A 113375-nucleotide genomic window follows, 5' to 3' on the forward strand; every position below is an offset into this window, starting at 1 on the left:
TAGTTTTATCTTCACCTTAATTGATTCTTTTTCATGATGAATATAATTCAAACACACTAGTAAATATTATTATTATTATCCTTTGTGAATTTAATTTACTGAAGCCCCGGCCCTATCCATCCACTCCACCCCCATACATTAAATAGTTGGTAATATTACTGTCCTTGGTGAATTAATAAGCAGCCCCTCTCCCTCACTTCACATGCCCCACACATTAATTTAGTGGGTATTAATATTATTGATTATTGTCCATCGTGAATTATAAGTAGCGTCTCTACCTCCACTCCACCCCCACACAAGAAGGAAAGAGAGCAAAAGCATAGCGAATATGGTGCACTGTGTGGTCTTAGCATATCCAGCTCAAGGCTACCTTCTTCTATTGCACTTAAATCCATTTCTGATGGGTTTGACAACAGTGGGCTTGCTGAAGCAGGGAACTGGAAGGTCTACTTGGAACGTTTCTGGCAAGTAGGGCCAAAGACTCTTGCTGAGCTTCTTGAGAAACATGATAGATCAGGTGACCCTGTTCATTGTGTTGTTTATAATTCATTCTTCCCTTGGGTTCTTGAGGTTGCTAAGAGATTTGCGATAGCTGGGGCTTCTTTCCTCACTCAAAATATGTTCGTTAATATAGAACCATGCATAACCTCCATGATTTTAAATACGCGACTTACAGATGATGATGAAGAAGATGATGGTCTTACACAATTTAAGAGTGAAGAATGCATGAAATGGTTAGATGATAAACCAAAACAATCTGTTGTTTATGTTTCTTTTGGGTCCATTGTTGGACATTTTAATGTAATTGATCTCTTTATTATGTTAAAATAAGAATGCGCGCTTGTTTTAATGTAATAACGAAATGTTCGGTTTAGGCAAATTTTGAAAATTACATGGAAGTGACTTTCAGGAAAAGACAATTTTTAAAAAGATAAAACTTCCATCAACCGTCATCAACCGCCAAAAATCACCTGTTCTTTGATCATAAATAATCATTCTGGTTCAGAAAGCATAAGGGGTGACAAAAACATACAAGATCAAAACAAAACTCTTGAATTATAATCTTTTGATTTTATCCGATTGAACAATTTTGGTTGAACCCCGAGATTTGATTCAATCTGAAAGTGTTATACACGACTTCAGATTTATTCAGTATTATCTTGATTTTTAAATTAACCAACATCCATGGCAGTACTCGACGAGGAGCAAATAAGGGAAATAGCATATGTTTTGAGAGATAGTGATCAAAGTTACTTTTTGTGGGTGGTGAAGGCCTCAGAAGAAACTAAGCTTCCCAAAGATTTTGAAAAGAAGTCAGAGAAGGGTTTAGTAGTAGGGTGGTGCTCCCAACTAAAAGTCTTAGCTCATGAAGCTATAGGGTGTTTTGTAACACATTGGGGTTGGAACTCCACATTGGAAGCCTTGAGTTTAGGGGTTCCAATGGTTGCAATGCCATATTGGTTTGATCAAAGTATAAATGCTAAGCTAATTGTAGATGTCTGGAAAATGGGAATTAGAGCTACAGTTGATGAAAAAAAGATTGTGAGAGGAGAAGTGTTGAAGTATTGCATAATGGAAAAAATGAATAGTGAGAAAGGCAAAGAGGTGAAAGGCAACATGGTGCAATGGAAGGCTTTGGCTGCACGATTTGTTAGTAAGGAAGGGAGTTCTCATAAAAACATTGCAGAATTTGTGAATAGTTTGTTCAATTTACAAGCAGCGTGCAGGGAATTGCAAAATAATTCTTGTTAAACCAGTTTAAAACCTTCTATTTGTAGTATTTTATCAATTTAAAATTTAATAAAAAAATGTGAGTCTACATCACTAAATTAAATCAATTATCATATTTGCTTCTGCTCTAAAATTAATATAGAATTTGTTTGCCCTTTGAAAGAGAATGTATAACATAAGATATATAATAATAGTAATTGTTAAATTTGCAATTCAATGATATAAAACTTGCATAATCTAACATGACGTTACAAAATTACCAGTTGACTCTCTGCAGGAAATGGGTTAAAGACAACGTACTGTGAAAGTTTTTTTTTTTCTTAATAAAATGTGTTTTATGTCTATCAGTTTTCAATCAAAATTAGTCTTAGTTTCTGTACTTTAAAAATGATTATTTAATCCTTATTTTTTTATATTTTAATTATATATCGTTTTTAACATATAAATTAAAGAGACTACCGATTTTAACTAAAAATTGAAGGACTTAAAACCCCTTTTATCTAAAAATATATTTGCCCCGAAACAAAGCAAACAAAATTTGAAACGATTGTTCATGCATGTGTACACTGCTGCATGCAGCTTGTTCCTGCCATTGAAGACCTTGTTCCATGCATGTACAGACTGTGTTTTGCCAGGGGCATCATTATTCTCTCTGAAGACATGCTGCACTGATATGGAATGAGAAATCTTCCTAAATAGGTATTCAATGGCACAAACAAAACAACTGCTTCATGACACATTCTCGATATATATGTTGTATTGTATTGCATGCTGCCATCCACGTACGCTTCAATCTTATGAAAGCCTCTGTGCAGTGCCCACGGTATACTGTGTAGTAAATGGCCCACAATTGTGAAAGATCATGATCACAATATATTTGTGTAAATTCGTCCTTAACGTATACTGTTGTAGACCATGCATGGAAACAAAAATCATGGATAATCATGTCGAATTTCTGTCAGACGATGATATGTACGTATGATAAAAATGAATTAGTGCCTTATTTGGAATACTACGTATACAAACATAAAATTCTGAAGGCAGTAGAGAGAAAACCTATATCAAAATTGTTTAAATAGTCTTGAAATTGAAAAGATAATACAGGATAATTAGTCAAATATAGACAAAATTAACAATGTATATGTAAGAAACTCAGAAGTCTAAAAGGCAAAGAAAAAATTGGATGAATATGCATATGAATTAAGAAAATCATATTTGTTTAATTGAAAACCAAAAGTATAATTATTAATTAGAGATATTCACAAGTCAAGTTATTTGGATTTCATCAAACTTATTAATTATCTGAAGCGTTCAAAATGATTTAGGTTGAATTATGTTAGATTTGTATAATTTTTCTATCAAATTGAACCAATCCAATTTGGTCAATATCAGATTGTTTGAATGTGTCTATGTATACAGAAAATTAAAATATTTTAAAATAAATAAAATATCTGTGGAGTTGGTATATTCAAATTGGTGGTCTATATACCCATGCTAGCATGCCCCAAGGCATCCTGTTAGGTGGAGTGTTCAAATTCAATTCTATAGTTAGAAATCAAAGGGATTAATATATATTTTCAACTTTAATAGTTAAAATATTTCCAACTCCAATATTATTATTATTATCATCGTCATCTCCAAATTCTAAGTAAAATTTTGTTAATCTTCATCATTAATTTCTGGGATTTGTTGGAACACTACTGGTACTGGCCATGGTAATTACCTTCCCACTTCCAGCTCAATCTCATATAATATGATTGCATCATTACTTTTGTGGACCACCTAATCTATTATGCATAATTACAATATTAGAAAATATATAATTTACAATTTGTGTAAATATTTCATTTGTAATTCAATCGTTAGTAAATGGTGGTATCAAATTAGACCAAAAAGTGCAATTATGCTGGGCCACTTGCCCCTCTCATCATAAAAAAAAGAAAGAAACATTAAGTTATGCCACATATTGTCATCTTATCAAATCAGAGCAGAAAAAAAATACATGAAAGTGTTATTGTCAACTGCGATTTTACCAATGCAAATGTGATTTGCAATTTCATATTAAAATATTAATTTCCATCCTGGTTAGACTTAAGTTAGGGATGAAACTGGTATTCACAATAGTAATTTCATCTATGATTCCAAGGTGACATGCGACGTAAAATCGCACTACAATAGATTCATGTCAGTGATTAGTTTTGAAATAAATGCATTTCAAAAAATTATTTGTAAAAGTGATCCAAGTAAATTAATTGGTATTCTTTACATAAGAAAATCCTATTTAATTTAGATATAAATATTATAGACGATAAAAAAAAATTTAACGGATAATATGTAACAAAGATCACTTAATTACATATATTGAAGGAACATAGATGGTAACGAGGAAATCTTGAAAATGGTAATATATTTTTCTCACCCATTTCTTTTACTAAGCTGTTAGAAGGAAGAAAAACACTGCTAGTAAGTATATTAAAAAAAGCAGCTCAGTAATAGTAAAATAAAGTTTTATTTGTATACATTCGAGATCGATGAGAAATCATGTTAAGGATAACTTTTAATAACTTTATTTAAAAGTTAATAAAATTACTATATAATACATGATAACATATAATTAAATATCGGCATATTTAAATAAAATTCTGAGAAAAATGGAAAGAAATACCACGCTTTGGGTCCCCTGGTGTAAGTGTTGTGGACCTCTTCTTTCCAAATTTGTGGCACACATTGCACCATTCACCAGCTCTACTATTAATTTTGATATCTTTCCAAATTTTTCTAAGGATAATTTGGATACTTCCACTTACGTATTAATTATTTCTAGTTAAAGATACCTGACATATTTTTTTAATTTTTTAAAAAATAAACTAGTACTCCAGTAGTAATTTTTTAAAAAAACATTAATAGTTCCAAAACATTATTGTTGTTACTAACTAACAACCACCAATAAGGTTGTATTTCTTGCAGAAGTAGAGAAAAGTTGAAGAAGGAAACTCCTAAGACCAAAACCCAATGGATTTGAATTCCTCTCCTTCGAACAACACAATTGCCGTGAATGGAACAATCCCCGTCGCTTCCACGTTCGCCAAGGCCACCGCGCCGTTGGAGAACCCTCCGCCGGCGAACGGCTCCAGCAACCGGAAACCCATCGCATTGTGGCCGGGGATGTACCATTCTCCGGTGACGACGGCTCTGTGGGAGGCTCGGACCAAGATTTTTGAGCGGCTTCTGGACCCTCCGAGGGACGCTCCTCCGCAGAGTGAATTGCTCACCAGAACCCCGTCGCAGAGCAGGACCAGCATCTTGTACAACTTCTCCTCTGATTTCGTGCTCAGGGAACAGTATAGGGATCCCTGGAATGAAGTCCGAATTGGGAAGTTGCTCGAAGATCTTGATGCCCTCGCTGGAACTATTTCTGTCAAGGTATAATTTAAATTTTCAATTTTTGTTTTTGTTTTTGGGGGTTTTATGGGAATTTGTTATGTGGGTATTGCTTGTTTTGTGTAATAGAGGGTCAAGTAAGGATGTAAATGATGATGGGGTTGAACTTCAAACTGACCGGCATTTGTGGTTTCAGCTTTTTCTAATTATTTTTTCTGAATTTTCGAGCTTTTTGTGGGAAGAGTTTAATTGCCATGCATTCTCGGTGTAAAGTTGTACTTGGTCAAAAATTCATTATTGGAATGACTTTTAAGAGTTATTATAAAAGTCGACAAACATGTCGTTCATGGATATTTGTGATTGCACATCGGTGTAAACAAAGAACAAAAGTTAAATGTACATTGTCAGTGCATTTCAATTAAATTCTTGTGGGAATTGAGTATCTGGGCATTGTTTGTATATGATTATGTGATCGAGTCGTGTAAAATTGTTAATGGTGATGATAAGGTTGAACCTTGAAGTTCAAACTAGGTTGTACCTTGATGGTTGGCATTTTGTGGTGAATGACTTGTTTGTTATGTAGTAGGTCAAAATGTAGTTTGATGCTTGTTTGTATTCAGGAAGTTTTCACATGGACATTAATTTAAATTTGGAAAACTGAACTGGGCATTTATATGTAGTAAATAGACTTTTGGGCGTTGTTTGAGTTGAGTGTGTCGGGGTGGTACTTGACTAGCTTGCTTCTGTTATTTTATTTGGAGCAAAATGTCTCCATTTAACCAAGATTTCATGTACCTATTTTTTGACTGCTACGTGCTGTTTGTTTGTGGAATAGCATTGTTCTGATGAAGCTAGCACAACAAGGCCACTTATAGTTGTCACTGCTTCTGTTGATAAGATCGTACTAAAGAAGCCAATTAGTGTTAACATTGATCTCAAGATAGTTGGTTCTGTTATATGGGTTGGGCACTCCTCAATAGAGATTCAACTGGAAGTTACTCAGTCCAATGAAGGTACATTTCTTAGGGCTTACACATCTCTGACAAATTGAGTAATCTATGGTTTATTCAAAACACTAACAATTATATAAAGCAAAGAAGTTTCTCATTGCATCCTCCACGTATCAATTATATAGACCTTTATAATAGAATAATCTCATTTTCTATTTTTAATTTCATTTGATACTCATGATTTTATTTTATTTATATTTTAACCACAATTGCTCCACAACTTATGTATCATCAAAACATGTGCAGAGGGCAATGATTCAGACTCAGTAGCACTGACAGCCAACTTCATATTCGTTGCTCGAGACTCAAAAACTGGGAAAGCTGCTCCAGTGAATCGACTTTCGCCAGAAACTGCTCATGAAAAACTTCTTTTTGTACAAGCTGAAGCAAGAAGTAATTTGAGAAAAAGGAAAAGAGAAGGGGAAAAGAGGGACTTTGAGAATGGGGAGAAAAATAGGCTTCAGGCCCTATTGGCTGAAGGAAGAATATTCTGTGACATGCCAGCTTTAGCTGATCGAGACAGCATTCTTCTAAAGGATACCAGCCTTGAGAATGCTTTAATATGCCAGCCACAGCAAAGGAATATCCATGGTCGAATATTTGGAGGTTTCTTGATGCATCGTGCATTTGAATTGGCTTTCTCCACAGCATATGCCTTTGCTGGATTAGTTCCTTGCTTTCTAGAAGTTGATCATGTTGATTTCCTAAGACCTGTGAGTTTTTTCTCTATCCTTATAAAATTATCAAAATTTGACTAATACATAATTCTGTATGTTTCAACTACAGTACTTGCAAAAAAAAAATGTTACAGGAGTTTCAATTTGTTTGAAGTGAAATCAAAATCTAGAGTAATTTATGTTTCATTTCTGTTTTAAATCTGTGGAGGAAAGAGAGAGGGGAAAGGGAGTATTACAGGTACGACAGTGTTTTTCAGGATGAAATGTAACATAATTTTGTGATGTTGTGAGTGGTTCTAGGACCTTATGTGTGCTTACAATTTTCCATACATTATGATCCTGCAATTGCATTTCTGCTCTTCTACTTCCATGGAACTTATCCCCCACTTCAAACTTGATTTCCCTGTTTCAAAAGGACAAAAATAATGAAAACAAACAATTGGTCAGTCTCATTTGTCAGAAAATGAACTCTTGAACAGGTTGATGTAGGGGACTTTTTGCGTCTCAAATCTTGTGTTCTGTACACGGAGGTTCACGATCCTGATCAGCCACTTATCAACGTTGAAGTTGTTGCTCATGTTACACGACCTGAGCTACGTAGTAGTGAGGTTAGTCTTTACTGACCTGCACTTTAGACAATACATAACCATTACTCAGTTGCTCTTTTAAATTTTGCAACTTCGAAGTTATTGAAGATTGTAATCAGCTTTGTCTGTTCTGTTCTTTTATGTGACTACAGGTATCAAATACTTTCCATTTCACTTTCACTGTCCGTCCAGAAGCCAAGGCGATGAAAAATGGATTCAAACTTCGCAATGTAGTACCAGCAACAGAAGAAGAAGCATGGCGTATATTAGAGCGCATAGATGCTGACAACTTGAATGAATTCTTCAGAACATAAGATGAAAAACAACATTTAGCTCGTAAAGTATTTAAAATATCCACCACTAATTATGTGAGCAGAAGTTCAAAGATTAGCTTTTATATAATAAATTTTTCTGCCCTTGTTAGGGGGGCACTAGTGTGGCTTATATGTCTGGCATTGTTGGACTGATAGAAGGCAACTGGTGCTTAGACAAGTATATGAACCTGAAATTCATAGGCACCTGCTGTGCAAGTAGTATGAGGAAAACATATGTAAAGTTAATGAAAGAAAGTTTACTATGAATTCTGTAGAATCAGATAATCAATGATGGCTATAGTGAATTGCCACGTTTGTTATGCATATGAAGCAAGGGATATTATTACTTAGAAATCTAGTAGATAGTTTTACATGCTCCTTAGTTCACCTTACTCTCTTTAAGTAGAGTCTCATTTATAACTAAAAGTCAAACTGCGCTATTTTGCTTTGCATCAGGTGCTGCAACTTCGATAATGTATAGAACATGGAATTTGTCTTTAATAAATAAATAAAAAAAGTAAACAGAGAATAGCAATTAGGCTCATATCTTTAGATGTTTAAGGTCTTTGCAAATAGATTAAAAAATATTTAGTGGAAGTAAAATATTATATATGGACAAAAACATCCTTATGTAATACCTTAGTCTTTGATGTTTGCACAATTAGTAGTGGGATAGTATTAAATAAGGGTTTCTTTGAGAAAAAAATATTAATTAGATATTAAAATTTTAAAACATTAATTATTTAAAAAAATACATAAAAATATGGAAGGAGATAATGCATTCCTTGATTTTCGAAGGAAGTCTTTTATACCTAAGTCACATGTTTATATGCCTCAGATATAACGGATATGTTTGGATACTTCAAACGTACTTTTCAAACCCAAAACTCAGTTTTGCATTATGTTTGAATTCTTTTAAAATTAATTTTGTAACCCACGATTGGGACAAAACTTGGTTTAGATCAGAAGCAACAATTAGGTTGCTTTTAAAGCAGAAGTACTTTTGATTTGTATATTCATGACAAAAACAAGAAGTAAAAGTACTTATGATTTGTATTATCCAAACAAATTCAACTGTATTCCTGTTTTTTTTTTTTCAGTTAAATCTCTACAATATCACTTCCTTTTAAGTTTTCATCTTGAAAAATAAGAAAGTTTCCTTAAACGTGGTTAAATGGAAAAACAAACGCACCCTCTATCCATGAGAGTGTTCTGTTTGCCACATGAGCATCAAATGCAACAGTGATGATAAAAGTAAGGAAAACAATCACAGACAACAAGACCAGTAAAGGCTGAGTCAATATTCTGCCATCAAATCCACATTAAGCATATTCCTGATCCCATGAAGGTTGAGTTGAGCAAGGATGAGAATTACTAATTTACTACCACTAAAGTGTCATGGAATCACACATAAGAAGAAAACTCCATGTTGCAATATACGACAGGTACGGTGTACGGGACTATGGCTACGGGTATTGAGGTTTTTTATTTTCTGACCATATGAAATTGTGTCCGTCAAAAAACAGTGATAAACTTTTATCGAGGCGTGTGATCGGGCACACAAAAGAGTGAATATTTCTCTTACAACCGGATTTATTACATACCCAATTATAAATTAGGATTCAAATATTGAAATACATGGTTAAAAAACACACACTATAGGTATTGGGTATGATAAATAAGTAAATATTTAATTCATCACTAAATATATGACTTTTTTTCAATTTATTCGTCTCTTTTTATAATATTATTTTCAAGTTGTATTTTTCATAGGGATTGAATAGAAAAACTAACACACATTAATTGATAAGGTGTGGAAACAATTAAGTGAAAAAAAAAAAGATTATGAGTCCCCAATAAATTTAAAAGTAATTTTGGTAAAATAATACAAATTGTTAATAAATTTAATATTATTAACTATATTAACCAACTTTTTAAAAGTACATAAATTAGTTACAAGACTCTTATATTTAAGGGGAAGAAAGTCTAATTCTTAAAAACAAATAGAATATGATATGAGAATATATATTAAGTTAAACTTATTTATATATTTCTTGTTATAGTTACTAATTAATATTGATTTGTCATCATCACATTATTATAACTTTTCTTTAATACCCTAAAAAACAAATTCTTTAATCTCTTGCAAAAAAAAAATTAAAATAAGTATTTGCCAACTTTAAATAAAAAGTATTATAATTCGAGTTTCCATAATAAATCTCAATCCAAAGAAAATGTATATATAAAATAAAACATGTTTTTTTTTTCTGAAGGAACCCTCCACACGCAGAAACCAAATTGGAGTCTGCAACTGACCCATCTCATCATAGTTTCACCCAACCTTATTTATATTAGATGTCTCAAGTATGTATAGTTCAACTTAATTGGAAAAAATAATAATCACTTATTCTTATACAGAACGGCTCTTTTATTGAAATTCTTTGCACAACATCCCGAATTATGATTGTAGGATAATGTCAATTGCAAGCAAAGGTTATCTCTAACTGAAGCTTTTTTGTTGGAAACAATTGAAATGCTTTGTACATGCTTACAACAACATTATCGTACATATCCAGTCTTTTTTCCCCAGAGAAAATCTTTTACTCTCTCTATATAATCTACATAAACTGAAATCTTTTACAAGGATTTTTACAAATTTAACGAGAGAAAAAATTACACCAATTTTGGCCAGAGCATGCAAGCTCTGACCAATCAAAAATCACCTGGGTCCCAGGTTTTTAGGAGAAGATGCAGCCAAAAAGTCATTTTCATGAGTGATATAGCTATGGTGATGAAGATGAACTATCATCATCTGAAGAGTCATTATACTGTTGTCTCTCATGTAATCCAGGAAGGGGTTGTGGAAGCATAGGGTTAACTGGCACAGGGAATTTATGAGCTGAACTAACCATAGTTCTCTCATTTATCATTCCAACTTCTTTGCAGACCCGGTCAAGAACTGCTAGGAAGTCTCTTACAACCATGAATATTCTAAATGGATGAGCTTCTTCCTTTGTCAAGTTCCCAAGAAAATACTCTGTAATCTCCTTCACATGGGAGGAAGCAACACTTTCTTGGGCTTGAATTTTTGGAATTTCCTCCTCAGCCATTCTGATGAATTTGTTCATTGATTCTGTGAATTTCTGACTGCTTTCATCTGATGCCATGGTTTGGTTTAATTGCACAGCCTCTGCTAAGCTAGCAATTCCTTTGGAAAGTTTCAAGACATCACTGCTGAGAACTTCAGAATCCATAGCTGCTGCCTTCTTCACATTTGCTAGCTCGGAACTCAGGCTTGATACAACTTGTAGTCCAAGCCTCCTACACTTGGCATCTCCACTCAAAGTAGAGCTTGGAGTTTGATTAGTGCCCGAGAGACAAGCACCTTCAGTTTGGATAATTTCCTGTACAACAAAATGCAGTAGAGTGGTTTTCCCATCTGCGCCTTTGACGTCAACCAGTTTGAGAAGAGTATCAAGTTTGAATGCCTCTGCATCCCCGCGGTTGGTCCCCACATTCATGCGGTTCCCAGTTTTAAGTACAGCCTCCAGAAGCTTCATGAACATTCTACAATGTCGCAGCTCTTCACAGGCAGTCTGCAAAAGTACCAATCAAAAGATGAAGAAACTAGAAGCCATGAAATGCAAGGTAAACTTGCCAGAGAAGAACATAAGGAACATAACCGGATTCTTCACCTCTTATGAGAAAACTATAATGAAATAAAATGAGAATAACAGCGAGGCAGACAAGACTGAAATGTAAACATGTTTTGCTGCTATTTACGTTTAAAATGTGAGTAATTGTTGAAGAAGTACACTATATAAGCATAACAGGAATTGAAATGGCCTTACACCCAAGGTCATACCTTTTCCTAGTTCCTACCAAGTACCAACTATTATAAAAAAAATGAAATAACTATTCATGTTTATAACATTATAAGTTTCAACAAAATCTTGTATATACTAGAAGCCTTCAGAACATCTATTTATCACCTTGACAATAGCAAGAATAATCCTCGAGAAATAAATATAAACCAGTATGAGTGTGACAGATTACCTGTAGAGTTTGAAAGGATGTCCTAAGATACTCCACTTCAGACTCAAAATTGGCTATATAAAGCATCGCTTCAATCCTTTTAAATGCAAAAGGTACATCAAGCACTGCCTTCAAAAAAATTTCAGCCGGACCAAGCTTGGTTGGTGAGTCATCTTTATGTTCCTTCAACTTACATTCTTCTTCCTTGCTTGGTGCCATTCTTAATAAGCTTTCAAGTAATTCTGTTCCAAGTGTATCAGTACTACCTGTAGAAAGGCAAATTGAATTTGGTGCGTCATCAGTACTACTTTGAAATAAACCAGCAAGTTAACAAAATTTTCCACTACCTTCAAGTGGTATTTATTGATCACAGATAATTATCACTATACAGTTTTATTTACACTTGCATATAAGAAACATACATATTCTTTTCTCAACTAAGAAATGCACCTAAATTCTACAATACAACAACAGCAAAAGGAAAAGGATATTGTCAAATTACTGCAAACTAATCCTGCTGTTGTATATTATAAGTACAAATCTCATCAATTGATTCTAACATTGTGACGTGCATAAGTTCATTCCACTATAAAGAAAACGAGGCTGTCAAAAGTTCTTAATAATGAATTGACTACTGAAATACTTCTCTTTTTCCTTAAATAATGTCCCAATGTGTACAAGGGGTAGTTTAATTACAGGGCCAATATACCAATCAATAACTGCCAGCCTACCAAAAAAGCTATAGCAAATTATGTGACAACTTCGGGCAGGAATAGAAAAATATACCTTCTAAGAGTGCTTCACACACTTCTTCTATAGTGACATTAAGTGCTTTCAGCAAGATTGAAATATTCTGAGACTTTTTAGGATCGAGTACTCTTTCCTCCTGATTCGGCTGGTGAAAAACTGAGTTTGGGTTTGGTGTGTTCACTACAAACAATGTTTCAATCATTTTCTCATTCAATCTGCAGCCAACCCAAATCAAGAACTAAGCAGCATCCACAAAATGAGGTAAATAAATCAAGAAAAAGACTCATAGTTAAACAATAAACACCATCATGAAATATAATATTTCAAATATTTACATCCAATTTCAGGAGAATACCAAACTGATATATAAAAGGCTAAAAAGTTAACAAACATTGGAGTTGGAATCTTACTTAAACGAGCGGGACTTCATCTGATCCCACACCATTTGACGATCAGAGGTGGTTCTTACTTTGTCCCAATGCAGGGGCTTCAATTTTGGTTTACTAGTCTCTTCAATTTCCCCCAAACTCGCCGGCAACTCGACATTGCTTCCTTGGTTTTGCAACACAAAAGGTCTCGAAGGAGGCAACAATTCTGGCGGCCTCGAAATCGGTGTCGAGGACCCCAGTGCAAGCGCTGGCACTCCCCACTGTTTCCTTTGCCGTGGCAATGGTGGCGGCGGTGGCGGACCAGAACCCGGAATCTCCCAGTGCTTCCTCTGTGGCAAAGGTGGAGGAGCCGGAACCGTTCCAATTTCATCAAAGGGTGGTGTTAGTGATAGCACCGGAAGATTCCATTGTTTCCTCTGCGGCGCAGCCGCACCAAAAGAACTTGTTCTCCATCCATTAAAAGTTCCCCTTTCGGTTTCCGGTGATGACAATAGGGCGGGTGACAAAGGCACCGATGACAAACCCGGTAACATTAGTCCGTCGGAGACACTCGACATTCTTGGAGACTGATCGAAAGTGTTATTACGTGTCACCTTCTCCGGCGAAGAGGGAAGAGAAAAAGCCGAAGAAGACGAAGAAGCATTAGATAGTCTCGGTGGTGGTGGTGGTGGTGGTAGTGATGATGATAATGCATTTTCATTTTTCTCCAACGTTCCTTCATGTAATGATGATGATGATGATGATGATGATGCATGTGCATGTGTACATGCACTTAATGCTTCATTTGAATTATGTTCAGTAAAAACCCTTTCTGGTGTTGAGCACAACGAAGGAGAAGAAGAAGATTGCACGTGTTGGTGGTTGTAATTTTCAGGAGACTTTGGCTGTGTTCTCCGGGAACTCGAACTCGCCGACGGCGAATTCGCGATAGAGTGTGACCTTTCCGGCGAGGCGGAAGAAGAGGAAGAGCACGAACTAGAGATGACGCTTCTTCCTCCAGCGGCGAAAATTCGCCGGGAACCCGATTCGGTTCCGCCGGAGCCTCCTAACGAGGAGCCTCTCGGCGAGTAAAACTCCTCATCGTCCTCCCCCTCCTCCTCCGCGGTGGTGAACCCCGCCTCCTCGCACGGCGGCGGCGGCGGCAAGGAAGCTTGTCGCGCGAGGGGCGGAAGTGGCCGGAGCTCCGGCGATTTCATTTTCCGGTCGCCGCCGGCGTCGGAGACGTCGGCGCTATCGTCAGTTACGTGCGAGTTAACTACTGTTCCTAGATATAGAAACTCGGAGCTGGCGGAAGACGTGTGCCGGAGCTTGCGAGTTTCGACGGCGGTTTCGGCATTGTGCCGGAGCAGGCGGAGGTCGGTGTCGGATCGGATAAGTTTGCCTTCGGCGGCGAGGGGATGGTTCCGGCGACGGCGGTAACAGACGACGGCGGAGATGATTATAGCGAGGACCGCAGCGGCGACGGCGGAGAGAGCAACAGGGAGGAGTTTGTTGGAGGAAGAATTGGGTTTGGGAGAGTGAGGGAGAATGAGAGAGGAAATGTTGGCAGGGAAGGAAGCAAAGGTGATTGGAGAAGGAGGTGGAGGGGAAGAAGGGTATAATGGGAAAAATGGTGATTGTGTTGTAGTTGTAGCTGTTGTTGGTGTTGGTACTGCTGTGGCAGTGGTAGAGGTTGTGGGAATGGTAGATGATGGATATTTTGGATTTGGTTTTTGTTTTTGGCTTGAAGGAGAAGCATGAAGAGGTTGTGGCTTTGGTGCCTCAGAAGGTGGAAGAGTACTGGTTAAAGGAACAAAGGGTTCATGGAGGATCCTTCTATTGAGGAAGAAGGGTTGGGATGAGGCTAGTTGTTGAAGTGCACATAACAAGAAGAAAAGGAAAAGGTACAAGAAGAAGGTTTGCATTGTTGTGTGAAGTGAGTGAGTGAGGGTTTGAGAGTGAGTGAGATAAGTAGTAATGGCAGTGGGAACTTTTGTTGCAGAGAAGGAAGTGATTTAAATTGTGAAAAGGTTGAATTTTATGATGATGAGATGAAAAGGGTGAGAGAGTGAGTGAATTTGGGTGGTTTTGTGTTGTGTTGCATACAGCTAAGATTCTCTTGGTCGTTCTGTTTCACTACTTCAAGGTTCCACATTTGCACTGTTCAAGGGCCTATGTAACTTCTTCCCCCTCTCTTGGGGTTTTTGATTTAAGTGCATGCCACTACAACCCAATCATTGTTTCTTCTTTCTCTAGTCTTTTTTTCTTTCTTTCTCTCTTTTTCATTTCCTTTTTACCTTTTGGCATTCTTGGTTAATTGGTACATGGAAACAAAGTGAAAGGCGATATTGATGAAGATTTCTATAGATGTATTTGGTATACAACATTCAACACTATCATCATATCTGTTGCTTTGAATAAGTGGACAACGAAAACAGTTTGTTTTTTTAATCTTGAGATTGAGTTGTTTTTAAAGTGAATGTTTAGTAGTGGGTCACATAAATAATACGAAATGTAGGTGGCATATCTTAAATTCAATATATCTAAAATTCTGTCGAATTAACTACTCACTTATATAGCTTAAATAGGTCAACAATTATATAATTTTAAAATACTGTAAAAATAATAAGATAATAAAAACAATACTATTATTATACTAATTATCTATTAATTTATCCAAGAACCTGCATTAGTAACATAGTCTCTTTCCTCAACAATTGCATGACAAAGAGAAAACACTATATTTACAATCAGCTAGTTCGTACCATTAGCTAATAGTCAAACCGACAGACTATTCAGTAGAAAAAACGCAAACAATAGTACTAACATTATGCCAAAGGCTGGGTAGTGTACAGTTGGAGGACTTAGGAGTAGCCTTGATCTTGATTTTTTTTAAGATGTTCATTTTAAAAAAGAAATAAAGAAGATTAACTTAATTTAAATGAAGTGTTTTATTTTTTCTTAGAATTGAGTAAGAACAAGTAAAACAACTTGCTTCGCTCTACTTTGCTACCTGGTCTAAACTTTGGGAAACAATGAAATAAATCACACTTTTCAGCGCATATATGCTTTCATCTTTGGAGATAATATTAGGTTTTTTAATTATCGGAGATTATATTATGATTATAAAGTTTCATGCCCTTGATGTTATCTTTAAGGCACTCACTTAATATAATGCTGATGCAGGGATTATATTAAGAAAGTAAATGTTTGATTGTGTCTCAAATTGTAATTTGCTATGGTTTCCTTTTTCTCATTTCTCGAAAAATAGACTTTGGGTTCTACTTTGACGCCGCGCATGAATTAAATATCCTTACTATACTTAAAAAGAATAAATGGGAGCACTTTTTAGTTTGACAAAAGACAAACGAAGAAAGCCAAAAATATACTAACTTCCTTAAAGTCCGGGGAAAGATGTTCAATTGTTCATCAACGAAAATTAACCATGGTCGCAAAAGTTGTCTTTTTTAAAAATAAGGATGGGATTTTCATTGTTTCTTCTTCTCATATTTCATTCTTGGTCACAGGAAATTAAAATTTAGATAAATTTAAATTTGCATGTCACACGAGTTTATAATAGTCCAACTCTTTTGACTATTACTGTTTCAAGATAAATAAAATTATGGATTTGGTTCAGTCTCGTGTGAAGCAGGGAGGAGCTAACCAAATGATTACTATAAAATACAAATTAAAAGTAGGATATTTTTTGTTTTATTAGAAGTGGAATGTAAAAAAAGACATAAAAAAGTAATATCATCTTTTTAGAAAGCATTAGTCCCTTTATTTTTCAAACCAAGTATATTTTTCTGTTTAAATAATGGCAATCTCATCAAATAAAATATATGTATATTATTGTATTTTTTTCTATATAATTTGTGGGGTACCCATAAACCTACCTCATTCTTGTATTACCCTCCTCCACCCATAATGTGAACCCAATAACCTTATAATCATTCTTTGCTGAGCTAAAAAAAAATCATGATTCCTAGATCTTACGTGCTCCCACTATTGAAAATTGCCTCTTCCTATGAAGATAAGGACAGAGAGGAATGGTTGCGTGCTTTTTATATGTACCTGCCTTTACCATATTTAAAGGCTGGAGTCTACTCAGAGTGAAGCATGGAAGAAATGAGTATACAACATTGGATTTGGAGCAATGATAGTAGGAATACTATTGTACAAAATCTAGCTTATACAATCTACATCTTTTATGGGAAAATCTTTGACTAACATAACTGCCTACATTGTTGATTACAATTCTTCAAGCTTAACATTGTAAATCAACAACCCGAATCATAGCCCTTTGAAGTAGAAATAGAATCTCAACCCACATTGTGAATTACTGCCCCTTTGGACTAACATCTTGCATCAACGATGTGGATCACAACCCTCTCAAGATGCAAAATAGAGCTTTAGAACACTACAGAGTTTCTTCATCCTTCACCATGGTAGTACAAAATGCATCGTTTCTAAATTATTATTGTTTCAAATAATTTGTAAATAACTTAAAATTGAAATTCTCATTTTATTATATAAAATTATTATTCAAATTATAATTAATACACAAATACACTATATGATTAACTAATATCCATATCAACACATTAAAAATGAAATTGCAATTGAGTAAAAACCAAAGCGCAGTTGTATCAATTGAGAGTGAATCTAGAAGAAAAAAAGAAAAGAGGATTCGTATGTAACTAATATATCACATTAATCCTATAAATTGTTTTTTATATACTGTATATATTATGAATGTCCATCATCTTTTATTTTTATTCTTACAAAGATGCAACATTTAATGGCTTTAATAATTACCTTCATTTTTCTTCACATTTTTTTATGCCAATCTCCTAAGACCTATCAATTGCTCGACTAATTCACTTCTCATTGTTGCTAAAATTTTGTTTAAGAGTATAAATACTAAACATCTAGATTGATTCTGCTTGTACAGTGTTTATGGATTGCGTGCTTTACACTCTCTAAAACTCAACAAGAGGTTGAAAAAGAATAATTGTAAGTTTAGAAATAAACGATTTCACGGTCACCAAATTGTCTTTCTGTCTTTACAGAAATCATTTCTGCCAAACAGATGTCAGTTGAGTATGGTATAACCAACAAAACTATTGAGGCTTTGACGGAGTTGGAGATGATGGTGGCTTCAAATCCGGGTACTGCAAAGAAAGAAAGAAAAAAATGGGGAGAATTCTCATTTTATCAGAGAACGGGATTCCAAAATATAAAATGTAAGAAAGCAGTACGATGCACACACTTCACAAACATGGATGTTCACTGTGGCTCTGTTTCATGTTTTCGAATCATGCAAGCAAATATCAAAATAAAATCAATCAAATTTATGAAGATGTTTATAGTCTTTTTCCATTATTTTAGTATATTGAGCATATATAAAAGAGAACACAAATGTATTGACAAAGTTGGGAATCACTATTATCGGAACCAATCTATGTACACCAATGGACATCTCTATCCGAAATTGTTATAATTTCATTCAGCATCTTTCAGTCTTAGTTATAATTTCTGATATGAGAGGTTTCCAAACTGTCATTTTAATTCAATACATCCTGTTTTTCTTCCAGATTTCTATCATTTAAACCATTCTCTATCGTCGTCTAGCCCATAATGGCTTGGGAGTTGGAATATTACTTCAATCATTGAAAGGATGCCAGGTTACTTCAATCATTGAAAGGATGCCAGGTCGTTGTCCATCCAAAAATAGAACAATGAAGTAGCTCACTGTAACCAAAGGAAAGAAAGAAAAATGCTAACTATAGTGTAATGTATAGGCCACCTGATTTTGTTTTAAGTAAAGAGAGGATAAGACCCCCAAAGAAGGAAAAAGGTAAAATGAGTTTCTTAGAAATCACAACTAAGAGCCATCAAAAAACTGAAAGTAAAATTTTTGGGATTGCATCACTTCCCTACATGATTGATAGTGAAACTATTTCTATTTCTTGAGTATTTCAAGTTTCAAAATTATATCAACATACCTCAACTGTGTTTTCCTATGATCAGTTGTCATGTTAAACAGTATAACAAAACCATGGACATAAAACACCAGTTACAAGGTTCACACAGTAGAATATAAAGGGCAGCTTAAACAATAGAATTTGGGAAAAGCAGTAAAGATACAATGAAGTGGAACAATAACTAAGATAAGAGGTATTCTAAGGTTTAGAACCTCTTAGATCTGAAATTTTTATAATACTGCTAAAAGATGCTGAATACAAATCCTAATAATATAATTTATACTGGAGTTACTTACATAGTACTAAACCTAATCCAATAAGCCTATATAACCTTAAGGTGTACACCTCATTAAAATATCACATTCTTGTCATGTGGCAACTAATTATTCAGAAAACACATTAAATTCAAAACAAAACAAACTGAAACAAATATGCATAGTATAACTAGATTACTTAAGAAATTGATCCTGCACCAATGGTGCATTTAAGCCAACCTGATAAATATGGAGACAAACAAATCATACCAAAGTCATGCACTGTTAGGACATGAAGAGAGACAATATGAGTGAGTTGAGGATAACATACATTGGGATAAGGAGAGGAGGATGCTACAGAACCAGTTTTCACTTCTGGAATGGACTCTACAGAGCTTTTCACATGACCAAAGTCTGTTGTTTGGTTTTCAACAGAAGATATATCTTGGGATAAGGAACTCTTATTGTTACTATCATTTTTCTGGATGGCTCCATTTCCATTTGTGTCAAGTTTCTTTGAAGCTTTTACCCTTTTCCTTATATGCACAGAAGGGGGCAAAAGGGAATCCTGTATAGCCTGCAACCATGAAGACTCTGTTACCTTGCTTTGAATATATTTTCTGCAGCCAGATACATACATTCCTTTGTTGGCATCAAGTTGAAGTGCGAAGCTGAATTACTAAATTTGAATTTTGAATACCCTGCTTAGATCTTTCTATATACTCTAAAAGGTAAGAATCTTCTATAGCTTCATACGCGTTTTGATGAAGAGAATGAAGAACACCAACTTACATCCAATTTATTTATTTAAATGGTTTTTCTAAGGTGAAGAAAAATATGTATAGAATGTAGACAGAGGTTCATTCTGCACATTCTGCTAAACAATCAAGTAAAAGAAAAGAGAAGAGAATGGTCATACCATCCAACCTTGCTGGCCTCTAACTCCACCTCTGATTGCATAGGCCTCTTTGAAACCATTCTTGAATAGTAACTCAGCAACTTTCAAAGAATTACTGTCAAAACTACCTTACACACAAAAGAGAAACAAGTGAGGAATTCTGCAGACTTGTATAGTATTTAAAGAAATGTTGTTACTCTCATTAAACATGTGACTCCTTTGATCTTAGTTAGAGTTATACTACAAAGTAAAAACAGATTTCTTCCCAATCTTTAGTAAAATGTGAAGGGAAAAACACATAGGTGAACTGCCATAGTTAAAACAAATAATCCAATTGTAGGATACACATAAAAGCATATCCATTACTTCCACTTAGCAACTCTTAAAATTAAAGGGACTTTTCTAGGAAAACAAGAGTGTCATTCCAGCATAAGCCAGACTAAAGAATCCAGAAAATCATATAAATGATCAGACACTTTTTCCACTTGTGTTCTAAACTCCAAAAACAAAATTTCATCATTTGATTTATTTTTTTCTTTTACTTAGTTTGCCTTTCCATGAATCAAAATTTCCATCTAGTTAGACCAAGTTAGGGCGGTTCTACTCGGTTTATCAGACTAACTTATTCAACTTAGTGACATGTCAGTAAGAAATGTCATGTTGACATGTTGTGAGCCAAAATTAACACAAATAGTGCAAAATTCAGTCTATCAGAGACACTTTTAAGGACAAAAGCGAAACAAACAAAATAAGACGTTTAGCCTTTCCTTTTTCCACCTCAGTCACACCCAAATCAGAATTCAGTTTCAATATACACACTTTTTATTTACCTGTCCAAAACACATATAACAGTGTTTGGCGCGTCCTTGAACCTCCCCAACACCTTGTTCACAAACTCATCCTCATTCCCATCCTCAGCGAACTCGACCTGCGCCACTTCCTTCTCAAACATTTTTAAATTCGGCGACTTCAGAAACCGCACGTTCTTCTGGTCCCTTATGTCCAGCAGCTGCGCATTCGGGTCATCGCGGAGCTTCCTAAACGCGTCAATCGCCGACACAAACTTGCACTTCTTCAAATACTCTTCCGCCAGAGGAATCACCACCAGCCAAATAAAGGTGCACCCGGCGACGAAAAACGGGTAGCGGTTGAAGAAGTTGTCGATGGAAACCAGAACCGATTCGAGGTTGATTTTGCCGGCGTCGTCGGAGGCCACGTCAGCGAGGCAGGGAAGTGGAGTGAAGAGGTTGAGCATGGTAAATGAGAAGAAAGGTTTTGCTAAGGGGTTTTGGAGTGAGTTAAGAGAAGGTGTTTGGAGTGCAGAAAAAGAGGGTAATTGGGATTTAGGAGAGTGTGGTTTGCTATGGTTTGAGAAATGGGAGAAGGGTTTGAAGGTGGGGAATTTCGGGGTTTTGGTGGAGAGTGGATAAGGGGAGAGGAGAAGAGACAGAGAATCCATGACTGGGAAATGCTGCACACTCAGTTAAGTGATCCTTCTGGAAAAAGGATAGAGAAAAGGGGTAGTTATACTTATAGTTAACATTAATATATGCATCTTATCTTATGTTATGTTGGAATTAATAATTTATAGTACATGTAGTGGAACCGAGAAATATAAGTATGTAGTTTTGGATGAGATTGGTTACTTTATTTGAAATAATAGCAAATATATTAAATTTTATACATAAGAAAACATTATGCCAATATTCTATTCAAGGATTACAAATTTGGATATGGAGTAATGTGTAAATATTTTTTATTTATTTTAGTTATTAATACAATAAATATATATTAATAATTAAATATATTATTGTAGTACTAGTATCAATTCAAAATATCATCAAGTTAAACAAATTAGATGAATCAATTATTTATATGTTTATTAAGTGTGTAAGACTAATAGGGTAATTTCTTGAAATAGTTTCTTTTATAGATGAAATAGTTATTAATATATTAAATAAATGCATGTATAGAAAGAGTTGAGTAATAATAAAGTAAAGTTTAATTTTTATGCACAGTGTTATTGTGTAAAATATTTTTTTATATTTTTATCTAATCATAAATTACTGTTTGAATTACTTTAAAATAATTATTTTAAAAATCAATAATTTATTATACATGATAGATTGTGATTAGATAATTGTGTAAAAAAATTTACACCATCAAAATATAACTTTTTTTCTAATAAATATTTATACTTACATCTATTCTTATAAAAAAATTAATAAGTAAATACCCTTATTGAAACCCATTTATGGGATAATTTCCCACTTCATCATGGATATTTTGTGCATATACTTATTAGATTTGGGTCCAATTATTATCCTTAACAATTATAATATTTATTCACTAATTTAACAACTGCTTAAAGGGGATATGTACCATATAGTTAATATACAGGAATTTTTAGGGTTTTTTCTGTAATATTGTACTCAATATGTAATGTACCATATAGTTTTTTTTTTTTACCAAAATGTACAATATAGTTAAAGGGGATACTAATGACCTAAAATTGAATAAATAGATTCGCTAAGCAGTATTTACAATTCTTATGTACCCTGAATTCAATAGAGTTTGGTAATGAAGATCTCGGATGAACATTTTGTGATGAAGAGTTGACTTGTTTATTCTGTAAGTAGCATATGACTTGTTTTCTAGAGCCATCGGATCTACTGCATTTTGATGTGTACGAAAAATTTAGTTGAGAGGAGTCCCACTTATACATATACACACATTTATAAACCTTAGTACCTTACATGTATGAACATTACCAATGCAAAATTCAACATCAGATCACATTTCTGAACTTCTTTCCTGTACATGTATGAATTTTGTAACTTCTAGAAACCGGATTTGAGATTCATGCATATCAAAGTTCTTTCTTCAAATTTCCAAGGACTTCTTCCATGCATGCCTTGTAAGCTTCCATGCCTGGAACATGCTTTGCAATGTCTAATCCCACTGTCATCCATTTCTTCCCCACTTCAATCTGACCCAACCTCACTGGCACTGCTGCTCGGTTCCATGCAGTCATGCCAAGCCACTTTCCTTCTTCAATTGGATACTCATCTTCCTTCAAACCAACCATTATCCTATAGGCTTGCTTGTACATGCTATATACAAGATCATCATCTGTATCACCCTTGTGAATGCTGGCAATAGATATAAGCTTGCGCATAACAAGAGCAACATTTTGATAATCTGGAGCTGCTGATGAAAGGAAAGATGAGAGGCATTCATTTAAAGCAAAGGAGGCTACTTCGTGATTCAACCATGGTCCCTGTGAGGCAGCGAGACCTATTTGAAGGAGGAGGTGGGGTTTGCAAGCCTTGGAACTAGCAAAAGTTTTCACATTGAGAAGTTGTGATCCTAAGTCATTCAGCCTGCCTTGTATATCATAAGCACAGAAAGTGTATATGAAAAACCGTTCAGGCTCAATGGTATTAATTTGGTCACTGTTAACAGAGTTCCTGGCCGAAATTGATTTTAGCATCTGCATCCACACAAGAAGGGAGCGAGAAAATATTCAACAGAATTTAAAATTAAAATATAACCTAAAAAGGAATTAGTTTTATAGCATGAAACATCCTATTTTATGCATCATGTCAATCTAAAAGACTAATGCATCAAGCAAAATGAAGGTGGTTACATTTTCATACCTGCCCTGCTCTATCTAGCAAGTGTAAAGCCTGCTTGACTTCAGTTTCTGACATCGAAGTCTTCCTTTCAAATTCTAAACATATCATTGATGATACAGAAAGCACTAACGATTTACAAACCATGGAATTGTTCTCATTATCAGACCCCTCAACTAGAGCATAAAAATCCGATGCCAGTCTAAAGAACTCAGCTGATAATTCATAGTTCTTATCCTGCCCCGTTTTTGTACCAAAGTTCCATGAAGTCACAGCAAACCAATTCCATTCCCGTCTTCCAACCTCCTCTTTTCCAAAGAAGCAATCAGGACCAATCTCCGATGCTCGTGTAAGGGCATGTTTTAAGAATTTAACAACTTGCTGTTCGTTACCCGGTTCTTGAGAGAGGACTATCAGCAAGGTGCGCTCAACTGTTACTTCTGCTGTGGGCATGGACTTTCCTGAAGCATAGAAGTTTAGCAGACTTGATAGAGAAGCAACAGCAACAGGTAGAGCATGGCATGTAACAGCTTCATGTGCTGAAAGTGAGAGAAAATCTGGTTGAAAGTCAAGGCATGTTGTCATCGCTTCAATTTGATTAATAGCACCTTGGTGGTCATTCTTTTGGAGATAAATTTTGAACTGAGTTAAAATAAATGAAATGTCAACGTAAGTTCTCATGTCATTCCTGTTACAAACATGATTCTAATGAGATGCAAATGGGATTAGTTGTAAGTTGTAACCAGCTTAAAGTATTACATAGGATATCGAATGTATAGCGTCCACATAGGATAGCATCATAAATTTGTATGATGTTTTTATGTATACATATGGATACAAAAGTACCAACACACACGAAGAGAGAGAGGATGGTACCTTAAGAAAAGCACAGATAATGTTAGGCTCAAGCTGCAGTGATGGAAAAGCATGGATACAAAACTGTCAATAGTTAATTGAAGATTAATGCAACGAATGCAAAATTGTGTGAAGAACAATACCTTTTCAGCCCCGTTGATGTATTCTTGAGCACGATCCAGCTGCAGGAGACCAAGGTAGCAGAGACACAAAACTAAAGCCCTTGGCTCGAAGTATTCTGTTCTCTGTATCATATGGAATATATAGCATTGATTTTTCAAAGAGTTCCGAACTGGTCACATAATCTTTTGATTGAAAATGATCGGCAGCACTGAATCAAATTAAAATATTGAGATCAGTTAATTCATTTGGAGAGAATTTCCTAAGGATTGCAAAATGTTATGGAATGCAAATATGCATCAAGAAAACGGTAAAAAAAAAAAAAACTCCTAAAATACACTAGAGATTGTCCAAGGCTCTGTCAACACTGCTTCTGACTCCACTATAAATGCTCCTGTCCTAATTCCAAAATATAGATGGCCATAAAATGATACGCAAACCTGAAAGTAAGACAGAGCTTAGTCTCTCGGACAGTTGTTAGTTGTCCAGACTCATTTGGCAAATAGGGCAGGTATATTGTTGCAGTATAATGTATAACACATTAACACTGCATAAGCATACTTATAGTTGATCTCTTATCTAATTCTGCAATGTTTGTCAATGCAGCAAGTTAAAGGTTTACCTTTTGCAGTAGAACTAGGATTCAGGGAGAGAGCGGCAAAGAGTGACTTATTCGTTACTATTTACCTACTAGAATATGTTTGAATTTGTGACTTGACATTAATCAGAAGAAGTTTCTGAAACTGTGGATTAATAAATTGTTCCATTAAACAAAAAAAAGCAATGGGGGGGACTCCTTTCAGCAAACTATTCCTCTTGCAAAGATTAAATTTAATATTGAGCCGACGGATCCCATAAGGAAGCTTATTGTTCTTGATCTTGTACTCACAGAACATGTAAAATCAATAATAATCTAGGCATGTAGCATCACACATCTAAGAGTCAAAGAAATGAATAGGAAGTTGCTTGTCCTTTTTTGGGTTTGCCATAGCTACGCAACAGAGAAGGCAATCCTGCTTCTGCTTGAAGCACAAGCAACTACTAAATGGAGAACTCCTCTTCCTACGAAAATTCAAACTGTAATTTGCCATTTTATGTAAGGCAAGTCCCTTTCAATAGACTCAATCGTTAATTCAGCCACCAAAGCTATCCCCTTAGTGACAATTTAACCACCAACAATCATTTTATAGCCCATTCAATCACACTCAATATATTTCCTTGTGAAAACGTTTAAGATGACAAAACAGAAAGCAAATCTGAGAGACACCCCACTGCATTAGGCAAATACCAGCTAGCAGAAGAAGCAGATTAGGAAATAAATGATTCAAGAAGCAATACCAATTCCACAGAACAGCATGCATTCCCACCCTATCCTTAGCAGCCTCCTGCCTGCAAAGAGGGCCACCACCCTCTCATCAGACACAAGCTCAGCAACCACCTTACCCCTCACTCTCCCCCCTTCCCCTTCCCCGCCACCCCAACCACCCTATGCACCACCCTCACCGCCGAACCAGCACTAACATGGCACCTTCCCAACAACCCCAAGAACACCCCCTTCACGGTCTCCACCCCTGCCGTCCCCGCCGCCACGAAATAGGCCTCCACCGCCGACACCCAAACCCCCTCCGGAATCCCTTTGTCAATCACCATCACCCTCAACTCCTTCTCCGCCTCTCCATGCCTTCCCAACCCTAACCACGCCTTCATCGCCAGCACCGAAAGACTCGGATGCTCATCATCGCCAGCACCGAAAGACTCGGATGCTCATCACCGCCATCAGCGCTCTCTCTCAAAACCTTCACACACTTAATCACACACTCAAACTCCTCCTTCTGCAAATGAATCACAGGGATAAACCTAAGCACTTTCCAACTCAACCCTCGGATCTCCACCTTCTCTTCCCTTGTTCGCGCCACACCGAATCCCTTCTCGCAACTCTCCAGTGCCTCGCCATTCGCATCCTCGCCGCCGCCGTCGCTCGACAAAGCACGTTTCCCGAACGCCATGAACTGCTTCGCGAGATCCGCATAGTGCTCGCACGTGCCGAAGAGGAAGCTCTTGCTCCGGTTCAGCAGCGCCACCGCCAGGTTCGGGACCGAGCCAGGTTCAGATCAAGAAGAAGTTTCCTCTCTCCGGAGGCTGTGCCATATCTGGCCAGTCTTGTGGTAGAACGACGCCGATTTTATCGCCGTAGAGGGAATGCCGACGACGTCGCCGGCGATGGAGAGGAGGTCCGCGGCGATGTGCCGGAGTTCGGCCTGGCTTTCGGTGGCGGCGGTGGTTGCGGAGGAGGAGGAGCGGATGGCGGTGGTGTTCGAGATATCGACGCACGCGTTCCAGAGGCGGTAGCTGAGCTTCCAAATCTGAAGCTTCAACAAGTTCGGAAACGGAACGAGTTGACTCAGCTGAGTCAAGCACTGCCGGAGATCGGAGGCAGCAGTCTCCGGCGGGGGTTTGTCGGCGGAGCGAGCTTCGAGCTGTTTAACGATTGCTTCAACTTCAGAGAGGCTACGGTTGTTAGCCACCGTGTCTCGGTGGAGTGACCGGAGCTATTTGGCGGGAAATTTTGAAAGACGGGTTTTTTCGTTTTGGCCTTTGGTCGTATTTTTTTTATTTTTTTTACAGCGTATACTATTTACCTTTTATTTTGAAATTGCACCGGATAGGAAAACATTTTATTTTTTGAATTCAAGAGATTATTATGGATGCTAAAATTATTGAAATATATTTAAAATTATTTAATCAGTTGATAATATACAAACATATTAGTTTTATTTTACAAATAAAAGAATCAAAATTAGACATTAGACAATTTAAAATAAAAGGATGAAATTGTTTTGATTTCCGAAACCAAAAAATGAAAAATGAAAAGTAAAACGGAAATTATTAAAAACTCCATCCATGAAATAAAATGTGTTCACTCCAAGCAGAAACAATAGTTTAATTTTTATATATTTTCTATATTTACATGTATTATTAAAAGAATGGTCTTACTAAACAGGTGGCAACCCCCCATTTAAAATATCTTGTTTATTGGTTTTTTGTTAAATTAATCTACTTTGTTTAGTATATTGCTAGACACTCACTTCACATGTTTTGTTTAGCAACATCAAGAATCATCTTTTGAGAGGTAGAAGTAAAAGTTTTTGCATGTCTTGCTTTTGAATAATCAAGATAGTTCAGATAAATATAAAGGCAAAACCCCATAGAAATTATCTTCTTCACCCCATTCATCTTATCATGGAGCAATTGGAGTGACAGTGCTGATAATACATGTAAATAGGATTGAGGAAAACCAAGGTCCAGTGAAGAGGGATGGTATTTTAGTACTTGAAATCGAGTTATGAGAAATTATTAAAAGTGGAAAAATTTAATTCCCCAGCAGTTTTCTTTCTTCTTCGCCAATGGAGGGACTCAAGGTATCCAAAGTGAATTTAATTATTGATAATTTCATTTTAAAAATGATTAAAATTTAATTCAAAGGTGAATATAAAAAAATTAAATAGTGGATACCGGATAGACTGGGTGTTAAGAAAAACAAATCAAATAAATAAGGATAACAATTTTAATTTGAGATAATTAAAAAAAAATCGTTACGTTCAATATAGTGCATGTTTGATATTTCATGTAAAATTAGATTTGATGGAAAAGTTAGTTTGTGAAGAATCTTTACTTTAATGTGTTGGATTGAGGAAAAGTAAGGTCCAGCCAAAGAGGGATGATATTTTAGTACTTGGAGTCGAGCTATGAGAAATTATTAAAAGTGGAAAAACCTAATTCCCCCGTAGTTTTCTTTTTTTTCGCCAATGGAGGGACTTAAGGTATCCAAAGGGAATCAAGGTATCAAAAGTGAATTTAATTATTGATAATTTCATTTTAAGAATGATTAAAACTTAATTCAGAGGTGAATATAAAAAAATTAAATAGTGGATACTAGATAAACTAAGCGTTAAGAAAAACAAATCAAATAAATAAGGATAACAATTTTAATTTGAGATAATTAAAAGAAAAAAAAATCGTTAATCACATTAGTACACTTTCAATATAGTGCATGTTTGATTTTTATGTAAAACTAGATTTGATGAAAAAGTTAAGGGTGTTTTTGGTTTGCATTTTTTATTTTTTGTTTTTATTTTCTGAAAATCATTTTTATTTTCAAAAGATTAGAATTCTGAAAACATGCTTGATTTGACTTCTTGTTTTCTGCTTTCAAAAAATAAAAACACTAAAAATACGTTTTTCAGAAGGAAATATATTTTTAAATTTGCTTAAAATTCTGTGTTTTCATTTTACAGATGAGGTTTCTGGTTTCAACTGAAAACGTAATTTTATTATTTTCAATTTTTGGTTCATTTAAGAAAATATTTTCACTAAAAATGTTTTCAAATAAAAATAAAAACAGAAAAGTCAAACCAAACCTTCCCTTAATTTCTCAAACAGTTAGAATCTTTACTCTAATATGTTGGGTTGAGGAAAAGCAAGGTCCAACAAAAAGGAGGACATCTTAGTACTGGGAGTCTAGCTATAAAAAATTATTAAAAGTGAAAAAACCTAATTTCCGAACCGTTTTATTTCTTCCCTGGCCAATGGAGGGACTCAAGGTATCCAAAGCGAACTTAACTGCATACATTCACCCTTCCAAAACCAACCAAGTTTCCCAACCCATTCTCCGCCAACTCAGCTCCTTGCTTTTCAAGTCAGCACCGTACCACTTCTTTCAAACGTCGTCGTTTCCTGCACCTCATCGCATTTTAACTTCTTCTTTCCCCTTGCATTGCAGGTTCAGCGAAATCTTCCACGGCGTCGTTTTGGCCTACGATCTCAACTCGCTCCACACGTGCGCCAAGATCCTCCCCGGCGTTCACCCTTACTTCGCCGTCAAACTCAAGGTCAATCTGTTGCTCTTTTCTCCCAAACCAAACATGCTCTTAGGTACTCTTTCTTTTCTTCTTCTTCTTCTCTCTCTCTCTCTTTTTTTTTTGTCAAAATAATGCCTCTGGTTAATTCAATTAATAGTGTTCGTGATTGTTGTTTTGTTGGTTTCAGAAGGGAAGGTGGTTAAGGTTACGCAAGAGTCCATTCACGTTGTTGTGCTTGGCTTTTCCTCTGCGATTATAACTGAGAAAGATATCAGGGAAGAGTTCGTGTGCAAAACGGTGAGTGCCTCGCAGTAATGTGATTTAGTTGATGGTTGCTACTTGTTTTAGCGATTAACTAATGAGTGATTGATGATTAATTAGGGCCTGTTTGGATAAACTTCTCCACAAACGAAGAGAATATGAAAGAAAAATGAAATAAGCTTCTTCATAAACTAAAATTAGCTTATGCATAAGTTAAAAATAAGCTTTTGGAGAAGCTAATATGATATATAGAGCTTCTGCAAATTATTTTATGTATAAACTAATTTTAAGTTTTTAACTCATGGAGAAACTTATTTAATTTTTCCTTCATATTTTCTTCTCCTGCAGGTGCTTAAAGAGAAGTTTGTCCAAACTCCAAACAGGCCTAATAGTTCTATTTGTTTTAGCGATTAATTACTAATTAGTGTTGGTTTGTGTGATTCCTCTTTCTGTAGAAACGAGGGCAAGAGGTTTATGCCAGCAGGTCTCACAAGCAGCATGTGATAAAGGTCGGGACCATGATACGGTTTTTAGTCAAGAGGTGACATACTGTTAATTTGCTTCAATTAAGACTAATTGTGTAGAATGTATATTTGTATTGTGGAATTCGTTGTGACTTGAAATGTTGATGAATTGATGCACATCTGTATCATCGGGTAGTGTCACCTATCCTATTTGATACAATGAAGAAACCACAGAAACCTAGTGTTTTTGCCACTAGGTGGGGTTGGCTGCAGCGAAGAAACACGATACTTGCAGAGTTGTATGAGTAGTAACTAGCAAATAGTGAGTAATAATTTTGCATGACTGTTTATAACTGTATAGTTAGCTGTAGAAACTCCACGGTTTTGACTTATTGATTGTATGTGAATATGTATATGTATTTGTGTTGTCATTTCGTTGAACTGATTAGAGCGAGGACTCATGCCATCTTATGCAAATGCAATAGGTATCATATAATTGTTCTATGTTTCTTTGTTATTTTTTTAGGGACTTTAGTTTGCGTTTGGTTGTTTCTGTAGTAGTGTAGACTGTGGAAGGAATAATATGAACATTATTTTTTTCATAGAAATGGAAATTTATTAGAGACCAAATACAGGACACTAAATCAATGCAACTTGTGAGAATAAGATAACCTCCCAAGAAGAAAAGTCAAGATATAGCAAGGATAATGAAAATATCATGAATTGATTGTTTAAATACAATGACCCTGGATATAATCAAACACATAAATATTCTGAGTTGAACATTTCATCTCATCATAAATCTCAATGATTTATCTTTTTTGCAGTTTTGATGAAGAAATACTTCATGTTTATGGATCTCTGGTTCCCGATCACACAGGCAGCATTTATTGGTTGGATAAGAACTTGGAAGCTGATTCCCATGTTTACAGGTTTTTCTCTTATAATGTGTTTGTAGAGTCAAAAGAATATTTTTGAAAGTATATCATTCATGTTTAGCTGTCTTATAAAACTTACAGGAGCAAAAAGAAGAGAAGAATTGTGCCAGAACGAATAATGCTAGAGCAAGATGCTGTGGATGGGGAACTGTCAACCTTGGACATTGTCCAAAAGAGCAAAAAATCAAAGAAGCAAAAGCACCAGGAGGAATCTTGAATGTACCTTGGACATTTGCATTTAGCTTTTGAAACATTGGTTAGTGGAGTCTCTTGTGCTCGCTATTTTTTACGTTAGTCTTGGTTGCATCTGAATCATAGCTCAGGATTAAGGCTTCTAGAATTGTATAGTTATCTAAATTCTATTTTTTTTCATACAATAGTTGAATTTTGGATTTCCAGAATGTATGTTTGTGTAGTATCTACTTTCTGCCCTAGAGAGTCTATAATTAATGGCTATAATAAGACGAATGGCATCACATAGTAGTTAAATTTATGGATGGAAGAGTTTGAACTTGTCATCGGATGTCAAATATGTTTCGTTTTTTTTCAAGGACAGGGAGGCATGTCTATATTACCAAGGGGATGCTTCAGCACTTAGATGTCGAAAGGATTCTCCATGTTGCTTTGGAGATAGGTGCACTTGTTTCATTTAGATCATAATTCTTTCAGAATCTTTATGATGATAATTTACTGTATGGTTAAGACGCCTTAGGATGTTTTTCTGGTTGGCGTGGCAAGGCTAAAATGCCTTGGTGCATTTTCAGTTTAGGAATTACAGGTTTGCAGTCTTTTACTATTAGTAATAGCTTGAGTCCTTTGGGAAATGAGAATTATTCATGTATATCACTGAGCCCTGCCCCATTATTTAAAGAAAAGGTTGCTTATTTTTCTTGGTTTGATCACATCTGATGTTATATGATGAAACGTTCTTCAAACTATCCTCTATTGGTTTGTAGATTACTATGTTATCTTTTATGACAATTTGACTAGCTAACAAGGGACGGATTTTGGCTTTTAAATTTACAAATTATAAGTGCTCACGCGTAAAGGTTGAGGAGGGGACCCCTGAAATAGATATTAAGCTTTGCATTTAGAAAGACTCCGTTTTGATAGGTATCTAAAACAAAGGCTTTAGGATATAGTTTTTTCGTCCCGCATCCTCAATCAATGCTTTTCTTTTTTTCTTTTTTGCGAGACCAAACAATGTTTTCCTGTTAAGCTACCACTAACTTGCAATTTGCTAGTTTCTATTTTTTTTTCATTGTTCCGTGTGAAATAAAAAATTTAAATATACTAAAGCAATTATTTCAGTAGAACTGAGTCTCAAAGTTTTCTCTAATACTAGTCTCGGTTGTAGTAAAGATAGTTGGATCAGTAGTCTAATCTTCATTTATTATTAAATTTTATAGTGCAGTCAAGACATTCGAAAAGTCCTTTTAAACATCTCTGCAAGCAATATGGAGTATTATAAACAGTTGAAAAATCAATATTATTCTTGGAGAGGTTGTTTCATAATTTTAAATGTAAAGTAGTATTTCAGGAGTATTCGGTATCCTTGAATTTTGTTCTTTATATAATTCAAATGAAAATCACCAGGCTACTAAATGCGTGTCGTTTTCACGGTTGAGGTGAAAACCAAACTCAATTGCAGTTTTCTCATTAGTGGTTGAAAAAGTCAAATAATTTGAGTTCGACAGTGAATACTAGAAAGCATACTATTTAGTGAAATAATGGGAAATCTCTTATTAATTTACGTAAAATGAACCCGCATGGCACGTTGTGTCCAAATTTGGGTCTACGAAGTTCTAGTGTCAATCTAAGATGATTGGTTTGGAATTTGGGATGGTGCGCAAGTTCTATGATGTTTCATTGTTGTTTTTTTTAGTCATGATATTTCACTGTTTAATCTTTTATCCCTTTTCCCTTGCATTATTTCTTGTTGAGGTCATAAAAGTAAAATAAAAAATAAAATAAAAATCATGAAATGGCATTTTGGAGTGACGTAAAGCTTTTCAGTTACTTTTTTCTATTTTAAAATTAATGTAAGAACAATAGTAAAAGAAATGAGACAATCGGGTCCTTGATCTCTACAATAATTGTCTTATATCAATAATAGAATATCTAAATTTAATTGCTAATTAAATGAGATGAGAGAAAAAATAATCACAATAAAACACTCCTAACTGATATGCCCATATCCCCATATATATATATATATATATATATATATATATATATATATATATATATATATATATATATATATATATATATATATATATATATATATCAGGATGATAAAAAAAATGAGACAATACAAGATAATAGTACATTTGAATAAACTTAATTAAATATTTATTGAGAATTTATTACTTTTTCAAAAGTTAATTATGAATTTTGAACCCAAAAAATAATCAAGTTGATTACATATGTACTTTAAAACTTTAAGTAATATTGTTTTATACTAATAGTTTAGTTTAGTTAGAAATATATAGAATATAAGAAATTTTAAACTTCTAATGACTCTTTATCTCAATCAATTTTTTTCTTTCTAAATTTCTCAATATATATAGAGTATGGATAGGATGGATTAAATTAACTCTTTTCCTCTTAGGGGCCAAATAATTGTTATAAAATAGCAACTAATTTTTTCCTTTATAAATAAGGATTACATTCTTTGAAAGTTGATTGTTATTGTAGAATTTTACTTGTAATATTAGGAGTTCAAATACTGAAGTCATCTTTATAGAAATGACTTTACCTAACTACAAACTTCACCTTAAAGGTTAAACTCTTGATTTTATCCGTGAGAATTCTCAGTCAAGACTACTGATATAACATATATATAGCATTAGATATTGATTGTTAGATCTAATAAAATCCATTTGTAGGTGTGAGAGGACTGTTTCCACTTAAGAGTAAAAAAAGTAAATTTTGCCCATTATAGCTTATATAAATAATTAAAGTTGTCTGATCACTTAAAATTTTACATAATGTTAGAGTTAAGATGGTTGGCACTCTAAAATTTTGATGAGTAATAAAATATTGATACTTAAACGTTTCAACGAGAAAATGACTCATTTGCTAAGTGTGTAGAATATTTTAATGTGTTTATAAACACATTAAAATGACTCTTTGAAGCATAACGTTCATTAATACCAAAAAAAAACACATGACGTTCATAGAGTTAGAAAGAATGAAAGAGCACCATTAACCTCAGTATTAACTATTTCATTCTTTCAAACCTCTCATTCTTTATTCTCAATTCATTCTTCAAACATTTTTCTTGTTTGGTATCATTGAACCTTTATATTTTATAAATATTAAATTTATAAAATTTTAGATAAATATTAAATTTATCTTTTTGAGGTTTCGAAAAAATAAACAATCTAGATAAATATCAAACAAGAAGTCTTTAATTAATTAGAGTATAGAATTTTTTTTTATAAAATACTTGAAAAATGAGGAGTTCTTTATTTTTGTAGAAAAAATATTTTTAAAAAATAAAAAATTATATATATATATATATATATATATATATATATATATATATATATATCTTTATCTTTTAACGCTATGAAAATATTGACTTGAGAATTTGTAGTTTTTAAAGATACCTTTTATTGCAGTAAAAAAAAAGAAGAAGAAGATACCTTTAATTAAAGTTTCGAAAAACTCGCTTAGGAATCCAATTGTCTGTTCTACTTTCATACGCCTCTTCAATACTTTTTAAAATGATTGGTTCCTTAACGTTTTTAAAAAAAGTAAAAAGAAAAATTCAATTCAACTTTTCTTTTGCTTTTCATTTATCTATTCTTACATAACATCATATTTAATCTTAATTATTTGTGTAAAATATAATTATCTATAAAATTTAATGATCACATGCACCAATAATTATTGCACTAATAGTGTAAATTTACACTATTATCTAATAATGAATTATCAATTGATATAATTTTAAAATAATTATTTTAAAAAATTATTATATGTGATTATCTATAATTAGATGACATATAAAATTATTTCATGTTATCCATATAAAATATAATTTTTTTCCTCTTAATTATGTTTACTTTCATTACTCTCATAATAAATCACTGATCTCACTTAATATATATATATATATATGTCATATTTAAAACATTACTATTATGATAAAAAATAATTAGAACAAGAGATTCAATTTTATTGTTTGATATATCTTAAAAAATAGAATAGCACGAAAAAATGAAATTAAACTACAACATATCTTAATCCTACTACGTGTCAAATGGTACTCTGTATATCTGGATGACTAAAATAGAAATTTATTTTCAAAGAGTTATGATATTCAAATTTTTTATCACTTGTATCCTATACAGAAAGTTATAAATGTGATCTTTTTTATATAAAAAAAAAGTAATAAATATGGGCATTTAACGCATCTGCAGCTCACTACTAAGTTTAATACTGTTAATCAAAGGGAAACAATTTCACACTGATTATTCCACACACTTCATAAACTCATATTCTTTTCTTTTTTTTTCTACATTTCTCAACATATTATCTATTACATCCATCTCTTCTGTTTTTTTCTTTTTCTATATTTCTCTTTCTTACATTAATACACCCCCAAGAATGGGGTGTAAATTGATTTTTCCTATTTTCAAAAGACAAAGTTTTAAAAAAAATAAAAAATAATTCTCTCTTTATTTAATTTTTTTTCCCCAAAACACACACCTCATTTTCAGCAAAAGCAAGTGAATTAGTCAAAGAAACAAGGTCGCTAAGTCTTGGCGTTGCTCAATAGTCTAGTCGTCTCTGAAGCTCCCACAAAAAAACAAAAAACGCTTACCTTAGCGTGTTTATTTGTTTGACCCGCTGGATGAATATCTTTCTTCTCTTTCTCTTATGTGTTCTCATTACAATTCATGAAACACGCTCTCTTCTTTCCCATCATCACTATTTCTGATTCTCTCTCTCCCTTGGTCTAGTCTTCCTTTGTTATGCCTTGCCCTTTCCTTCGGGCAAAGTGGTGTTTCCATGTTGTTTCTGAGTTTACTTCCTCAATATCCCAGGTGGGAGGTATTTCAGTCCTTTTCTGCAAAATTCACGTGATTTCTGAATCTGGGGTTCCTTCTGTTTGTGCTTGTGTTGATTTATGTCAAAAGGGTTTCTCAGGTTTTCTTAAAAATGTATTTTTTATGTATGTTCAGTGATTGTTGGTTTAGACTGTGAATTTTGTTCTCAAAGGGGGGAAAATTCGTTGCCTTTTTGTGTTTGATTTATTAGTTGGTGTGAATTGTGAAGTGCTGAATTGAGTTGATGATGTTTGTTTTGTTGTGTTTCAGGATATGTGTGTGTTCTTATGAAGGTTGCAGTGCTAAGGAGTCTATAGATTTTATGCTGCAGCTTCATTAGATACCAATTTTGGTGAATTTTTCTTGATAACTTGTTCTTGGATTTTTGTTTTGTGGTGTTGATGAAGATGGCTATGGGTGGCCTAATTTCCGGTGCTGGTGTTATTATTGTTAGTTTCTTTCTGCTGATTCTCTGTGGCATGGTTTGTGGGACTGAGAGTGATTTATTCTGCTTGAAAAGTGTAAAGAGTGCACTTGAGGACCCCTACAATTATTTGCAATCTTGGAATTTCAATAACAATACCGAAGGGTATATATGCAAGTTTATTGGGGTTGAGTGTTGGCACCCTGATGAGAACAAGGTCTTGAATCTCAAACTTTCCAACATGGGACTCAAGGGCCCGTTCCCTCGCGGCATTCAGAATTGCACAAGCATGACAGGATTAGATTTTTCGCTTAACAGACTCTCTAAAACCATTCCGGCTGATATATCCACACTTCTTACATTTGTGACAACTCTTGATCTATCTTCAAATGATTTTACTGGGGAGATACCTGCATCCCTTTCAAATTGTACCTATCTTAATACTCTTAGACTTGACCAAAACCAACTCACCGGTCACATTCCTGCAAACTTGAGTCAGCTCCCGCGGCTTAAGTTGTTTAGTGTTGCCAATAATCTTTTGACAGGGCCAGTTCCACCCTTTAAACCTGGTGTAGCTGGTGCAGATAATTATGCAAATAATTCAGGCCTGTGTGGTAATCCCTTGGGTACTTGCCAGGTCGGGTCTTCAAAGAGTAACACTGCTGTTATAGCTGGAGCAGCTGTTGGTGGTGTGACTGTTGCAGCATTAGGTTTGGGCATTGGAATGTTCTTCTACGTGCGCCGTATTTCTTATAGGAAGAAGGAAGAGGACCCTGAAGGAAACAAGTGGGCAAGAAGTCTAAAGGGAACTAAAAAAATAAAGGTAAGCTATATTGTTGCATGGCTTATTACATTTGTGATTATACTATTACTATACTTAGAGCTGATATTCATTTTTCTTCTTAGATTGATCTTTATTTTAGGAAAATTGTTCTATTGTGGAAAGTTTCATGGGTAATATGTTTATTGCAAGTTATCTATTTTGATAATATTTTCAACTTCATTTTTTAACAAATGATGTATCTTCTTGACTTTGTTTATTATATTAACACTGAAAAAATCTTTTACCTACTGCTGTACCAAATGCAAGAAACAATATATTTTCTGTAGCAGATATTAGAAATGCTGACAATAGTTTCTGTCTGTTTAGTTTCTTTTAAATTTACAGAGCCTCAGTTCATGTGATTTGAACTTTCATTTATTATGCCTAATTATTCTGAATTGTACATCAGGTTTCTATGTTTGAGAAGTCAATTTCAAAAATGAACTTGAATGATCTCATGAAGGCTACTGATAACTTCAGCAAAAGCAATATTATTGGGACTGGAAGATCAGGAATTGTTTACAAAGCTGTCCTTCATGATGGCACATCACTCATGGTCAAGAGATTGCAGGAATCTCAATATTCAGAGAAAGAATTTCTGTCTGAGATGAATATACTAGGGTCTGTCAAACATCGTAACTTGGTTCCTCTTTTAGGTTTTTGTGTGGCTAAAAAGGAGAGGCTTTTGGTCTATAAAAATATGCCAAATGGTACCCTCCATGATCAACTACATCCTGATGCTGGTGCATGCACCATGGATTGGCCTCTAAGGCTCAAAATTGCAATTGGAGCGGCCAAAGGATTAGCATGGCTTCATCATAGCTGCAATCCCCGCATTATCCACCGAAACATAAGCTCTAAGTGCATCTTGTTGGATGCTGATTTTGAGCCCACAATTTCTGATTTTGGCCTTGCTAGATTGATGAACCCGATTGATACACATTTGAGTACTTTTGTGAATGGGGAGTTTGGGGATTTAGGTTATGTTGCTCCTGAATATACAAAAACTTTGGTGGCTACTCCTAAAGGGGATATTTATAGCTTCGGGACCGTGCTTCTTGAATTGGTGACAGGTGAAAGACCTACCCATGTGGCTAAAGCTCCAGAAACTTTTAAAGGAAATTTGGTAGAGTGGATTCAACAGCAATCTAGCAATGCAAAACTCCATGAAGTCATTGATGAATCACTAGTTGGGAAGGGTGTAGACCAGGAGCTTTTCCAATTTCTGAAGGTTGCAAGCAACTGTGTTACAGCAATGCCAAAGGAGAGGCCTACCATGTTTGAAGTATACCAGTTTCTAAAAGCCATTGGGATTAATTACAATTTCACAATTGAGGATGAGATCATGCTCCCTATAGACACTGGTGATGCTGATAACTTAGAAGAACTTATTGTAGCTCGAGAGGGACATAATTGAAAAGGTATGCGAGATATAATTAGGGCATGTAATCAATTTTAATATGTAAGTATCTCTTGCCTTGTGGTCCTAAAATAAATGTTAGTGCTATATATAGGTTTTATGGTCCAGATCCATTTGTGTGCTATCAATATTGAAACATCAATTTAATATCATCAACCATGAATGCCCATTATATATAGGTGACTTGGTTATAATCCCTATTTTGCTCTAATTTCCTTGTTCTCTCCCTTGAATGTTGATATGTTGGTGGATTTTCTTTCCCTTTTAAGTACTTTATGAGTTCAATGAATCGAGTTATGAGTTACTGTCATTATTAATTTTGTTCTCGTGTGGTTTAAACGTGCAAACCAACTAATTTATTGGGGCAAAATTACAAGAAAACCATAGGAGGGTCATCATGCTAAGCTTCATTTTACATTTTATTATCTATGCATAGTAGACCAAGTATGCATTTAATACCCTTTCTGTTGCTTCCACAATCCCATGTGCATGGGTGGATGTTCATGTAGGACGTGGGCCAATATATACATTCTTGGTCACATTATGTTTTGGCCCGTTGGAGAATGGATACATAAATATTATAATGCTTGGAAATGAAGAGAATTAAATATATGTGGATTCAGTTAATATTGTGACGTAAAATCAGAAGAGAAAAAGATTGTGCAACTCACTTATATCTGTTTGTTTGGGACTAAAAATGCTAACCAGCTTAATTAAGCATAGCGTTTGGAAGAACCTAGGGGAGTTTATTTGAGCTTTGCGAAAATGGTTTATAACTTCCATAAGTTTTAAGTGATTTCATTAAGCTTCTTGGTAAAACTTATCAAAATAAGTTTTTTTTCAGCTTATTCTAATAAGTTTCAAGGTTAAATTTATGACATAAAGTCTCATGATGAGAGCTTACTGAATGAGAAATTAATTAAGCTGATTAAAAACAGCTTATTTTGACAAGTTTCACTAAAAAAATTATTGAAATAAATTAGAGTTTACTGTTCTAAGTCATCTTCACAAGTCCAAATAAACTCCTGTAGTTACTCCCTAATCCTATCAAAAAGCATTAGTTGAATTTTAAAAGAGTTGACAAAGTAATTAGTACTAGACATTCAAAGATCATCAGTTACTTCAAAGTTCTGTAAAAGTTAGAGGTCAACCACTGAAAGATAGAGTAGGGGAGAGGAATCTGAAGCATAAATAAGAATATATACAAGACTTTACAAAACAACTTGTATTTGAATTGTCAATCAAGGTAAATAAAACAAACGAATAATCTAACTTTAGAATTTGTAGATATTGCAATGAAAAAAAAACACGTTTCTGTTTGGAACCGAATCAAACATCTTTGGACGACGTCTTCCAAACAATTCCCCCATAAACTTAAATCTTCAGTAAGAAAAATTCACGTGTTACTGATTCCTTTTTGTTACATTAAAAAGGCAAATCTCATCATATCTTGTACATTCCCCACCATTGCTAAAAGGTATCACAAAAAGTCTTCAAAACAACAGTGAATTTATAGTGGATAAACATACACTTGTATAAAAAGTATCCTAGCTACAAAGTTAATTATAGTTGCAAACAATACGTGTCAATGCAAAGTTTATCCTATATATTTATACATTTAGAAGAAATTTCTAATTTTGAGAAATTCTTCAAACCATTTTCTTGTGTATGTGTGGGGATTCAAAATTTATTGGACCTATTTGAACCTAACGGGTACGGCTTTCGTGTAAGTTTGAAAGACAACAAGAAATTATGAATTCACTTTGGTAAATGTTAATTGAACAAATAAGAAAGGATGAGAGAGAGAAAAAATAAATTGAGGTTTCACAAATTATATTATGAATTGTTATGCACCCACTTATCTTCATCACATTTCGTTTACTTTTGACATGGGACAGTCATGTTCCAAACACAACACTACTTTTGAAAAGAAAGCTAACCACAATGCTTTTCTTTGGAATAAGAATAATAAATTCTTGTAAGTTGTACGGAAGGTGCATGAATTAATTGACATAAAGTGTTAAAATAATATAATTTACAAAAAGAAAAAGAAAAGACTCATGAAAGTTTATAAACTGCAGTTGTTAGATACAACTGATATTATAAAGGTTAATATATGATAATATGATGATTGTTATTGGTTAACAAAATAAAAATTCTTTACACTACCTGTTCATATATTAATTTAAAACATATTTGACTAATAAGTGTGCAATGCAACGAAAGCTACGAAATGGCTTCTTATTCGTCCGTCGACAATAGATACAACTGTGGTCAGTGCTAAATTAATTGAGTGTGTATTTTATTGTTTTGGATCCGCCAGAAACGACATTAAGTAACATTGTTTGTCTAGATAAAACGAAAATAGATAAGACCTTTTTAAAAGTATATTCATTAATAAAATATATGAATAAGAACATATTTACTGGTAATTTAATTTTAAATAGGTTATGATCTTAGTTATTACCATTTAGGAATAGATACACATTTACTTATATATTTTGTACAAACTCATTTTAAAAGGTCAGTCATGGAGTGTAATTAAAAAAAAATAACATGAAGTTTAGTTTTAATTCCAACCCATTTTTTTTAACCCAACAAAGCATAAATCCCAATTCTTCAATTATTATGTTTTATTTATAATTTTTACGATAAAAATGTTTTTTAAGGTTGAAATTTCCACACAGTTATGACCTCTACATACCCATTTCAGACTAGAAAAGACAAATTAGAGCCGAAACAAGCTGTTTGACACATGGCAATGATCTGAAAATCAACTGCAACTATTGTCGTATTTTTTTTTTAATATATGCCATGAATAAGAGTATATAAGACAAAATCGAGTTATTAGTTTATTACTCTCATCTCCACCTTTATTTATCTGCATTATAGTTTATTTATTGATTTTTTTTACAAATTACATATATTCTCCGCTAGAGAATTATGCATAAGCTGAGCAATAACACTACGAATAATAAAGTAATTTCTTTTTTAGTATTTAACATAATTACATATTTAAAATTTAAACTTAAGATCAATAGTTAAGTTAAAATTATTCACTGAAGATATATTATATTTAAGTTAAGTAGATCATTATAAATAATAAAGTTGTTTTAATATTTAATATTATACTTAGAATTATAACTCAACATCACTAATTAAGTTAAAATAATTTTATTTCCATGTTGGCTGATTGCTTATTCCTAATTTGAATGAATTCTTAATACTATTGGTGTAAACTAAAGGCATCTCTTAAACAATAATAGGCAGAATGCTTAATGAACAAGCTGGATTAAAATATACATGAATAAATTACTTGTTAAGGTATATCTACAATGGGAAAATTTTGGCAATTAAAAATTCTATCCACCTATAAAGGAATTGACATCAGTGCAATTGAAAAAGGTTTGGTGCACATATACATGAAAGGGTTAGACTCCTTTGAAATACAAAATATTAATTGAATAAGCCAGTATTTAGATTACATTTCTTCACGTGGGAGGATTCATGACAAAAGATCTATCAGTCCATATGTAAGAGAATGTGATTAAAGTAGATAAATGAGGATAAAGAAAAAGGTGAAATCAATTATACTCCGATAGTAAATTTAAGTTGATCTTCGGTAAAGCATGAATAGTTACTAGTGAAATTGCACTCATATATATGAAGCTTGGAAAGTAAATTCAAGACTTCCACTACGTTTGGAATGAAAGTAAATCCTTCCCTCATTGACAATGGTGCCCTCACAGTAAGGGTACATCATTGAGTGTAGACCAAAAAAAAGTATCTCTAATGTGAAAACCTCCACTATAAAGACGGCATGTATCTCTAATATGTTTCAAAAAAAATTATTTAAGAACAGACGTGCAGCTGAATGCCTGGATCCTAAGAAAATATTTGGTTCACATCCAGATAACCATTGAATTATTGGATTGCACTTTACAAATAGCTATAGTGTGAAAAGAGTCTACCCCAAAGACCAGTCCAACAATTGCCCAATCGCTTTTTTATTTTTTCTTTTTTCTTTTTCCAACTATTGACCAGTCAAAATAAATGAAGAGAGATGCAGTACTAATAATACACCTTTTTTAACACTCTTCATAGTTCATATTTGATTAAAATTAATTAAAAATCATAATTTTATAAATTTCACTTCTTATTCAATGATTCTCACTTATACAACTCGTTAGTGAGATTGATTACATAAATCACTACATTACGTTGATCAATGATTTTCACTTATAATTTTACAATTTTTAGTAAATGTCTGCAATAATAAAAAATAAAAAATATGTTAGTAACATTCTTCATTAATGTGTGCACTGAAAAATAAAATTGAAGGAACAAATTATTGAGTTGACCCGACAAGGACAGGCATTCAATGTGCCAAAATATAAGCTTCAGGCCCAAAAGATTTCATTATATTTTTAAAATTCATCTACATGTCATTTAAAAATAAACATTCAACAATTAAATAATAATTAAAATATCCCTTCGTACAAACTAATTTAATATTAACATTTATTTTAATTACACAAATCTCTTAAAAAAAAAATAGAAGTCACTTAATTTCACATAGACTGAATTGGACCAACACAACAATAATTAACCCCCTTAACAGAAAGTTTGACACCTTAACACAATTCGCATAGATGAGATCAGTAACCAATAACTCAAGCTTACTCTTCGCACAAGATAAGATCGTTAACACTGCATTTGTATGCTCTAGCCTTTTTCTTCGTAATCCCAAATGGATGCCCTAAATATATTTATCGCTCTTCTTACCAAAGAACTAAGCACTCAATGAACCCATCCAAATCACAAGATAATTAAGCTTTCAATCCATGGATACAAATTTTCTCGAGTAAAACCATTCTTCATTCTACTTCCCTAAATTGTCATCTACCATATAGGAGGTAAAATAAAATTCCTCCTCCCTGGTAAATAATTACTCTTCTACTTCCCTTGCTTTCCATTTTATGAGAAAAATACACCCCATTCCCTTTCGCTCGTCATCCAATCATAAACAAAATTCCCATGGCAACTACCTCCATAAAATGACAATAGAAAGACTAGTAGCCAAATAGAAATTGTTCAGCACAAATTTCTTTAGGGCCAATTGATCCTGGAATTGAATTTCGTGCTTAAAATTTCGAACTATAAGTACGCATTGCATTCGGATATGCAAAACAAAGTAAACAATTACATGATTTTACAAATCACTTATCCAACAAAGAAAGACTAAATTGTGCTCCCAGCTTAACTTATATCAATAACAATGTTTAAACTTTCAACAACCAAATTAATTGAACAGTAGCCAATATATGGCAGCCTCTTAAGAAGCAATGCAAAACGAACAAAATAGCATTGCAAACCAATCAAGTCTACTTTATTTGTTGATACAGTATTTACTGCACCACAGAATTAAATGTCTGAAAACTAAATCTCCAGAACTTTGAAGCAAAGTGCATAACTGTATGAAAATTTAATCATTAAGCAGTAGATTCTTTAAGATATGCAATAAGATCTGCACGTTCTTGAGGTTTCTTAAGACCAGGAAATACCATCTTCGTTCCTGGAATATACTGCACAAGACAGAAGAGGATAAAATAAAACACAAATCAGTAACATAGTGGAGGAAACAAATTTTCAATGTCCCCATGCAGTAAAACACAACACACCCTAACTACATTAGAAAACACTAAAACTCAAAAGGAAAATTAAATAAAGTGGCACGAAATGATTCGCAATCAGGCTACATAAGCATATTTGAGATTTTACATTGGGATACTCAATGATTAATTAATTAAAACTCATTTGAATACAAAAACACTTTTGTCATCTGTACATAAAGAACAAATTATCAATGTCACCTTGCAACATTACCATAAAATTTAACACCACAATATCCCGATTATAATAGAGAAAGCAGAATAAAGTAGCATAGCATGAAATGATAACTATATGCAGGTTGGTATAGATTTGATACTGAAATATTAATTTGAGATGTACCTTTTTGGGGTTGAGCAAGTAATCATAGAGGGTCTTTTCCTCCCAAATCACGGCCATGTTTTTGTTAGCAGTAGAATAGGAATATCCAGGAGTTGTACCAGATTGTCTTCCAAACAAACCATTCAGATTGGGTCCTAAGATTGTCAACAAATTGAGCGAACACTTTAGTACATTACATAGTGACATTAATCACGTAGAGGAGACAAGAAACAGAAAACTAACGAAATAACTGCAGAGGGTATGATCAGATAAGTGGAAGAATAGTATGAAGAGATAAACTAATCATACAGGGACAGATAAGCTATGTACAAATTAGTACCAAGTCTATCAAAGCAAGGGCAACAACCATTAGGCTTTGTTCATTCTACAGACTTTGCACAAAAGCAAGAAGGAAATTCAACATAAGAAACTTTTTAAATGTCTCAGAGAGTTATTTCTCACCAGGTAAAGTTGGCTAAATAGATTACACAATGCAATTAGGCTCTGCTTGATTTTAGTTAGTTAGTTAGTTGGTGAGAGTCCATTTACACACCCATATTTTCACTCCCATGTCTTTTCTTTTATCTACTCACACACCTGTGCATAAAGCATACACACAAATCATATTTTGACTCTGTTTGGATAATCTTTTTCAAAAACACTTAAAGGAGAAGAAAATAAGAAGGAAAAATGAACTAAATTTCTCCCATAAGTAAAACTTAACTTATGCACAAGTTAAAACAGCTTTTTGTAGAAGCCACAATCATTTAGCTTGTCTAAAAAGCTGATTTAACTCACACAATTGGCTAATTTAAGCTTACGGGAGAAGCTTATTTCATTTTTCTTTCCTATCTTCTTTTCCTACAAGTATTTATGAAGCAGCTTATCAAAACATGGTCTACTTACACTGACAGTGCATGAAAATTAAACTTTTGCATTCCCAATCAATTTCTAATACAATCAATTCATTCCCCTCTTAATTCTCTCTAGTTCAATCTCTAATACACAAACCACATAACTAGGGGCGAAACTCCACAATGGTTGCTGGAACAGGCTAAAGTAAACAATTTAAAGTTTCCAAAAACCAATTCCACATCAAAATAAGCCTCAGATTTGACAACGAGTTTCCAACCTCAACAAGCATAATGTTTCCCTCAACATCAATACAGAGTAACTCTCGAACCTAAACAACGAAAAAATCACAACAATATATCACATAGCCATTAATTAAAATAAACAATAATTAAAATCCTTTTTACTATTCGACAACGAAGTGTTAAAACGCGCGCGAATCGACTAAACCCTGAACCTTAGAGCATGGAGTATCGAGATTTAAGTAAAAGCTGATGTAAAAGTAGCATCGGAATCGTAGATCTGATTGTTAATTAGGGTAAAGAAAAAAAGGGAAACGAAGATGATGAGTGACGATAGATACCTTGTTTGTGGCCGGCACCTTTGTCGACGGTGTGGCACTGAGCGCACTTGGTTTTGAAGATCTTCTCGCCGTTCTTGGAGTTTCCGGGAGGAGCTTCATCGAAGGACGCCATTGATGCCCGAACGAAGCTTCCAGAAAGAAACAAAACGCCAAATGAAACGCAAATGCAAATGCAAATTGAAATGAGAATATGCGCGGATGGATACCACAGACAACTCCACGGTCACATAAATCTCTTTTAAAACCCCCAATTACTTGCCACTTGCCACCTACCGCCTTTCTGGAATGCAGTAGTACCTTGTGAAAAATTAATTAAAAATATAATATATCATATATTTATAAATTTAATCAAATATGTAATGCATTTTGGATATTCACATAATAGTTTTGCATGAAAACTAGTAGTATAATGTTTTTTTTCTTTTTGTGCTTAGATAGAATTAGAAAAGCTTAACCGAAAAAAAGTATTTTGAACTTAAATTATAATGTTGAAATGTAATAAAGATTTGATTTACTTTTATAATTAAAAGAAACTCATAATTGATTTAGTGCCCCGATTTGAAAAAATATATATTGTCATTTTTAAAAAAATTGTGTAGATTTAAATTGATTTGACTTGCATAATTTTGATTTTCTTTTTAATTCTAGACAAATAAATTAAAATCTAGACACGTATACAAATATCTTCTTCATAATCTCTTCAAAAGTTTTTTCATCACCCGGAAATCATAATTTTAATTTTTGGAAATCATATTTTTTAGGAATTAACAAATTTTGTTATGCATTTGAAATTAAATTTTTTGGTAAAAAATTAATTAAAAAATATTCCTAGAAAATAAAAAAAAAAATTCTCTCATCAAACATTTCCGAATATTTTCAGGATTTCACAAGATTACAAGGCCTTTTTACAAAAGAATAATTCACAAAGGTGAGGATGTAACACTTATGTTCAAATGCAAAACTTTGTGATGATTACACATAAGCATGAAAGTTAAGAGCTTAAGAAGGCGTCTAAAGATTTTGTTCAAATAGCTTAGGTCACAAATATGGGACTAGGGAAGTTACACAAAGAAAAACACTACGCCCCTTTTAATTCTCTCAGGGGGGATAAAAATGAAGGGATAAGTTTCAAGAATTATAATGAAATAGTTTTTTATTATTATCATGTGATATGATATTAATGTAAAATATTTATTAATTTTATTGATGATAATTTCAACAAAAATAATTTTATTTATAAGACTCAAATCTAATTCACTTTTTACAAGTGTGAAATATTTTTAGTATGAAATAATTTTTTTAGTTATCATATGATTAATTTTCATTAGAAAATTTAATTAATCATTTTTAATAAATTTTTTTTCTTAATCATATTTTTTTTATTTATAAGACTCAAATTTAAAATCTTAATTAAGAGATAAATCCAATTCCAATCACATCAACAACTTATTAATAGAAGTATAATAAAATAGCTCATAAGTACTTAATTATTTTAACCAAAAAAATATGCATGATAGTTAGGTCCGTTTGAAAATGTGATTTAGACTAATAATCCAATTTTGATTAGTAAATCAACAGTCTCGTTTAGGATCACATTTCCACTAGACAAGGATACTGACATACTTTTAGTTTTACTTGAGTCTATCACTACAATAAGACTTAGGGTATTCATCTGTTGTGGGAACCTGGGCTTCTTTGTTTGGAATAATGGTCTACGCCTTATGGAAACATAGAAACAATCTGTTTTTTAACAGCAAGTCTTCTATTGTTTCGAGCCTCAATCATCAAATATTCTTGCCCAAGCTCTCTCTATTCATTAAGTTGGGTTTGTGAAATGCTTTACTTGCTGAACTTTGGGGTTTGAAGTAATGGAATACAGATTGCAAGGGAACTTAACCTCCAATTAGCTCACTTTGAGTTAGATTCTCTCTGTGGTTCAAATGATTAAAGGAGATATGCAATATTCCCAACACCTAAGGGACATAATCCATGACATCATCAAGACTAGTCTGGCCTCCCACTCTTACATCAAATGACTAGTTTTTTGTTCTTTCCCTTATGAAAAAAATAAAAATAAAAATAGAGAGCATGTATAAACTTACTAGTACTTGACAAACAATGTATATATGCAAGTAACTTGGTAGGATCCTCTTATCATTGTCATATAACTGACGCAGATAAAGATTGAGTTTTAGTTTTTCATATTTATCACTTCTAAGCCTGGCTCATTCTAAGGTGAAAACCAAAATAAGCAAATTCATCCTCAACCCGTATGGTCCTTAGCAAAGTTGAGAGAAAAAAAATTAGTCTAATCCGTCCCTACATAACTACATTCACGTGGTTATTACCAACTTACCATGATACCATTACTACAGAGTTTTCTTAATTTCACTGCCCACCTCTTGCTTTCAAATTTCAATAGAAGAAAAAGTAACATGGTATGTCATTGCATGTGAAACATCTAGTGCGTGAGGATGATTGTAAATGAACATGGGACTTAATAATTTACTGAAAAGATCGAATTTAAACGTGTATAACTAACTATTTGGTATAGTACGCTTTCAATAACTTAAACATTTATTTTCTTTTTGGTGAAAACATGTATAACCAATTATTTTCAAATTCCGATCAATATCAATACAACAAATAAAAAAAAGCATGTGTACTTTTATTGTATAAATAAAAAATAGAGTTCATAATTTTTTTTCTTTGTGAGGTTCAGGTCTTGCTTTTAAAACTAATAGTAGTATTTATAAAAATTATATATAGAATCTAACACATAGTTATGAATATATTTTTTATATAAAAGAAGTAAAAAAATTACTTATTTATGGGATGAATAATTTAGTTCATTAATATCTAAATTATTATAACAAAATTATATTTTTTATCATAAGAACTTTAATGTTAATGTATATGTTTTTTTGTGGTTGTATGACATTTTATATGTTTAATGGTGCTCAACGTTCCATAACCGTTCTATCGTGCTAGATCTATAGCCTAGTTAGAGCCAGGTGAAACTTTTTAAGTGGCCCTACTAATTGTACGACACACAATTGACAATACGCTAATCTTTAACGGAATCTTCTTCAATTGATGAAAATTGCATGTTCCGCTCGAATAAACCTCAATAATGGACTTTGTATTTACTAATCATGGGTCGTTTCTGCACATCAAACGCAGATCCTAAGTAAAGTGTTTTTCATTTTCTGGCCGTCTACTTATTATATCGGTTATTTTACAACCGATATAGTAAAGGTCTCATGTTTTCTGTTGCCACACTTTCTGCATCAGTTTTATTTACAACTGATATAAAAAAGAATCTTTAAAATATTTTTTACATCCGTTATAGAGTTTTTGCATCGATTTTAAAATAATCAATATAAAATGTCTCAGCCCAACAGGTATCCCCAAGATAGTGTCTTTCACTGCATGAAAAAATATATACACAAAGCTGCTTTTAAAATAATACTTCCTGCATTTGATGTGATAGAAATAACCCATGATTTGGAACATGATTTTTCTTTAAAATATCACTTTTGTAAAAATGTCCCTCAATAATTGTTTTAAATCAATGAATTATTCAGTGATTGATTATAATATAATTTCTCTGCGTATACTATGTTTTTTTAGCGATATAATGCTAGTTGCCAGGCTAGGACAAATAGGGTTTAAGAATAATTCACCAATGAAAAGTCAGAAAAAAAATACAAGATGAAATGATTTATTAGGTGAGAGCTATTGAATTGTCTCTTTTGTTTGTCTTGTTAGGAACTTCCAAACACGTGGAATGATTAAATGGTACCATGTTTTTACCCATAATATGGTTCCCTCACCGATTTCCATCAAATCAATCTGACCATAAATCTGTATTTGTTGGATGATAGAAGAAAAAAAAATAGAGAAAAAATATTGGTTATAATATATTTGCTTTTGCTTAATTTAAGAAGATTCCTTTTATTTATTTCATTTCATATTCGAAACTTCTTTTATATCTTTCTTTCGTGCCAATAAAACGGTTATTTAAATTGCAATCCACATTTGCTTTTTAGACCACCTCTTGCTACAGATTATCCTTTCAACAACTCCCTTGGTCGTACGTGCCCAAATCCCCTTTATGCTAATAATGGAGGATTCAAGGATGGACTTGCTTTCTCAATGGGTAAAGACACTCATGATTAAATTAGTGTATTTTAAACTTCTTACATGATACCTATATGAACTAATTATCAAATACACATTGCTAGTACTTAGTAATACTCTTTCTCTTAAAGCTTTGCATTTTGTTTTATTTTTCATTTGTTAATATAGGAAATGGGTGATGATGATTTCTTCAATAATCAAATCCACATGATCTCTTTCACCGAAGAAAAGTCCTCCAAAGACATGATTTTTCAACAAGCATTTTTCTCCTCATCTTCTTCCTCTTCTTCCCTTCAAAGCAACTTGAAACCTTGCTCACCATTTCCAACGGGTGGTTACGTTTTGTCTTTTGATAAACCTGTTGTTGAACCACTTTACCCTAAAAAACATCACTCTCCTAAAAGCCTAGCACAAAGCCAATATTGTGTTGAACCAAAGGCGTTCCCACGAACAAGGCCACGAGTTCACATATTGGCTGAGAGAAAAAGGAGAGAGGAATTGACTAAGAGCATCGTAGCACTTTCAGCCACCATTCCTGGGTTAAAGAAGGTAATGACTTATTATTAGCCAATTAATTTAAGTTAGTATTAACATATATGACAATTTCCTGAAGGGTATGTTTCTTGTAAAATTATTATTTTCGAGGAAGTAATTACATTTAGGAAACTGTCATTTTCGTGTTTCTTTTTATAAACTTTAAAAATGTAATTGTGGGCATTATTCTTGATTTTTTAATTAGTATCATTAGGATGTTTTACTTTGCTTTCGATCACGTGATAAGAATGGTTGTCTTGCTTTCTCGTGAAAATCTAAAAATGAATTATAATCTAATCTAACCAGTAATTTCGACTTTCACTGCCTTTTCTGTTAGAACAAATAATGTATATGCACTCATATTGTAAAGATCTTTTACGTTTGTCTTTCAAATATAAAGTGGCATGTATAATAAAAAAATTGTTATTTATTATAATAATTATATTGCAAAACTATATTAAATATGAGTTCTTTTTTTACGATGTAGAGATTTTTAAACTATAACCCATACTTTTTAAACTGTTTTTCTTATCAATTGATTTTTGAAAAACATTTTCATGAATATTAAATTCTAACTGAATATATATATATATATATATATATATATATATATATATTAATTTATCTAAAAATAACATTGCCAATCATAGTGTTTTCGAAAAGAATAAAACTTATATATTGTTGATGTTGTAATTAAAATTATAATTTCACCTCAATCACCTCTGTAATTTGTTAGTAAAACTTTAAATTCCAACTTTTAACCCACTAGAGTCAGCCTAATAGTGAGAAGTATGCATAAGAACTAAAATTTTCTTTTCATTGCCTCCAATATACACTTTCTTTTACTTGAGAAGCAGAAAAAAAAAAAAAACTTCTAAAAAATGCGTCTAAATTTTGTGTAGTATCAAACTGCAATCATTCCTAAAAAAAATAATCCTATGTCTTGAAACCAAAGTCTCCTAAATATTTTAAGGCTTGATATCCAATTTGAAAGGTTTAGGCTAGACAGACTTTTGGCCCGAGAATCTTAGGTTAGACTTGACAGACTTTCAATTAGGTCCGTTGGTAAATATGAATTTCCTTCCATAATATGGTCGTTGGAAAAAGAAATTGTAGATAATTTTTATATCCATCAGTAATTATTGACAAATAATCCATTGAAATATCTAACTTAATATTTGTACAGTGTACATGCATATTGAAAATTAAATTTTTATCATTAAGATTTATATGACTTAAATATAAAATGAAAGATTACATTTTACTAGATGAACATTAATTGAATGGATGTATTGAAAGTTGTTTTTGTTTCAACTTACAAGAGAACTTATTTATTATAATTGATAGTAATCTTCACTAGAAATGAAGAAGAAAATAAGTGGAGAAACAATACATGTAGAGAGAGTGTATGAGAAGAAAAATTGTGAATCAAAGTCACTTTTTTGAGAGAAAAGTGTCTTTATGTGAGAGTGTTATAATTTATTATAATCATTGAGTGATGTACTCGAATTTGTAGAGTGATGCACTATTTGGAGTGGATAATCTTGTAATTCTTCTTGTGATAGTGAAATAATTATTGAGACAGTTCTCTGGACGTACAGAAGAAGTGTCAAATCACATTAAATTCTTGTGTTTATTATTATTTTTTCTATGATGTAATCTTTATATGTTTTCACAATCTTTTATAGGTGTTAGTAATTTTATTTGTAAAAACACCCAACAATATCGACCTAAATATTTATGGGTCAACATTTTATAGGCCCAACCCATCAAATTGAGATAAATTGGTCATTTTCTAACATAAATTATTAGAGTCCAACTCAGCCTTATTTGTGGATTGTTTATATTAGACGTATTTTGTCACCTTTATTACCTTTAAGTACAATCTAATATTTTTCTATTGGTTGAAATGTATTAAAATTACAAAATTTAGTGAGTTTCTTATCTTATTTCATGAATATATAATTTTTAATAATTTAATAAATAATAGTGAGTATGTTGTTAACAGTCTTTTATCTAAAATAAAAAAATGTAACATGTATTTTGTACAATACATTTTACAACAAAGAGTGAGAAGATAATATAGAAAACAGAAATATGATATGTAATTAATAATGTAATGAAAAGAGACAGAGAGATGACAAAAAATAATGTTTGTAAATTGTTGTATAAATAATGCAATTCTTTAAAATATTTAATGGTTTCCTTGGCATTTTTTTTGTTTCATTCACCATGTTAGGTTTGTGAACTTACATATTTTAAACCTTAAAGTCTAACCAATGCCACCTAAAAGTTGTAGATGTATATATGCGACAATATATAATAAATAAATCTCAAATCTCATTTCAAAATAATCAAAATCTAATAAGGTACTATAAAGGTGGAAAATGTTAAAAAAGTAGTATTTATATTGAACACCAAGTGCAAATAGATATAGTTGACGGGTAGGTAGCACAGTTTAGATTCTTTAGAACTTACAATCATATAGTCCTTTTTAATAATTGGTGAATTAAATGTATGTATAGACAGACAAGGTCAATGTAGTGCGTGAAGCTGTCAGTTATGTGAAACAACTTCAAGAACGTGTGAAAGAGCTAGAAAATCAAAAGAGAAAGGAAAGTATGAATTCAATAATACTCAACAAGCACAGGCCACTCTCCATAAATGATCAAGCCACTCATGGATTTGTGGATGTGAATGAAGAACTCCTCGAGGTGAAAGTCACTGTTTTAGACAAGGAAGTGCTCATTGGAATTTATTGTGAGAAACAGAGGCAGAGATTGCTCAAAATATTGTCATTGCTTGATAATCTCCATCTTTCTATCACCCATACCAGCGTATTGCCATTTGGAACTTCCACTCTTAAAATTACCATCATCGCTCAGGTACAAAACCGTCAAAACATTTAATTTTTCAAAGCAATAGTCTGTGAACACAACTCAAGTCTATTATTTCAAGTATTCTCAATTTTGTCTTTTTTTGTTCACACTTTATGTTCTCACAGTTGATCATGACATCCTATTTGTCTTTTATAAATTATAAATAAAAATATTTTAAGTCATTTTGTTGATGATATATATATATATATATATATATATATATATATATATATATATATATATAAGCAATGAGTCCAAAAGGGAGATGACATTTTAAGACATTTTGTTGATGATATATACATAATACATATAATTTAGAATGAAATAACGTACAAGAGACAAGCTTTTGTTCAAATCATAATTTAGTGATTTTCTAATAAGTGTATTTCAACTAAATTTTTAAATTAATATGTCAAATGTTTTAGCCAAGAAATGGAGTCGCATGATGTTTTACTATATGACTATTAAGTCCTCTTGATTAATTATTAATTATCTTGGGTTGTTCAATTATAGACTTATTTATGCTGAAAATCTCACTTGTTGCAATCTTCTTTCCATTTTATTTTCTGTTTCTTGTTACGCTTTTCCTTTTACATAAAAATAGAAACAAGATTGCAACAATGATATGCAATTTTTTTATTGAGTTTATTAGAATATTGATTAACATTTGCCATATTTTTAACATGATATGCAATTCTGAATTTTTATACTTCTACTGCAGATGAATAACGAATATAATATGACAATTGATGATCTAGTAAAAACACTGCGGCAACGCATATTGAAGTCACAGGATATGCAAAAGTGATCCGTGCTAGTGAATCAAAAAATGGTTCTGATTGTTGTTTCAATTGTTAAAATAGTAGATTCTATATGGAAATGTTTTCATTTAATTAGATGATGAAAGTTATTTCCATGACTAGTCAGAATTTGTGGAATGTTGAAAGGCAACTCATAGGAATAATGAATTCGGTTTTGCTTGAGAAACATTAAGCTTCTGTTGAAAATAGAGACTAAGAAATCCTTCATGAAAAAGAATTATAACTTTCAAAATAAGAAATTTAAGAATAAAATTATATTTTAGTAAAATGTGTAATTTTAAATTTATTATTTAATTTATATTATAATTAAAATTGTTTAACTATTATAATTTATATTTTCACTGATTATACTAATAAATAAAATTTTGTGATTTTGTGGAATAGGAACTAGTGATTATATTTCCAAACAATACCTTGTCTAGCTAGGAGTGTTTGTAACGCTATTTGGTTCAGTTTTTAGAAAGAAAAAAAAGTATCACAAATAAAACATAAAATTGATTCGATTAAATTAATATATTATCACTTAAGTCACATTTTTTTTTGTGAATTTTGAATTAAAACAATAAATAAATTGTGCTTTCATAAGAATTATAAATAAATAAATAAATAAATAAATAAATATATATATATATATATATATATATATATATATATATATATATATATATATATATATAAGTGCTATTTTGTATGCCATAACCTGGGTGATATGGAATTGGAGAAACATCATTGTTTTCAGAGGTACAGTTTTTAACAAGGATAAGATTATGCATGATATTCTTTTTCAGTTTTGATCTTGGCTAAAATCATACTTGCCAAGTTTCATGTGTATTCCTTAATTTGTCCAATGGGAATCCAACATTGGACCTTGCATCTTTAATTAGCTTGCTCGTGTTATGCTGGATTGCTGGAAGATATCATTGATTGGTTTGTTTGCTTGCTGGAAATTCTGTCATGTTGAATATTTAGACTTTTTCTCTATGTTTATCTAGCTTTTCTGGAATTACGTTTTCACGTTGTGGGGCTGGTGGAGTGTGCTTCCTTCCTGGGTATCTTCCTATATTCTTATTCTTGTATATATCAAGATTCTTATGGAATTAAGCACACACTTCAGGCACGCGTCAATCATATGTATAACATGACATGATCTAGTAAAAACACTGCAACGCATGTTGAGTTTGAAGTCACAGGATATGCAAAAGTGATCTGCGTTAGCTAATAGCTAGCTAGTGAATCAAAACATGGTTCTGAACTTCTGATTGTTATTCATATGGAGTTGGAAGTTCTTCAAATGCTGTGGCACGTTTGTAGTTTTATTTTCTTTCTTTTTTTCATGTGAAATAAGGTTTTTTTTTTATTATAATGAATTCTATACGGAAGTGTTACTCATTTTAGACCGTGGAAGTTATTTTCTTGACTAGCCAAAATTTGTGGAATGTGTTGAAAAGGCAACTTAGAGGAATAATGAATTCGGTTTTGCAAAGAAAACATTATGTTTTTGTTGATATATATATATATATATATATATATATATATATATATATATATATATATATATAATCTCGGTGATTAATTTACTGTACGTGTTACTTTTTTTTTTGGTACATGAGAAAAATTAAACAAAAAACTGAAGCACCAAGACAGACGACATACCTTTTTACTATATAGCATTTGAATAAACAAACATGTTCGTCGTTTCTTCTTCTTTTTTTATTTTATTTTATGCAACAACAAAGAAACTAAACCCAATCACCAAAGGAGCAACAACTTCTCAAATCATCCTCAATCCATCATAAAGTACAATACGATATTTTTTTTTAATACAAACTGAGAACTTCCTTGATGCACTAGCACGGATCACTAATTCACTATTGCATGTCATACACCTCCAACAGATATTCTCTAAGTTTTTTCACTAGGTCATCCTTGGTCATGCTGTATTCGCCATTCATCTGCATAATAGTTAAATCAATTTAGAATTTCACATCAGCGGAACTGGAGATATAAATTAGCTTGGATGAATAAGGAAGAAAAAAAAAAGATCCCATGTTTGATTTTCTGTTCTAATAAAACTAATATTCTAACAAATTAAAATTTATAGATAAAAAAATTTACCAAAACATTTACAAATTATGCATTTAAGTTTGAACACACAAACATTGATTATGTGAATCAATATTACAAGATGATATTATAGACTTGAAATGAAATAAGATTTTAGAGTTTAATTTTCAAATAGTGTCAATCAATTAAAAATTATTTTAGATATGACTTTTGTAATAATTTTTACAAAATTCAATAATGACAACATGACCATATTTAATTAGATTTTTTTCTCTATTGTACAAAAAAAATTCTAATTAAATTAGAAGATTTTATTGAATTAAAGAAGATATTAATTTCATGGAACATCGTTTAATACCTGAGCAATAATGTTGATTATAAGAGTAGAAGTCCCAAATGGCAATACGGTGCTACTGGTTGTAGATAGATGGAGGTTTCTAAGCAAGGCATGTATTTTGAACACTATGTCCTTTTGCTTCTCACAATGGATTCCAATGAGTACTTCCTTATCTAGGACTCTTGCTTCAACCTCAAATAGTGATATTTCTTTGTTCGTTTCACAATTGCCGGTGTTTTTATCTGAGGAGGCTTCAGATTTCCTTATGAATGTTGCTGAATCTACTTTGTTTTGATTTTCCAACTCTTTAACTCGCTCTTGAAGTTGTTTTGTGTAATTGACAGCTTCACGAAGCACATAAGCCTTGTCCATCTATAAAGTTAGACAGGAAATCTAGTTATAATAAACTATTAATATAATTTTACCCCTTATGCCACTCACACAATCTAGGATTTGAATTAAATACTAAATAAAGAAGTGGACCATGAATTTTGTAAATAAAAAAAGTACCATGAAAAACTTTCTTCAATGATTTCTTCCTCGCAACAATAATGTATTTAAGATTTAAATTTTAATTAATTTTTAAATATAAAATAAATTATATTTAAAAGAAAAATATCTATCCTATATGTGTTGAAGGCTTTCAACAAAAATTAGTTAACACTTTTTCTGAGAATGTCTTCATATCAATATCGTTGTCAGAAAAACAAATAATGCATCTGACATTTGAATTAAATACTGCATAAAGCAGTGGACCATGAAAAACTTTCTTTAATTGTTTTTTCCGGTGTCATTATTAGTTTGGTTGTCATATTTTGATTGTTTTCAATATAATACAATTAAAATATTATCCACTTTTTTTCATTAAAAAAAATTACCCACTTGTGACTGATAATACTATAATAGTGAAAGTAGATATATCAATTCTTAACAACTAAAAAAACGAAAGTAGATCCCAGTTGCAGGTGAACACTACAGTATTTCAACGAGTAATTTACCAAAGAAACAAAAGTTCTTTCAGTCAGTTTCTTTTAGAAATCTTTTCATTAAACTTTTTTATTTATAAAAGTTAAACTATTTTAAAAAAAAATTGATTAAATGTGTTTGACTCAGAAGAAAAGAAGCCAAAGAAAAGTGGGTCAAGCACTATCTATTCATATTTCTAATCAATGAAAATGGAACAATTTCTGGGACTAATTTTAATTTTTACAATTATAAAAAGTTGTGTCTTTCATCCTTACAAAAGATTAAGAATGAAACTAAAAAAAAGGGCACAGAGAGCATTGAATAAGTTTAATCACAGAAGTACTAACCTTCTTGAGCCCAGGAATAGTTGCTGAAAGTGCTATAATGCTCCCTGTCAGTTCCTGCCTCCTTTTCCTCTCAGCAATTATGTGATGCCGTGTCTCACATGACCTTCTAACCTTCTTCTTTGGTTGGGTTTGGGGCATCAATGCATCAAACTCAGACCCATCTTTCACCACATCAAGCTTAGGGGAAGGTTTAAGTGTGATTGGTTCAACAATTGAGGTATCAAAAGAGAGAAGGTATGTGGTGGTGGTGGTGGTGGTGGTGGAGGCTGGTGAGACACTTGATGATGATGATCTTTTCAAAGACTTGATGGAGTTGGAGCTGTTGCTTTTGTGGAGAGTGCTGCCACTCGCATAATTAAAGCTAATTGCCTCATCAAAGGACACAGTGCTGTTGGTGGGGCTGGTGCTGCAGATGTTTTCTCTTTGAGGTGACAAGTTTTCTGGCTGCTCCTCAAGGATCTCTCTTAGGAACTCTTGCTCATCAAATGAGCCATGATGACTTTCATTCAACACATCATCATATTCCTCCATTTCCTGTGCCAAAAAAGAGAACTTTATAAACTAAGGAGAAAAATAAGTTGTGCTTTGTTATACAGTTTATTTTTAGCCAGAGATAGTCAAATCAAATGCACTGAGATAATGGTTTGAGGGAGATTTTACCAACTGTGAAATCCAATTCTCCAATGAATCCTCCATTTTTATTGCCTGGAGAGAAGAACTCCTTGACTAGACCTTCTGCTTAAGCGTAGTTGATAGACAGTAGGCGTTGCAACTTATATAGCAAATTGCAAAACCTGGTACTGAAGTGACAGAATAAAAAAAGAAAAAAAATGGATCAAACTTATATTTAATTATATTGATAGAACTCCAGTATTTATTATTTAAAATAAGTTTCACCATCTATATATGGTTCTTCTGAATAAATTTTATGCTTAATATTAACTCTGTAATTAATTATAAGATTTTTTTAAAAAAATATTTATCCTTTTTTATAAGATTTTTTTTTAATTTTTAGAAGCTTTAATTATTATTTTTTCTTATATATTTTTACTAAACTATTCTCTTTTTAAATTTTAATGAGAAACAAATAACCGTATAAAATGAGAATAAAAAGATAATTTTAAAATAATATAAATAATTAATAAATTTAATGTAATAATTATCTTTTTAAGAAACTTAAATTAGTTGAAAGGGTCATATGATTAATAACAATAGAAATATTATAAGTTTATATTTTTTTAATTTTAATTCTTGTAATTTATTTTTTTCTTTTTTAGATTACGTCCTTTTTTACGGAGATAATTAGGAACGTAAATTACGTCCTTTTTTATTTTAGTCTTTAAAGTGTAAATTTATGTGAACTAAAAATAAAAAAAAGAAATAAAATCTTAAAATTAGAAAACATAGATTTATCGAAACTAAAAATAGACAAAAAATAAAAACTTACCTGACTAAAATTAAAAAAAAAATCAGAAATTTACGGAGACCAAATTAATATTCAAGTCTAAATTTTATTTAATTCTCCCATCATGCTATTTTAGCTACTGTGGGGAAGTTAATTCTCGTTTCTGATGAAGTTGACTTGACCAGAAAAGTAAGAGCACTATAATAAGAGAAATAATATAGACATCTCTCTATGATAAATAATTTATAAATGCTTATTATATTATATTTTTCTTTTCTAAATGTTAAATAATATTTGGTGTTTATTATTTTTTTATTATAATGATAATACTATTCTTATGCAGGCACAGCCACTAATCATTAGAATTTAGAATAAAATGCAATTAAGTTACATAATTTATACAATATTTTTATTAAAAAAATCATTATCTTTCTATTAAATTAACTATTCTATTTTACATTTTGTCTTTTCTGTTTATCTCTTTTGTTATTACATAATAATATAATATTTTGTATAAAATTTATGTAAAAATTCAATTTTTCAATTGTCAATAACAAGTAACAACTGCCTTGGTATAAAGTATATGAGCAAATCAAAGAACCAATGTTTTAACAAGGGGTGTTTGCAGGTCAATTCATTCACGTCAGTTTTTATTAAATTTATGATCTAACTCAATTAAATTTAATTGGTTTGATTTGATTCAGATTTTATATTTTTTTAAACCCAGTCCAATCTAACTTAATTTATTTTTTTAAATCCAACCCAACCCAGTCAAATTTAATTAATTTGGTCCAGTTATGACAAGTAGGTTACCCATTTAAATTTAAACTTTTTTAAAACTATTATTTTATATCATGATTTATCTAAATATTATTAAATATTTAATATAATTAACACAATATTATCAAATATTTGAAAATAGAAAAATTGATTTATTTAATACCAATATAATATTCTATAATAGACTAATATAAATTAAAACAAAATATTATTCAACAAGCTTGACTGTAATAATTTGAATCACAAGATTTGTTCCAATCAGATTTACTACAACCAAATTTATTATAACCAGATTTGCTAAAACAAATGAACAAAATATGATTCATTAATATTATAAACATGACAGAAAAAATAGACATGAAAAAAGATTAAACAAATAACAATGTATCTGAAAGTTATATCTTACGAAGTTTCAATACTAGTAGTTACAACACTTGCAATCTCAACACTTAGAATTCTAATATTAATAATATTTAAAGTTAAATCAAACAACTCTAAATTTTTTTATTAATTTTAATCCGTTCGATCCGATTTTGATTAGGTCTATAAATCTAAATTTATAGTCCAACCCATACATAAGCAATTTTAATTAATTGGGTTAAATTTTAATTTAAATACATAAATAATCCAACTTAAATTATTCAAATAGGTTTTTTACAAATAATTCATACATGTGAACACCCTAATTTTAATTGCCAAAAAATAAAACTCGTTGGCTTCAAAACTCGGAACACCGACAATTATTGCTTCAGAAAAGCCAAAAGTATACTTTAGTATTTTATATATATATATATACATGGAGTACAATTTTGTTTCTGTGACTCTGTCATGAACTTTTGATTTAGTTTAATTTTATATTAAAGTGTATAAATTAAATTTTAGATTAAAATTAAAGTTACAAACTAAGTTTATAAAAGTAATCTAAATTTTATTTTCATAAAACTGAAATTTCAGATAAAATCTTAATGTGCAGATATATTTTTTAGGATAACTAAACATATTATAAAACTGAATTTATCCTTCAAACTGAATTCAAAACACTTCAAATGAAAAACCAAACTTTATATATAAAAACATTAAATCGATTATTATTAGTATACTTTTTATATTATCAATTAATTAAAATTACTTTTAGTATAATTTTTTCTTTTAATTTCTTAATCAATATTCTAAAAGTCTTGATTAGGAAAACTCTTAAAAATAAGTATTAATATAATTTTTAAAATAATTATTATAAAAAATAAATTATTAAATAATGAGTGACAACTTTACTTTTGGTGTGCACCAAAATATCTTCTACCAAATAATTGAAGACTAACGTATATTTGTATAAACGTTGAATTCAATTTAACGGAGAAGCAACAATTTTTTTGTCACATTTGTTGTCCATAAAAGTGAGAGTTTGCTTTGAAAAACTTGTAATGAAGTCCCTAACATGTTCCCAAAGATACACTAGGACTATGTTTGGAAATATGTTAATAGAGCAGCAAATATAATTTTTTGTTCATATTTTATATTTACATTAAAACGCACGTTAAAACTAACATTTTCAATAGCAAAACAAAAATATTCCATTTTTTCTTTTTGAGATGAATCATTATTTTGCATTTTATAACAAAGTCTTTTTCATTTACAAAGTTAGAAAATCAATTTCTAAAAATATATTTAAAAAATTTAACTATCTACCAATTGAATATTGTATACTCAACTCAAGAGGCATGGTTATGGCAATACCAATAAGGCCATAGCCTTAGCTTCTCTAAACTCTTAGTTTTGTTATATATTTATAAAAAAAGGTTTTTTATTCATTTAATTTTAAAAAATAGTTCACATTTACTTTGAATTAAAAAAAATGGTATTGGAAAAAGTATAATGATTACATTTTATTAAAATAGTATGATCTATAAAAACATTTTGATGAATATGAGAGTAATGATTTATTTACTTCAAGTCTCGTTTACGGTTGGGTTGACATCTATAAATGATAGTTATAACTTATAAGCATCTTTTATTAATCACACACCCAACTAAAAGTATAACATCACATGTCATGGCTTGTAATAAAATAACCATGTGTTAAGAAAAACATTTTTAATCCAACATGCGTATCATGCGTTTGGCGAAAGCGAGTACGTAAATCAAATGTCATGGCTTGCAATAAACCAGCCATTGTTAATTCACCAGGTGAAACTGATATTTCTGTTCAGTATTAACGACTATATTTGCTAGCGGTTCTTCCATTTTTTTTCCTATTACTACATTTAACAATCTGTATTTTTTTTCCTGGTATCGTTATACACTTCTACTAATGTGGTGTCAATAAAGAGACATTCGAAACATACGTGTAGGATTTATTTTAAACAAAAATAAAAAGTTTATGGGTTAAATTACTCATTTGTTCTCTATAATTTTATCGTTCTTACTTTTTTTAGTTCTTATAGTTTGAAAATGATTTTTTTAGTCCTTATATTTTAATTCATTTACATTTTAATTCTCTTTTAATTTTTGTAATTTAAAAATTATAGAGATTAGAAAAATAAGAATCATAAAACTATATGACCACTTTCAAAACTAAAAAGATTAAAAGAGAATTAAAATGTAAACTATAAAGATTAAAAAGATCATTTTCAAACTATAGAAACTAAAAAGATAAGAACCACAAAATTATAAGGACCAAATGAATAATTTAAACAAGTTTATATTAAGGTTATATTGCAAATAATTTTAATAACGACATGTACGTGTAACATTGTTAGATAATATTATTTTTAAGATTTTATATATCATCCGTGTATAAAAAAATATTTGCTACGAAATTAAGTTCAATCTCTTAAATATATTTCAGTATTTCAAAAAATTAATCTTTGAATTCTAAATTTTAAAAAAAACACTTTAACTAGGGTTGATAGTACGTGGGATTTATCCATCATTTCTTAATGTTAAAAACAAGTTAATAGTAGTAACGAAGTAGAACATTTTTTTCTGAATAACGAAGTAGAACATTTATTCCTTAAGAAAAAGTAGAACATTTATTAATCATTTTTTTACAGAATTTGTTAATGATTTAAAATAAACATTTTCTTAAAATTTTAAATTTAACATACTGAATATTATAATTATTAAGAAATATTTTATTTTTTATTCTGTAATAAGTATAATTAAAATATCTTTTGATTTTTATATATAAAATCTCATAAAAAATAAAAATATTAATATTTGATAAACATCAATTATGTTATTCAATACTGAGAGAAAATACTATATATATATATATATATAAAATTTATGATAGGATAGAAAAATAAAAAGAAAAATGAGAAGTCATTTTTGATGAAGTGATTAAAATAATTAGTAATTTATGTATTATTACTCTAAACAAAAATTAACCCTTCTCAACAAATCATTTTTGGCTGGGATTGCTTTGTGTCTGCATCACGTGATATCATAATCACAATCGCCCCATCTGTGCAATTTCTAATTATGCAATTAGGTTGGGAACTAGAATAATCGTACGAGGATACGACAGAGCTTAATTGCTTCAAATTTTGAAAACGTTTATATTGAGTGTAAAAAAAAATCAAAACAAAACAAAAAAGCAAAAGACAAAAGAGAAAAGCTAGAATAGATTAATATTACTACAAGTTATGTAGGTGCTACTTAAATACTAAGAATAAGACAGAGCTGATATGACCTCAATATTTTAAAACTTATTTTGTGAAACGTTTTTCTTTTTTAAGAACATTTTGTGAAGCATGAACAAGACAAACCGACAAATGTAAACGAAACGGAGAAAAAACATTAAAAAAAAAAAAACAAAGACAGAGCAAAAAAGAGAGAAGGAAAATTAGGTAAAAGTTAAAATTGAGATGGAATCATGGAAGAAAAAAAGAAAATGCTCCATGCTCACAGCCTTACATAATGATCGAAAGTATTGACTACTCTAGAACAAAACTCATGACGACATGTTTACATTATCAAGAAAGGATTAATAATCACTAATAAGAAATAATGCCACGTGCTAATTTATGAGCCAATTTGTTACGCATTAAAAAATAAATGATTTTGATATAAATCATTTAGTGATTGTTTTTTATATTAAAAAAAGGTTAATTATAGTTGTTGTTTTGGTGGAGTATTTTATAGTTGTTTATAATAATTAAAATGATATTTTAAAGAATTAATTGATTTAGAACTTATTTAAAACAATTTATAATTTTTTAATTATATTTCAAAGAACAAAAGAATGTTCAAGGTTTAGCACTTTAGCCACCAACATTTACTCTTTCATACACTTGTATTTATAAGAGGATGTCTTATGAGATGAGAGAAGTTAAGGGGTGTTTGGTATATGATTTTTTTTTAGTTTTTTGAGAATTTTAAGTTTTGAATGTTTGTTTTTTATACTTGATCTTTTTTTTTTTAAATAATATTTCCATGAAAAAATATTTTTCTGAAATTGTTTTGACTATTTTTTTCCATCAAAATATTCTCATGAGAGCAGGTGGGTATTTACTTTTTTGACTTAAGTTTTTTTTACTACCACAAAATATCAAGTTATTTTCATTAAATTATTTAATGTGATAAATAATTAAAAAATTATGATAAAAATACTATATTAATCTTTTATTCTCAGAAAATTCGTATGAGAATATTTATAACCTACCAAATAAATTTAATTAATCATTAGAAATTATAATTTTTCATAATTCATAACTTCCGATGATGATGATTTTTGGACAAGATTTTTTTTTCTTATAGCAAACGTCCGTAAGGTTTTGAGTGGTGTAATGTATAAGAGAGTTTTCTGTTCGAGATTAGCATAAAATATTTTATTAAATGTATTTTTTGCCCCATCTTATTTTTAGCGCGCATCAGACACAACGCATACAAATAATCTTCAAAAGATAGAACTGTATCCCTTATGCTTTAATTTTCCATAATGTCTTTAGATGATATCCTTCATACGAATGGTTTTAACTTGGAATGTCTATATATCCTTCAAACACTTCTTAATATGCTTCTTCTAGATGACCCTTGAGACTGGTATTGTAAATACTAAATATGTACCATTTTGTTTTGTTGTCTTTTGTTTTATCTAATCATATATAGTTTGTTTTTAAGAAAATTTGGAGGTGAGGCCATGAGGGCAGGTAGCCACCGGTTTGATATGAATTTTTGGAAAAATAAAATTGAAACCAATGAAAATTATTAATTAGGATTGGTTAAAATTTGCAAAAAATAAAAATAAAAATCTCCATACCACGTGATGACAAACGAATAGTTTCGGTTTGAGTTATCAGATTGGTGCATATATATCATTTTTTAAAACAATTATATATATATATATAGTTTGCTTTTAAGAAATTATGGAGGTTTAGACTAGGGGTGATGGCAGGTAGCTAGGGTCGGTTTGATGTGGATTTTTGGGAAAATAAAATTGAAACCAATGAAAATTGATTAACTTGGTTAGGTTTGAACTTGCAATTTTTTTTCTCCATACTAAGTCAAACCAACATGATGACAAACGAATAGTTTCGGTTTGAGTTATCAGATTGGTACATATACCATTTTTTTAAAAAAACAATGTGTTTCATAAAGTATAACCTATCATAGAAAATGCATAATTTTTTTTAAAGAAAATATTAGAAAACATATAGTATTCATCAAACCACAATATCCATATCAAATAATAACTAGCAGAAATCGTTTTCAAGATTTAGGCCTAGTAAAACTAATTTAAAAAAAAAAAAGGACCGTAATTCGGATGATAAGTGCAATTAACATGTTCTTCACAAGCAGTGATTGATATTATGAATCGTTTTTTTTTTTCGTTGCATTGATATCATGCCTCTTCACAACAACCACCAAATGGATGAACTAAATTTAATTTTCTGATAAAATCAATAACGTTAATCACATATTTTTTAAATTAGTGTGAAGAGGAGAGTAGACAATAGTATTCCAACTAGGGGTATAAATAAACCAAATTATTTGTGAATTAGTCGAACTCAACTTGTTAAATGCTCAATCAAAATCATTTATTTAATTAAATAAATAAACTCAAACTTGAGATTAGGATTTATTATTTAAATGAATCAAACTTAAATGTTAAAAGTGTCGAGTATGTATATATGAGTTTGCTAACTTAGGCGTAATTATTTTTTAGAAGAAGTTAATAAATTATACCAGGGTATATTTTAAAGAAATTTATAATTACAGCTTGTTAATTTAATTCTTGTAAAAATTAAGTTGGTGTAAATTAGCAAACATTATACACATTTATTAACATACATCTCCTTTTTAGAGGGAGTAAGTTACTAAACTACATCCGAGTATATTTTAAGAAAATTTATAATTATAATTTACTACTAACTAAAAAACAAGTAGGTGTAAATTAATAAATCCCATATATAATTAAAATGACATAAATTTCACAATATAACATACCTCATGTTTAGCACTTGTTTTTATTTTGTACATTATTATTTAGTATTAAAATGTTTTTTAAATACTAAATTGAAAAAATTAAAAAAAATACAATTTAAAAATAATTAAGTTATAAATAAGTTAAATAAGTCCAAGTCAAGTTTTAATTTTTTAAAGAAGTAAAGTCCAAGTTTGAGCTACACATTTTTTTCACAAAACAAATATAAATTTTTAGTATTCAACACGGCTCATTTCTACTTTTAATCTCAACTATACTGGCACTCTTTTGTCTACCAACCAGCAACAATACACCATATAATCAAATATCATTAGAGGAAGAAAAACCAAAAGAGAATGAATAAGATGGGAGGATTAGACCAAAACCCAATGAATTTTTTTTTACTAAAACCTATAGTTGGAAAGGACATTTCTATTCCGGAGGAACTGGTCTCTAACAAAACTTGGAACAATGTCCCACCAAGTCAGGCCAATCCGGGAGAGCCCCCCATGATTAGAATCGGGTTAAAAATATTTCCTTACATTGTTTATGTTTTAACTTATAATAACTTCTTTAATGTCCTTGTTAACTCCGCTTCACAGTACAGGACTCGTGCAATTATCTCTCATCACTACTTCCAATTAACTTTTTATGAAATATTTAACATTTTGAATGATCTACCACTGAGTTTCAATAAAAAAAAATTATACTTATTAATTCTTTAAGATATTGATGCAGCACTCGAAGAAAAAGATGAGAAAATCAATTAAAGTAATTTCATCATTTAGTTCAGTTTGACAAAATCTTCATTGATATTATTCATTGAGATACTACTCTTAGCGCCTGTTTGGATCCAAGCCACAAGTGTTTTTGAGAATTTTTCTACTCATAGCCTTCCTCTTTTCTTTTTTACAGGACTTAAAAATCATGCAGCCTATTTTGTAACTGAGCTCTCACCTTTATGAAATAAGACTTTAGTTGTTATTAATTCCGTTAAATTAGCTTTTTGTCATCTAATTTATTTATTAGATTCAATTTGATCTTTTAGTTTTTTTAAGATTCAATTTAGTCCTCTAATTTTTAAAAACAAGTCAATTTGCTTATACCATCTAAATTGAAACAAAAGTGTTAAGAAATTCCACTAGGTGATTTTAAATGGAAAAAGGAAAACATATCAAAAACACCAGATTCTAGAAACCCAGTTTTTCATTGACAAACTCTTCTCTGAACAATTCACATTATTCTAAACAACCAGCCCCTTTACTCCAATTTAAATGGAAAAAGGAAAACATACCAACAACACCAGATTCCAGAAACATCCAGTGAAAGTAAGGGGAAGGTTCAAGGTTGCACTGTGTTTAAGTTCAACATGAAGCCAAATAGGAAAAAGGACACATTAGTTAACCAGCCATGGGATGGTTAGAAATGTACTCAATAGCAAGATGACAAGAGTCAATTTTATCAGCTTCCTTGTCTGGGATCTCTAGCTTGAACTCCTCTTCTAGTGCCATTACAATTTCCACATTGTCCAAGCTATCCAAACCCAAATCCTTCTGGAAATGTACATCTGGACTCACCTGAGGAGAAGGAGAAAGCAGTAAACCAAATATTAAAATATTATCTGCAATGCTTACAATTTACAAGAAAGCTGCATGACCAAATATGCAAAATGGAAGAACATGCATTGCAAATCGCAATCAAATTAAAGCGAATGTTAGCAGCATTCTCATAACGTGTATGATACAGGATGAACAACAATTAAAAAAAAGTTTTGAAAAGCAAAAGAAATCTAAGGTCTTTGATGAATTGGTTTGTTCGAAAGATGTTCTGAAAACAATTTTGGAAGTTTCTGAAATGAAAATTAGTTTCTTTGAGTGGAAAAACACAGAGATAGTTCATACTGTCTATCCTTAGCGGCATACTACAACATGCTGCATTTCATTATGATGTAAAATGACCTAGGGCAGACACTGCTTCAGATCAACTTAATGCATGACCTGGATATTTCATAAGTGGATTGACTGAGGAAAAGTGTGGTTGCTTCCAGCCAGTTTATCTTAAAGAGTACAAGAGAACCAAGAGATACTTAACATATAAGAGTATGTATTTTTTATGGTAATACTGAGTGTATTGAGTGAGAGACGAGAGAGAGAGAGAGAAGAGTGAACCTCAACTGTATAATTGAAATGGATGATTAAGATTAAAATTAATTAAAACAATCTATCATCAGTTAATCAATTTATCAATTTGAGCTCTATCATCAGTTTTTGTTATACAAACAGTGGTTAGAACTAGAAATAACATATAGCTATAGGAGTAATAAGACTCTGGGACAGCAAGCTTATGCTGTATTCTGTTTATTTAGTTGTATTGTGTTGTGTTTATCACTAGAATAAATTATTTTTATGCTAATTTAGAATGGTAAAATCTCTCTCTCTCTGTCTATATATTCATAGACAGGGAGAATGAAGACCCTGGAAACCCTTTTTATTTCTTTTGCTGAATGTATATACATGCAGAGTCATGGGTGTAACTACAACTTCCTCCACTGATATCCATCCAATATCAGCAGCAAAAGGAGTGTTTTTGTGCGAATATTAAGAAAATAGTATCTACAGATCTGAGACCTTAACAGAGATCTACAATGTTTAAATATTTGGATTCTCCTGATATTATTCACAAGACCATAACACTCTTGGCAGTGGAAGTCTTGTGAACTGGGCGCCCCTTTATAATTGACTTAAATCATTTGGTGTGGGCATATGGTAATATTGTTGTTCACTTGCAATTTGGTTTATGTTTATTTTTTAGATAAATGAATCCCTTGGGAGTTTTTCCAGTTTCTATATATGCTTAAGAGATCAATCTAGCTCTGAAGTTTCTGAATTTGGGGGAACTTACTCAAGTTTGTAGCTGTGCAAGAACTATGGGCAAAAGCTTATTATCTGAGTTTGGGAATGGAACAAGTTTTATATATTTGTTTAACAAACTATAAATATGATGAAACCTACTCTGAGCAAGTAGCCAAGTATACATTTATATTAGTGTAAATGGAACCAAAACGTACCAAAAAAAAAATATGTTCACTACTTCACTATGGAAACAATGCACATGTTGAAGACTAATCATCAGAGCTCTCCATTTAATACTGAAAATTAAGTACTGCTTATATTTTGTAAGGCCTTGTAGAAAGGATCAAACTCAACCTTTTTGCTGTGAATAAGAATAATTGGGGCCTTAGATGGATTTAGCATAAGATATTACAAAACCCACCCACCCACCCTACCCACCTCGGGCCGCTAATCGGTTAAGACTGTGTACATCTAATCCTTACCCCCTGTGGACCACCACCAGGGCACCCATTTAGGAAGATACTGAAGAAAACTATAATCAAAATACAATAGGGAAAAAAGTTTGAGCCACATTTTGCCCTAGTCATCCAGTTTTTTCTATATCATCTGTCTCAGTTGAATATACAGCTGAAAACAACAGAATTTGCTCTTTTGCATAAAATCTCTCACTAAATTTTCGAAAAATTCCCCAGGTGACCGGACACTACCCAGAAGGTCATTGAGCTAAATTATCGATCTTTCGGAAGATCCTTTTGGGTAAATCGACAGAATAATGATTTGTGATATGCATTTTTTCACACTAATTAATATTACTGACACTACCCATATGGTTACCCAGACTATGGGAAAATCCTTATGGCAAAATCAACAGATTGGGATACACAGTTTCACATAAGGCAACAAAGCATAAACACAAACCAGATGGTTAAGAAGGTAATTTTCAAATTTTGAGAAGACCCTTTGTGCACTGCTCAATAAACAAAACAACGATTTGGGATATATCCATTTCACATTTTTTTCACATCAAATAAGATTACAAACACCACCCAGGTCAATATTGAGCTCTAAATCAATACAAAAATGGCCAGGGACACACGCATTCCTCGATTTTCCAAACTTTGGGACAACCCATTTGAACAAAAAATCAGCAGATTCACGATTCGGAATTTCTCTTTTCTTTCTCTCTCTCTTTCTCTCTCTCTTTTCTTTTTTTCACAATAACAAAACAACAAACCATGTAAAAAATGAAAGGGGCAGAAAAAAGAAGACACAAACCCTGGAAGGATCGACTTTGGGGAAATCTTTGACGACGGCGAGGACTCTTTCGACGACCTCCTCTTTGGAGAGATGATCGTCGCCGTGTGATGACATGGCACGCCATGGCTGCAGTTTTGGAGCGGCTTGGAGTGGCACACGAACGTGGCGGAGCACGGCTGCCCTCAGTGCCATTTCTCTCTCTTTCTTTGCAAATGAGTGAGTGTGAGCGTGAGGAGCTTTGGTGGAATTGGCCAATTGCGATTTGGGAGTAACGTAAATAACTAAACCCTTACTAAGTCAAAATCTTAGATATAAGTTTATAAATAATAAAAAAAAAAATTGTAAGTAAAGTAAGAGAGAAAAATCTTACTAAAAATGACAACCATGAGCGTTATGAGTACTTTCTTGGTTATTAATTAAATTAATAGATCAATTATATTATAAAATAATTAACATTTTATTATATAAATTTACATGTGTATTAAATATATATTATAAATTTTAGTGTTATATATAATGACATTAATTATTTTATAACATAATTGATTTATTAGCTTAATTAATAATCTGAAAGTTACAAATTATATTTTCGTAAGGATCATACAAGTTACATATCCATAAATTTGCTAGGGATAATTTGGAAAATAACAAAAAAATGCTGAGTGGTTGGATACGCAAAGCCAAAAAAGGTTAGGATGTGTTTGGTTTGCATTTTCATTTTCGGAAAATTATTTTCATTTTTAAAAGATTAGAATTTTGAAAACATGTTTGGTTTGACTTCTTGTTTTCTGTTTTTTGTCGAAGAGGAGAAAAGCGTGTGAAGGAAAGGAAAGAAATGTATTTTTAGATTTGCTTAAAATTACATTCATTGCCACCGCGTTTTCATTTTACCCAAAATGAGGTTCTTGCTTTCAACTGAAAACATTGAAAACGAGATTTTATTGTTTTCATTTTTTGGTTCATTTGGGAAAATATTTTTACTGAAAATGTTTTCAAAAATCCAACCAAACACATCTCCATTACCATTTTTTATTTCTAGTGAAAATGAAAACAGGAAACAACCTAATCCGATTTTTCACAATCTACATTTGCTAGTTGTACCCCAAAATTTTTATATCCCCTAAATACCCCCACCATGGACCCACTCATGTTCATTCCCATTAAGTGGTGGTCACGCTTGTTGCTTGCTTTGCTTCTACCATGACGGTGCCCCCCACTCCACCCCGTAGCAACCACCAACATTGTCGTTTTATGTTACCACCACCTCAACACACCACTATAACACCATCACTCATCGACCAACCACAATCACCATTGCACTTCCACCACTGCATTGCTTTCACACTGTGTCTCCCCAACCATCATCGTGTCGCAACCACCGCACCACTGCCTAACACACCACCAAAATTGAAATGGGATAACCCTTATGTTGTGTAACTTGGGTGTAGTGATTGTTGAAATATGTGTAACTTTGCGGATTGGGAATTATTTTGTTGTGAGGGTTTAGGGTTTCAAATGAGGCAAGGTGGGGGATTGGGTTGGGTGTTAGGGGGGAGACAAGCCATGCATGGAGGTGACGATGGAAAAAATGATGGTTGAATTTTGCAGAATGAAAAGGTGTTGTTTAGAATTGAGATTATGAACTATTGTTGTCGAATCTGATCTGAAGGGACAATTTAAAAATGATGAATTCTATTGAATTGAGAATCATTACTGAATAATTAATCCAAAATGATACAAGTATTTTGGAATACTTGTATCATTTTAGAATAATTAATCTGTATTGAAATATATCAAATATATTATGAAACATGTATGCTAGAATAATTGTACATTACGGATTAGTTGCTCTGGGGAACAATAAGACTAATAAAGAAAAAGGGAATATTAGTCCATTTGGTTTCTTTATTATTTCCTATGGAGTGTAGGAAACAAAAATTGGGTTGCAAAAAGCTTACGGTCCAGGACAGGCTAACACAATAATAGCTCATATAAAATCAGGCTAGGTCAACCCATTCTCCACAACTTAGCTCGCCAATCTGGACTACATTTTTTCCGGAAATACAATGTGAAATCCAGGATAATAGTGAGAGTGCCTGACAAAACGTTGCACCACCCTCTACTCACTATTCATCTTTTTTTTTAGATACACATACTGTACATACCTAATACGAACACATGTTTCAAATATATTCCATAACGTCAGTATTCATCATTGTAATTATTGTTCGTGTTGCTAGTAGTACTAGAGATCTTCCCAATCATTCCTCACCACGTACTTGCAAAACAAACATTTCCAATTCCTATAGAACAAAAAATTAACCTTGTGTTTGGATTAGGAATTTCAAAATTTTAGGAAATTTGAAATGCCTAAAATTTGAATTGCTTTGATTTTAAATTCCTTCATTTTTCAAATGCTTTATTTGGATAAATCAATTCAAATTTCTTCAATTTTAAATTCTTTGTTTGGATAGGGCAATTCAATTTCCTCCATATGCAAAATTTCAATTTTATATTTTAAGTAGATGAAATTTTAATACTAAACTTTATAGAAAACAAACACAATCTAATTTTAAAATATTAATTAAAAAATATTTTTCAAATTTTAATAATTTAAAATACAAAATATTGATAATTTTAACTAGGGTTGTTTTAGCTTACCACAACCAGTGATGTTTTTAAACCGACATCAACCAAGACTATTTTTTGGTCGACATCAAATAGGATTTTTTTTGTGAAAGTATGCCGAGAATATTTGTCAGCTAACGTCAGCGAGAACTATTTTTCAACTAACGTTGGTTTAGTCTATTTTTCAACCGATGTTGGCTAGGTTTTTTTTACCAACATCGACTAGGGTTTGTTTGGCTGACACCGGCTAGGGTCTTTTCGAATGACATTGACCAAGGCTATTTTTAGCCAACGTCGGCCTAAAAAATCCCAGCAGGCATTGACAAAAAAATCTACCCAATATCGGCTAAAAAATAGCTTGGTCGATGCCAACCAATAGAACCTACCCGATGTCGGCCGAAAAACATCATTGGTCAACGTTGACCGAAAAATCCATAGTCGAAGTTAGCTAAAAAATAGCCCTAACCAATGTCGAACAAAAAACCCTACCCAACATCAGCTATAAAAATAACCTTGGCTGATGTTGGCTAAAAAATAGTTTTGACCGATGTTAACAAAAAAACTCTAGTGGATGTCGACTGTAAAAGCCTAGTCGATGTCGACTAAAAATAGTCATACCCAATGTCGATAAAAAATACCTAGCTGGTGTTAGCATAAAAAATCCTAGCCAACACCAAACAAAAATCCTAGCTAATGTGGTTAAGAAATAGCTATGACTGATGTCAGCTAGAGAACCCTAGTCGATGTCAGCAAAAAAAATTCTAACCGACGTCGGCTAAGAAAATCTAGTTGACATCAACCAAAACACTCAAGCTAACATCGGCGGAAAAATAACCCTAGCCGATATTGGCTAAAAAATAGCTTTGGCTGATGTTGGCTGGAAAAACCTAGTTGACATTGATTGAAAAACCCTAGCAGGCGACTACTCAAAAAGTTAGCCATGACTAATGTCAGTAGAAAAAATCAAACCAACGTCGGCCAAAAAAATCATTGGTCAACATCAACTGAGAAAAAACCTAGATGATAACGGTCAAAAAAATCCTTGGCCAACGTCAGCATAAAATTCCCATGACTGACGTCAATGAGAAAATAACCCTAACCAACATCATTTTAAAAAAAATCTTAGCTGATATTGACAAAAAATAGCTTTGGTTGACATTATACAAAAAAAATTTGACAAAAAAAACCTCGGCCAACATCAGTGAAAAACAACTTATGTCGATGTCGGCCGTTAAAACTTTAGTCACCCGTAATTGCAAGTGTTGAGCGAGAAAGAGTCGCGACCAAGAATGTGAGTTAGAATTAGCATCTCTGAAAAAAGAATTTCAAATTCTATATTTTTGAGAGAATTTGAAATACCACTATTTTAGTCAATCAAAATGATTTATAAAAATATCAAAAATTAAATCTTCTTTCAAATATTCTATTCAAACAAATTATTTTTATCATGAATCATTTTAAATTCCTTTAAAAAATGAATTCCCTTATTGAATTGCTCAATCCAAACACACTATAAAAGTTGGACTTGGATTGTGGATCTTTCCTAAATCATGTATAAATGTCAATACCTTGGCTTTACTATACGTATCGCTTTTTAGAATAAGGACCAAAAATGTTTTATAATATTAATCAAATTCAAAAAAAAATCCACTAACATAACTCATAGAAATCATATAACTAACAATTTGATAAATACATTTATTTGCTTTTTGGCATTCCATATATTTTACTCTCACTATAAGTATTATTTACCAAATAAAATTGCTTAAATTTTATTTATAATAGAATTAAGTATCATTTATAAAAATTTATACTAATATATGATGTAAATATTCATTTTGATATAATTAATAACTATTTTTTTATTAATTATATGTTATTATTAATACTCTTATATTTTAATTTCATTAATTAAATCTGTGTATAAATATTATCAATTTTTAATTATATGAAATAAGCATTTGTTTTATAAGCATACCAAATTGCCAGCTAAAAAATGAAAGTAACTCTTATATTATCTTAGTGTTGTTTGATTTTACATCACACATGTTATCACTCTTATGTCTTGATGTAAAATGTGAGCTGTCTAGTGATTCTATCAAATAAATTTAATTCAAATAATTGAATAAAATGTGTAAATATTGTAAATTCTTTAATATCATGATTAGGATTGACTCAAAGGTAAAGTAATTAAAGCTTACCATTTAGACCTATCAGGAAAAACAATTGTTCTTAGTATTTATAAAATAAACAAAGGCATGAGACATTGATAAAAAAAGCTACATATGATAGCAAAAAGGATAAATATATTTAGACAATGTTCGAGAAGATATTTTAACTAGTTTTTAATTTTTTTAATTAATTGAAAATGTCATTTGATTGTTCAATGAAAAAAATTAGTAACTTTCAATATTTTTAAATGTTATTTGAATAAACATTTTTTGAAATACGAGTTTCTATTTTTTATATTTTATTTTACTTTTATCCTTGATATATTTATTATTTCCTTTATTATCTTTTTAAAATAAATTATAATTTAATTTTTTCTTTTATTTTACATTTTACAACTGTTTCAACAACTAATTTTATCACACATTTATAATTTAATAAATTAAATTTTCGGTTTCTTATTATACTCTTCCGCTACTAGTTAACTTTTTAGCTTAAGTTAAATTAATTATTCAATTATTTTTATCAAACATAATCTTAAAAGTAATTTCTTTTAAAACAAATTATTCTAAATCTCACTCAGTCACCGTTAAATCTAGCCGGTGTTGAATTCCAACCTATACAAAAGAAGGGTGTGGGTGATTCCATTCGAACACAAGACAACAACAACAAATCTTAAGTTGGCTTTCTTCTCTTTTGTTCGACCGTGTCACGTGCGAGAACAATGAGAATTGCCATTTTCCACTCCCTATCTAAACCTTTGAATCTTATTCGATTCAATTTCATCACGACTTAAATACCATCGCATGTTCATTCATTGATGGTCATGTTCTTCCCTTAAACCTTCTTCAAAAAGTCAAAATTGAAAACCTTTCTCTCTCTTAACTCCTTCTCGTCATCGCCCCAAAGCTTCTCAACAACATGACGGGTACCTCAGTCTGTTTTATCTCATTTATTTGGATTTCAAACTTCATAGATAATAGAAAATAAGATATCGGTTTTCTTTCAATCATTGATTTTCCGTGTTATTAGTTTCGTGTTTTGTTTTTTTGTTTTTAATTGAGTCATTAAGATTTAAGGGAAACCGGTATGCAGATTTTTTTCATGTTTATTTATATTTCTCGCCCTGTGTAGTTTTGATTGTTCTCAAATGTTTGGCCTTTAGCGAGGTTTGTATGTATGTATGGCTGAGAGGTGCTATCTGCTGTTTCGGTTGGTTTATGTATATTGCTAGGATGCTTTTACGTTACCATCGATGTTTTGACTATGTTTGGATAAAAGTTGGGAAAGTAAGTTTATGAATTCTAATGCATAATTGGGAATTGCACAATATGAAGCAATAAGAAATTGTTACACTTTAGGAGTAAAAATACTTTTGAACTCTCTCAACTAAAATCCAAACATTCGCGAAATAGTGTAAAAGATACATTCAATTATATTTGGTGGTAAAATAAGGATCAGGGCACCAATGACAGGCTAGGACTAGTGGACTGCGAATCTAGAGTCATTCAAGGACAGTTTTACTTAGTTGCAGCTACTCATCTAGCCCCCCTGGATGTTAGAGGATCCCCCTCAGGAGAGTTGTCCACATAGCAAGATTTTAGTGGCTTTAGGGGAAATCTAGTTGCCATCCAAAGGGAAATGAGAGTTCATTTTAGATCCTCGATGACTTGTGTAAATCCACATTGTCAAGTTGCTGTTCAATTAATTAATAAATAAATAGTCCAATTTGAGAACCAATTGTAATATATCACATGGAATTTGATTTTTAACTGAGTCCAATGGCGTTTTATAATCCATGTACCCGATCTTAGCCAGTGGGATAAGGCTAGTGCCTGTGTTGTTGAAAACCAATTGTATGTTCATTTACTATCATGAAAATCTAAAGAGGATGCTTCAAATTTCAGATAATGAAGAACCGATGATCGTACCTGGATCGATGTCTGAATTAGCGTTTAATAAATATAAGCGATGGCAATGGTGGTGTCTTGTGACACTTAGCATAGCCTTTCTTATAGTTGGCCAATCTGCTGCTGTTATCCTTGGAAGATTTTATTATGATCAGGGTGGAAATAGTAAATGGATGGCTACTCTAGTTCAAACTGCTGCCTTCCCGATCTTGTTCATTCCATTATTTACAATTCCTTCACCTCCAGAGGCTTCAACTTCTGCTTCACCTCCCATCAAAATTATTCTTTTGATATATTTTGGTCTTGGAGTCTTAATTGCTGCTGACAATATGATGTACTCCACTGGACTCTTATACCTCTCGGCTTCTACCTATTCGCTGATTTGTGCATCACAGTTAGCTTTTAATGCAGTTTTCTCATATTTTATCAATTCTCAAAAGTTCACTGCCTTGATTATAAACTCTACAGTGGTTCTCACTTTATCTGCTGCACTCCTTGCTGTTAACGAAGACACAGATGAACCATCTGGTTTCTCCAAGGGAAAGTACATTATTGGTTTCCTATGTACCCTTGGAGCTTCTGCAGTGTACTCTCTTTTGCTTTCCCTCATGCAGCTGACCTTTGAGAAGGTTCTGAAGAAGGAAACATTTTCTGTTGTTTTGGAAATGCAAATCTACACATCATTCGTTGCCTCTGGTGCTTCTGTCATAGGCCTATTTGCAAGTGGGGAATGGCGTACTTTGCATGGAGAAATGGAGGGTTTTCAGAAAGGATATGTTGCTTATGTTATGACTTTGGTTTGGACTTCAATAGCCTGGCAGGTATGCTCTGTTGGTGTTGTTGGCTTGATCTTCCTAGTGTCTTCTCTCTACTCCAATGTTATAAGCACAGTTTCTTTAGCCGTAACTCCTATTGCTGCTGTTATAGTTTTTCATGATAAGATGAATGGGGTGAAGATAATTTCTATGCTTTTGGCTCTATGGGGTTTTGCCTCTTATATTTATCAGAATTATCTTGATGATTCAAAGACAAGACATGCACAAGCTGCTACTAAGTCCCAAAATGATTCTTCATGTTGAGAATATTCAATTTGGTCATACCTTTGTCGAAGTTTCCTTTTTTCTTTTTAGATTTAAATCCTTCAGTACACCATTTGCTAGCTTTAGATTTTATTTTTCCTTCAGTCTCACTGAACTTGTGAGGTAGTATAGTTATGAAGTTATTGGTCATTCTAGATTATTGTTCTCTCATTTAAGAAATGAAAAGTTTATTGGTGTCTCGGACTGGTTGGAACTTGGAAGTCTCCGATCTTCGTATTCCAAATGTATTTTTATGGCTTTTGTGAATTGTAATAAGTTGAATAATCTCTGTATGATTAGTGGAAGTCTTAAGATTGATATAAGTTTTCTTTGCAATTTTTTTCATTATTAATTTAATTTAATCCTCTTTCAATGTCAAACTTCTTTATGCTATCATATCCAATTGAATTGCTAAAAATACTTGAGTTTCACTTTAACAACTACAGACTACAGATTATGAAGCCCACCTCTTTTTGATGATGCGGCCAACTAATAAAGAACATTGTCCTGGCAGTTGTTCAATCTAGTTACAACTTTCAACCATTCATAAGAAAATTACCAATGAATATCACCACACTCACATGTATAATAAATTATGAATTTATTTATCTTTTCCCTTTTCAATTTCATTAATGATCGCGAGCTCTTGTTTTTCTCGCTAAAGTGAATTATTCACTTAATTCATTTCAAATTTAGTTATTTTTCTTTTTCTATGGGTTTTTCCTCCTTTGCCTTCCAGAATACATGAACAAGGCTGTAAAATAAGAAAATAATTGTAATCTTAATTTAATTTCGTTATTATTCATATTTTCTTGCTTCTCAATATCAATAAGGTTACAGCAAAACTATTGTTTGCATTAGCCCTGTTTAATTAGCAATTTCAACCCAGTTCATGGGGGGAAATATAAGTACAAAACTTAAATGTAGTTCTTTTAAGTGTTGGTTTTGAGAAGTGGAGTTTCACACCCGTAATTTTGTGTAAATAATATTAGAGAAAAGGATTATGCATTCCCAATGTAAAAATATTCATTTAATCATAACACATCACATATATGATAAATATGTTGGCTTCTAAAATAAGAGAAAAAAAATTATACATTAACAATATAAAAAGTTTTACATAGTTATCCAATCATAACTCACAATGTATGGTAAGTTTATTAAATTTTAAAGTAATTATCTTAAAGTAATTTAAACGGTGATTTATAATTAGATGATCATGTAAAATTATTTTGCATTATCAATACATAAGCATTAAACTCTTAAAATAATTATTTTAAAGTAATTCAAAGGTGATTTGTGATTAAATGATAGTATAAAATTATTTTACATTGTCAATATATAAACATTAAACTTGCATTATTATATTAGAGGTTAGCATAAAATATTAATGCGTAACTTTAACTTTATTTTTAATTAGAGAACAATGTTAAAAGTACTTAAAATTTTGCGTGCGTTTTGTCCTAAATGAAAATATTTTGGTACTAACATTATATTGGTATAAGTGAAATTGAGTTTGAATTTTTTAAATAAAATCTTAAATTTGAGTTTTTAGATGAAAAAAATAATTGGAATAAGATATTATACTAAATAGCATGTAGTTAGGTTTCTCAAAGATGATTAGTTATCAATAAACTCAATAGATAAATTGCACCTATAATATCATTAAAAAATGAAAGTTCTATTTTTTTAATTCTTTTTAAATCCAAATCTCGTAAATAGAAAAATTTGATTAAGAAAAATAAAAGATTCTATTAAAAGTAGTTTAACTAAAATTAAGAATTAATTATTAACAAAATAAAAAATCAGTAGATACTTTACCCTTATAATATAATTAAAAAGAAGGAAAATACTTGTTTGATCTGCTGAAGTATAGAGGAGCGGTATGGGGTTCAAGAGATGGTAAAGAATTCGAATGATGAGAGAACAGTGAAGTCAATGAAGGAGTTGTAGGTGTGGATGAGGAAGAGTTGGCTTTGGCCCAATGACACATCACATTAATTGGTCATCAACTGATATAGGTGAGTATGCAATTGCATGAGGTTTGAGTTAGGATCAATGGGTTGTCCAAGTTGAAAAAGTTAGGTCCAATCTTGATTGTGCATTTGTGCTAAGCCTAGTTGTCATATGTTGACAGCAAATAAAAAATTTCCATGTGTAATACATCTCCCAAGTGATTGATCTTGACAACATCATGATATATGTTTTTTTTTTTTTATAAATGTTAAAGTCCCCATTGTCGACATTAACAATTATTTTTCTGACTTTTCTCATGAACATCTTGTACACAACTGAGGTTTATAATTACATTGATATGAGACTTACTAATCATTTCTTACGGACAATAGCTTACTGTGATAAAATATTATTTTATCAGTGTGACAAAATATTTTTTATAATTGGATCAAATGACATCTTTTGCACTGAACACGACGGATGAGAATATTTTTTTCTTTCTTTCAAATGATTTGATTATCATTATGTATTGTTTAGTATTATATTTTTTATGTTTTGGATGGAATATTTGTTGGAAAACGAAGGCCTAAACACTAGAAAGATTTATATTAGGACTCATAACCAATCATATAAATAAAGATAAGATTCATAAATAAGATTTTATGGTTTTTAGTTAAAATTTAGTGTTAAATTTACTTTATGCGGTCATTGTTGTAAATCTCTCCCGTGTTTAGCCCCCCTGATTACACAATAATTGATATCAGAATCAATGATTTAACTTGGTGATCAGTTTGGACGAGTAAGATGAAGTGTGGTATTAAGTTCACTTATATGATTGTTCACAGGTCATTAGTGTAAGTCTCCACAGTATTTACCCCCTTGATTTTACAACAATTTGTATGAGAGCTAATAGTTTGATTTGGTAACCGGTTCATACGAGTAAGATGACGGTGATAGATCCTTGACCTGGGATCCTTTGTATCGAAAGTCTTGTTAACGATCAGTTCAGGTAGCGTATCCCGTGAGTGGAGTATCTAAAGCATGTGGACCTTAATGACCATCATAAAAATATTCATGGATAAAAATGATTTTCATTGGATGGAGAAGTTATCATGTGAATGAAATTAACACTTGAGAAAAAAATTATTAAAGTAAAGTATGAGATGAATTATCATATCGTGTAAAAATAAAAAAATTAAACACCATATAAATAAAAACATAAGCATAAATCTGACCCTATATTATAATTTATGAATGACGATAAATAAAGTTTTTCCTGCATAGTGAAATTAAAACGTCAAGAAGTGCATATATACGATGCAAACATTGATTGTATATATTTGTGTGAACTGACGGGAAACTTGGGCAGGTGATAAACAAAAATAATTTTGATGATTATTTTTTCACTGCATCAGTACTCATTCAATGTTATTCGTGCAGCTTTCATTTCGTATCATTTAATAGTTTTGTTAAACTTTTTCTTGAAAAAAAAAATTATACACGGATAAAATATAAAAAATTTCACACAGTAATTTAATCACAACTCATAAATTTTAAAACAACTATCTCAATACATAAACATTAATCTAAAAAAATTGTAAAGTGACTAAACTCATGAAAATAAAATTTTGTTCAAAAAAGAAACACATATTATTAAAAATTTAAGTATTAATAAATATATCTTAAAACAATTCTCCTAAAATTGTACTGTTGAGTAAATACTAGGAGTGCGTTTGGATAGAGAATTTTAATTGAGAAAAGTAAGTTATGAGAAAATTTAAATTTCTTTAATTTAAAATTCATTGTCTGGATATTTTTATGAAGAATTTAAATTTTTGAAATTTTAAAACAGAATTTTAAACAACTAAAAGTGTGAAATTTTAATTTTCTTATAAGAAGTGATAAATTTGAAATTCTATTTTTGATAGAAGAACCTTCCAAGAATGTTTGCGTATTTCCCATCCTCTCTTCCACTTGAAAGTTCCCAAAATCTGGTTTTCGAACTCCCAACTCTCCTCTCATGCCGATGATTCTCTTCTTCAAGAAACATCGTTTGAAATCACAGAGTGTCGATCGAGTGCGGGCGTAGTGGGACACGTAGAACTGCACCTGCCAGTCAGGGAAATAGCCGTTGCTGCCTATCAAGCGGCGGAGGTGCTCACTAGGGCGGAGGGCTTGGGCCATGTCTTAGGTCGTTGGCTGAATGTTGTGGTCGGGTATGATGGTATACGTCGTCGTGTGCCGGTTCCCATGTAACTCCCCATGTCGCATCAATATTCTTCTCTTTGGAAGCACACCAATCATATCTTCTATTCTTTTTGCATTCATTTTCTTTCACCGTCACAATTTTAATTTTTTTCATCCAAACACAAAATTTTGAAAATAAAAGAATTTCAGTTGAAGTATTTAAAATTCTTAGAATTTAAAATTTTAAGCGTAATCCTATACACACATTAGAATTTACACCAATAAGTTATGAACAATCACATAAATGAGTTTGATATCACATTTTAACCCAAAATCTTAAGGTTCAGTTTTATGTTTATCCCCTTGGGTTTCCAACAATTGATATTAGAGCCGACAGTTTGACTTGATGACTGGCTTAGACGAGTAAAATGACGGTGTGATATCAGGTTCACTTGTATGATTGTTCATTAGTCATTAGTGTAAATCTCATCAATATTTACCCCCTCTATCTCACAAAAATTTACATAAACAAAACACTAAGTAAAGAATATTTTATATTTTCTTTTGTTAATCATGGAAATCTTTTATGTTTATAACATTATTTAAATATTACTCCCTCCGGTCCTGTATATTGATCATATTCTAGAAAGAATACTTGGTCCTATTTATAAGTCACCAACTAATCTATTAATAATAATTTTTCAATTATGTTCTTTATACTATTCTCAATACTTCATTATTAGGGAAGAAAAATATTGAGATTGAAGGTTGTTATTGGTCCATATCCATTGATGGAGATAGTAGCGTAATAGGTGAATATTAATAATGGTGTGGAAGAGAGAGAATGTGAGATGATAATTTAGACTAAACATTTAATTAGTTATTACTGGAATTAGTTGAATGTGTAATTATGTTAGGATATAATTGAAAACTTATTTTATTTTCAGACATATTTAATGGCTTAATTTTCCTTTTTTAGTCTTGATGATTCGGTTAAAAGTGATCAATATATATGACAAGAGGGAGTAAAACATTTGTATACCAAACTCCATCTTATTATTATTCATAAATCTACTTTTTTTTACTAACCTTATATATGTTTAATCCTCACCTTTCATCACCAAATTCCTCTCTCTCTCCTATTTTTTAAATTCACCATGAATCTCTCTCATTTTTCTTTTGTCTAATGTGTGTATAGGATTACGCTTCTGTGAGACTGAGACAAGCATAAAAGCAATGTTATTATCATTACTTGCTATATTTTTTCCAAATAGATTATTTATTTGCAACAATATTAATTCGTTATAACTACAAAGAAATAAATTAATAAGCTATGGGGAAATTCGGAATGCAGTTTTAAGTAAAACGTATCTATTATTTATATATTTCTCTTTATATAAAGAATTCATGATGAATTAATGTTTGGAACAAAACTTTGACAGTGTAAAACTTTTACGGTACATAACCATTAAACTTCGGTTGAAGTGTGTGGTCAGGCCTTGGCCTTATGCCATAAGGTAATTTTAATGGGTTTTTGAAAAGAATCGATTACGAATAACAAAGACCAAATGTGTGTTGAATCCACATGGTAGGAGTATATTATGAAAAGGCAACGTGTGTTTATAATGTGAACTTGTAAGTTGTAACAGATATAAATTAGAAGCACAAAGGAAATGAAACTAGGGACCAAATTAGCGTACTAATTATTTTGGAATATCCCCTCTTCCAATATTTCATTTTGTGATTCTATATTTATTTTCTGTTTTTCAGTATAATCAAGAGGGGATAATATTCCAAAACATTGGTACAACAGGTCCCGATAAGCCAATGTAGATGAGTTCTGGGAGTTTAGTGCAAATTGTGGCAGATGCAGTTGAAATTGTTGCCTTAGCAATATATGATATTTTCCATAACAGCGAGCATCAAAGAAATCAATGTCTTTTTTATAAGGTAGTGGAATTTACAAGTCTTGAGAATTGTCTTTTAGAGTTGCAGATGTAGGGTGTCCTAGCTAGTCCGCAATGCTAAAGTGAGAACATTGAAAAGAATTTAACGATATTAACATAATTTGAAGCTAGCACCGTAGCACTTTTTTTTCTTTTTACAGAATTTACAAATTGCTGCAGAAAATGAGAGGAGGAACTAAGATGGTGTTGAAGATTAAATTGAGTGAACTATGTCTTTACAAAAGAAATAATGTTATTGGTGGCCCGTGATAATCTGATTTGACAAAACAAGGGAGGGATGAAGCTAAAAATAAACTGAATCTGTCAGTTTGCTAATGTTAATAAGGTTTCTAATGATTAATGGAACATGCAATAAATCATGAGTAAAAAGGAAACAGAAGGACTAAAGGGGGAATTCATGATAGAATAGCAAAAACTGTTCTATGGTACAGAAGCCTGTTCAAGTCCCTATGATTTGCTGCAGATTAGTGTTGTGACTTGTGACACCAGAATTAATAACCCAAACTCAGCCATGTTGCAATCATGATTCTTGACAGTTATCTTGCTTGGTGGTCTTTGGAAAAAATTTCAAGAATGGGAAGGCAAATTTATTGCAAGAGGTGTTATATTGTCCATAGTATCCATATGTTTCCCATAGGCAGACATAGCATCTGCAGCATTCATGTGCTTCTTTATTTCGCTTCCTAAATAAGTAATAGAAACTATTTTTCCCCGACAATATAAGGATCAAGATTGAAGCCTAAGTTGATAGACGTGTCAAATGCATTATGTACATTATTCTTTTGGACTTCACTAAAAAACCTCTAGTTGCTCTTGAGAATATATAGATGCAATTACTAATAGAGATTGATTAGTTTGAAGGTTTTGGTTTTCAGTAAATATAAAATGCTCATCATTTGACCTTGATTATATTTTATATTCCTCAGTTCAAAAATGAATTGTATGATCCTTGTTCGTGTTTGAAAAGCAAAAACAGTTAAACTTATGTACTAAAATAACATGTTCTCCAACATTAGAAATTGAAGCCACAACCAATGTGGTGTAGTGTAATCGGCAAATAATCATATTTTTTAAGTATGTGATTAGGAGTTTAATATTCTGGTTTGTATATATGAAAGAACATTTATTAGTAGAGGTCATTAACCCCTCAAATAAATCTCAGCATCTTAAAAGATTAATCTTTAGTCCTCAATTAAAAGATAAGTTAATCCTGTTGTTCCAACTCTAGGAAACCATCATTTTTACTTGTAGTTACTTTGCCTTCGGTATAGTGCATTTTGGTGGAATTAAAAGTGGTTGGAGTGATGAATTGTTGGAATTTGTTACAACCTCGAATTGCTGTGTTGCAATTTGTTGCTTCTAAAGTAAGAAGTTCTTTTCATTTACTTTTACTGAGTGTAGGTGGTTGAAATTGACCAAATTCAGTGGTGCAAATTATATCATGGCGTAAGCATGGTGGTATTCTCAATTGAAAAGGAATTGATTATGAATGATAAGATTAAATGAGAGAAGAAAAGAGAAAGGTAGACTAAATAAAAATGACCTGACAAGTGAATTAATAGAAGTGTTCAGTGATTATCTCATAACATAATTCTTCAACTAACCTTGACGATCTGCCTGTTCTACTCCATGTATATTGAGGTAAATATTCTAACAATTTTATCCACATCAAAATTGATTTCTCAATTGAGACATACCCCATATATCCTAATAAACTAAAAAGAATCACACAAAGAAAGATTGAAAAATCCTTTTCTTTTCTCAAAACACTTTTTATACCATCACAACTACATTTAGTTGCACTTTGACACTATAAATAAAAACCTTTAGCTAAACCTATCACTTAATGTATTTAATGATTCACCAGTCTATATTAAAGTAGAGTATACTAGTATCTTAATTGTAGTGTACTATTTTATGAGTGGCTGAATAATTTAGTACGCTCTTCTTTAACTCCTAGCTTAAGTTGCAACGGGAATTGGGAGAAAATAAATTAATTTACTATCAAACCTTTTTAGCAAACACATAAAATAATTAAACTTGAGTTTTTGCAAATAAATTAATTCTCTCAACCATAAATTTTAATCTAACAATTATAATTAAATATTTCTTTTCTCAAAATAATTGAAAAGTATAAATAGATAGATAGATACAAATCAAATTCAAGATTACATCCCTTCTATATTTTTTGTGTGTGATCATTACCTCATTTCATTCTATTCAAACTAATTGACTGAACCTTCTCACGTATCTTTGTTAATAACAAAAACAGATTCACTAAAATAGTACTCATAAAATTCTAAACACACAAATGGACTAGTCGTGCGTGTTTCCTAAAATGAATAGAAGATTCCACCAAAAAGACTGACCGAGTCCACCCCATACTCCATCGCAGTCTATATTAAACAGTGTATAATTAGTTATCATATGGATTAATTGATGTAATGTTGTTTTAATTTAATCAGATATCTCATATATAGGTCCTTAGTAGGTATATTTTGTTAAAAATCTGAAAAGAGAAATTTGAAGTGTATAATAATTCAGTTAAAAATACATGTGATATAAAAAATATTATATAATTACGAAACCAAATAAAGTAAAATAAACAGTATATGCATTTAAAAGGGGTAGAAAAGGGGAATTAAGCTAGCCGCAGAAAGTGCTTAAATGGTGTGGGGCCCACTTATGAGCGTCACCAACACTTGCAATAGTTTTATGTGTTGTAATTCACCACCACAAAACCGCAACATTCATTTCAGATTCAACGCCAATGCCCCCACCATTTCATCTATTGACTTCCAGTTCAAGTGGGGAGCACAATCCGTTCATTATGCTCCTCACCACTATCTTCACTTTTGCTCCAACCCAATATCAATTTTCTTGCTTTTTCATCCACCAACAATACATTATACAACAGCTTCTTTTGAGTATTCCATTAGCCATTAGGATTACGATTATGTTGTTAAGTTTAAAGTTTCTTTTCTTGAAAAAAGTAGTATTTTGTACCAATCACTTCTTCTATTCACTAATAAGTTCACTATTCTTTTATTACTTTTGTTTAAACTCCTTAGTGTGTTTGGAAGTAGCTCCATGTCTCACGTTAAGCAAAAATTAGCGCAGAAGTTATCTTCGGAGCTAGAGTTATAATTGATGTGCCTTTTTTCTTTCAATGACTCAGTTTCAAACATGCATTTAATCTAGTTCAGACTCAATTTCCATATCATGATGAAATTATTATCTTCATATTTATATTTATCATTAAATGCTTTTACATTGACTTTTTAAACGCTTTTTTTATTCAAATTCTCATAAAATGTCAATATTATAAAACAATTACAGAATCTCTTTGTTTAAGTGTTTATTCTCTTTGTTTAATCTCTTTTTTATTCAAATTCTCATGAAATTATTTTAAGAAAAGATATATTATAATTAAAGCAACTATTTAAAAAAGTTATAAAACAATTACAGAATCTCTTTGTTTAAGTGTTTAAACTCTAGTATTAATTAATTAGCTACAATTGAACTAATTATATTTACATTTATTAGTACACAATTAAGAGCATGGTCAAAACTAATAATTGAAAGCGCTCAGTTGTCAGTTGAGAAGGTAAATAAATAACGAAGAAGAATGGAATAGTCTCATTGTGAAAAAAATGTATAGGTGTAGATTCCCAAGAACATTAATCCCATACACATTTGCCAAACAATTCAAGTCAATGTAACATCACACATCACACATCACATGTAATTGCAAAATCACACCAATGTCAACTAGTATATCAGTAAAAACTAAAATTAAAATAACACTAGACTTTGTGTTTCATGTAGTGAACAATTTGTGTACAAAGAAAATTAAAAAAAAATGTTTCTCTTTTTTCTTTTTTTCCTTTATGATGAAGAAATGAAATGAAGAATGTGCACAAAACCGATAACATATGGAATGAGAATGAAAATTCACCGGATCGGGTCGGGTCCGCTCATTTGAAAGGTAAACAAAATCAACGGTTATGGTTGACTCGTCCAAAATCCGCAAGCTTCCTGGAACGGTTCGCGCAAAACGACGCCGCGGCCGAGAGATGAGGCTTCGCCGCTGCGGCCCTAACCTCCGCCATCTCCGGCGGCAATCCCTTGTGGTTCCACCTCCGGTTTGGACTCGCCCGAACTAGGGGACTCAGGCAAAGCGCCATGCCCGAACCCGACGCGCTCTTCGTTTGCCCTAGCCTCGACCGCCGCGCCGACGGCGCCACCGCCGGCGTTCTCCGCCACCACGGAGACGCCTCCGAGACGTATCCGCTCCCCGACGGTGACTGATCACACTCGTCGCCGAAATCCTCGGTCGTCACCGGCGACATTCCGCGATCCGACGGGCGGTACCGCCGGCGCGCGGCGGCGGAGGAATATTCCTTCGTCGTTCCACTCCGATCCTTGTTCCTCCGGCGTGTGGGAAAAAACGCCGAGAACCACGACGGCGATGCGTGCGAGGCCTGCTCGCACGACGGATCCGACTGGAACTTCTCCGATCTGGTCCTGAAAATCTTCGCGAATATGCGGAACTTGTTGAAGCGTTTCTTGAACGACTTCGCGTCGGCGTGGTATTCGGAATCGCCGGCGCAGAAGGTGGGACCGAGCTGCGGAGTGCTGTAGAACAGCCTCTCGCGGCGGTCGTGGTGCCAGTCGGCGGGGTAGTCAGACTTCCGGCGAGAGACGTAGGGCGAAACAGAGCGAGGGAAGATTAACGGTGGGGGAGGGTTAGGGTCTGAGTTTCTGGAATAATCGTCGGAGGCGCGTGAGATGACTCGCGTTAATTGGGCCTGCGGGTGATGGGCTTGGGCTTGGGCCTGGGCGGCGGCGAGGGATATGAGGCGTTCCCTTAGACAGGAGGCGCAGACGCCGACGGTGCTGCTAAGGTCTGAGGTATGTTTCTTGCACTTCATTTGAGGGTTGCATACGACGCCGTTATCTGCTTTGTGGGTGCGTTTTGGCTTTGGGCACCAGCATTCGTGAGGAGATCTGATGTCTTACAAAATAGAAATAGATTGAGAGCATTTGTTCAGTGTGAATCTAACTTCATTCAAACTTCCAGATTCTATTATATTTTCAGGAGGGACAACATAATCAAAACTTATAAATTATGCATTTTTTATCTACATCACAAAAAAATTTCTCCAAGTAATTATATATTTAGGAATTTTAATAAATTGTGTACGAATATCATTATCTTATATAATATTTAGAAAATAAATTAAATATATAATTGTGTTAAATTTTTTTAAAATTATAATTTATTATAATTTTATCTTATTTGAATAAAATCATTTTTTATATAAAAATCTATGAACTATAACCGAAAAAAAGAAAGAAAAAGAGATATAAATATAATAAATAGTATGATGTCATAAGAAAAGAAAAATAATGGTCATTAATAGAATATATTAAATATCATGGTATTTATATATAATTATCCATATATATAAATTTAAAGTGAAAGAAAATAATACTTGACGTGCATGTATTTTAGAGAGTGAAAAATGAAAAAGAAAAAAAAATATGATATATAATTGGGCTAATAAAAAAATGAAAAGTGGTATAAAAATATAGATTAAAAAATAGAGTAGGGACAAATTGAATTGTAAACTTACATAGCTTGAAGAAAAGGATGGAGAAACAACTTTGCTACCAGGACAGATAAGGAAAGGTTCACGCTCGATTGGGACACATGTATGATTCATAGAACATCTGATTATAGCTAGATTATTGTTTTTTTTTTTTTCAAATGATGTATAGCTAGGCTATTGTTCATTTTTATATATTTTAATTATAGGAATAGGCTAGGGGAGATTAATAAAAAAAGTTTAGTAGATCTGAATTCGCTGGTTTGATTTAATGATCGACGAATTGCTTAATGCTTAGTTAATTTAACTATTAGTCAAGAGAGTCTGTTATAAATTTATTAACATTATATTTTATTCTTATGAATTAAAGAAATTGATTTAATTGAAAATACGACATCATTTTAAATGTGTTATGTTTAAATTTATTAAGTGTAATTAGTAGTCACTATCATTTTCATATACTGTGTATAATTAATTAAAAAAATTAAAATACATTTTTTTAATAATTACTATAAAAGATAACGATGTTACCATACATAAAAATTTATAATTAATGATATTGTAAAATTAGTATTGTGGTGATATTTTAATTAGTTTTATGAACTTAGGTGATATCCTATTAATTAACAGTTTTTTTGGTTGCAACCTATTAATTAATAGATTATTAATATGTATTGATTTAAAATTCAGTACAATGTATAAAGTACAAAAATAAATTATCACTTATTTAATTATAATTGAATTAGTAAATTAATTACTTTCATTAATTTAATAATCCGCCTAATTTTATAAATACTGATTAGGATATTTTAGTAATGTAAAAAAACCTCATTTTCCTCATTTCACCACTACTTTAATAGAAACAAAAAATATGTGATTGAGGATAATAATAGTTCTGTCTTGAGATTTTATCTCTTCATATATTACAAATAAGAATTAAATAATTTCTCTCCTCCCCATTTTTCAGTTTCTCTCTTAAAGTCAAAGTCAATACTCCTAAAAAAAGTCAAAGATAATAAATTATCTAACTCACGGTGAGAGATATGGGAGAGGAAGAAGGAAAATAAATATACCCATTTGGCCATTATATAAATGGATTTCCAAAAGAGAACCACTATTACTTGAGTAAATTAATTTCAATAGTTGAAGAATGTTGTGTGGTATTTACGATTATTATTATGTAACGTAATCTTATGGTTTACTAAGCAGATATCTTGCCTTGTGGACATACAATTATTTGTCAGTTGAATATTGAATCTTTGTTTGTGGTTTCTTACCGTTTTAATCCCCCAAACTTATTAAAAACTTTTTTTATATTTCAAAATTTTGATTATTTTGTCTTAGACTTTTTCTTTAATTATTAGTTTATCACTATTACGTATACGTGGAATGAAAAAATGGAACATTGAAGAGCGTGAATGGCACGCTTCACATGGTGCCTTGATTCAGTCAACTAGGTCAAACTTTGGCCTTTCGTCATCATGAGCCAATGATCTTTTAATGGTCTGCACTCTGCATACAACGGTTACCATCTTCTTTTTCATTGCACGCTGTAACAGCTGTGAGATTATTTCTTTTCCCTTTTTCTTTTTGGCATACGTGGCCCAACCTTTATTTTTAAAATTTAAAATAAAGGTTGAAAGTGAAACAATAAAAAAAAAAAATGAAAACAAGTTACCTTACCCTGAAGATTGAGTAAAATAGTAATTGTATTGGATTCACATTGTCTCCTTTTGCTAATTAAAAAGAGGGTATCATGTTACACCTATATATATATATATATATATTGTATCATGTCACCATTTTTTGAACTGAATTTAATTTTTATATATTGTTAGTATAATTTGTTTTAGCTCAATTGAAATTTTACTAAGAGTTTTTTTTACAGAAAAACTTATTTTTTATTTGAATGATGCAATGTTTTAAGAATTTATAACAGATCTTACCAGTCACTCCACATATTTATATTTTTTTTTATAGGTCTCACAATTTTTCTTAATGATAAAACATATTCTTGTGGAGAAACAGTTCTTACATCTCATTTATAGTATTATAAAATATGTCTGACCGTGCATTGTGAGCTCTATTTTTTCCCCATTTCCCCCCTACTTTTTTTTTTTTACTTTCTTTCTTTTGGTTTTTACTTGTTTCTACCGTACAAAGTATGAGTGCTAATCTAGTTTGACTTCAATAGTGAAACCAGATAAAAACTAATTTTTAAGCTTAAGAACTTTGATAAGCAATTTTCATAAGAAAATGTTCTAAATATGACTTTAAAATAATCTTTACAAAAAAAATCAACAACTTTATCAAATATTATTATCAAACGATTGAAAATTACAATGTAAAAACTTCACATTATTAGCATATTTTAATTAAATTCTTCTTAGTTTATAGTTTCACTCATCGTCCTTTTTTATAATTCACGAAAATACCATTGGGTGGTTGTTATCGTGGCACCAGAAATGAAAATACAAAATCACGATAGCTAGGAGAAGGAAGGCATAGTTGTTGATGATATTATGTACATTGTTGTTTGAATCCTGACACAACATTTGATATACCCTTCTCGAGAAACTTAAAGGATGTGATGATTTCTAAATATATAATTGTGTGTGTTGATTTATTTCATCAATTTTCCACTTTATAGTTAAAAATTAATTTTTTTCAAAATATAAATCATTAAAATGAATTTTATTTCTCACAATATTTTTTTATACATGTTTGAAAATCAAAATTTGCTTAAAGTCTTCAATGGGTTTAATTATGTACTATTATATAAAATAGTAATAATAATAATAATAACAATATAATCATTATTAAAACTAGTTACTCTTGACAAGTGTTTGAAAAATCCCACTTGGAGAGCTAAAACAATATTTATAATTTTATTCGTCATATTTTATCAACTTTTAGAGGTGCTTTCTTAATATCCCACAAATTTTAGGCTAAACTAAATTAATTGAATGTTTGATTTTTAATTGCTAATGAAATTTTAAGTGAATGAAATAAGTTAATCTTTTATGTATCTCTAATTTCTAAGTGCAATTTTTGGATTGGAATAAGTTGATATATTGATTTAATTGTTATAAACCTTCTGTTTAATTCTTTAATATTTAAAAGAAATACATAAAGTTAACTTTTAAGAAATCGTCATCATAAGACATGAGTATCTATAAGAAAAAGAAATTTAACCTCGTTCGATAAAGAATGCATCCACTAATCTCATTCGGAGGGAAGACCGACTCATTATTTCTTTGGGTAAAATATATGGATCCCTTAACTTGTTTTTGTTTTAAAATTGGCTCTTGAATTTATAAAATAACCTCCTTATTTAATTAATGACAAATTAATCCTTTTATAAAATTTATTGTTATCAAATTTTTAACACAAATTTAAACTTTTTTTTGGATGTGAACTTTACTCACTCACCTATGTGAAAACTTTGAAAATCAGCTAATGTCCAGATAAAAAAGACAAACTACGTGAAATTACATCAAAAAAAAGGGTTAGATTATTATCAATAAAAACAAATTCTGTAAACATTCATACGCAGTATGAAGCAGAAGATACCGCGTCATTAAATGTCACGTCAACAAAAACCAACAAAGCAAACGCAAGAGCTAAAGTGATTTTGATGGTTCAATAGACTTTTATCATTTTTAATTTTTATATATTATGGAAGAAGTTTAATATTTAAGATAGCATCGAAACACGTCACAGCCATGCCAACATCTCATAAGCGTGTTACATTGTACACAAGCATTCATATAATTATGTAGAAAAAATAAATATATACCTTCAACTATATTAGAACAAATGATAGGGTACAAGCTGAGAAAAGTTTCAACATCAGCAACTGAATATCCACTACAATTAACACGGCAAACAAACGCTATCCATGTAACAAATCTTACTAACACAAATAAGCACCCCAAGGTGAAGCAACATAGCTTGATTCATAGTAGACAGAGACTAGAGATTTAGGCTTTCTTGGTGTCATCTCTGGAAGCTGAATAGACCAAGAATCTTTTAAACTTTGGTTCTTACTGTTAAAATATTACTCCCTATATTTTTCCAAACATGTAAATTTCAATCATTAAAAGATTGGTGTTCCCATTTTTTACAAAGAACTAGTCTCCCAATTTTCATTTAGTACTAAGGTACTAGTTCACGTGTGACCAAAATTCTATCGAAGGAAAATAAAACGATGGATATCCAAACATAAAAAAACTAATGCTTACACTGACTGTTGGGTGCCAGTCTGTTGTATCAACTGAGAGTATATATATTCATCAACTCTCTGTTTTGCCAAAGCTACCTGTTCACCAAATTCAAGTTTCAACAACAACAAAAAATACAAAAGCCCAAAACCAATAAACAAGCATAAAAGGACGTGTGACAGTTTCAACTCCATGTCAGAGGCACTTTGCCTATGATATAAAATCTCAAATTATATTAGTATCTTGATATAAGCTGAACAACCTATCTCTTCTTCAGTTTTTTGTTTCAAGGAAGATCCTACACCAAGGAAAAAGGAGGGAGGACATGGACAAAGACACAAATGATTTGAGAAGTTCATATATTTTGAATTGTCTTGTCTGATGCTCTTGCCTCTCCCTCTCCCACTTTCACAAGAAATAAATTCATATGATTAATTTTATTCAATTAAGGATTATTCATATGCACTTTCTAGTCATTCAGTTGAGAGAACCTAAACTGGCACCATGCTGGGGTAGACAAGTACTAGCAAAATTTGTATAATTTATTAATAGTATACTGCTGAATCTCAAATCAGTTCCCAGAGTGATAAAATGCACCAGTCAAACAGACAAATAAAGCACAATAACAACAATGATAATAATAACAAAAGATGTCTCAAACATCAAAAGTATATTGTTTTTCCTTCTAGGAACATTAGAAGGCTAAAAATCAATAATAGACAAGATCACCTGTTGAGCACTACCACCAAATTGAATTTGTCTGTGCTTCTGTTCACCCTTACCACCATAAACCTGCAATGTTTTCCAATTGATGAAGATATAAATCAGATGAAAATTAGTTCAGGGAATTTAAGTAGAAAAAAACAAACAATCTACAAACCAACATTCAATATACATTAGAATTACCCAAGCTCTAGAACTTACAAGAATATCATCGTTAACAACAAATTTTGATTTATCAATATATGTTATTTTTTAGAGGGGCAAGTGTGCCCCACCCCTCCCCATTTTTCTTTTAAAAATTATACATGTGGACTCTAGCTTTTTATATTTATCAATATATGTTAAAAACAGATCAAGTGATCAAATACACTATATGCTGCTTAATAAATAGTTAAATGTAGTACGAAAATCAAGGGGTTCCATACTAATCATTCATTCAAGAAATGTAGAATCCCCAATATTACTTGGTATTTTTTTAAACTAATGTATATCTTTTATAAGTATGGTTGGTCCCATATAAACACTGAAGCTAATAGGAGATCCAAGAAATCTTGTTTCTCACAAATAAGGTAAAACACCAAATTCAGGCCTACATTTTGGTGTCTGTGTCAATGTCCTACAATTAAGTCTTGCATTGCATGGTTCTAAATGCAAATGTCAGATCCAGGGGTTCTTTAATTTTATGCAGTAAATGGTATAGTAATAATTAAACATGAATCCAACAAGAAAATTCTTTTGTAGGATAGACTTTCTATTTGATGCAGTCACAAATTTAAGCTATTGATGTGCTTCAAGACAGGAAGAAGTAGAAAACTAACCTTAATCATTGCTCCAGACTCATTTCTGATTCTCGATATGTTTGAGCCACACCGGCCAATCAACCCACCAACCATTGTTTCCGAAATCAGCATCTCGAATGTAACATAATCAACTGCAAGATTGGTTGTCCTAGAGATGAAGTGATTGTAAGAAAATATTCTAAACTTGATATAACTGTTAAATGGCAGCCAAACATCTTTCTGATATAGAAAACATTAAATAACCTGAAGTTGGGTCAAGATATGGTTGGGATGGTCGAATTGCAGCATAATTGTATGTTGGGCTAATTGAAATGACTTGTCTTGGTGGGTTTTCCCTATACAAAATTTGAGTTGATATATATGTTAGGCAAAAATGACAAACTAATTTTAAAAAGTAAATTACAACCAGGTTCAGAATTAATATATAATTATATAAACAGAAGTTCACAAGCAGACCTTAGCTGACAACCTATCTCCTCCAAAGCCTTCATTACCGCAGGAACATCTCCTGATAACTAATTTCAACAAGAATGTTGATGAAAATTCAGGTTTCAGGAGTAAATATAAAGCAGTAACAAAAGAATATGATGGCAGAGCAAAGCATTGTTATTATTTCAGGAAAACTATAAGAGATTAATAACATTGATATTATGTTAGTCCATCTGTACATTTAACCATCTAAGTTGTTAACACACATAGTACATGAAATTTCAAAGAACAAACTAAAGTTCCTTGCCATCTTGGTTAAAATATTGAAGTCAAAATATATATGGTGAAGGCAAGGTTACCATCAAGTGTTTCAGAAATAACTAAAATCCTTCATAGTAAAAATTTTCATGAGCATCATTTTAGACATCGCACCTGCACTACTCTGTCAGATTCATGGGCAGAAGCACATAAAGGCAACTGATTTGGTGCAAGAACAGTAATAGAGGCACCAGAAGAGTCCCTCAACTTCTCAATGTTTTGACCAGACATCCCAATTAATCCACCTGCCTGGGACCCTGCAATCAAAAGTCTTATCGTATTGGCAGCCACATGTCCTGCAGTAACTTTTGACGCATCAAGACTGCTATCATCTTCCTGTTATATGGAAGCATCAAGACTATATTAATGCCTCTCAATAGCAGAGACAAACAAAATTAACACCCAACAGGGTCACATGATTATTAACAGGCATACATAATAATCTAAAAAATAATGGTCTACAAAAAACTAAAGTGGACACATGCCTATCAGAAGTACAAGAAAATGAGCAGGTTAAGACCCATAACAGGGTTTATAATTAAGTCAAGCATAAAAAAGTTTTAATCATGATGCATGGATACAGGAACATGTACTGTTTCCAAAATAATATCATACAGGGGTACTTTATAAGATAGCATATAGGTATGACAAGGTATATAAAACATTATACTACATGAAATCATTACAAAAATACATAAATATTTGGTTTGACATGTTATAGTATTTTAGAGCTATAGTTTTTTATGTTACAATTGTTGAATGCCTTTCAAGGATGCTTCCTAACATTGTTACATATTTCAACTTATTTCTAACCTGCTCAAGCATCTACCAAAATGTTCCAATATATATAGAGGCAAGAGTAGCATTAGTATTTCTCAAGTTCTAAAGCTAGACAAACAATAATAAACCATATTATTTTTTAAAATAAAAAATAAACAAGGTCCCCTATGATTTTTAGAATAAATTATGAAACGGGGTGATAACAAAATCAGCAATCAAAAGTCACAACAATCTTCAAAGCTCATGTCTAATACTCTAATTATATATTACAAAAAGTAAGTGAGCAAAAATTGATCAGGACAGTCTTACCTTCAAAATTAAATGGGCTATTTGCTCAAGAGCTTTCTCTGCATCAGTAACCTTTTCATCATTGTCCTTAGAACTAATAATGATAACACGCTCTTCATGTCTCTGCCCAAAAGGAAAACATGAGTTCTGATTTAGTAAACACCAATTAGTCTGAATAATAACCAGACACATCTATCTTGAATGCAAATTTAAGCACTTCAATCCATATATTAACCCTTCATTAATAATCAACAAAACTGAATGAAGTTTACAACATTTGTGGAGTAGGATTTATTTTCTGTTTATCATAAACATCCAAATATACAATATTCAGACAAGGATAAGGCTTTTTTTATTTTGGATCCTAGTATGCAAGACATGCTTGGGAAAATATTTTACACCTCACCTAGGCCTAAGTAATGGTGAACTTTATGTAACAGTTACACAATAGTTATCATCAGCAAAATAAAACTCCAGTGCAATAGCCATCAATCGTTGTTGGGTTTGCAGTCAAGAGTGGACATGCTTCAACTTTTACAATACAATACAACATTCCCAATTTTCTCAAAAAGAGATGCAGCTGAGAAATCAGTTGCCTTGGATTACATTATACCGAATCCAACCAAAGGGTAGAATGTGATGTCCACACACCATGCAACAAGCATTTGTTACAACAACTGAGTAGCAACTAAAAAGAATAAACAATCACTCCTAGCACTATCCTAATTTACTAATTTAACTCCTGACAAGCCCTAAACCCAAATTAGATACTGAAAATAGCTCTACCCAAAGTTGTCCTGACATTGTTTTTCTCTCAGCTTTCTCAGCTACTAAGTGTGTGTTTGCATATTCATCAAGTTGAACGTAATGCCAATTCAATCCCTCCCCTCCTTTTTGCATTGGAATGTGTAAAAGGCTCATTCAATGGCAGTGAAACAGCTTTCCAAACACACCCTAAACAGATGCCACAAATAGCAAGCACTAATGCAATCCCCACAAAAACCCCAAATTAGATAGTATACAATAATTAGTGTCTTGTTGCATTATAATACAGCAATTCAATTGTTCTAAAATCTAACTTGTACTCTTACTCTCTCTTTTTTTTTCTTTCTTTCAGGCAGTTTCTCAGCTACCAAACAGACACCATAAAATGAACACGTCAACAAGCTCCAAACTAAATACTTCATATTAGTTCTACCGAGAATTTGAACTTAAATTTAAAAACCGCAAAAAATAAAATCCCCTAATTCATTTTATCTCTGTTTCAAAACAGATTCATTCAATGAATAATAAATAAACTAAAAGGACTTACGGCAATAGCGTCAGCGATTTTGATGGTGGCTTTGGTGTCTTCTCGAATCTTCTGTATGCGATGACCTTCCTTCCCAATGACCTTGCCGATCTGGCGCGAGGGCACGACGATCCTGAATATCACGTCCTGTCCCTTGGCACGCTTCGCCGCCGACTGCTCCGGCGCGGAGGCGGTGCCGGAATTCTCGTCGTCGCGGCGGCGCTTCCCGGAGGAGGGGGCGGTGTCCTGGACGGAGAAGGGAATCTGGAGCGGCATGGGGAGGGGCATCTGCATCTGCATCTGCATGGGTAAAGGCATGTGCATGGGCATGGGCATCTGCATCTGCATCTGCATCTGCATGTGCATGGGCATAGGGACCTGCATGGTGGCCATCGGGTTCTGCGGAGGGACCATGGGGTTTATCGGAATTTGACCTTGCTGCGACATCGCTGCTTCCTCCAAGAGAGGTATCGGAGTGGGAAAGAGAGAGGGGTTTTCTTCGGGAGGAAAATATAGGGTTTTGTCCCGTGGAATTACTGGCTTGCCCTTCCAATATTAGTTATGTATCTTTAGCTGAAAATTAAAAATTTATTTTATTGAACTGAAAATGTAAAATTATATAAAAGATTAAAAAATTAAATTTTATTTTAAATATAAAAGATTAAAAATTAAATATAATAAATATTTAAGGATAAAAAATTAAAATCTAGAAATTTTTATTTTAAAAAATATTATTTCAAATTTAAAACTATTAAAAAATTTAATAAAATTTATTTATCCAACCCATCAAATAAATTTTTTAACTTATAAAAAGGTCTGAAATTAATTATAATGTTACGTAAAACACACTTATTGTTTGTTTTAACAAATGTAGTATTTTTTTTTTCAAATTACACATACCAATACTTTTTTATTTTTTTCTATCTATACACCAACCCTGTTAATGTTTGAAAATTTACATTAAAAAAACCTCAATGGATGTTAATGTGGAATTGCTCTAATATTTTTTATGAAATGTGAAAAAATGTGAAACAATAATAAGTTAGTTGGTGAAGATAAAAATAAAAAAATAAAAAAAAATCTCCCCGTCACACAAGGACTGAATTAATGCCAAAATGAAACTTCCATGTTATGATTTGTGGTGAAGAGATAAATAAAATGATTAAAAATATAAGAGAAATAATTTGAAAAAATAAAATAATATAAAATGTTGAGTTGTTTGGTTTAAGAAAAATAAGTGGGCAATAGAGTAAAAATAAATAAAATTATTTTGCTTGAATAAAATGAAAAAGATAGTTTAATATGATTTTTAAAAAATTCTAATACCCGATATGTGTGTAAAAAAAAAAAAAACCATCAACATCCGACGAGGATACAAAAGTAAAAACATATTCTCTAACCCATCACTCATGACACACTAATAAAAGTTTCTCTTAAATCATTTCAATCAAATAGTCAAAAAAATAACTTTGTCTTTACTCATTCTTTCCAAATCATTGTTAGCCAAACAAAAGGCTCCAAGATTAAAATACAATGACAAAAAAAATAAGATATATTTTTAAATTTCATTTTTACTTATTGTGTTCAAGCTAGTTGAGACCAACATGAAAAAGGTATAATATTTTTATAGATTTCTCGAAAGCTTCGTAACGTCTTGGTTTCCATCAATTTCTATTTTTTAATTGTTTACAAATTTATATTTAATAATAAAGTAAATGAGAAATTTAGTCTCTAAATTTATATTCCGTTGTCATGTTAGCCTTTGGAACTAAGAAAACTTAAATACGTATTTGAATTTTTTTGAGATTTTATATAAGTTATTGAAATTAACTCCTTTTATTTTTTTAATTCTGGTCCCTAGTTTTGGGGCTTAATTATAATATGAGTTTAATGACTAAAATTTAAAAAAAAAAAACATTTCTAATGACTTAAATGAAATCCTAAAGATTTTTAGGGACTTGTTTGAGTTTTCTTTCATGATATGTTTGAATTAGTGATAGAGGATAAACTAGATAAGGATGGGATATAACAAAAATTATTCTATTAGTTGATTTGTAAAAAGCTCAATGGAACATAATAAAAAATGATGAATCATGATTCATTCTGTTTTATTCTTTAACCTGATTTTCTTCTCCCAATTAATATATTATTCTACAAATTTGAATACCTCTACAAGAAATGATCATATTCACATAAAAATATTTTTTTTTCAATAAAGTGACTTTGTTTTATTTTTTTTTCTCATACACTCACTCTTTATGTGTTATTTTTCCATTAAATCTCTTTTTTATTTATAGTGAAGACTGTCACCCATTATAATAAATAAGTTCTCTTGGTAGTTGAAACAAACATAATTCTCAATGCATTCATTCAACTAAGGTTCATATAATAAAATATAATCTTTCACTTTACATTTAAGTCACCTAAATCCTAGTGATAAAAATTCAATTTTCAATATGTATATATCTTATCTTTTTACTTGAAATTCTACAATAAATTTATATAGTAGTCATTTAAAGATAATAATATATTTAAAATAAGGATAATACAAGAATTTAAAAATCACAACTCAATTCATTTTGTTCTTTTTTTATAAATGGAATGAAAATGATGTTATATTTCATTATAAGATATTTAAATAATGGAACAATATTTTTATTTTATTATATTCCAATCCATTTATTATTTAACACCAAACCAAACATAGCCTTGAGCTATGTTCATCAAAGTATTTTAAATAATTTATAACTTTTTTTTATTAACTGAAAAATTTATTTGTTTGTTCGACAAATAAGTTTTCTTTAGTAATTTTTAATATTTTTTAAAAATTTTATTTGTACGTTAGCTTGTAATTTTTGGCTTATAGTTTTTTTATATTTTTTTATATTTAATATATTTATCAAATTTTTTGTTTACCACTTTCAAATAAATATAATTTTATTATTTTTCAGGTATTTCAACAATAATTAATTTTTAATTAATACTTATACTATAATAAATTGATTTTTTAGTTTTATGTTAATTTTTCAGTTAATTTTGTGGTACATAACCTTAGTTTTATGAACTAGAATGATAGAAAATACAAATTTAGGAACTAAAATGAATTGAAGGATTCAAATTAAAAAAGAATAAAAAAAATAAGAAAGAGAGAAATATAAAAAAGAAAAAACATTTGTTAATTTTTTTTTACTAAGATAATTACTTATGAATGAAAATGATATATTATTTTTAATAAAAAGTGTGAAACTCACCATTTTTATTTCTTTCTCCTACAATTTTTCTTGTATCAAACATATAAATTTTTTATTTCTCACACATTTCCCCCCTCAATTTTATCTCTTCACCCATTTCTATGAGACCAAACAAAGCATAAGTTCAACAATCATTATATGATGCATTGAGCTTTTTTTTCCACAAGCATCTTCCAATATGGTGAAATAGTAACTGTGAACATTTTTTTCTCACCAAAATGGATATATTTTGCTGTCTTTTGTATCATTGATGGATGGATGTCGTAGCTTTTAGTTAAAGAAATATTGATTAAAATGTTTTAGCTGGGGATTAGTATTACTACAGTGTGACCTCTATACGGTCTAAGAATTTTGAAAACGTGTACATTAGTGAGGGAATTGAGAGAATATACTGATACATTTTTTCCATTCATAGAGAAAATTCCAAACTTATAAAATAAATTATAAATTTATTCAGGTAATATTGGCACCTTTTATTTTAAAGCAAATCTCTCATTTTTGAACTAAATAGGTGACAATTTAATTTAAGTTCAGAAATACAATCTTGAATATGCGCAGTTATAGATATCAAAATTGATTAGAGAAGGAATAAGGATAATGTTAAAATATAGTAATTTTGAACACGTGGGCGCAATACATATACATGCACTGTAGGCAAAGTAAAAAAATGTTTGATACATAGCAATGGAAGCCCCCAGAGTGTCGTTCTTGTTCGCTTCTTCACTCTGTCCTCATAAATAATCATTTCCTTGCACGATTGATTGAGCTATCATTGAAGACGCGCATTTCTTCCTCTCCAGTTCTCGATTCGCCTCTGGCGGCGGTGCTGTGGAGTGAAGTGAAGTGAACCAACACGTCATATGATAAATTCGCCGTCAAAACCACTCTCTTCCATGAACGACGGTGCGTTTCGCATTTGATGAGCTGAACTCGATTCGATTCGGATTTCTGCGAAAATCCAAGCAAATGAATAGTTTCCTGATTGATTTCAGTGGATACTGCGTTTGCGAGTGTTCTGATCGGTTAAATTCAAGAATGTTTTGAACTTGAGAAACATCATATAGACATACATATATGTATAGCATTTTCTATGTGTATTATTCGTTTTATGAAAAATGCCAGAATAAGTGACATTTTTTTTTCTTTGCCAGAATAGCGTTGCATTTAGTTTTAATTCTATCGTTCTATGACTATATGAAAAGTGCATGTTTGGATTAGCTTATTTTGAGGATATAACCATTTCTCTTTATTTGTTGTTGTTGTAAACTTCCTAAGATAGTTAAAAAAATAAAAATAAAAAGTAATCTATTGCCAAACCCGTGCCTGTGTTACTATTGACTAATTGCAGAATGTGCTGCAAAAAATAATTGGAGATTCTCTTGCACTTTACAGGTGATAAATTTCTGCATTCTTTGTATTAATGGCATTGAAACATTGAATTATTAAGGGTTTTGTTTGGGGAGAACTGACATCGGAAGCTAGAATCTGTTGTTATGGCTTCAAGAGTGATTTTGCAAAAGAGAAGGAGCCTCTTCTTCAACCCTCTATGTAGTCTACCTACTCGCATTATTTTTGGATTCTCCAGTGTTGGGCACGCTCAGCCATTGGAATCTAGTGAATTAGAAGGTGTGAGCCAGTTTCCCTTCTGTCCATCTGCAACTACGGAAAATGTACAGGAAAAAAAAATATTTACTGTCAACAAAGATGATCTAGCAGCTTATGCAGCTTCAAGATTTATCTCGCACAGTTCCTTTAGAGTATCAAGTTTTGGATTTATATCTGACAAGATAGAGTTAGTTTATCTTTCAAGATTGGGGTGGTTATCCAGATGTAGCCGTAATATTTCCACGGCTTCAGCTGATCAATCTGGATTGACTAGCAGTTATAAGGGAAGTGAACAATCAGCTACTATACAGAAAAAGGAAGCTTCACCAGAGGAATGCGATGAAGCTGTTGAAGGCTTGAGCAACATAAAAGCAAAAGCTAAGGCTAAACAAATGCAAGAACCAAAGAAGAGTGCTGATTCTATTTTAAGGAAATTATGGACTAGGATTTTAGGAATTGGTCCAGCTTTCAGAACTATGATGTCAATGAGCAGGTTTAAAATTTTCTACCTCTTGTTTTTGTGTGCAATATAAATGTTTGTGTGACACTTGTCTGATTTTCCATTGACTAGGGATGACTGGGCAAAGAAGTTTCATCATTGGTGGGATGAATTTAAATCTACCCTTCAACACTACTGGTTTGGTACAAAACTACTTTGGGCTGATATCAGGATAAGCTCCAGATTATTGTTGAAACTTGCCGGTGGAAAGAGTCTTTCTAGAAGGGAGAGGCAGCAACTCACAAGGACAACAGCTGATATTTTCAGGCTAGTTCCATTCGCTGTATTTATCATAGTTCCATTCATGGAGTTATTGTTGCCAGTATTCCTTAAATTGTTTCCCAACATGCTGCCTTCCACTTTCCAGGACAAGATGAAAGAACAGGTGATTTTATTGTACTCGTCAAACAATACATGCTTGACTACTGGTGTGCTTTATTATCACTCAATTTTGGGAAGGCTTAACTTGTAGGAGGCATTAAAAAGAAGGCTAAATGCAAGAATAGAATATGCCAAGTTTCTTCAAGATACTGTAAAAGAAATGGCAAAGGAGATTCAGAATTCACAAAGTGGAGAAATGAAGAAGACAGCAGAAGATCTTGATGAATTTATGAACAAGGTCAGCTGTGCTTTTCATGATATAGTTGTTTTATGTTATAGACACCCCCTTATATGTACAATACTTGTATCATTATTTTGTATTTATTATGTTATTAAAATAGGTCAGAACAGGTGCCCGAGTTTCTAATGATGAAATCTTAGAATTTGCCAAATTATTTAATGATGGGCTCACCCTGGATAACATTAGCAGGTTGGTGCTTCTACCATTGCTACTAGTTGTGCTCTCCAGTTATTAATCTCATATTTTGGGATTCCGCTATTGTGTTAACATGCTACTTGGTTGTGAAAATGGAGAACAGGCCTCGCTTGGTAAATATGTGTAAATATATGGGCATCAGCCCATATGGAACTGATGCATATTTGCGTTACATGCTCCGCAAAAGATTACAGGAGTAAGATTCATTTATTCATTTTCCCTTTCTGTCAAAACTCTGTTTTTTTTTATATATGCATGGCTCATTGGTTCTTCTCTGGTAATTTTCATTTTATGCTTTATGGTGAAAATTTTCTTTGTATCTGGTTGTTTAGATAAGGATTTTTGCAATTTCATAAATTTCTTATATTTTGCACTGCACACCACACTTGAAGATTTATGTGTTTTCTAAACTACAGTATTTCTTTTACTAAATTTACCATATTCAGTTAATAACCTTATTAATGTTTTGAGGGACAATAGATGTAAATTGTTTGCCTTTGGCAGGATCAAGAATGATGATAAACTGATTCAAGTTGAGGGTGTCGAATCTCTTTCAGAAGCAGAGCTTCGTCAAGCTTGTAGAGATCGAGGATTGCTTGGATTACTTTCAGTGGAAGAAATGCAGCAGCAGGTTAATCATAAATGTTCCAGTGGAATTTGTGGCATTGAACTCTTTAACTCTGTTAATTTGCAACATTGGCAATTTTTATGAACAAGAAGCTGGTCTTCCTACTTTCAGACGTCAGAACCATTATCTTCCCATAGTTGCTATTTTTAGAACCTTTATCTTCTAATAATTGCTGCTTTAAGTACAACAATAACAACCGAGCCTTTTCCCACTACCCACTAGGTGAGGTTGGCTATGTGGATCAACAACACCATAACATTCTATTATGAATCATGTCTATAGACAAATCATTGACCGCCAAATCCTTCTTAATGGTTTTGCCTACAGTTTTTCTCAATTTCTCTCTAGCAATAGGGTTCTCCACTTCTGCTCCATCTGATCTAGTCTCCACACATGTCAAATATATCTCAAACAAATCTCAAGACTCTTGAATAATATTGTGTTGGGTTCATAAAAAAATAATGTCCTAAAAACAATGGGTTGTTGGTATAGCTCTTAAATGCAAAAGGAATGGAAAAAGCTATCATCAATGTTGATTGGGAAAAAAAAACTGTATTAGGATGGTTCATAAGATCTAATATCTCCAACAAAGTGGTTTACATTAACATTTACATGATATAGTTGGAATTTGGAAGACATTTCGTAATGCTGAATAAAAGCAGCCTTCATATGGTTGTATGGTTGAAACAAATCTCATTTCTGGGAGATGCAAATTGTTATATTTTTTTGTAGCTTAGGGACTGGCTGGATTTGTCTCTCAACCATTCTGTGCCATCTTCCCTCTTAATTCTTTCTAGGTATTTTAGTATTTTCTCTGTTGAAATATTATCTTTTTAAGGATTTTCTGGAAAGGTGTGATCATCTCATTCTCTCTGTAGAGCATTTTCTGTTTCAGGAAAGGTCAGACCAGAGGAAGCTGTTCAAGCTACACTCTCTTCTCTGCCAGACGAGGTTGTAGATACTGTTGGGGTGACAACTTTGCCGTCTGAAGATTCTGTTTCAGAAAGGAAGAGGAAGTTGGAATATCTTGAAATGCAAGAGGAGCTAATCAAGGTTGGTTTTTTTGCACTATGTATTTTGTTATTAGGGATTATATATATGTTCTGGGAGGGAGCCATGGGGTTGTTGATTTTTCTCTCATAAGTAGCCTTTTTAAAAGCTATGCTTCATTTATACCTATCATTTTATGTAAAAGCTTTGCTTCATTTGACTGTAATTTTGTTAATAATTAGTGGGGCGAGGAACATAAGTTGTATAAATAAATAACTCATTTATGCTACTTGCATGTATGGTGAAGTCTACTAGTAAGAAAGAGATAAAGGAAGAGAGGGATAAAGATAAATTTATTGTGAAAATCTGCATGAGTCATCTATAAAAGAAGCATTTTTTATGTTTGAGTGTTTCCTTTTTCATTGCATTTTTTGGAGCACATTGAAATCAAGTATGTAAGAGAAATTTTCAATGATTGTCATCCAATTAACTTTATATATGAACCACCACAAATACTATTTTTCTTGTTGAAGTTGCTAAGCTATTGGTATACTTGTTGCTTTAATTTGAGATTGATGGGTGCAAAATATTTAATAGGAGGAGGAAAAGAAAGAGGAGGCAGAGCAGGCCAAAATGGTAGAATCTGTTGTTGGTAGTGAAGAGAGGGCTTCAAGAACCAAACAAATACAAGGAGAGGTAAAAACAAAGACATTGAATAAACAGGAGCACCTCTGGGAGCTCAGCCGTGCATTAGCAATCTTAGCATCAGCATCTGTAAGAAGTGGAAGTAAATTTTTATTTTTGCCAGACTGTTTTTATGCACTGATAAATGATTCATTTGTCTGATAACTTTTCAGTCGGTGAGCAGGGAACGTCAAGAGTTTTTGAGGCTTGTTAGAAAGGAGGTATATAGATTCTATTGCACAATGAATACTTTCTGGGCATTCAAAGAAAAGTTTTCTTTTGGATGTAATTTAATATGTTTCTGCATTCACATTATTTAACATGGATTTGTTAAAAAATGATTGGCTAGATAAAACAAATGCATTTTGTTAGAAGTTTAGAATTTAACATTTGTCACCATTTTTTCCCAATAAAAAATCAGAAATTAAAATACTGTTCTTGTCTTTTTCAATATGTTTTCTCTATAGCTCTGTACTGAGAGAGAGATTTTGCTGAATATGTTAGTCTCTAATACAACTGTTCACCTTCTTGTATCTGTGTTTGTACACATAAGGTAGGGATATGAGCATATAAGAGGATAAGCTCAGCCCATAGCATGGTAACACTCATTTTCTTAGGGCTTTGAGAAAATACTTCCTGTTTTCTCTAATACTTACAAAAAAAAGTCATTTTGTTTTCACTTCATTTCTTATTTGCAAAGATTTGGGGAGGAAATTGTGAAAAAAACATTTTGGTGAAAAAAGGGAATTGACACAGAAAACTTTTTCTTAAACCAACTCGCTATTCATCATGTGCAGCTTCTTTTACATACAAAATCAATTCTAACCTATCACTGTACAGATGGAGCTTTATGATAGTATGGTAGGGAAAGAAGGTACAGAAGATGAACAGGAAGCTAAGAAGGCCTATAAAGCTGCAAGGAAGGAAAGTGATGGTGCTATTGAGGTGGCAATTGGTGATAAGGTTTCTTCAGCACTTGTTGACAGGGTAACTCTATGACCTAGTTTCTTTTTAATTTTGATGCTACTTTATAACTGAAAAACAAAAGAACAAAGCAGATCATCTGTTAATTGTTAGCTGAATTATATTCTGAAACTGGAAATAGTTAACAACATTGAGAGTTTTATATGCTTCTCAGGTTGATACTATGCTCCAAACACTTGAAAAAGAAATTGATGATGTTGATGCTAAAATTGGAGACCGCTGGCGGTTGCTAGACAGGTATTTTCTTAGTTACATATTTTCTTGAGAGAGCATTATGTGTTATATTCTATACTTTGAAACCATGGTTAATTGCTTCTATTTTCTATATCCAAATTATGAATACTTAAATATGGTATTTTCTAACGAATGGCAATTAGCCAGGCTCAATAGCAGAATCCATAGAGGATACCATGGCAGGGGGAAGGAAGCTTTTTATTGTTATAGCCTGTGTTACAATATATTGCTATTATTTTTTTATTAATGACCTGTTCTGAGGAAATTTGAAGAACTGACTCATAACTGTGATTGCAACAACTTAATAATCAACTTAATTGCCATGGAGTAGATAACAGTTTTATCAATTACGGATTTATTTGCTATTAGGATATCTACTGGAGTGTCAATAGGACCAAAACCCCAACGTCCCTGTTCAGCTGTTTCTTTTAGCAAATCAAGCTTTCTCTCTGATATAAAAATCATGGTAGATCAAGAAATCTCAACACCCAGATGATATCTCAATTCTTGGAAGAATATATTCCTAAATTTCTCTGCAAGCGGATCTTTGACCCATCTGCCCCAGTTATAATATTCAATAATCACTGTACTCATCCCCTCAATAAAACCTAGTAAAGTATTACTTGTATCATAGTCACATCATAATTAAGACTTGCTAGGCTGGAGCTTGCTTTAGAGCAGTAGTAGTTAAGCAACATTGGTTATTTTGGGGTGAAAAAATTACAAAAGCATCTGATCCGAAATCCAAGTGTTGCTATTAGCAGTCTAGAGTTTCAACATTTAGACGTTAGCAATGGAACCCTGCCGCCAATTTGGCATAATGAAGGGGAGGAGGTTGGTAATGATGTGTTTAAATATATTCAATCTATGAGATGTCTTTCCACAAGATTTTCCAAATCCTATTCCACTCCCATTTAAACTGAAAATTAAATGTTTTCACGTTCTATGAAACAAGCCCTACTTACATACCCACAATTGAATCCATTACTTGGGATCCCTTCTCTCTCTCTTTTATGAATTACTAGTAAGCCATTAACCACTTCTTGAACTCCATGGCCGTTCCTCCTCTTGGAAATGAATCCGTCCCAAGTTTTCAATTCATTTAGAATGTATAAGATTTTAGTAAGCACTGAAACATGGATAAAGGTTTTTATTTCTTTTCCCTTATAAATCTTTATGACTAATTGTTGGAAACAAATGTCATTCAAATGCTTAGTCATGTTCTGGCAGGGATTATGATGGGAAAGTGACACCTGAGGAGGTTGTTTCTGCTGCTATGTATCTGAAGGACACTCTGGGCAAAGAAGGAATTCATGAGTTTATCAGCAACCTTTCCAAGGATAGTGGTTAGTTCCTGAGTTCTTTAAATTTTTTTAGAATTTTTTATTCGGTGTTATCTTGATTTGTGTAGCCTAGAGGGGTGCAAGTAACTGTGAAATTGTGTAGATAATCCAACATCATAATTTGAAAGTTAGTTCAGCTGCCAGATTGACTGCTCTTTTTGCATTTTTTTTTTGTAACAGATGGGAAAATATTGGTGGAAGACATTGCCAAATTGGGCGCCCAGAAAGAAGAAGCCGATAGAGACGAAGTGGGAAGATCATAGTGTTCCATTGATATTAACTTCATGGTTCTATTCGAGTTCGACATCATTTTATCTGTGAAATTTTGTTGTATCGCTATGTTTTCTTTGAAATGTAACTGTAAAGAACGATGGTTGGTTTTTCTGTAGTGAATAATGATCTCATAGAACCCCTGCCCCCAACAAAGTAATACGAGGTAGGGATCTTAGTACTCAATGGTAAGGTGGAATAATGCCAGCACAAAGAAATTAAAATTATTAATAACGTGTCAAACTAGATTAATTAATGTATTTGCCATCCTTTCAAATGCTTTGTTGCCCTCTGTACTGTCTGAATTTCAGTCCAAAACTTATTTAATCATTGAAGGCTTCTGTATTTGATCTCAGTACTCAATGGTAAAGCTGTTAGCCACATGGAATCACTTCACTCATCTTCCCCTTCCCCATTTTTTTTTTGTATAAAGATGAAGGTCTCGCTAGGTTATGTGTTCAAATATGCAGGGGCAGTCTTGAGATTTTATGAATCCAGGGGAAAATAATCATTAAGAGCTCCTCTTATATATAAGTATTCAAAAATGTTTTTTTGGTAGATAAAAAAAATAAGCACATCATTTTGAAAATGATATATTTTTTGTATTAAGTGAAAGTGAATGACATAATTTAGCAACTTGAAAAGAATGTGACACATTTTTCACTCAATTAATTCATACATTATTTTATTTACTATAATTTTTTCTTTCTATTTATCTTTTCTTTTTTCATCACATTTCTTATTACATTTTAAATTTTCGTAGTTATAAAATGTAATAATGTATGAAATGTATGACAATAGGCTCAAAATAAGTTTTGTTAAAAGTAAATAAATATTTTAAGCCTATTGTCATATATATTACATATTATCGTAGTTACTTAAAAATTTATTTACATGAATTTTGTGAATGTAATACATCACGAAAAAAAAGAAACAAATAACCAAGAGAAAGATTTTCTAATTATTTTTATTTTAATTTAGATAATGAGATGATACAAAAATATTTTAATCTATTTAAGAAAATAACATAAAATAACTATACAATACATGGTATTTTTATTTTATTTTTTTGGGCTCCTAACCATGGTCCCCAAGTTGTTAACCTGACCAATGCACGTGACCGACCTTACCATTATTAATCATTTGTAAGGTAAAATTAATCATTATTAGATATTTTAATATTTTTTTTTTAAAAAAAAAGACATTTTAATAATTTCATAATACTATTAACTACTTGTGAGTAGTTAATACCATTATATGTTTCAATAACTTCATGACACTGTTAACCACATGTCGATGATTGAGAATTTAACGTTGAACGATAAACACAACATTTTGTTAACTCCAATAATATATTGTATGTTACGCCACAACATAGGTTGAACATGACCAACTTTAGAAAACATTAGTCAAGACATGGTGTGTTTGACTTTGACCTTGAATTTGATGAATAAGGTTTTCTTTCTCGGTAGATCATGTTGTGAACAATTTGGGATAGACATTTATTCACGTGGAACAATCAACATTGGTTTTTTTTTTTTTTTATGAAGCTTCGACCATACAAGGTCATGCAATTCACCTTGTTGTAGCCAATGAAGGCTTGTTGAAAATAAATATCTTTAATGACAAACAAGTGTTGTCAAACTCTTGTAAAAATATTGAGGGGTAGTTCTCTAAAATAAAAAATAACTAACCCATGCTTGCCAAGTTTTTCCACAATCAATTTCCTCTCATGAAAAATGATATCGAGTTTATCCACTTAACTAAAATATTTTCCGTATGTTGGCTTTTCCTAATATTTTATTGTTAACTGTGGTTATGATGTTTTTGCTTGATTTGTTTATTCACAAGATCGATAAATAGTTATTTTTATCAACATGTATAGTCTTGGACCATAAATAATGATCTTTCTTTAGAGTTTGGATACTTAATCGATTCACATGCTTCTATTATGTCAATATTAATTATTACTATTGGCATTCTGAATTCAAAATTTCAAGGTCTTGGATAATATCCTGATTTTGCTGCAGTTAAAGGAGATCTGGGTAAGTAATTATTTAACACTTTGGCAATACACACATCATTTTACTAACTCACTTCAATAATACATTGTATGTTAGGCTAAAACTTATGTTGAACATGATAAACTTCAGGAAACAACACTCAAAACAGGATGAGTTTCACTTTGACTTTGAATTTGATGAACAAGGTTCTTTCATAAATCATGTTGATAATCTAAGATATAGATTAATTCATGTGGAATAATATGGACAAAATCATCATGAATATAATGAACATTGATTTTTTGAATCAAACTTTCACCATCCAAGGTGGTGAGGTTCACCTTGTAGTGGCTATGGATCATGGGGGGTAGACATTCCTTCGCGTTGAACATTATGGATAATTTCATCATGAATATAAGCAACATCGATTTCTTGAATCAAGCTTTGACCATCCAAGGTGGTGAGCCTACCATATAGTTGTCGATGAAGGCTCGTTAATGAGAAATCTCTTTAATGACAAACAAGTGATGTCAAACTCTTGTAAAAGTAATGTGAAGTGGTTTTCTAACACTTAAAAATAACTAACTTATGTTTCCTTAATTTTTTTTTCATTGTGGA

General features: G+C 31.8%; 14 protein-coding genes and 1 pseudogene across 23 annotated transcripts; 7 read left to right on the forward strand and 8 right to left on the reverse strand.

Moving 5' to 3' along the window:
- Positions 1–279: 279 nt before the first annotated feature.
- LOC114367246 (UDP-glycosyltransferase 74E1-like) lies at positions 280–1824 on the forward strand. 3 transcript variants are annotated; one of them, XM_028324390.1, is made up of 3 exons: positions 387–517; positions 635–779; positions 1182–1824. In XM_028324390.1, the coding sequence occupies exons 2-3, from the start codon at positions 652–654 to the stop codon at positions 1750–1752; spliced, it is 699 nt and encodes a 232-aa protein (XP_028180191.1). In that variant the 5' UTR covers positions 387–517; positions 635–651; the 3' UTR covers positions 1753–1824. The 3 variants fall into 3 exon arrangements, with proteins under 3 accessions (XP_028180194.1, XP_028180191.1, XP_028180192.1); XM_028324391.1 differs by having other exon boundaries at positions 422–517; positions 677–779; XM_028324393.1 differs by having other exon boundaries at positions 280–779.
- A 2833-nt stretch (positions 1825–4657) lies between these two features.
- Positions 4658–8061, forward strand: LOC114425132 (acyl-coenzyme A thioesterase 9, mitochondrial-like). Its single transcript, XM_028391917.1, has 5 exons — positions 4658–5154; positions 5948–6125; positions 6369–6835; positions 7279–7407; positions 7539–8061. Exons 1-5 carry the CDS (start codon positions 4744–4746, stop codon positions 7698–7700), a joined length of 1347 nt encoding a protein of 448 aa, XP_028247718.1. The 5' UTR covers positions 4658–4743; the 3' UTR covers positions 7701–8061.
- A 2049-nt stretch (positions 8062–10110) lies between these two features.
- Positions 10111–15114, reverse strand: LOC114425133 (formin-like protein 1). The gene is made up of 4 exons (XM_028391918.1): positions 12896–15114; positions 12522–12700; positions 11757–12001; positions 10111–11296 (listed from the first exon to the last, which is right to left on the reverse strand). Exons 1-4 carry the CDS (start codon positions 14776–14778, stop codon positions 10484–10486), a joined length of 3120 nt encoding a protein of 1039 aa, XP_028247719.1. The 5' UTR covers positions 14779–15114; the 3' UTR covers positions 10111–10483.
- Positions 15115–17770: 2656 nt separating this feature from the next.
- On the reverse strand, positions 17771–21515 carry LOC114425665 (rhodanese-like domain-containing protein 4A, chloroplastic). 2 transcript variants are annotated; one of them, XM_028392613.1, is made up of 4 exons: positions 20823–21514; positions 20014–20116; positions 19426–19671; positions 17771–18027 (listed from the first exon to the last, which is right to left on the reverse strand). In XM_028392613.1, the coding sequence occupies exons 1-4, from the start codon at positions 21449–21451 to the stop codon at positions 17977–17979; spliced, it is 1029 nt and encodes a 342-aa protein (XP_028248414.1). In that variant the 5' UTR covers positions 21452–21514; the 3' UTR covers positions 17771–17976. The 2 variants fall into 2 exon arrangements, with proteins under 2 accessions (XP_028248414.1, XP_028248415.1); XM_028392614.1 differs by lacking the exon at positions 17771–18027 and adding an exon at positions 18480–18607 and having other exon boundaries at positions 20823–21515.
- Positions 21516–22531: 1016 nt separating this feature from the next.
- Positions 22532–27276, reverse strand: LOC114368537 (annotated as a pseudogene).
- A 1889-nt stretch (positions 27277–29165) lies between these two features.
- Positions 29166–32021, forward strand: LOC114367199. Of its 3 annotated transcripts, none has more exons than XM_028324337.1 (7): positions 29166–29298; positions 29383–29534; positions 29649–29758; positions 30178–30263; positions 31014–31118; positions 31206–31380; positions 31676–32021. In XM_028324337.1, the coding sequence occupies exons 1-6, from the start codon at positions 29189–29191 to the stop codon at positions 31339–31341; spliced, it is 699 nt and encodes a 232-aa protein (XP_028180138.1). In that variant the 5' UTR covers positions 29166–29188; the 3' UTR covers positions 31342–31380; positions 31676–32021. The 3 variants fall into 3 exon arrangements, with proteins under 3 accessions (XP_028180138.1, XP_028180137.1, XP_028180136.1); XM_028324336.1 differs by having other exon boundaries at positions 31681–32021; XM_028324335.1 differs by lacking the exon at positions 31676–32021 and having other exon boundaries at positions 31206–31642.
- A 3919-nt stretch (positions 32022–35940) lies between these two features.
- On the forward strand, positions 35941–39122 carry LOC114425134 (probably inactive leucine-rich repeat receptor-like protein kinase At5g48380). 2 transcript variants are annotated; one of them, XM_028391920.1, is made up of 3 exons: positions 35941–36191; positions 36458–37434; positions 37844–39122. In XM_028391920.1, exons 2-3 carry the CDS (start codon positions 36589–36591, stop codon positions 38849–38851), a joined length of 1854 nt encoding a protein of 617 aa, XP_028247721.1. In that variant the 5' UTR covers positions 35941–36191; positions 36458–36588; the 3' UTR covers positions 38852–39122. The 2 variants fall into 2 exon arrangements, with proteins under 2 accessions (XP_028247721.1, XP_028247720.1); XM_028391919.1 differs by having other exon boundaries at positions 35941–36184.
- Positions 39123–44004: 4882 nt separating this feature from the next.
- LOC114425470 (cytochrome c) lies at positions 44005–46537 on the reverse strand. Its single transcript, XM_028392401.1, has 3 exons — positions 46281–46537; positions 44867–45000; positions 44005–44439 (listed from the first exon to the last, which is right to left on the reverse strand). Exons 1-3 carry the CDS (start codon positions 46390–46392, stop codon positions 44347–44349), a joined length of 339 nt encoding a protein of 112 aa, XP_028248202.1. The 5' UTR covers positions 46393–46537; the 3' UTR covers positions 44005–44346.
- Positions 46538–50529: 3992 nt separating this feature from the next.
- On the forward strand, positions 50530–54823 carry LOC114367536 (transcription factor bHLH25-like). Its single transcript, XM_028324733.1, has 3 exons — positions 50530–50972; positions 53483–53842; positions 54558–54823. The coding sequence occupies exons 1-3, from the start codon at positions 50595–50597 to the stop codon at positions 54642–54644; spliced, it is 825 nt and encodes a 274-aa protein (XP_028180534.1). The 5' UTR covers positions 50530–50594; the 3' UTR covers positions 54645–54823.
- A 1462-nt stretch (positions 54824–56285) lies between these two features.
- Positions 56286–59167, reverse strand: LOC114366901 (transcription factor NAI1-like). The gene is made up of 4 exons (XM_028323928.1): positions 59032–59167; positions 58372–58905; positions 57080–57430; positions 56286–56609 (listed from the first exon to the last, which is right to left on the reverse strand). The coding sequence occupies exons 1-4, from the start codon at positions 59065–59067 to the stop codon at positions 56526–56528; spliced, it is 1005 nt and encodes a 334-aa protein (XP_028179729.1). The 5' UTR covers positions 59068–59167; the 3' UTR covers positions 56286–56525.
- A 9001-nt stretch (positions 59168–68168) lies between these two features.
- LOC114425746 (acyl carrier protein 1, mitochondrial-like) lies at positions 68169–71365 on the reverse strand. The gene is made up of 2 exons (XM_028392701.1): positions 71108–71365; positions 68169–68557 (listed from the first exon to the last, which is right to left on the reverse strand). The coding sequence occupies exons 1-2, from the start codon at positions 71279–71281 to the stop codon at positions 68381–68383; spliced, it is 351 nt and encodes a 116-aa protein (XP_028248502.1). The 5' UTR covers positions 71282–71365; the 3' UTR covers positions 68169–68380.
- A 5139-nt stretch (positions 71366–76504) lies between these two features.
- Positions 76505–79217, forward strand: LOC114425135 (probable purine permease 11). Its single transcript, XM_028391921.1, has 2 exons — positions 76505–76814; positions 77794–79217. The coding sequence occupies exons 1-2, from the start codon at positions 76808–76810 to the stop codon at positions 78873–78875; spliced, it is 1089 nt and encodes a 362-aa protein (XP_028247722.1). The 5' UTR covers positions 76505–76807; the 3' UTR covers positions 78876–79217.
- Positions 79218–88983: 9766 nt separating this feature from the next.
- LOC114368538 lies at positions 88984–89919 on the reverse strand. The gene has a single exon (XM_028325764.1). It carries the CDS (start codon positions 89917–89919, stop codon positions 88984–88986), a length of 936 nt encoding a protein of 311 aa, XP_028181565.1.
- Positions 89920–94336: 4417 nt separating this feature from the next.
- Positions 94337–99957, reverse strand: LOC114425137 (poly(rC)-binding protein 4-like). 3 transcript variants are annotated; one of them, XM_028391922.1, is made up of 9 exons: positions 99471–99957; positions 98180–98281; positions 97205–97426; positions 96800–96858; positions 96587–96678; positions 96362–96474; positions 95550–95612; positions 94842–94918; positions 94337–94609 (listed from the first exon to the last, which is right to left on the reverse strand). In XM_028391922.1, exons 1-9 carry the CDS (start codon positions 99894–99896, stop codon positions 94597–94599), a joined length of 1167 nt encoding a protein of 388 aa, XP_028247723.1. In that variant the 5' UTR covers positions 99897–99957; the 3' UTR covers positions 94337–94596. The 3 variants fall into 3 exon arrangements, 2 of the variants coding, with proteins under 2 accessions (XP_028247723.1, XP_028247724.1); XM_028391923.1 differs by having other exon boundaries at positions 94337–94664; XR_003669198.1 differs by having other exon boundaries at positions 94337–94918; positions 96362–96491; positions 99471–99956.
- Positions 99958–103364: 3407 nt separating this feature from the next.
- On the forward strand, positions 103365–111145 carry LOC114425138 (mitochondrial proton/calcium exchanger protein-like). Of its 2 annotated transcripts, XM_028391924.1 has the most exons (15): positions 103365–103603; positions 104093–104798; positions 104877–105189; positions 105277–105423; positions 105527–105615; positions 105725–105817; positions 106126–106252; positions 106982–107046; positions 107128–107302; positions 107837–108013; positions 108097–108144; positions 108764–108910; positions 109062–109144; positions 110372–110487; positions 110665–111145. In XM_028391924.1, exons 2-15 carry the CDS (start codon positions 104194–104196, stop codon positions 110745–110747), a joined length of 2268 nt encoding a protein of 755 aa, XP_028247725.1. In that variant the 5' UTR covers positions 103365–103603; positions 104093–104193; the 3' UTR covers positions 110748–111145. The 2 variants fall into 2 exon arrangements, with proteins under 2 accessions (XP_028247725.1, XP_028247726.1); XM_028391925.1 differs by lacking the exons at positions 109062–109144; positions 110372–110487; positions 110665–111145 and adding an exon at positions 108477–108521 and having other exon boundaries at positions 108764–108861.
- Positions 111146–113375: the final 2230 nt, after the last annotated feature.

The sequence above is a fragment of the Glycine soja genome, chromosome 9, assembly GCF_004193775.1.
Source record: "Glycine soja cultivar W05 chromosome 9, ASM419377v2, whole genome shotgun sequence".
NCBI lineage: Eukaryota > Viridiplantae > Streptophyta > Magnoliopsida > Fabales > Fabaceae > Glycine > Glycine soja.

Excerpts from the sequence above, each read along its gene's own strand:
- LOC114367246 (XM_028324393.1), top strand. The coding sequence starts at position 619 with ATGTTCGTTAATATAGAACCATGCATAACCTCCATGATTTTAAATACG. Across the intron at positions 780-1,181 it reads GTTGTTTATGTTTCTTTTGG|ATCCATGGCAGTACTCGACG; the intron begins GTCCATTGTTGG and ends AAATTAACCAAC.
- LOC114425470 (XM_028392401.1), bottom strand. The coding sequence starts at position 46,392 with ATGGCGTCCTTCGATGAAGCTCCTCCCGGAAACTCCAAGAACGGCGAG. Across the intron at positions 45,001-46,280 it reads AGGTGCCGGCCACAAACAAG|GACCCAATCTGAATGGTTTG; the intron begins GTATCTATCGTC and ends TGACAATCTTAG. Across the intron at positions 44,440-44,866 it reads ACTTGCTCAACCCCAAAAAG|TATATTCCAGGAACGAAGAT; the intron begins GTACATCTCAAA and ends TGTCTTGTGCAG.
- LOC114425138 (XM_028391924.1), top strand. The coding sequence starts at position 104,194 with ATGGCTTCAAGAGTGATTTTGCAAAAGAGAAGGAGCCTCTTCTTCAAC. Across the intron at positions 105,190-105,276 it reads AGGACAAGATGAAAGAACAG|GAGGCATTAAAAAGAAGGCT; the intron begins GTGATTTTATTG and ends CTTAACTTGTAG. Across the intron at positions 107,303-107,836 it reads TGCAAGAGGAGCTAATCAAG|GAGGAGGAAAAGAAAGAGGA; the intron begins GTTGGTTTTTTT and ends AATATTTAATAG.
- LOC114425665 (XM_028392613.1), bottom strand. The coding sequence starts at position 21,451 with ATGGATTCTCTGTCTCTTCTCCTCTCCCCTTATCCACTCTCCACCAAA. Across the intron at positions 20,117-20,822 it reads GTTATATGTGTTTTGGACAG|TTTTGACAGTAATTCTTTGA; the intron begins GTAAATAAAAAG and ends TGTGTAAGGTAG. Across the intron at positions 19,672-20,013 it reads GAGGCCAGCAAGGTTGGATG|GCTATACAGGATTCCCTTTT; the intron begins GTATGACCATTC and ends TCATGGTTGCAG.
- LOC114367199 (XM_028324337.1), top strand. The coding sequence starts at position 29,189 with ATGGAGGGACTCAAGGTATCCAAAGCGAACTTAACTGCATACATTCAC. Across the intron at positions 29,535-29,648 it reads CAAACCAAACATGCTCTTAG|AAGGGAAGGTGGTTAAGGTT; the intron begins GTACTCTTTCTT and ends TGTTGGTTTCAG. Across the intron at positions 31,119-31,205 it reads GCTGATTCCCATGTTTACAG|GAGCAAAAAGAAGAGAAGAA; the intron begins GTTTTTCTCTTA and ends TAAAACTTACAG.
- LOC114425132 (XM_028391917.1), top strand. The coding sequence starts at position 4,744 with ATGGATTTGAATTCCTCTCCTTCGAACAACACAATTGCCGTGAATGGA. Across the intron at positions 5,155-5,947 it reads CTGGAACTATTTCTGTCAAG|CATTGTTCTGATGAAGCTAG; the intron begins GTATAATTTAAA and ends TTTGTGGAATAG. Across the intron at positions 7,408-7,538 it reads CTGAGCTACGTAGTAGTGAG|GTATCAAATACTTTCCATTT; the intron begins GTTAGTCTTTAC and ends ATGTGACTACAG.
- LOC114366901 (XM_028323928.1), bottom strand. The coding sequence starts at position 59,067 with ATGGAGGATTCATTGGAGAATTGGATTTCACAGTTG. Across the intron at positions 58,906-59,031 it reads AGAATTGGATTTCACAGTTG|GAAATGGAGGAATATGATGA; the intron begins GTAAAATCTCCC and ends TTTTTGGCACAG. Across the intron at positions 56,610-57,079 it reads TAATCAACATTATTGCTCAG|ATGAATGGCGAATACAGCAT; the intron begins GTATTAAACGAT and ends ACTATTATGCAG.
- LOC114367536 (XM_028324733.1), top strand. The coding sequence starts at position 50,595 with ATGGGTGATGATGATTTCTTCAATAATCAAATCCACATGATCTCTTTC. Across the intron at positions 50,973-53,482 it reads CCATTCCTGGGTTAAAGAAG|ACAGACAAGGTCAATGTAGT; the intron begins GTAATGACTTAT and ends ATGTATGTATAG. Across the intron at positions 53,843-54,557 it reads AAATTACCATCATCGCTCAG|ATGAATAACGAATATAATAT; the intron begins GTACAAAACCGT and ends CTTCTACTGCAG.
- LOC114425133 (XM_028391918.1), bottom strand. The coding sequence starts at position 14,778 with ATGCAAACCTTCTTCTTGTACCTTTTCCTTTTCTTCTTGTTATGTGCA. Across the intron at positions 12,002-12,521 it reads GTGTGAAGCACTCTTAGAAG|GTAGTACTGATACACTTGGA; the intron begins GTATATTTTTCT and ends GCCTTTCTACAG. Across the intron at positions 11,297-11,756 it reads CATCCTTTCAAACTCTACAG|ACTGCCTGTGAAGAGCTGCG; the intron begins GTAATCTGTCAC and ends GTACTTTTGCAG.
- LOC114425137 (XM_028391922.1), bottom strand. The coding sequence starts at position 99,896 with ATGTCGCAGCAAGGTCAAATTCCGATAAACCCCATGGTCCCTCCGCAG. Across the intron at positions 96,679-96,799 it reads GAGATAGGTTGTCAGCTAAG|GGAAAACCCACCAAGACAAG; the intron begins GTCTGCTTGTGA and ends AATTTTGTATAG. Across the intron at positions 94,919-95,549 it reads TTGGTGGTAGTGCTCAACAG|GTAGCTTTGGCAAAACAGAG; the intron begins GTGATCTTGTCT and ends TTTGGTGAACAG.
- LOC114425134 (XM_028391920.1), top strand. The coding sequence starts at position 36,589 with ATGAAGATGGCTATGGGTGGCCTAATTTCCGGTGCTGGTGTTATTATT. Across the intron at positions 37,435-37,843 it reads AGGGAACTAAAAAAATAAAG|GTTTCTATGTTTGAGAAGTC; the intron begins GTAAGCTATATT and ends ATTGTACATCAG.
- LOC114368538 (XM_028325764.1), bottom strand. The coding sequence starts at position 89,919 with ATGAAGTGCAAGAAACATACCTCAGACCTTAGCAGCACCGTCGGCGTC.
- LOC114425746 (XM_028392701.1), bottom strand. The coding sequence starts at position 71,281 with ATGGCACTGAGGGCAGCCGTGCTCCGCCACGTTCGTGTGCCACTCCAA. Across the intron at positions 68,558-71,107 it reads CCAAAGTCGATCCTTCCAGG|GTGAGTCCAGATGTACATTT; the intron begins GTTTGTGTCTTC and ends CCTTCTCCTCAG.